The sequence below is a fragment of the Acinonyx jubatus genome, chromosome A1, assembly GCF_027475565.1.
Source record: "Acinonyx jubatus isolate Ajub_Pintada_27869175 chromosome A1, VMU_Ajub_asm_v1.0, whole genome shotgun sequence".
NCBI classification, from domain to species: domain Eukaryota; kingdom Metazoa; phylum Chordata; class Mammalia; order Carnivora; family Felidae; genus Acinonyx; species Acinonyx jubatus.
Window position 1 is genome coordinate 74,967,390 of NC_069380.1, and position 144,179 is coordinate 75,111,568.

Below are 144,179 nucleotides of genomic sequence, written 5' to 3' on the forward strand. Positions count from 1 at the left end.
TGGGGGGTTTAAATGAATTTCCCCCCCCACCCCCCGCAGCTAGTAACCAACAGAAGTGGGTGAGCAGAGATGTCCCCACTGTACCTTGTTCTATCGTGATGTCAATCCATTGTTAACTGGGCCAGGTCTCACTTGATCAACACGTGACACCGGGGAAGCAGAGAACAGGTTTTTACTTCGAATATGGGTGCTAAGTGATATCCAGAGGGATAGAACATCTCGCCTTAGATCATTGTGCACGTCTTGGGCAAATGGGTTGTAAGCTGATTTTAGCGATGTGGTTGAGGGATGGCAGAAAAATTTTGTTCCGGCTCCAGGATTTCCATGATCTTAGTGATGAGCCTAACCCAGTGGACACCTCTGGGCATGTCAGGCGCAAGAGAAGTGACATGCTATATCCCCAGACTTCATTATGGCTGTCATTTGGCCTCTTAGCTTCTGACACAGTGACCCATGCTATAAAGAGGTCTTTATCCCCCGCCACTGCCTACAACCGTGAATATTCTATTTTGCACTTTGAAAAGTACATCATTGTGTATTTAAATACAGCTTCTTTCCTTTTATTTCTTTTCTACGTTCCACCAGAATGAGATGTGACAAGCATTACTAATGTTGCCCTCCCATTGAAAACCTTTCTCACAATGACTCTGCTGCAAGAGAATATGATTCTTCAAAACACGTTATGATTGCCAACTGCGAGAGGGAAGCGAGAGGCTGTGCTGTCTACCCAGTCACAGATCGCTCTTTATTAGAGTACGTTTGGTGACCTAGAATATCTCTGCTTCTGAAAAGACATATCGATAATAATACTAATATATAAATATAACAATGACTAAGCCGTCTTGGTGCACTTAATATGCATGAGACATGCTCTGAGCAAGTTAGCCCTCACACGGGCTCGTTAGTACCTTGGCCCTGGTCACACAGCTACACAGGAGCAGAGCTGGGGCTCAACGCAGGTGTCTCATTCAAAGACTGTGCCCCTCGGTGGTTACAACTTAGAAGCTACGCTTTAAGATGCTTGAGGATGCCAATCGCTCTTTTTGGTGCTGACAGTTTGGCAGATAAAGTATCTTCATGCCTTTGTGAAGCGAAATAATGTCTCCTAGAGGCTTTTATAAAAGATGGTTAGAACATATAGGCACACGTAGAACATCACTGCATTTTTCAAACTGCTTTGGAAGAGCCTTTACCATGACGTTCAATATTCCATATGAAAGACATGTGGGAAAACTCAGATTAGACAAAAAGTTGCCTCTCCTGACTAATTGATGTACCTCCCTTTATTAGAAGGGGGGAGCCAGAAAGCCTCCGATTTCCTATTTCCTCTGGCTACCTGGAAACTCCGGGAAAGATTTATATTAATCTTAGTAGTGTTACAAAGCCAAAGTTTTCTTTTTTTTCTGTTTATTTCCTTCTCTGATTCTCTATTAGTTGACGCTGTATTATTATCATTTTAACGTAATGCAAGTTAATGAAATGGGCTTGCTTTAATGTAATCATTCTTAGTTTTATTATTTAAGCATTTTTGTTTTCCCATCTTGAAACAGATCCAGTCTTTCAGAAAAGCAACTTAGCTGGACTTTTGTTGGTGATTTTTGCATATGACTTTGGTTGAAGGGATGCTAGAATTTTAACATTCACATTATTCACTGTCCTGGAGAGACTCGCTGTTTTTCAGAAACCCACTAGGTATAGATGTGGTTGAGAAAAGAATTTAATTTTATCTGACATCTTTCAACAGACTCCTCTCATAGTTCAAAATTATACCGAACATGTTACATGAAATCCAAAGGGATAATAAGACTACTATAAATTATGAAAAGTCATACACATAAATCAATCACATTAGATTATAATTATAACCCTCATTCACATCAGACTAATAAAAGGGTTGATCTTTGACATATAGCTCTGGGCAAAATCGATCCAACATCCTAACTGCAATATAAAGGCTTTTTGAATAAAAACACAATATGTGAATTTGTCCTTAAGGAAGTATGGAGAATTCTTTGGCAGACTTAATCAAGATACAAAGATACTTGATGACATTTATAAAAAACAGAACCTCTTGACTCATTTAAATATTAACATGACACACGGAACATTTAACATCACATTTATAAATATTAATATAAAAAGATCAACACAAATGATTATCACGTGCTTTAGGAACTTATAGATTCTTTAGGTATTCTTCCTAAATTGGGTAGGCCCTCAAATATTAAAAATATAGGAAGCTAAAGTACTCCATTATATATTTTATTGTTATGCAATCTGAAACACATTTTTTTTATTTTTTATTTTTTAAAGTTTATTTATTTTTGACAGAGAGAGAGAGAGAGAGACAGAGACAGAGCATGAGTGGGGAAGGGGCAGAGAGAGGGAGACACAGAATCTGAAGCAGGCTCCGGTCTCTGAGCTGTCAGCACAGAGCCTAAAGTGGGGCTCGAACTCACAGACCACGAGATCATGACCTGAGCCAAAGTCGGACACTCAACCGACTGAGCCACCCAGGCGCCCATGAAACACATTTTTAAAAGGGAAAAGGAAATAAATGATATCTCAGGGGGCATCTATTACTTTATTTTCTTCTTACTCTTTATTGCATCATTATATTCCTATTATTCTTTTGTTTTATTCTCATATTTTCTCATTATTATGTGTTCTTATTTTTGTTTCCTGCTGATAAAAGCAAGATCTCTGATTCACTCAGTTCAGATGAAGACAACTTGATTTATCCTCCATTAATACTCACAGCTAAAAAGTTAGAAATTTTCAAATTCTAATATGCAAGCCTCTTTATTATGATAAAGCAGAAAAAGAGTTAGAGTCCCAGAGAGAGAGAAGACCGACCATGTGAGTTGGCAGATGATGTCTCTTGAGGATTCTATTGTTATTCAGCACATTTTCATACTTAATCACAAGTAGCAATAATAGGAGGACGTAAACTTTTTTCTTATTAAAAAAAAAAGTTAAAGTAACTAGGACACAATGGAGAAAATGAGGTGCTTCCCAGTATAAGAAAGTCTTATTGTCACTTTTCTGGAGGACGGGGGTGATTTGGGTAGGTAATGGAAACAGGAGAAGGACGGGAGGAAGGAACTTTGTTGCATCCAGTCACAGCAAATAGCTTCCATCTGAACTTATTTAACTGCAATTTTTCTTCAGAGGAGTTACTGCACTCTAAGTTTCATGAATTCCACCAAGAAATGATGTTGAGGTCCCCCTAAGTATAGCACCGTTCAAACGTTATCAATTGTACGAGAAATTAACCAGATGCTGGTTTGGGGGCCCAAACTCTTGGAATTCAGCCAATGAACCCCCATAGGAAGAAAAATGCCGATTAGTATTAGCGCATACGGTTCTTGTATAGGTGTGAATAGGCGTAACTTTGCTAAAGGTAAATAAGGGGAAAATACATAAAAGTCATAAAAAGTCTCAAGCGGTGGGTCCAACAATTCCAAACCTAAGAACGTTTCCTACAGAAATGACCCGAGATGTGTACAAATAGATTTCGACAAATAGGCACATTAAGTGAAAAGCTGAAAAATAAAGCAGGAATTTAGCTGAATATGGAGCATCCAAGGTTATGCAAACACAGAACACTTGCAACAACTGAGAAATAAGTAGCAACTTGGAAGAACATGCAGGACACATTCTTATGTGAAAGAAGCCAGAGAGAATTCTAGTCACAATGACAAATTATGACCAAGCGTAAAGTTACATTGGTTGCTATCAGGAGTAACTCTTGATGTTGTCGGGCTTCCAAAAATAGAAAATTGTTTCTTAACATGTTAAGTCATATCGTTAGGAAGCTTTGCCTTATAGAGTCATTCAGGGACCCGTTTTGATAGAAACTCTGTCATCTTCAACAGGCTATTTTTCTACGTCACTCTGGACCACAATTCTGAGCCAGCCACACAGAAAAAAGAGTAGAGGGTCACACAGGATTATATAATGGCCAGTCTTGGAAGTGGCTTATATTTTTTCCAGCCTCATTTTGTTGGCCGGAACTGGGTCCCTGGGCCACACTTGGATATGCAGTCTAGATGTATCCAAAAATCAAATAGAAGATTCAAACAGTTTCACTCTCCTTGTTCACCAGGGTCTGCCGAGGACTGCAACTTTACTTCTGTGTGTGTGTGTGTGTGTGTGTGTGTGTACACATTCATGTATGTACCTATGTTTTCCCTTAGGTAGTAGGATAATGCACTTTTATTTTCCCACATCTTTCCACACTTAAAATTTTTCCAGAATTTTTATATTACTTTGATAATAAAAAAAGTTTTAAAAATATATCAACGCTGAGATTCCATTATGTAATTCCTTTATATTTTTCTTTTTTCCCTCCAAATTCACCTAATATGAATATAAAGTTAAAAGTAGAAATACCTAATTATGGACAAGACATATTTTCTATAATGAACCCATATCTGAACTGAGGTTGAGTTTGAAAGAAAGAGATTATTCATGAGATACAAGTAAATTCTGGTATGCTTTATATATAACACATTAATTATTAATTAGCAAATGTATATTTTTGTTTTCTAGAGAGCAAAATGTATATATCACATATATAGCAAAAGCGTACATATATTTTATATATTTGTATATATTATACAGTTATATATTTATTTATTTATATATAAAATATATGTACGCTTTTGCTATATATGTGACATATACAATATATGTACATAATTCTAGGAACATTCCTTTGAACCACCAATGGAATGTTCACCAACAAGGTTTGTCTCTGTCTCAAAGCCCTCTTCACTGTATGGTAGTTAAAAAGAGTATAAAGGGACAGAAAGAAAAAACACTGCATGGAAGAAAGGGTACATTCTAAGAGATCAAAGTCTTCCCCAGCATTCCCTGAGTCAAAAGTACCAAATATCAACAAGGAAGTTCTCTGAAGCAAGAGAGAACATGGCTCAAGAACATCCCGAATCAGGCATTCGGCAGAAGTGACCACATGTCAGCAGCCCTCTCAGCACCCAGGGGACAAATCCAGTCTCCATAGATGGGGAAAATGAGGTGAAAGTCTCAGACATCTTTTTCCACCTGACTCTTAAAGTGCCCGCAGGTGCCTAAATCACCTGCTTTCCTGTGAGGTCTTAAAGAAAAGCATTAACATGCGAGCACCGACGGGCATAGAAATGTTCCTGAGGACCCAGATGGCTTGTGTGTATGGCACTGACCAGCCCACCCTGATGTACCTGTGAATACAGGACACAAAGTACAGAGAAGACCCATTTCCCTTTACCATTACTTTCCCTTGTACTACCTGGAGGCAGAAGTTACTGCTTCCAGACACGGCCAGTTTCACCTTGACTGATGGTTTTGCTTGTACCATCACCCTCCTGCTTGTGGGGACCACGTCTACACCAGGCTGGAGTCTCAACCTGATGAACTCCAGGATGGGGAAGAGAATTACGGAATCTGGCCGGCTCGGAGGATGTAAGGTCATGTCTGTGGGCAAGATCTCTGTTCCCTGCTGTCACTGGGAATCTTCGAGAAGCATTTGACCCACCAGGCTTTCATCTGTGTGGGCATTGCTTCAGCTCTGTTCAACGTATTTCACAAACGTCATTTCATACTTTGGCAGCAACCATTATGTATATTCTTTTCCTTTTTGACGTTAAATATTTTATACATTTTTTTTTCATGGAGTATTAGAAAAACCAATAAATGCAGAAAAAAAAATCTATGTAACATTTGGGAAAGGGATATACTGTAGTGTTTTTTCCTCCCCTCCCCTCCTCCTCCTCCCCCCCTCCTCCTCCCCCTCCTCCCCTCCCCTCCTCCTCCTCCCCCTCCTCCCCTCCCCTCCTCCTCCTCCCCCTCTTCCTCCCCCTCCTCCTCCTCCTCCCCCTCCTCCTCCTTCTTGTAGTTAACACCAGCACCTGCCTGTCCCTTTCATGGCTAGCCCCACCTCAGATCAATTGGTACAAAGTTATTGTGTGTGATCTCAGGAGACAAAGCCAGAGGGAGGCTTTTAAAACACTGGTTAGTTTGTTTCCTCAACATGAATGATCCCACATAGGAGAAAAAATAGATAAGTGATCCATCCCCATGGCCTGGAATAGATTCTTTTTGGAAAGTATGAAAGAGACAAGTATATTTGAGAACAGTGGTAACCTTTTAACCACAGGAGGAAAAAAAAGACTAACAAATTATACACTGGAGGTAGCTGTGTAGAATAAAATGCCAGAAATTGTTTTTCTAAAATTATTTAAAAGTAACTGTTGGCAGCATTGTGTAATTCATTTCCTGGGGGGAAAAAGGAGGGGCACACACGTTTAAAAGACAGGTATCCTCTGGGCACCTGGGTGGCGCAGTTAAGCGTTCGACACTTGATCTCGACTCAGGTCATGATCTCACAGTTTGTGAGTTCGAGCCCCATGTGGGGCTCTGCACTGATGGTGGGATTCTCTCTCTCCCTCTCTCTGTGCCCCTCCCCGACTTGTGCCTACACATGCTCGCTCTCTCTCTCTCTCTCTCTCTCTCTCTCTCAAAATAAATAAATAAACTTTAAAAAATAATAAATAAATAAACTTTAAAAAATAAAAGAGAGGTACCCTGATCGGTGCTCACTTAGTACTGTCACATGTATGACCCACTCAAGCCCTGGGGTAAAGAAGAAGTGATGCTGAAACCTTCAGTTGTCAGTTACATGCGCTCTAAAGGGGGGGGGGGGGGGTGAAGCCACACGGCAGGGCCCCAGGAGCCAGGCCCGGGTGGAAAGCCCAAAACTGTGAGTTCTGTGCTTTGCTCAGACACAGACTTCAGGTGTGATCTCAGACAAGTCACTTAACCATTATTAACTACTTAATTATTCCACCTATAAAAGAAGGCTTAGTGAAACCGGCAATATAAAACTTCAGAGAGAAAATAATGAAAGAGGGTCCATTCAATGAAGCATTCGGGCGATTTTCTCAAAAAGGAGTAAGAAATTGTGTCTCCAACTGCTATTTAGTTTCACTGGTTCAGTCTCTGGGCCGGAAAAAGATTTGGAATTCCTCGGTTGTAACTGTCTCCGATGCTTCATTTAAGTGATGATATTCAGTAATATCTTGGTAAATCAAATCTTCTGCTTTCCGCTGAGTTAAAGTTTTAAGATCTTTTTTTTTTTAGATTGGTTTGAGGTTTTTATGTATTTTTGAGACAGAGAGAAAGCATGAGCCCGGGAGGGGCAGAGAGAGAAGGAGACAGGGTCTGAAGTGGGCTCCACGCTCACAGCAGAGAACCCGATGCCGGGCTCGAACTCGTGAACTGTGAGATCATGACCTGAGCCAAAGTCAGATGCTTAGCTGACTGAGCCACCCAGGGGCCCCTAAAATTTTTAAATTTTATATGTATATTTTATATTTTATATTTTTATTTATATCTTTATTTATTTATTTATTTATTTATTTATTTATTTATATTTATTATTTTTTTAAACTAGTATATGTGTTATAGCAAGTGTCTGATATAAGGGTATAGAAACATGGAGACAGGCCTGTAAATTCTCAATTGAGAAGTCTTACTTAGACATTTAAAGTAATCCTAAACAGGGTGGGTAAGCTTCCGACTTCAGCTCAGGTCATGATCTCACAGTTTGTGAGTTCAAGCCCCGCGTCAGGCTCTGTGCTGACAGCTCAGAGCCTGGAGCCTGTTTCAGATTCTGTGTCTCCCTCTCTCTCTGACCCTCCCCCGTTCATGCTCTGTCTCTCTCTGTCTCAAAAATAAATAAACGTTAAAAAAAAATTTTAATTAAATTTAAAAATTTTAAAAATATAAAAAAATAAAAATATATAAATAAAAAATATAAATAAATAAATAATATAATATAATATAATCTAGTATAAACTAGATATGGAAATCACTATCCTTTGAGTCAGTTTAACTTTCAGTTTACCCATAAGTAGGGCTGATACATACAACACAGGATGCCAGTTAATTCTATGTTTCAGATAAATGATGGATTTTTTTTGAGGTTAAGTATATCTCGTGCAATGTTTGGGATATGCTTATATCAAAAAACAGGTCTTTGTTTTGTAACATTCAAATTTTACTCCGCACCTGGTAATTTTTCTTTTCTTTTTTGCTAAAAAAACTTCCAGGAAACATACCAAACTCTTTTGCCAAACCTCACTGGTCCATCCCTGAAACTTTTTGCGCTGAGCTGCTACCCAGCCCCTCAGTCTCCCTTCTCTTGATGAGTGATCATTACCAATCAATCAACGTTCCAAAGAGGTAAAGCCTCTTTCCATCTCACTTCTAAACACCCTGTTGCCTTATTGATTTGTTAGTTTTCCAAACTGCTTCTAGGTCACCTTCCATTTTATTTTTTGCTTGCCTTTGTCCTCGGGCTGACCTCAACTGTTGGTGCATTATATAAATGTTCATATCAACCCAGTAGTTTTTAATCATTCTGATCTCTCAAAGGTTGTGCCCATGTCACATAAATGCTTTAGGGAATTTGTAAGATGTTTTGTTTTTGCCACACACAAGGACTCAGATGTTGATAGCATACCTAAAAGGGTCACAGAGAGAAAGAGAGAGAGAGGGAGAGGAGGGGAAAGAGAGGGAGGGTCACATAAAATGCAAACATGCTTTAAAAAGAAACAGATTTGAAAGAAAAACAGAGAAGGGATTTTCTTCTACTTCATCTTTAATCTTTTGTATGGAGCACTGGTCATTCTTCCATGAATATCTTTCTGTTGGCATATTTTAAGATTTAGGATATGTGTTCTTAACTATTTATAAAAATGTTGCCCTTGTTAAGAGAACTTCTTAAGGCAACTTCCTTACACTTGAAATAGCAAAACCAAGATATTAAAGCCTTTTGAACGGCTAGGAACAGGTTCCAATTACTGCTTCTTCTGACCAATAATGGCTAATTTGTTCCTATATTCTGAGCATGAAATGTCCTTCTAACTTCTTATTTTTTTTTAATAACACACCTTTCATGCAGGAAAAGCCTCCAATAAAGAGTTAGCAATAAAATAAATAAATCTTTTTATTGAGAAGACAATAATAGAATATCATCGTTTTGTATTGTCCATGTCTCCTCATTTCTTTTATATAATAAGCATAGGCTTTCTCTTTGCTGTAACTCATGCAAATGAGAAATTTGGGAATGCTTCTAAGTCTATCCAAACTTGTTGACACAATTCTCTGCTACTTTTTATTATGCAAACATGTTCAAACTTTCTGTGAAGAATTAAGAAAGTACCCTTCATCAAGTTTTTTTTTTTTAACCAATAGACCAAAATTTGGTCAATAATACTAATCCTCAGTATTCAGTAAATGCTGTGGCAACTGTAGGAATTAGGGAAGGAAGAAAGGGAAGAGGAAGGAAGGAAGGAAGGAAGGAAGGAAGGAAGGAAGGAAGGGGAAAGAAAGAAAAAGAGAGAAAGAAAAAGAGAGAAAGAGAGGAAAAGGGAAGGGAAGGGAAGGGAAGGGAAGGGAAGGGAAGGGAAGGGAAGGGAAGGGAACGGGAGGTAAGGAAAGGAAGAGAAGGGAAGGGACGAAGGAAAGGAAAGAGGAAGGAAGGAAGGGTAAGGACTCTTGTCAAGGAGCTGTCGGCCACTGCCACAGGACAAAGGTCACTAGGAGGTAGTTTATTCCGGTGGTGAGATGGGGCTGTAGCTAACAGTTCAGCAATACAGAAACATGGCCAATGACATAAGCTATTGGATGGTTTTCTTTAAGAATAATATTAACTTATTTTGGAAAAAGTAATTTTGCTTTCCATGTTCTTATTGTTTTATCTAAATGATATTGTTCAAAGTGTCTCATTGAGACAATGAGCAGAAGACCAGTGAATATTTTGGTTCCTTTTTTGCATGCACGTACAGAAGCAATGATATAACCTTACTTCTTATCTGTGACCCATAACATCCTAAAGCCTCCACACTCTTCACGGTTTGCATGGATAAGTCAATGATTATTGTTCAACTTCCCATGCACTAACCACTCAAAACTGGCATTTTCTGGATCTCTTAGAAAATTAACATTTAAGATTATGCTTTTGGGAATAGAAAGGTCAAGGACTTTCATAATTTACTTCCCATATTTTTTTATAAAACAGTCACAAAGACTTCTTATAGTTTATATGTGTATTAGTTTGATAAGGCTGCCATTGAAAGTGCCATAAATTGGGTGTCTTGACAGACATACATTTTCTCATAGATCTAAAGGCCAGAAGTCTGAAATCAAGGTGTTGGCAGACCTGTGTCCTTTTGGAAGGCTTTAGGGGAGAATCTGTTCCATGTCTTTCTCTTAGCTTCCTGTGGTTGTCAGTGACCTTTGGGGTTCCTTGGCTGCAATATACCACTCTACTCTCTCTGCAATTATCTACAGAGGAGACAACTCTCCTGTAAGCCGGACATGACTGTGTTTTAATACTTAAAATGCTGAATAGAGACAGATGACCCCCTTTAGGAGTGAGAAGGTGAAGTGTAGGGAAGTGTAGAAATTTCAAATCAGAAACTTTGAAGCTTTAAAGCTTCAAAAATTAAAATTAACCTGGAGGCTATAGATGGAGGAATGAGTGAATAATTTCAAGAAAGAGCAATTTTATTTATTATTTTTAAATGTTTTTATTTACGTATTTTAGAGAGAGAGAGGACATGCATATGGGATGGAGGGGCAGAGAGAGAGAGGGAGAGAGAGAATCCTGAGCAGGCTCCACACTCAGAGTGAAGTCCTACAGGGGGCTTGATCCCACAATGGTGAGATCATGACCTGAGCCGAAATCAAGAGTCAGATGCCTGACCGAGTGAGTCACCCTGGCACCATGAGTGTAACATTTTAAATAATTGATTATAGTATTAAGAATTCTACTGAGGGGCGCCTGGGTGGCTTAGTCGGTTAAGCGTCGTACTTTGACTCAGGTCATGATCTCATGGTTCGTGGGTTTATGCCCCACTTCGGTCTCTGTGGTTACAGTTCAGAGCCTGGAGTCTGCTTCGGATTCTGCCTCTCTTTCTCTCTCTCTCTCTCTGCCCCTCCCCCACTCGTACTCTGTCTCTCGCTCTCTCTCTCAAAAATGAATAAACACTAAAAAAATTTAAAAAAAAAGCATTCTACTGAGATACAAGAGCTTCAAATAGATTTACAATTCTGTTGCTACTGTTGTAAGTTTATGTAATTTTTTTCCTGTGCATTCCAAGATGGCTACCATATTTTGTACATAAAAACCATGAATCATAATCTGTATTAGTTTCCTAGGGTTTTTGTAACAAACTACACAAACAGGGTGGATTATAGCAATGGAAATGTACTCTCTCACAACTCTGGAGGATAGTTCAAAATCAAGTGTCAGCAGAGCCATTGGTCCTCTGAGACTCTCAGTAGAATCCTTATTTCGTCTCTTTCCTACTTCTGGAGGTGGCCGTGAAGCCCAGACTGCTTGACGGTCTCTGCCTCTGTCATGACCCGACTGTCCCCTGTACACCTGTGTCTCTTCACCTCTTCTCTTAAGGACACCCACGGTATTAGGTTAGCACCCACCTTAATCTTAACTTGACTGTATTCGCAGAAACCCTACTTCCGAATAAGGTCGTTTTCACAGGTATTGGGGGTCAGGAGTTCTACAGAGCGTTTTGGGGGGGCACAGTTCAACCCCTCACAGTCTGTTCTGTGAGTTGCAACTTTTGCATGCGGTCCCCTTTAACGTGTCATATGAAGCTGATGTGGCTTGCCTGAAAGTGGGTTGCTTGACAGTCTGAGTTATGTTTTCGGGCACCGATGAAGTACTTTCAAAAGGTATTTTAAAAACAATTTTTTTTTTAATAAGAATGAACTCCCAGCCTATTTGGCGCTGAGAATCCCTCCAGGATGTGCTAATTTGGCGGAAGCGGCCAAAGTGAGCCATTCCCCATCATTTCACAGGGTCTATGTGGTATTTGCTACCCATTTTGTAGGTAAAATAGAATTAAGCAGAGTTTCATTTAATACATTATTTTCACGATGCCTTTTCGTGCAGATAATCGGAAACACCATAAGGTACCCAAACTGCCATGCAGACTCATCGATGCCAAAAATAGCTTTCCATAGGAATAAATATCTCACTATATATTAGAAATTAAATGATCCAAGTCTTTGGTATTTTTTTCTGAAAAATTCTATATTCGGTTCTGCTTTTTGCTTCAGTTGTCTATCCTAAAAAATGCATTTAGTAATGTACATAAAGCAGAAAAATTACCAGCTCTGAAAATGGCTTAATGATCAATTATTTTCATGTTAGAAGTGGCATCGAGATAGCTCTGAATAGTTTTATTAACTTAAAAACTTTTCTCTTTCAAATTTATTTATTTTGAGAGAGAGAGAGAGCTAGTGGGTCAGGGGCAGAGAGAGAGGGAGAGAGAAAATCACAGGCAGGAGCCACACAGTGTGGAGACAGACATGGGGCTGAAACTCACGAAACTGTGAGATTATGACCTGAGCCGAAGCTGGAAACGTAGCCAGCTGAGCCACCCAGATGCCCCTGAATAATTTTAATATACTAATTATTTGTAAAGATAAATTGGAGGTATTTCTGAGTGAATTCTAAAATTTTGAGATAAATTTCTCAATCATTTTGGACATGAATTTAAATCATTTTTGGACATGAATTTAAATATTTAAAGATTTCCATTTGCATACATGTTCACTATTCAACACATATCCCACAAATTACTCAAGAATTGGAACTTTTATTACAAATTTGGGCTTATAGTCTGTAGAGAAGAGGCACCAATCTGTCTTTTTCTTCTGGCCCACAGGGCTCCTGCTTTCTTCGTAAGGGGCAATCTCATGAATTGTCACAGACTCTGGCCTTAGGTGACTTCCTCAGCCTCTCGCTTGCTCCCCTTCCGTGTCGGTGAGACAGAGGGAATCCGATTAGGTTCTTTTCGAGCTATGAAATGCAGAGACGCTAACCAAATCAGTTTTGAAATGCTTGTGGATGATCTTGCTTTATAAAAACACACTTGGACAGTTAAGTGTTTAGACAGAGCTTAATGAAGAGGGTGTGTGAAACAGCAGAAACCACCCAGACCAATTCAGGCATGAAAAATTAGACAGTGGACCAGAGTGGCGCACACCTGCCTTCATTCTGGGAACAAAAAACTGTGTGTGACTAACCAATAATCCACCCCACCATTTACAAGGGCGATTAATTAACTGGGAATGCATGATTCTCGAATACAAACTTGTTCTTATTCAATGTGAGTCACGCAATACAAATTAACGTCGTCTCGTAGACTTACAATTCTTATGAGTCAACGTCAAAAGACCCGCCGTCTCCCGTTGCTGTATCTTTTCTAAAAGGAACAGAGCTCACGTGAAGAAATCTCATCAGGTGTTGTCAAACTTAACTCAAGCCACAGCTCATCTAGCCCGTGCCACATTTTATCATCATCATGCACCCTAGTTCGGTCATTATGCCCTTAGGTGCCCGAAGGTATTTAGAAAACAACAAGACAACTCCATTAAGACTGGCACATTCCCAGAAATCCAGATGCTGAAGGCAGTGTGCACGAAAGGGTTGGCAGAACCAGCATCCGGTTCATTAGACGTCCGAGGTGATCGGTGGAGAGTCAAGAGCGTCCATTGGGGATGTGTCACCCAGCGGCCGTGATTTAGGAGGGCCCAGTAGAATGGCACATAAAAGAGAACTGTTCGGGAAAGTGGGTGATGGGGACTGATATTTAAAAGGTGCTGGGCAATCCTCAAGCTTTTTCTTCTTTATTATCTTCTCTGCCCTCCATAGAAATTCTCAAGGTAAGCCTCACATGTGCTTCCATCAGAACTAGCAATGTGGCCGTGGTGACCCCAGTCAGTCAGGGCCCGAGCTGAGACTAGCACCTGATCCCTTGACTCAGGTGCCTGAAACTTTCCAGACTGTTTGAGGAAACAGTGCCCAGATAACACTCCATTAGTAAAGTATGATACAGACACCATAGTCCCATACAGAAATGTGTGGTCTTAATTATCTAGGTATTTTCAGTTAACAGTTATATTGTCCAGATATTTTCATAGCATTGAAATTATCTAAAGATTTGAATAACATTCAGACTATCTACATACTTATCTACCGGCTTTATTTGGCCTGTACCGTTACCGGAAAAATTATGATTCCCAAAATTCTGTATTAAACAAAATGGAAAACCAGCAAAGAAAACCAGCCAAATGCATGTGCTTACTAGACATCCGGATGACCTGGACTGACCCAGACAAATAGGGTGGGGTTGCTAGAGCAAATCATCAAGGCTGAATGTATCTTTGGGTAAGTTGTTTGGAGCAACTAGATACCGTCCAAAAAAAATGTAATCAGCTTAAAAATATAAGGAAAACCGGAGGATAAATATGTAACTTCTTAAGTGCTTCCTGCTTGTCACAAAGCCACCTCTACAGGTATCAGGGGAGAGGAGGAGACAGACATTGCCCAGGGCAGACCAGATGGGAGGCATGAATCTATCAGCTATCTACTGGCCAGCTTCAAAAAAGTCACAAAAACCTCTCCGGGCCTCAGTTTTCTCATCTGTAAAATGAGGATAGAAATGGAACAAACTGCATAGAGCTGCAAATGAAATAATGCTCCATGAAGAGCCTGGCCCATGGTAAGTGTTCAATAAACATTAGCTACGTGATGTCAAGTCAATGTGTGCAAATCAGTGGGACACAAAGATGTTTCCTCCTCTGAATTTGAAGCCTGTCTGTGGCACAAAATAATGCTGTGCTTCGATTTCTAGTTAACTCCTTCCTCACTACGTTCTCCTAATGAGCTCATGGACTAATGTTTAGATCACCTCTCTAGTGTCTTCCTATCCCTGCAGAATCGGCTGGTGCGATCAGTGACTTATTGTAGCACGTGCTAAATAAACTTCTGTTGTAGGGACTCAGGCACAAGATTTTAGCAATAGAATCATGCGAAATGATTCAACTGGATCGAATTTAAACTTCGATTTCTCCACACCACTCAGAATGTTTTTCATCGGGGCAAAAATGGAGACCCTTTGAGAATATAATAAAAACTATGGAGAGTTGCATCATATAGATCTATAGAATCTAACCCTGGGGTTTGAAAATGTAATGCCTAAAACCTGCGGTGGATTTCGCAAAAATAGAGCTAAAAATCTGTTCATTTCACTTTGGGCATTTCGGTAAGTTGCCAGTGTTATCGGTATATAACATGGCGAAAGACAGAAAGAGAAGGTCAATGGATGTGCTGTTTTTTATTTACTGTTTAGAGGAAATTAACTTACTTTTCTTCATTTTGTATTGACACGCAATATTGCTTTTTTGAATAATTAGTTACAAAATTCGCTACTCTACATCAATGGCATATGTTAAGTCCTAAGGATTTTTGAGTCGCTGGCAGAGAATATCCTTTTCTGATTCCTGAACTTAAGGCAGTTAGGCATTGATTTGGGGATTAGAGGAAGACAAACCAGTGAAAGCATGAGCCTGTCACTTGACATTCAGTGTTTGTACTGGAGGACACGAAGCTCCATGGAGACGGTGACTTTGACTTCGCCAGAGTCAGATGGCTCCCAAGTTTGTATATATCAGGTTTTTTCACCTTTTTGTGTCTTTCTTTTCGTGGTGCTCCATTGTCCCTCTTTCTCTTCCTGAAAAAGCGACCTAGTACCTCAGTCCTTCTAGAATCTCTATGGCCTTCCTGTTTCCGTAAGAGCTAAAACCCTTCCCTCAGGGCTTATGATGATTGAGCTCCTGGTGTTGACCCAAACTGGAATTAACAGGGTGTCACCAAGCAAGCCAGCCGCCCAGGATAGAAAAGGTTGCTTAGACCTCATTTGGAACCTGGCTAAGCACAGTGGGTTGGCTCAGCTTTAAGTCGTGCAAATAAAATAACAAGAGCCTCAGGGCTGATTTTCTTTGAACTTTCTTTCCCCACCTGAAAACAGCAGCTAGTTCCCATAGTCACAGGCGGGTCAGGAATTTGATTGTCTAACATTCCTCAGCATTTTATAGCCTTCATCATTATGAGAATGAGATCATTCAAAGAGCACTCCGCAAGCAATAGTTTCAAGAATTACGATCACAGCATCTGTTAACACTAACGACTGGAGAATGGCTGTCCCAGCTCCAGATGATCCTGGGTGCACGGGCGTGGAAAAAGCACGTGCAAGATCTTTCTTCAACGCTGACTCGATCCAGACATATCCATTGATAAACAGGGCCAATAATTGGAGCAAGAAAAAAGAGAAGGCATCGGAAACAACGAGCATTTGGTCACTGTGTCATACGGAGGTCTGAGCAGCAACTGAAGAGGGAAGGCTGGTAGGGGTCCCGGTCGGGGACTGTTTGAGGGGCAAAGAGCATCAGGCTGGGCCCTGCCTTCCTCAGCCTGGCACACAGTCAGTGGTGGTCACTTTCTTCCTGCGGGCTCAGCCTTGCCCAGGCCCCGAGGCAATCCGGGCGCAGCCTGGCTCATGAGAGCCACCCCCCAAGTCCAGGGCGGAAGGCCATCGGGTGTCTATGTGCCACAGAGAGCAGGTATAAGATGGGAAGCTCGGGGAACCCAATATTTACTTGGACGTGCAGGAGGCCAACGGAGGGCACTGTCCAGTTCACAGGAAAGCTTATCTACAGAGTCTGTCCATGTGTGGCGTTCACAATCTTGTCTCTTACACACAGGTACACACACACATTCACACCCACACAGTTCTTAGTAGAATATCATCTCTTCACAAAGTACGTCGTCTAAGCCTTCACGTGGCTGCTTGGATACAGCATCCCAAATTCAAGCAAGGCCAGGGGGTAAGTGGGCGGGCACCCCAGGATGGGGGAGGGGTGGATCAAGCCCAGGAAGGTGGGCCAGGACAGAGGTCAGGAACACAGGGTCAGACAGTGGGGAGCACAAGTTTCTGGAGCTTCCTTTCTTTTTTTTTTTTTTAACGTTTATTTTTCAGAGAAAGAGAGAGAGAAAGGGTGCGTGCTTGCGCTCTGGGGAGGAGGGGCAGAGAGAGAGGGAGACACAGAATCCGAAGCAGGCTCCAGGCTCCGAGCTGGCAGCACAGAGCCCGATGCGGGGCGCAAACTGGTGAACCGCGAGATCATGACCTGAGCCGAAGTCAGAGGCTTAATCGACCGAGCCGCCCAGGCGCCCCGAGTTCTGGAGTTGCTTAAGCAGCATCTAAACAGCTCAGAGATGCAGCATTGGGTACTAGCCATGCCAGCAGTAAGAGTGAAGGTGAAGAAGCAGGAGGCAGGAGATGGAACCTGGCTCCTCAGCTTTGCTCCTTTTTAATCAAAGTTTCCCTAGCTAAATGATGCCCTTTCTCCCAAGCTTTTTCCTCTTTACTATAGCAGACTGGGTCTAACTGGAGCCAATCTAGTGTGTCACAAGCATCACGCCTGCTGTCTATTAGGCCCTTCATGAGCACCTGCTTACTTGGACGGAGGCAACCTCCTTGTGGTCCTGCTGCTTTCTCTGCTTAGAGGTCGGACTGATTTGTGGGTGCGAAGCTGCCCAAGGTGCCCGACGGCTCAGCAGAGGGGATGGAACCAGGCTTGGGAATCTCACGGTCACTTGGGTAACTCGGGAAGAGCACTAATGAACATAAGGGAACCCCCCCCCCCACCGCCTCAAACCAAGTCTAGTAATTTCTGGCTGAAGACTAAAATGCGAATTTACGTGAAATGTCATTCTCATCGGAGACCTGTTAGGATGCAAAAATTAGGTTGGTGTCATTGTAGATACCAAGATACCACGACCGCTGGGGTGTGAGGCAGCTTGGAAGTTTTGGTGGAAGAGACGTGGAAATGGCGGCCATGGGTCACCGTCCTTCCCCCGCCCCACCCCCCAGCAATAGGTACCATTTTCAGGTCTGTGTCAGCCACTTTCAGCAACGCCCAGTCCTCCACCACATGCACAGGGACGAGGACACCCTCCCAGGATCTCTTTCACCCCGGAGACTTCCTCAAGGGCTGATTTTTGTTCGGTTGAGATTTAAGAGACTATGTAGACCTTGTGTGCTGGCACAACGACTGTTGATCCTGAGATATAATCTGAGATATACTTCTTTGTAAAAAGTGTGTATGTGGAGGCAGTGAGTTTGCTTTCTTACCAGGGTAGGAAATGGCAGGGCTTTTAGCTTCAGAGAAGAATGTCCCTGATGGTTTGTAGCTAACAATGGATTTACAAGGAATTTTAAGCCTAGAAGACACAGAAGCCTAGATGAATTTGCCCAGAGATAATCTCCTTCTGATGCAGGGCCTTCATTGTATCTCTAGACACTGGTCCAAAAATCTTAGCTGCTTAGCTTTGAACGAGTCAAAAGCCTCTTGTAAAAAAGGTTTTGTTAAACGCTTTATTATTTTGTAACTTTTAAACAGGCTGTATGGGATGGATGTTTAAAACATGAAGAAATTGTTACATTATAATTAAATATCAAAAAGTATAAATTTCCATATAAAATATGATATCATCTGTCAAAACTGCTCTAAAAGGGTAGTCACTGGATCGTATCCCAGAAGACTTCTGATACAAAGACCACGGTTGTCCAGGGAACAGACTATTAATTGCATTTAATCTGTTCAAAAGCGGAGTTGATAGCACCACACTAATCGAATCTAGATTTCTGTCTACTGCTACATTTCTTCCTTGCTCGGAGTGATATGCTTCGGATATATTTCCACTCCAGGACAATTACCTGTCTCAGAGCTCTCAGCCTGTCAGGAGCTATTAGTGAGTCCTGCTGACCACCCACTTATGCCTCCAATGAAACAGGACGGCGTCATGGATGCCCGCTCACAAGGAGAACTGAAGAGAAATTTTCGGGCCGGAGAACAAATGCGTCTATGGGCGAATCTGAAAAACCAATCACCGTAGAGTAAAACTAGACATCGAAAATATCACCTTGCGAAATGTGATCCTGAATATCTGATTTGCAAAGTTTTGTTTCTGATTTTGAAGGGAAGCAAACCACCTACCAAACAAGGCATAGAGCAAATAGATGGACAGAGCCTACAATCGCATCCTGAGTTAGACCTACAGGATTCAAATCCAGACAACGGTACCAAATTTCTTAAGTATTCAGAGCTGTTTCCCTATCCGTAAGATTGAGACTTTTTTTACACTACCAGCCTCATGGGCTTATTTGCGAAGTAACCCAAAAGTAAGATTTCATATTACTATGAAATAATCCACGTAACGTTCGGAGCCTCCTACAGCATATGCTGTTAGCACTCAACAAGCTAGCTAACCATCGTTGTTACTATCTTCTTGATTTACTTTGGGTAACATGAAAATTGCTGACATATGACAGGCTCTCGGCAATCACAACCACATTACTTTTTTCATTATGGGATGTTTTACAATTGAAAGGACACCTGACCCGTATAAGTTCATTTAAGCTTCACATGAAGTCTGCAGAATATATAGGTATCAAATCTAATTTGAGAGACTCTATGAGTCCTTTTCCCAACGACTGTCAGCTAGAGAGGATAGGAAACACAGCATCCTGGGGAAAATTAGGAGCTCTCTCAAAACAGCAACTCAAGGGCAGCAGCTTAGAAATGAAAAGTCACGGTAACTTGTAGGCATGGCCCTCGGCCACATAATAGAAGGATCGTGTCCACCCATGAATGAGGCCACTGGAACTAAATTATGGAAATGCACGGGGGATCAAATTTCAGCTATTCAGTTTCTCAGAACCCTTTGTGCACCGAAGAGATATCTCCTGAATCTTGCATGAGGACAAGCAGGCAGGGAGGTATAAGAGCGCCAGTCTGAGAGCAGACAGGCCTGGCCCTTCCTTCCTGCCTCAGGCTCTTTGTAGCTGAGTGACTATGAAACAGTTACTTTACGCCGTCTCAAAATTCATATTTTCCTCTCTGTAAATGTATATGGCGGGCGTCATCACTCTTCTCTTGAGTTTGTCACAAGGACTAGAGAGTCACTTGTGCAAAGAGCTTAGTGTAATTTGTAGAACATATTAAATATTCAGTTAATCATAGTCCTCACAGTACTGTTAATAGTTTATAACTCAAATATAAGACTAAGGAAATTTAAATAGTCTAAGAACCCCCCAGCCAATAAACAATTATACTAAACATATGTTACATAACACCAGGGAACTCTGGTCTTAGGGATACCAAGGTCCTCAGGAGACCAAAACCAGCCATGATCTCTCGTCCTAGAGGTGATCTTGCAAACAGTCACTACCATGGCTCTTACAGCACGTTCAGGTCAAGCGATGCGACGGGTGAAGACTTTAGGGGCCATCGTATCTCAGAGGGAGTTGGAGGCCATGAGGAAAACATGGGAAGAAGGAAGGAAACACACATGTTGTGTGCTTCCTATGTTCCATGCTGTGTTAGTTTTCAAGGATAAGTCCGTTTAGTATCAACCCAGGGGGGGTCACTCTTGCTGCTCCCATCTCGCTCACGAGAAAACCCAAGCCCTGCTATTGACTGATGGGATAGTCTTCTATTGGAAGGATCACTTGGGATTGGATTCCTGGAGTCTGAAGCTTCCAAGTAGTGGTGAAGAGACACAAAAGTTGTAGCTTCAAGTGAGGTCTTCGAGCAGCGAGATGAATGACATTTACTCAAACAGTGAAGCTCTACGTGGCCTACCTTCATTGTGGCAGAACCTCACCCCTGCCTGCTCCCTCACACCTCCAGCTCCGCTTTGAGGCTAGTTTGCTTCCTTGGCCTTTTCCACTTCCTAGCCCAAGGTCGGATCCCGTGGGCCAAGCTGGACCAGATCGTCCGGTTGCCCCCCGGTGACTGACAGCAGCATTATCTACATGTAACTACACTGTGACCAGGAAAGCTAAGAGGCAGAGTAGCCCATCCGAGGGCACAGTTGGGAGAAAGCTACGAGGTTAGAAAGCACAAACATTAAGACAAGGTCAAAATGTTGGACAGGAGAAGGGAGAGTGCTGCTGGGCGTCAAAGTCCAGATATGCGCAGAGGGCACACCCTGGTATTCTTCAAGGGCATCACGCCATGTTGACGGCCTCAGAGACCTCATTCACCCCCATACCCATCCCTCTGTGACATGATCCCTGTGGCAGTGTCCGGATCTCTGGTTCATAAGTCAGCTGTCCACTAGATAGGTCCATGGCAGGCGGCAGCATGAGCTTATTGACTCCCCTTGTCACCCCCCACCCCCCAAAGCAATGTCCTCTTCCTCCATTATCTTATCCTCCATATTCTATAATTTCTGTTAATGAACCCATCAGCTTCCCTCTCACACAGGCTAGAAACATCAGTCACCTTAACGTTTTCTTCATTTCACTCCACATTCAAATACCGCCTTCTTGTTTTTTGGTCAGGCATGCTTCTAGAAACTGGCTTCCCACGATCTAGCTCTAGACTGCGGCATGGTCTGGGTCTCGAGAGCTGTCCCACTGGGCAAAGGTTCTTCACTTGCCAGTTCCACCCTCCAGGGTGGCCTTGCTGACGGTCACATGCAATCACACCCCCTCTAGCTTCTCCTCAGTCATTGGTTCCCACTGCCCCCCAGCCTGAGGCTCTGAGCTACAGCCCCATCTCCATCTCTAGAAGCTGCTCCAAGCTCAGCCTCTGCTTCCTGCCTCACGCCCCACTGCAGCAAAGCCCTAGTGTCTCCCCAACACACCATGACCTGAGTGCCCTTGCCTTTGTGTGAGCCAAGTTCTGTGCCTAAGACTGCTTTCCAATGACACCAAGCTCAGTCCTTGACCTACTGTCTTTCTTACTTTAGACAAGAATCCTGTGGAGTACCCACTAGGATCTCCTTTTCTCACAAACAAAAGTACAGAGGTAGATGAAGCAGATTCCACAAGGTCATAGTACTAGTAAGAAGTGGAGACCAGATTACAACCTTGGCTCTCTGTTTGGATCACCAGCACTTTCTACAGCTGGAAACTCCTATGCACCCTTCCATGCCCATGTTCCATATCATCTCCGGAAAACCTTCATCTGGTCCATAGACAAAATGATCGATTCTGCCTTCTGCTCTCAAAACATTTTGTTCTTTTTCCTGTTATATTTATCATACTATATCATAATTATTTATTTTCATGTATTTACCCCCTACCAGATGTATTTATCCCCTCCAGGAGGATTTGAACCTTTTTAGTCTTACCAGAAATAGTGCAAATCTCCTGACACAGAATAATCAACAAATATTTATTAAGGTGAGTGAATGGATAACTGAATTCAGAGATAATTAAAGGAAAAAAAGAAAAACACCAAGGGTCATTCATTTGAATTCTTATTTCTCTAGATGTGGTGCTGCTGATTAGAAGTTGCATGTTTTTCCCTTTGTTTCCTATCCCCTGACTGTCCATACGATGTTTTAGCTTTGCTTGCCTTTCTTAGAGATGATGGCTTTTTCCCTATTCTCTGAAGTCAATAAAATATTGTACAATAAGAAAATATATATTTAATTATATATATATGTACATATCTATATTATTTTTTTAAATCAAGTTTAAGTGGTAATGCTGCTGTTGGAACGAGAAACCGTGAGCTGTTTGTATATATATGTACATATATATGTACATATCTATATTATTTTTTTAAATCAAGTTTAAGTGGTAATGCTGCTGTTGGAACGAGAAATGGTGAAACTGATGCTGTGACCCAGAAACACCACCAGACTGACAAAAATCATCATAAAACCCTGCCCCTCCCTCCTCATTCTCTAACTACTACCCTTAACACTCCCTTCTGTGCTTTTCCCCTGGCCCAGAACCACACCTTCGTCTCAGAATGTTCCTCCTTCCCATGGGTATAAAGCACACTCCCTTCTGCTTCAAAGAACTCAGGAAGGTCCACCTTCTCGGCCCCAGGAACACATTCCGTTCCCACCAAGAGCCTGTGGCAACTCCCTGGCCACTTCATGGAGAAAATGACTCATGCTTGAAATGGGAGAATTCCCTCATTACAAACCCCAGATGATAGCTATTCTCTCTGATATAAATAATAATTCGTTTGTTCATTCAATGGCCTCGACTACAGATTGTGCAGTCACCTTGGAGTTTGTACATTCCCCTATGCGTTAGTGCTGTTTTTAATTCGGGTTTGGATCGAAAGCTCCTAGTGGGCAAGGATTATGGTTGTTAAGTAACCACTCATCTTGGATGACTGATTAACTTCCAGCATGGCCTGGGCTCTACTGTACAAAAGGTATACTACCTTTCATGCCTTCTTGGGCTGTGGTAAGTTTATCTGCAAAATAGTAGTTGAATATCATGCAATATAACATACTAGGTGTTAGTTACCTAAAAACATTTGAGCCTTGGGTTCTGGAAAGAACTGTATACTGACCCACCTGATTTTCCTCTATAGTAATTGTTTACTGAGCGCCAAAATTGCTATTCTCGTGATTACGGTAACTGAGACAGGAACTGCTAAAGTCAGATTTTTTTAAAGAAGAGTAAGAGAACTGAAATCACAGAGCCATCTCTCATATAAACACAAAATAAATGTCTTCCTGCAATGGCAAGTAATGGAAAGAGGAGTACACAGTCTGCCAAGTTCATTTACTCGTGTCTTGCTTTTAAAGAGCAGGTGCAAGGCCAGCTGGCTGTTGCCAACACCTGTCTAGCACATGATCGTGGGGATGATTAAGTGCCTATCTTAATAACCCTCAGATAGTGGTGGTAAAGTAAAAATAATTGATGATAAACAGCTTAAGGGGTTGAATTCTTGCGTCTTTGTTCCTGAAACGTTGATGGCAGACGCAAGATTTGCTCGAGATGTCTGACTCTTGACATTCCCAACAGGGACAGGCAATTCTTGCAAAGGGGGTGCCCTATTGCTTCCAGAATGTTCTACTGCCAGGATTTCCAACTACCCCAGGATTCCACTGGCATGCAGGACGTTCATTTATCAAATCCCTCCTGTCCGGGACCAATGTTCACAACAGCATTATTAATATTACATATGAATATATTATTATATTATATCAATATAACCTGGGCTTTAAATTCACACTGTTCCGTGCAAAATATTGGAGAACATAATGTGGTTAAGAGAGCATCTGGCATCTCGTAAGCACTGGGCACATCTCGGTAGTTGTGGTTACATCATTATTTCTACTTATGCAGAGAAGGCAGTGTGGTGAGGCCATGTAGACCTTGATGGAGGGCTTCTGTGAACCAGTATCTACCCCCGTGACCTCTGAAATGCTCCAGGAGAGATGTCTGTGACAATTTTCCTTATTCTCATGGGAAATCATGAAGGATGACATTGACCTTCATAAAACAAAACATATCTAATAGATTGAAAGTACTCTGATTTTTCACCTGATTCAGAAACATACGCTTTACTTAACACCCACCCCTACTTAACCCAAGACCTGTGTTCACTCTCCCGGATTCTAATCCTGAGCGGAAATATTGGACACAATTCACGTAAGGTCAGTGAGACTACTCTTCTGCTCTGACTTTGAGATATGGGCTCCCTGTTTAATATGAATTTCTAGGCTTGCCTGGCAATCTGATTTCCTGTTTAAATGCCCCCTATCTGAAGCAGTGAACCAGAAGAAATTTGGGACATGAGGCATGCAAAGCGACTGCCCTACTTCTCATGGGGCAGAAGATGCTGAAAAACAAAATTGCGCACAGAAGACTTTATGTCAGCACAGAATTACACAGGGACCATATCCCCAATCTTCCTGGGTCAGAGACCATGTACCCCTGACTCCTGGCACAGTTCCAGAAAGCGTCCCTTTCACTCTCAAAAGTGTCCTGCTTTGGGTAATACGTTACGAGCTCACTAGAATTACGATAAATGCTGATAATGCTTCCTCTGAATTGTTAATTAAAGATTAAAATGTGGTCAGTCATCTCTTATAGGAAGGTAAGAGAGGTATACAAGGCATTCTTTGCCAGATTCAGCAAAAATCGCTGGGTTAAATAGTGATCTAGCGATTGTGTAAGCCTCAACGATCTGGAAATGCACTGCTGTGGAACATGTGTGTCCCAGAAGTTGTTCTATTAATGAAGTGTTATTGTAAGATGCTCCGATTTTGCTATAGTTTTTCTTAACAATTTATGACTGTAGTTTTAGATAAGTGTTATTGTTCACTCGGCTTTAACATGTAATTTTCTTTCTTCATGCGCTTCCTGTCCTAATTTCTGTCACTGACCTGTAAGATGGCCCAAGACTTCAACTTCTTCTGTGATCATCATTGTCTTACACCGAGTAAAACCATTTCATATGAGGCCACGCTTAACAGAAGGCCAGCATATTGTTGGTTTTCTGTGAATGTTACATTATAATGACAAAAACACAAGTTATTTTGGAGAGAAAATAGCTAATCTAACTTCCCATCTGGTTTCCAGGAAACATTATCCAGAAGCATTTCCCCAGAAAATGCTAAGTATCTTCCCTGGTTGACCAGGGTTCATTTCAGCTTGATCGTATTAGTTTTACTTCTTTTTCTGTCACTTTTCTCCTGCTTCCAGTACTTTAAGTTTCCAATTAAGATAAGATTTATGGTTTGTTGAAACAGTCTTGTTTAGCTGCCTTCTCCCCCCGTCTCATCTGAAAGGTTCTGTGTGGCTTCACGTAACGCAACTCGGTGAGGGGACTGCTCACGTGTGCCTCTATAAAAACAAATGGCGCGTTTCAGTCAATGTTATTTTTAGAAGCTGGGAATAGTTGCAGGTTCCACTGTCCACCATCCACGTGTACAGACCCATGCACTGTTGCCTGTTCCTCCCTTGGACAACAATAATACCAACAACAAAAATCAACATACGCTTTGAATGATTAGATTTTCTTTTCATGCAAGAAATGGGAAAATTATAACTAAGTCAAGCACTGTGGGGGGACCAAAAGTTGGATCAACATACAAGTGACGGGGCATTTTCTTTGAGCTAAGAGGAACCCAGACTCAGCATTATTTCATTTGTTTCTTTACACTATGTGATCAGTACAGTTGTCCTTGCTTTTTTAAAATCGATGTTGCATTTTTTAATTTTATTTATTCGGGTCTTTTCTCTTTTCTTTTTGATAAGTCTGGCTGGAGCCTTATCAATTTTATTAATTTTTTCAAAGAGCCAGCTCTGGGTTTCATTGATCTGCTCTACTGTTTTTTTAGTTTCTATATCATTTATTTCTGCTCTAATATTTATTATTTCCTTCCTTCTGATGGCTTTAGGCTTTGTTTGTTGTTCTTTTTATAGCTCCTTTAAGTGTAATGTCAGGTTGTTTATTTGAGACTTTTTTTCTTCTGGAGCTAGGCTTTTATTGCTATAAACTTCCTTCTTAGGACCACTTTAGTTGCATCCCAAAGGTTTTGGAGCATTTTGCTTTCATTTTCATTTGTTTCTGTCTATTTTTTTAGTTCTTCTTTGATATCCTGGTTGACCCACTTTATAGCAACTTTATCACCAATAGCCAACCTATGGAAACAGCCCAAGTGTCCACTGATAGATGAATGGATAAAGAAGCAGTGGTATACACAATGGAATATAACTCAGCCATAGAAAAGAATGAAATCTTGCCATTTGCAATGATGTGGTTGGAACTAAAGAGTATGACGCTAAGCGAAATAAGTCAGTCAGAGAAAGACAAATACTATATGATTTCATTCATATGTGGAATTTAAGAAACAAATCAGAAAACAGAAAAAAAAATAGTGAGAGGGAGGCAAGCCAAGAAAGAGACTCTTAACCATAGAGAATAAATTGATGGGTGCCAGAGGGGAGGTGGGTGGGACTAATGGGGGAAACAAGTGATGGGGATTAAGGTGATGAGCACTGGGTGTTGTATGGACGAGGTGAATCACTAAATTGTGCACCTGAAACTAATATAACACTGTATGTTATCTAATTGAAGTTGCAACAAAAGCTTTAAAAATATAAAATTTCTTAAAAAAAAGTGATGTACCATTTTTTATTTCAGGAGAGTAGGTAAAACACAATAACATTTCGATCCTAATCAGGAATTATCAAGTTTTGGGGTTTTTTTGTTTAACAGTATAGAATTTTATTTATTTTATTTATTTTTAAAAAAATTTTTTTAATGTTTTTATTTATTTTTGAGACAGAGAGAGACAGAGCATGAGCAGGAGAGGGGCAGAGAGAGAGGGAGACACAGAATCTGAAGCAGGCTCCAGGCTCTGAGCTGTCAGCACAGAGCCCGATGCGGGGCTCGAACTCACAGACTCTGAGATCGTGATCTGAGCTGAAGTCGGACGCTCAACTGATTGAGCCACCCAGGCACCCCAGTATAGACTTTTTAAATTGTGGTAAAATATACACCATCTTTACCATTTTCAAATGTTCAAAAGTTCATTATTGTTAAGCATATTGACATTTGCGTGTAACCAATCTCCAGAACTTTTTTTTCTTGCAAAACTGGCACTCTGTCCCCTTCAAACAACTCTTCATTTCTCCCTCACCCAGCACCTGGCAAGCATTTTACTTTCTGTGTCTATGAATTTGACTATTTTAGATACCTCGTATAAATGTAATCATACAGTATTTGTCATTTTGTGACTGGTTTATTTCACTTAAATGAAACCTTGAGTTTCATCTCTGTTGTGGCACGTGTCAGAATTCCCTTTAAGACTGATAATATCTCATTGTATACTGTTATTTGTTTATCCATCCATCCATTCATCCATCCAACCATCCATCCATCCATTGATGGACACTTGGTTTGCTTCCGTGAGTGATACTGCTAAGAACTTGGGTATTCAAATATCTCTTGAAAACCCTGCTTTCAATTCTTTTAGATGTTTACCCAGAAATAGAATTGCTGGCTCTTCTGGCAACTGTATTTTCAATGGTTTGTGCAACCGCCATACTGTTTTCTACAACAGCTGCACCATTTTATATTCCCAGTAACAGTGCACAAGGTTTCTGTTTCTCCACATCTCACCAATACTTGTTATTTTCTTTTTCTTTTTTTTTTATAGTAGCCATTCTAATGAGTGTGAAATGCTATCTCATTGTGATTTTGATTTGCGTTTCCCTAATGATTCCTGTTGTTGAGTGTCTACTCATATGCTTGTTGGTCATCTGCATGTCCTCTTTGCAGAAATGTCTATTCAAGTCCTTTGCCCATTTTTAAGTCGGGTTATTTGGTTTTTGTTGTGAAGTTGTAGGAATTCTTTATGTATTCTGGATATTAACCCCTCGTCACCTGTATGATCTGCCCATTTTTTCTCCCATCCTGTAGGCTGCCTTTTCACTCTGTTGATTGTGTCCTTTGCTGCTCAGCTGTTTTTAATTTTGATGTGGCTCAATCCATCTCTTGTTTATTTCTGCCACCTGTTGTCCACATCTTAAGGAGATTGAGTGATATTCACAGGAATTAAAAGACTTCCCTAAAGTCATACTAAGCTGCAGAGCTCAAATTTGAATCCAAGTCTACCTGCTGTGGAATCTCTTATGCCTTCTATCATACTTCCTGGCTTCATAAAGAAAAAAAAAATCATAGGAAGCTACCTAGCAGGTATTAAACAGAAGAAAATTTGAAGACAATATAAATGTAGTTGTAGGAGATGAGGACAGACTCATGAAAGAACAGAAAGGGAAGAAGAAAGATATGAGTAACATGGCTGAAAGCAGAAAGAGGTGTGTCCAAGAATGTTCACTGCAATGTTACTTAATATCCTAGAAAGCTTCTATGTGTTCCCCAATAGGACGGGTTAAGTATATTCATTGAATTGTATAGCATGCCACTGATAAAAATTATCATACAGAAAATCCAATAAAGGGCACTTTTGATGGATACTTTCATTGAACCCATTCAGCACACCCCCGTGTGTTACAGTCATTGCCAAGGGATTACCCATCAGCATCACTGCCACTGTTATCAACACACCTGCCCCACCTCCCACCCACCCAATCTGCATGCCCCCATCCCTCTTGCCACAGAGACGGACTCAGGAAGTATACTGTGGTAAGCCACCAAGACAAGGTGTTCACCCCAAGTCTATGGATACAAGGATCATCCACAGGTGGTAGTGAAGCCCGTGGTGGACCAATCCAGTGAAGGAATCACTCTTGCCTTCTCAGTCACATGAGCTAACCCCTCATGTGACTTCTCAGTCATGTGAGCTAATTACTTCTTACTGTCTAGGAGAGTTTGTGTCATTTTATGTTACTTGCAAGTGAACACACATAAAATAATACATAGTATATATATTATTTCTCAAATATAACATATAAATTAAGGTAGAAAATCAGACTAAAAATACATGCTCAAAGTGTTAGCACTCTTAGGGGAAGGGTAACAGGTAATATTTGGGTATCCCCCCTCCCTGTATTTAAAAAATACTCAATGTCGGGAATACATTTATTTTGTAATTAATGACAAAACCAGCTTTCTGCTAGAGTATATGTGCCTCTATATGCTTTACAAATGTTAGCTAATTTGATTATTACGACAACACTGTAAGATAATTTTAGAGTCTGGGAAACTGAGACAGAGATAAGTAAAATAACTAAGCTTGCTCAGTGGGCAAGGTGACCATGGTAATCTAGAACCCAGGTGGTCTAGCTCCATTTTAGCTCATCTCTTTTTGGTCCTTATCTCCCTGAGTTAGATGCCCACATTTGTCCCAAGAAGGTTCTATCAAAGTAGTTCCTCAAGGAAGGCAGAATAAACAAAAGTGTTCACAACCGTGCCTGCTAGAAATCAAATGTTACCTCTCTTGTAATTGTGAGAAAATGATTAACGTAAAAATTCTTAAAATCTATAAGATATTACTAGATCTACCAAGTCGTTTTGTCAAAGGCAGACTTGGGGGCTCTGTATATGGGTGTTGGGTCAAAGTCAGAGGGACTTCCAGAGAGAAACCTATCCTGTGATCTGGGAAGTGGCCAGCTAAGCATCCAGGTATGAAAGATCATCCCGGGAGGCGGTATGCAATTGGCAGGGATGATCGTGACAAAGACACTTACAGACAACCCATCTTCACAGGGGGATCTGCCATGGGTAAAGGGGTCTCATCCCCAGGAGGCAGTGTAAGGTTGACTTCTAGTTCCAAAGAGGACAAACACGAGGCTAACAAGAGGAAGTTAGCGCCCAAGTAATGACGGCCCAGGGTGGTTCTCAAGAATGATACTGTGGCATTAAGGAACAAGACAGTAATACTGTGCAGAGAGGGGCATAGAAAGGAAGTGAGGTTAGGAATGAAGTGAGTAAGAGGTTCCTGAGCTCTAAGTGGTACTGGTAACAAATGTGGTCAGTCCAAGGGACTGTTACTGGACAAACTTCACAAGGGCAAGACCAGAGGCCAAGCTGAGCCTCCCTCCCTCTACAAACAGGTGGGGATTGCAGCCAGTGCTTTTGGGATTCAGAGCCAGGGGACTTGAAAGTGTTGGCATTCCTTTTTTCCTATGTCTTATGGAATTCTCAAGGAGAGGGATGATCTCCCTCACCTCCGGCTTCCCTGGGCCCTGGTACAGTAAGTCTCCCATCTGTTGGGAGACAGGTCCCTCCCTTAAACAGAAGTCCCATTTATTGATTTTGTACACGATAAGCCAAAGACTGGATTAACCATTTTCCCTTTTCAGGAGGCCAAAAATAGGCTTTCTGAGACATTTGTTTATTCCGAGTATGTTACATTATCTTCCTTATTCCCCCCAGACTTGATATCCAAGTGTTTACTGGAAAAGAGACAAGATGGATGCACACTTTTATTCCCAGCGCACGCACAGCTTTCCCAGATAACTCATGCGGATAGTTAATATCGTGATTTTGAGGCTTTGCTGCGTTCTTACATTTCTCAAGGGATGTCACCACTAAAGAGCTCAGTTTCAAGCGGGCTAGTCAAATAACATCCTCTGTCCTCAAAAGCAAGAGGGACAGCTCTTTGATCACGGAGTTCACTAGACAAGGAAGAGCTGCCTTAGAATGTGCTTAGCATGCAAGGGTCGAAGGGAAGAAGAGTAATCAAAAACAGACCAAGTGTCCAAATGTGCGTCCGTGTCCATATGGGGTCTCCCGGAACACGGTAACAAGACTGTGACTAGCACTGTATGAACTTCCCGAAAGGACATTAGTACGTACATACTCTTCGCATTCATCTATAACCCGCACTATCTAACCTTGACTTTACAGATATTATTAGGCAGAAAAGGCTGTGTTTACTTTAGTTAAAAGCAGTGAACTGTTTTTTTCTTTTTCTTTCTTTTCTTTCTTTTTTTTTTTTTTTTTTTTGACAGCTTTTAGAGTAAAATCTTGAGGAATAAAACTTTAAGGGCTTTTTTAGAAATGGATTTCGGTGGTAATAATTTCCTGTCTTTGCTTTTGGACTCTGTGAAGTTTCCCCATGCTGTTCCCTTTAAACAGCTTTTTATTCCAATGTGGGCTGTAATGTGGGTACGAGAAAAATTCTGGGCAGGGCTTTAATATAGGCAGCTGGTGGTAAGGCCCCTTCCACCAGGCAGAGTAGAGGGAGGATCCAATATTTTCCACCTAAAGTGCTCTCTCCCAGACCCTTCCTTACAAATCACCCTCCCTTTCCACACTCCCTGCTGGTCTCCCAGCCAGCCGGCTCCCCAGGAATAAACCTTACTGGAAAGGAGGCTCTGCCCTGTGTTCTCCTGTTTATTGCTCTACTTTAAAATTTAATAACATCGCTTACATTGTTCTTACACTGAGGGTTTTTCTATAGTGATGAAGTACAATCTGGAGTTTTCATTTTTTAACAGTTTCTTAGCTAATGGGACACACTTTAAAGAGTAAATCAAGTCGAAGAGAAATATTAAGTGACCAAAATACAAGTTTAAAGAAGGTATGGGGAAATTTGTCACCATGATGTTCTCTGCCATTTGGGAAATGTGCACTAACAACTGAGCACTTACTGGATGGAGAGATGAACTGATTATAAGGAATGAAACGGACTTGGAAAGTCTGATAGTAACCCATGTGCCGGCCCACTTACCCCGCACTGTGGGTGAGTGACTCTCAAAATACAAGAAGACCTTGGATTGTGAGTAACTAATTCTGTGAGTTTTCTGCAAGACCAGCAAACATTTCTAATAAATTTTAACTTGATAAACGAGCGAAGTCTCGCGATACGGGTAGTACGGGACCCCCAACCTCACGCGACCGCAACTGGGCCAATGGTTCTTGAAATGCCCTTTGATATACGAGCGCTTTGATACACGGGCATGTTTCCAGAACGAATTACGTTCGCAAACCAAGGTTTTACTGTACACTCTCATGTTTGTGCTCCTCAAGCTTGTTGATGCCTGGGATACAACCTCCTTTACTGGTTTTCCTGAATAGGAATTAGTCATTTCCTTACGGCGTGTGATCAAATAAGATACACCCTTATTAGTTTCTCATTAGAACTAGTGTCTCCTTTCTGGTCTGTTCTGATGGTTTTCCTGTTTGGCCGAGCAGGGGGATGTCCCTCCTAAAGTCATTCTGGAGGAAGCAGGTGACCTGCCTGCAGCAGCGGTGGGTGGGACAGTCACAAAAACGTAGAAACGCACAGAGTCTCCTCAGGAAACGTCGCCATGAATAAAGGAAAACAGAGAGCCTTCCACTTTTTCTTAAATTGAGAATTTAAACCTCCTCTCACCACACTGAGAAGAGAGAGCCCTCAAAGAATTGACCAGAAATGTTACCTCAGAGCTTGACTACAGTTTCTTTTTTCTCCTTCCTTAATCACCTTTCCATTCTCCTTGTTTGCCTGTTTTTCTTTTCTTCCATCAATATCTTTTCTATGCAACAATTTATCATCTATTTGCATATTTATTCATGCCACTTAATCACTTTATGTTAATTCTCCTCTAATACCAAAAACATACTTGGGTTTCCAGGCATCCAAAGCCGCAATACATGTAATTGCCCACAAAATTGCTACCAAATACTATGAATTAGAAAGCTACTGAGTATTCACCAGATTCTATTAAATCTAATTATCTGAGATCCTTTGAATTACAATGAGATTGTTCATAGTTAAAGACACGGGGTAGTGCATAGTTAATTTCTTAATTTCTAAAATGCTACTAATTTTACATGGTCCCATTACTGGCTTAACTAGTTGTAGGGTATATTTACATCCTGCTACGAGTAAGGCAAGCTTTCCAGAGAAGGCAGCGACCCCTACTTCCTTTCCTCAATGTATTTATACCGTAGGAAAAAAATGTTAACATTTAAGGAAATTCACAGGCCCCTGAGCAGGGCACCAATTAGCCTCTGAGGACAGTGAAATGCACCTAATAATAATTTTCAAGATGTTTTTGTGAATCATCCCTTCCTTCCCATGAACAGTCACCTTTAACACGTGACTGCTCCATTGCGGATATTTGTTGGGGCAAATTCCCGCTTCGAGGTTAGCCTCTCACTCACATGTGCTAGAATTAGGGAAAAAAAAAAAAAGAAAGAAAGAAAGGGCAGAAAGAAAAAGGACAGTATTGGATTATACTTAAGATTGAATGAATTTGTGCTGTTGGTGTGCAGGAAGATTCAACCAAGAAGACTCAGATTATTTCAAATAAAACTCCAGCCCCTCCCTGGGATGCTTCTTTTCTGGAGTATTTTGGTGCGGCTGCTGCTCCAAGAGACACAATCGAGGTCATTCTGGAGGAAGCTGGACCCTGCAATGAAAGACTTGTTTTCATACCACCGCAGCGGCTTCCTCTTTCAAGGCATGCAGCAAAGCACACTCTCAAATGATCAAACAACTCGCTCTGCACAAATGGAAAACAACTCGACCCCTCAGGGAGCCAAAAGGAAGAATCAGGAAGCCAGAGAATCTCCTTGCCCAGATCAAAATTTCACAGCCACTAAGCCTCCTGGGGCGGCTGCCTTGGTACCTCCAAATCTTTTCCACCTTGCTTGGTTAAAACAATCGCTTTCAGCTGGGTGTACACGGAAATAAGATTCAGGCAATCAGGCTGGCTGGCAGTGTGGCCCTGGATGTGCAGGGAGAATCAGGCTCTTACACGCACTGGCTATACCAGCTCCGTGATGTGCGGGCAGGGTAGAAACTTACTTGGACCTCACTTTGCTTGTCTGGAAAAATCCGGATGAGAACGTTAGCTCTCAGAATTGTCCTAAGGGTCTAGCGAGCCAGGATCAGACCTTTGTTCAGGGTCCGGTAGCTGCGATCTCACTACCTTTCTTTCTCCACACTGAATTTGCTAGAATGCTGTTAGTACAGAGGCCACGTCATAATCACCACATGCACGGATCAGAAACGGCCGATGCCTTCCAAAGCAACCAAAAGGGCTGAGCTCATTCTCTCGAAGAATATCTTACAAGTCTCCTGCGTCACTTTGCAGATGCATTAAAATGCATGTTACTAATGCTGACACGTAAAACTCTAGACTCTGGAGAGGATGCCCCTGAGGCCTGGAGAAGTTCGGGGACTTGCCAAATATGACAGTGACAAGAAACAGCAGAACCGGGGCTCAACCTGGGGTCTCTTGCCCCCCCCCAAAGAACATCTGCGAAGCGAACCATGCCTCTTCCTCAATTAAGGTGTGTTTTTCTAGCCGAAAGGGGGCAAATCAGGAGGGGAAAAATAATTGCATGTAAGCTAATCCCCACCTTTGCCTGCACCCTTTCTACCCACACATGTGGGCTCCCGGGGTTTGGTCAGGCTGTGAGCTCTTGCACAGCTGTCAGACAAATCAAAGACCCACATGCAAAACGCAGCCCTCGCAAACGCTATGTGATGTGGTTTCCTAACACTTACTAGGGGCCTTGGGGTCTAGAAAATAGACCCAGAATTAGGCAGCCAAGGGCACTAAGAATAGAATTTTCATGTGTGACAAATGCAATCCTGCAGGAAGAAAAGGATAGTTTTCATGTCATTTAAAAGAGAATGGGGCTCACAGCAGCCCTCGATTTCTAGCACGTGAGAACTTGCTACCGTCTCTTAAGACCTCGTATTGCTGCGATGGGCGTAGCGGGTCCTGTTTCGGTGCTCTGTTTGACCAAAAGACCAGAGCATGTGTGGAAACCACTCCAGAAGGGAGACAGACGCCTGGGTGTGGCACTGGACGTGTCTGAGGCCACAGCGTGAGGTTGGAAAAGGCTCTGGTTACCAAGCGGTTCCTTTTTGAAGGTGCCGCCACGGAGAAGCCGGGTCCCCTGGTAACCTAGCAGCCGCAGAGCACACACAGGGTGACTTTCTGAAGCAGCAAGCCCAGCGCAAACCCAGCTGCTGATTCCGCTCACCTCAGCTCCCCCCCCGGCAAGACTGGAGTTGAACTGCGTTCAAAAGAGGGCTAACGACCCAGGTTTTCAAAACCGTTATGACAGGGGCGTGGGGTTCTATAAGGATGCAGCCAGCTCTCGGTGTCCCTTCCCACAGCTGCATGAATGCCACAGGGGAGCAGGACCAGAGAGTGGTAATCCATCCAGGTGCTAGGTTACACGTTCTCCGGCCAGCTCAGCCGCTGAAAATGATATCTCAAAGTAAGTGCGCGACGTGCCCCCGATTCCTTGAAACGGACCTTGAAAAGGACCTGTTATCATTACCTTCAGGAGAGATGTTCCCGACAACGTACTGGAGGCCAGAGTGCCGGGGCCAAGTCTACACCAAGACTCGGATCCAGGGACTTTCTTAGGGAAACTCTGCCTGGGAATCTATTGGCTCCAGTCTTGTCCAAATCACTTCTATCTTTGAGTGGTAAAATTACCATGAATCTGGTTTGGAGCTATTTGAACGGGAAGATCAATCAACTCTCATTCAGTTACTTTCAGCAACTGCAGAAAAAAATAGTAGCATTAAATATGTCTGAAAAATCTCATCCCCCTGAACAAGCGCACTCAGCCTCCCAGGTTATAGGTTATCGATTTTCCTGGGAAGACAGAGCCGGGAAGGCAGCATCCAAACCTGGGCTGATAACTTCAAAAGAAAAAAAAAAAAAGGTGGAAAAAGAGTAGGCGTCAGGATGACAGATCAGGCTAGGAGCCACGTCCCTCATGCTTTCTCTTCCCGGTCTTTTTGTTTTTTCTAGTTCCAATTCCGCAAGAGGAAAAATAGAGTGTGTGCGTGGGGGGGAGGGGGGCACATAGGAACAGGTGGTGGATGCCTGGATCCTATTAGGCCCTAAGGCACCCGGTAATGAAGCACGTGTGTCCCACCTGGGTTTTTACTCACAGGTGTACGGAGCTCTGCCTTGCTTTTGAAGTTCCACGTCAGGTCCCGGTAGTCGGGGCACACGCAGGAAGCGACGGAAGAAAGCTGACTCCTCAATGGTGTCCTCCGGACGGTCACAGCCACAGAGCTCTGTGCTTGGGCTGCGGTTCCCAGTCCTCCGAAGAAAGCGCAACCTCTCTCCGGACGTAGCCGAGTCCCAAGAAACAAACAGCCCTATTAAAGTGCAGGGATTCATTTCGGTGAATGCCGTCACCCTTGAACTCGGCCAGTCTGTAAAAGCTGCCTATCGGAGGGCTCCTGCCTCCCGGCGCACCTGGCCGGGCGGATGTCACCGGTGACCTGCACGCACAGAGATGCAACGTGTGTGCTAGACGATCAGCGTTAACGCCTCTCCGAGGGGTGTTCCCACTGACAACAAAACGCTGCATATTAAGGACTCTGCGTTCTATCAAACACGTTGTGGTGTGTATGTGCTAAACCCACAGTCGGCGTGGCCAGACCAGCCTTCTCTGAGCTGTATCCGCACAGCCCGTTTGAGATCCACGCAAAACTGCAGGGGAGGCAGGCCACCAAGCACTGGGCCACAGTGGCCAGGTGTCAGCTTCCTAAAGACGCTAAGGGGAAAGCTTAAGTTGAGCTACATGGAAATTTGCCTTTTGACCAGGTCCTGTGAATCTGTATCTATCTAGCTATCTATCGATCGATCTATCTATATCTCTCTCTATAAGCAGATAGATATAATCTTCATCATAGCGATTCTGAATATTTATGAAATTTTAGCGTTTTTCTCCCAATATTTGCTAATACGCTGCTAAACTTCCCATAACACGTTTAAGCACCAAAGAAACCCCTATGTATCACATGCTCATCAACATTAATTGCAAAATTAGTGTCAAAATATTGCACGCGATCTGTTTCCCTTCGTATATCAGTTTTCATTCTTTCAGTGCTAGCGTGTTAATACACAAAGATTCACAAAAATCCCAGTATTACTGTATTAGAGGCATGTTTTATGCCTGTGACAATTTAGCTAAGGCGATCCATGACCTCATATTTTTCCTATTATTTGAGCTGAACTGAACTCTTTGAAACTTGGAAACGTTCAGGAATCCCACTTGTAAAAATATCCAGGGATTTTAAGTTTGTACTAAAATGAGCAAGATCCATAATGAGCAGGAGGCCGCCTTTTCTTACCGCTATGTTTCTGGCAAAAACAAAACCAGGAAGCACCTAGACAAGCAAACCCAGGCAGGCCCTGGAGGTAATTATTCGATTCATTCCAGACACTTCTCATTCATCAGAGATGTGAGCCATCTTGATTGACAAAACAAGATGCTTCCCTTGCTAAAGTGGAACGTCAGAATGCAAATTTCTCGATTTATCGTTTGCTGCTGGGTGTGAGGTGACAGCAACTCATGGTGGAAGGCACTGGTGTTTTAGATGGCTTTTTCATTTTCAAACTTACTTTAAGGTAAGGACAATACTTTGATCACTTATTTTCAGTGATTAAAAGAAAACACTGGCCATTGTTTTTGTTTTTGTTTTGTTTTTAATTTTTTAATGTTTACTTTTGAGAGAGAGAGACAGAGACAGAGCGTGAGCAGAGGAGGGGAAGAGAGAGAGGGAGACCCAGAATTTGAAGCAGCTCAAGGCTCTGAGCCATCAGCACAGAGCCTGATGCAGGACTCAAACCCACAGACCGTGAGTTTGATCGGAGCCAAAGTTGGATGCTCAACCAAGTTATTTTCAATGATTTATGTAATGAAGTCTCGTGTGTGTGTGTGTGTGTGTGTGTGTGTGTGTGTGTGTGGAGGAGGAGGTGACTGTGTAACCAAATAAACATAGGTCAGAGGCTATTTAGGAAAAATAAAAGAAGCGATGTGATGGAGTCTGGAAGTGCATGGGCTGTGGCACTTACGAAAAGTCTCTAGAATAAGGCAGTGCTGATGTTTGGGCTCAATGGTAAGCAGGAGGAAACCATACAGTCAGTAAAAAGACCAGGTGTATTTGATGGAAATGTGGCCTCAGGGTCTGGCCAGAGGCTGAGTAAGGCAGGAGGCCAGCTTCTGAAAGTCCCCATCAACCGATCAGTCTTTGCTGAGTGAATGGAGAGAGCCATGATGAAATAAACAGGGGCCATCATCTCACGTGGAGCAGCTAGAGAGGGCATCTTTTAGGAAGTAACATGTAAGCCAAGACCAGGAAGACTGGGTTCGAGTTTGGAACATGAGAGCTGAAAAGAATATTCTCAATGGTGGGAACCAGATGTGTGGAAGCTCTGGGATGGAAAAGGATCTCGTGTGTTTGGAAAACAGAGAGTGGGTGGATTCGTTCCTCAGGGCTGATGGAAGAAGGTGTTACTTACTAACGTGGCTTAAATAACAGAAATGTATTCCCTCACTCCTCCGGACACTAGAAGTCTGAAACTAAGATCTCAGCAGGGTCACAGCCCCTGAGATTCTCGCATCCTTGTCAGGCAGCTGCGTCTCATTTCCTCACCCCATGATGCTCTCCCTGGGTCTGTGTGTTCCCATGGCCGTCTTCCCCTCTGATAAGGACACCAGTTATACGGGTTTAGGGCCCATCTTAATGACCTCATCTTCACTTGATTGCATCCACAACATCACTGTTTTTAAACGAGGCCACATTCACAGGTTCCAGAAGTTAGGACAGATTTCGGGGGGTGGAGGGGAGTGGCACAAGAGCACAATTCAACCCACAACATGGGGCCACCATGGCAGAAGTTGGTGAGCAAGTTGGAGAACGAATGGCAGGAGTTCACTCGGGGGATATAGACGTTGGCTCCAGCCATTCAGCCTGTGGTAAGCAGCCGGGACCCCATTCTACGTGAATAAGGAATCCTCATATAATGGCGACACAGGGCACAGCTTCCATTCTTAATGTTCTCTGGACATGGTGAAGGACTAATTTGGTGGGCTGCAAGAGTGATGGTGGAGAAAGACTACCACCGGGGTTTAGAGGAAGGAGCTACAGAGTGGTGGCCGAGGGGAAGCAGGAGGACCTGACCTATGTCGTAGAGAAAGAAACAGGATTTGGCAATGGCTTAGGTCTTTGATGTGCAGAGGAGGGACAGAGGGCTGGAGAAGCTGCCTCCTCAGTTCCTGGCTTGAGCAACGGGGTGGCTGGTGATGCCATATATTCAAAAAAGGAAGACAGACGGGGTGGGAGCCTGTCCGGTAGACTGTCAGGAGTTAGTCTGGACATGATAAATCGGAGATGCTTGTGAGACATTCGAGAATACGTTTCAAGAAAGCAGTGAGGGGCGCCTGGGTGGCTCTGTCAGCTGAGCATCTGACTGCGGCTCAGGTCATGATCTCACGGTTCATGGATTCTAGCAGCCCGTCCCCCATCAGACTTGCTGCTGTCAGCACGGAGCCTGCTTCAGATCCCATGTCCCCCTCTCTTTCTCTTCCCCTCTCCCACGTTCTCTCTGTCCTGTCTCTGTCTCTCTCTCAGAAATCAATGAACCTTTAAAAAAAAAGAAAAGAAAAGAAAAGAAAAGAAAGCAGCTAGCCAGGTGAGTCTGGAATCAGAAGACAGATTTGAAGGGAAGATAAGAATCTGAAAGATCGTGGAATCTATAGACGCTGTTTTTATTGTTCATACTTTAATGCACTAGCATTTCTAGACCAGATTATAGTTGTGTGCACCTACATTAGCTAAATCTAACATAATGAAAAAAGCTGAAGTTCAATTCACCAATTATGGCTTTGGAAGACAACCCAGTGACACAAAAAAAGCGATAGGGTAATGTTTCTGGTACTTGCAAAAAAAATTAAATGGCACATGGTCTACAGCACTGCTCAATCTTTGATTCTGCTATTATTGGGCAGTGTTTATATGTGTGTGTTAATTGGGATGCATTTCAAATTGCATAGGAAGCAAAGAGGGTGTTACAGTAATAAATATCCCTGGGCACGTGAACATATGATGCCCCGATCCTATCAGACCTGGTTTTTGTGAATTTTTTCAACTCTTTGCAAAATCACTTCATTATAAAGGCAGGACTCAAAGCCAAAGCTTCTCGATGGTTCAGGTTAAGACTTGTACCAACTTGTAAAATGCTTTTGCTTTGCACATAAATCCTCCAGAGGCCAGACTAAAGAGACCTGATCGCCGAAAGTCATCTATGGAGGGAAGAGGCTATACCTGTTAAGCATATGACTTTCCAATGCCGTCAATGTGAGCTTGAAGTTGTTCACCTCCCTCTGTTCCCCACCATCCCCCGCCATCCATGGGAAGGACAGTTAGGCCTGAAGTCTTGATTCAGGCAAATTGTGTTTTAATTTATATTTCGAAACATAGCTATCCTAACCTAACAGCATGACAAGACAGGCAAAATAGCTTGTGCCAGCAACATCCTTGAACAGAATAGTATAAATTTATATTCACTTATTTGGTGGTGTCGTGACAATTAATGGTCGGCAAACCTTTCAGGGAAAAATATATCTTGTATATGTATGTATATAATATACCTCTATAACATAGTATAGGCATATATATATTATATGGATGTGTATTTTTAAATTTAAGCAATGGTAAGTTTCTTTTTGCAGTAAAATGATTACCTCGGCCTAAAGTTGATCCCTAGCCTACATCATATGTTTTCAGAATGGAAAAAGTTTTCCATTTTTGTTAATCTAGAGAGACGGCAAAATGCTTTCAAATGTTACGTATTTAAAAAATAGAGAATCATCTCGGAGACTTTTGAGGGAGAGGGGATAGTGATGAATTGCTTTGTAAAATATGGGGGTTAAGAGCCAGGCTAATGTGGTTCCTGTGGTCACAGACTTTTGCCTGGATCAAAACCACACGTGTCAAGAACAAGTACAGTTCCAAGCATCACATCATTACAATAAATATAATTAACTACTGTAAAGAGGCCAAGCTCAGGAATCTGGGAGAGTCTAAAGATATTGAAGTATATTTTAAATTATTTTCAAGAACAGAAATTATATGGTCCTTGAAAGTAGTGCTCACACTCAATCTGATTTCATCCATTAGAAAATTCATCCTGAATACCCAGTGTCTCAAGTGAGCCCATGTGGCGTCCAATCTGGAGGCATTTGTTTGTTTGTTTTGGGCCTGACTTTAGCACCGGGTTCTATTTCATCATTAGAATCGGCTATTGTAACCGTTTGGCATGCGACTGGCCCTGATTGGCTTTGCCTGGTCTAGTTTAATAAAGGCGCTTGATTCCAGTGTTGGCAATGCTGACGGAATTGGAGAGAAGAGGGAGGGGAAAAAGCCTGATAAAATCAAACTGTGCCCAAAAGGTGAAGGACAACCGTTAATTTAAACCATCCTTGGCGATCTTCTCATCGCTTCGCATCGTATGTTATTGTAACCAAAGACCGAACAGACACAACACCAAGAAACTGACAGGCAGAAAATGTGCCTGCAGCGGTTTTGACTCCAAATACAACAGTCTCGATTCTAAATGATGCTTTGGAAATGCAGCTTCTTCAGACCCAGATCCTAGCTCCGAAATCAAGTGCTCTCAACCCAATACTATAAAACTAAAGCTTCTAAAAATACTGCAAAGACTTATCACCTTCTAATTACTCCTCAGGCGCCTAAAATCTACTTGAATGAGAAGGCCAAGCATCCCATGTTGGCTGATGAATTCAGGCATCTCCTTTTTTTTTTCTTTGTTTAATGTTCATTTATTTATTTTTGAGACAGAGAGAGAGAGAAAGAGAGAGAGAGGCAGGCAGGCAGAGAGGAAGGGGAGACAGAGAATCCCACGCAGGCTTCACGCTGTCAGCACAGAGCCACGCACCGGGCTCGAACCGTGAGATCGTGACCTGAGCCGAAATCAAGAGTTGGGACGCGTAATGGACTGAGCCCCCCAGGCGCCCCCAGGCATCTCCTTTTAAAACAAAGTGTATCAATTCATTATCACCCAGAACTTCTCTCCCCAGGATCCCATTTTGCCTGAATGTTACAGACCATTTCATTTAAAAATAACATTTGGATGTCTTTAATTCCTAACAACCACCTACAGGCCTCAGGTTCCTTTGCTGATAAGAAGCTGATTTTGTGGCTGTTCTCCTACGACACACAGACCTCCCAAACTCAGCCCATCCTGTAGGGCGTGAGCTTTGACCACACTTCACCGTGCGTGGGATTCCTGTGGGGATCCTATCAGATGCTGGTTGCAACTCAGGAGGTCTGCTCGGGGCAGAGAGCCCGCATGCCTAGCAAGCTCTGTGAAGCCAATGCCAGCTGGTTCCAGGATCAGTCTTTGAGCAGCAAGATCCTGGAAAACCCACGGTCTCTTCCCCCGGACTGGCTTCTGCACCCCGCACTCCATGGTTCAGACAGCAGCACCGTTACCTGCCCGACAGCACCATTCCACATTTGTCACACTCGGCTACCGCGCGCGTCGCCCTTCCCTACCTGCGCATGCAGACGGATCCTATTGGTTGCTCATTCCTGTGAATTCAACCTCAGAAACATCTGGATTTGTGCCCTCCACTCATGAACGTTGCCACTCTCTTATGTATGACATCCCAGTACCCAGACTTTCCTAATTATCTCCTACTCGACCCGTCATTTTTCTCACCGCTTTCTTCCCCTTCCATGTTCTTGTTGCGGATTCGGCCCCCAGTTGGTTACCTCTCAGTCAATGAGAGCAAGAAGAGGGCGTATGATGAGGCCTTACATGGCAACGTTTTACACAAGTCAGGGACAGGGGGAAGCCAGTGGTGTAGGATTAGGGACATGGGCCAAGGCGGAAACGCAAAAATTGTCAACATCGTCAGTAAGTGGCATTAATGATGCATGCCCTGGGTTGTCATTTGTCCCGAACAAGCAAACAAATGAACAGGCCCAGCCGTCTTGTTTAGACAGCTCCTGACGCTCGCCTTGATGCCACAGATCTCCGAAATCACGCAGTTAATAAAACACAGACCAAACCCGTGTCGGGCACCTTCTCAAAAACCTATCGTAGTGACAGGCACAGTTTCTGCAGGTGGCAATGCAGAATTGAGAACTGACGGCTTACAAGCTTGAAGGACATTTGGAATCTGAGCTACCCATTTCTTTCCCCAAATCATTGCTCACCCGTGTTTGGGTTTGTTTTCAAGTCCCTGCCTCAGACCTCCTCTCCGGAAGCCCAGGAAAACGCTAACGTCTGCACCTATTATCCTGGCCTGTTTAATCGCTTGACCAGCTAACTACTATATTTTGATTGTAAGAGTGGTCTCAAGAGATTTGTCAGATTGAAAGCAGGTAATTTTCTTTAAAGGAAGCAAGTGGCATAAACAGAACACTGACAGGGCAGAAACCCATGCTGTCAGAGTCCACATGCTCATATTTTTAGAACAGGATGCAGCGAAACAGAAGGAAAGGGATCTAGATAAATAAATGAGACACGGTTTGTGACAAGCAGAAGCTTTTTTTACCTATTGAACAAACACGGAGACTCCAACCGTCTCTGGCAGGAACTTCACAGGACAAAGCCAAGACGCAGATCATGCTATTTACGGAGCGATCCAGTCCCTTTCCTGAACGTCTTCCTTTATCAAAGGCAGACCATGAACAATAGAATATTAACCAATTTACACGCAATGGCCTGCCCGTGTGGAGAACCTGGTGCTGACATGGATGGCAACCATTATTTACGGGTCTCTACGGATCCCTCTCTGAGAGAGGGAAGCAGGAGTTGAGGCCACAAAGACTTTCCCCACCCCCCTAATCTCCACTGATCAGTGATGGAAATAAACAAGATGATGATGCTCCGATCCTATTTAATTGACCTGACTGTAATAAATTGCAGCGGGATATTTTCCCTTTATGGTGTCCCCAAGCCACTCACGCTTCAGACATTAGGAAGTTGTCGTATTGAAAAAGCCTTATCTCCGAGTCACAACGGCAGACAGCTGGAGCTGCGTGAGGCCTCTCTCGTTCTTCCCGTCCTTTCCCAAAGAGCCAGGTTTGGGCTTGGCTGTCGGCCCATAAAAACCTTCCAAGCAGCTATCCAAGAACAAAATGGGATTTCAAAGTCTACATGATAGAATAGATAAAAGCTGCCATTATTTATGCTTTAAATGTGTAAGTAACAACTGCATACGTTTTGCGATACGGTTTTAAACGAACAATAAAACGACCCCCCCCCCAAAATCCCACTGTTGGCAACGAAGAAGGTGTTTGCGAATAAACAGGTAAACTAGATCATTGATACCCGTTTTTTTTTCCTAGCACAAATCACGACCCACATCTCGTTAGTGCTTTTAACTTTGCCTTGCCTTTAAAAGTATGAACATAAATACATCTACATAGAAAAGCATGTCCTAGGGTTGTGTCTACCCGAGGCGATGACACTGAGCGGGGACCACGCGATTCGGTTCAGTTTAGCCAGAAGCTCAGTGCCTGTTTGCACAGATGCCAAACAGCACGAATTGGGACTTGCACGGAGACATTCATCACCAACAGGAACATGCCTGAGCACAGCTTTATCTAATCCGGCACAGTCAGCAGCTCCCAGGAAACAGCAGTAACACAGGCGCGCTGTCCCCCATGCGATTGTACCAGCGAGGGGTCCCCTCTGAGCAAGTGCTTCAGTTGTTCCCCCGGCAGGAGGGCACGGGGCTGGACCAGTCTCCAAACCATGCCGACAGTGGCTGGTTACGGGACGCAATAGTATCAACATCCACGAGGCCGTGGTTCAGGCACATTCCAACACAGCGTTACCTGGTTAGCAGAATTATCTCCAAATAATGATGGACTGTGGTGTCATTTTTGCTGCTAAATTCCGGCTGTTGAGTGAAGCGTTTTGATTAATTTATAGGCGTGTTCTCTCGGGGGATCACAAAAACTGTAGAATTACGGGGCCCCACGTCGTAGCCACTGGCCACGAGTAGCTATCGGCATTACAAACGGGACCAGTCCGAATTGAGATGTGCCACGCATGTAAAATATGTGTGGGATTTTGAGGAGCTAGTATGAGAAATGAACTTAGAATATATAATTAATAGTTTTATATTAATTGTGTATTAAAATGCTATTTTGGACGTATTAGGTTATGCAAAATATACTATTGACATTAACTTCACCATGTTATACATTTTAAATGTGCTGCTAGAAAAAAATTAAATTACATGTGCAGCTTGTATTTGTGGCTCATATTATGAGTCTATTGCACAGTTCTACTACAGAATGACCAATTTTCATGTCTAAAAATGTCAGTTTTATTCATTTTCACGGCCACGTTGGATACGATTTAACTTTTCAGCTGCATCATAAATTATGTCAGCATTTCGCCCAATCTCAAGATAAATTTTTAGGCTGCTGAATTATGGATTAATCAGTTTCATTGTAGATCAGATAGGCTATATAACTTTTGCATGTAATTAACTTTCTTAGAGGAAAATGTATGACACTCCACAGACATATACCAATTAAACAAATCCGTGCGTTCACTAACATGAAAAAAAAGAAACATGCACGTTGTACTCATTTTTGCAGGAGGCGGTGTGCTGTGTTCTGGAGGGGGTTAAAAGGCATAAGATAAATATCCTGCCTTCAAAGAATGCTCCGTGCAGGGCAAGGGCTGACCTTGCACACAGGTAAAATGACAACGACTGAAATGAAAGCAGAGAGACGAGAACACAGTGTGTGTGCGAACGCAGTGGACGGAGCATCTCGCTGCTCTGTGGATGCCCCCCGGGTGCCTGGGGTTTGCCCATATGTCCCCTCAGCCTTCCCATTGTACAGAGGAGAAGGTGGGGGATGGAGGGGTGAAATTATTTATGTACAGACGCCGGGGAGCCACGACACAAACCCCACTGAGCTGACCCTGAATCACATCACGGGGCCTCTCCACCACGGAAAGGCCGACGACAGGAGACACGCAGAGAGGGACCCTTTCCACAGAGGAAATACCATTTCCAAGAAACTCAGCTGAAAAGCTTCCGGGTGTCCAGGGGAGGGGACTAATTCTGTCTGCTAATCATCAAGTCTCCTGAAATAAAGCGGAGGTCCAAAAATCTGTTCCATTCTTCGCAATGCCACAATTTTCAAATTTTTAAGAGTCTCGGTCGTGCTGAGGGTCTACGTGCCCTCACATTTAGGTCCACCAGCACCCCCAAGAATCAGCTTTGCTACCCCAGCACTCATGCTTATGAGCGGGGCCACCTGCCGGGGGTGAAGTCCTGGAGGCCAAAATATTCTCTCAAGTGCTGACGCATCAAAGGGCCTCAACCTGGACCCCCCCCAAAACAAGATCGACAAAGTTTTGCCGCAAAGGGTCAGAAAGTAAATATTCTCAGCCTTGGGAATACTGTCTGTGTCACATGGACCCAGCTCCCCTGTTGTAGCATGAAAGCAGGCATAGAGATACAGAAATGAAGGGGCATGGATGTGTGTTTCAACACATTTTATAAATGAACGTTGAAATCCCAGTTTTGTATAATTTGCATGTGTTGTAAAATATTATTCTTCTTTTGAGTTGTTTCCATGGAGTTTTATGTGTTTGCTTTGGGGGTTTGTTTGTTTGTTTGTGTTTGTGTGTGTGAGCTGGGGAGAGGGAGAGAGAATCTCAAGCAGGCTCCACACTCAGTGCAGAGCCCGAAGTGGGGCTTGATCCCACAACCCTGGGGTCACAACCTGAGCCAAGAGCAAGAGCCGGATGTTCGGGGCGCCTGGGTGGCTCAGTCGGCTGAGCAACCGACTTCGGCTCAGGTCACGATCTCGCGGTTTGTGAGTTCGAGCCCCGCATCGGGCTCTGTGCTGACAGGTCGGAGCCTGGAACCTGCTTCAGATTCTGTGTCTCCCTCTCTCTCTGCCCCTCCCCTGCTCATGCTGTCTCTCAAAAATAAATAAACATAATTAAAAAAAAAAGAGTCGGATGTTCAACCGACACCCCCTTTCCAATGATTTAAAGAACCCTTTTCATCATGCCATCCCTGAACGTGCCTCCTCCTTGACAGTTATCTTCTGCAGGGAAACCTCACACCCTTCTCCTTGTGTCTTGGGTGAGGTCACTTTTGAGAATCTCCATCCTCCTGTCCCCTGAAATGTGGAAGCATTCAAGGATAATCTACGAACACATACGAACGCACATTTAAGATGGTTCATACCATCTTAAATGTGGCAGCAAGAATTGATGCAAATCCTCCCGCTGTGGTCTTCCAGGGCTGGCCACGGTGGAATACGATGTCTCGTTCACAGTCCAAAACAACTCTTTGCTGAACCATGTGTAGAAATGCTCAGCGTTGGGGCACCTGGGTGGCTCAGTCGGTTGAGCGTCCGACTTCGGCTCAGGTCCTGATCTCGCGGTTTGTGAGTTCGAGCCCCGTGTCCGGCTCTGTGCCGACAGCTCGGAGCCCGGAGCCTGCTTCAGATTCTGTGTCTCCCTCTCTCTCTGCCCCTTCCTGCTCCCATTTTGCCCGCCTGTCTCTCTCTCAAAAAAAAAAAAAAAATAAACAAAAAATAAGAAAGGCTCAACGAAAAGCATTCTAAACTTACAAAAATTGTTACGCTCCTTCTTATTTTCATGCCCGTTAGTATTCCTTGGCTCCCCAGAGGGGGGGAAAGCAAGCCCGCATATCACATTTCCATATGTGCACTGCCTGCCAGGCTCCCAGAGTGTTTTCTGGCTCCTCGGTAGGTACAAGTGACAAAGCTCCTGTAAAAGCCAGTTATTTAATGCTTGCAACCAAGCCGGGAGGTAGGACCTACTACCTCCTGTTTAGAAATGAAGATTCTGAGGCTGGTACCGTGCTTGGCACCCTTCTCCCCCTGTGCTTTCCCTGTGTTCCTTTCTCTGCCTCTGTCAGCCAGTGAATTCAGCACCAGGCTCCAAATGTGCCCAGCAGGCTGCTCCAGCACCCCCCCCCCCCCGCCTCTGTGGCTTTCACTTACAAGCCAGGAAGATGCAGGAAACAGCCAGCTGCCTTGTGAAGCAGAAAGTGCCTTCAGAGAGAGGGAAGAGGGCCCACAGGGAGGGCAGTGAGGGCCAGATACAGTGAGAAGTAAAAGAGAAAGAACATAATGGAGGCAGGAGAATGAGAACTTAGTTTGTGCTCTTGTCTTTTCATGCTTAGTACTCCTTCATGCCCTAATCTAATGTTTTGATATTTTTGTGGGAAGGAGGTTCAAATAGAGAAGCCTCTAAAAGCAGGATGGCCAATGGGTCTGTTTTAGGGTTGCTAAACCCTGAGGGTTTAAACCAAAAGAGAATGTACTTAAGAGCATGTCAACGTAATTTCAGGACAAAAGTGTTGCCTCTGCTGAACTGAGTCCACAATGTCAAATTTTCATGGCTCTGGACATTGGTGTTTTAAAATATCTACCTTAATTTCACTAAATAATATTTTATTCACATGGAGAAATATTTCCAATACAGACAAGGGAGTTTACATTGTAAAGCCAGGAAGCTTTGATGGTTAATACCAGCTGATTGCTCTGGTATATTATCATTTGTGAAAAAGTTAACAGTGATAATGTTACCATGTCTTGCCAACCTGTCATTAGTAAGGGGGTTAGGAGAAATACTTTTAGCCCAATTATCATTCCAGCTGCATGTCAATGTCAGTTGTATTAGCACAGCTGAGACTTAGCATTAAACCTGAGCTACAATCAAATGATTATTTTGTCTTTTATTTTTTTTTTAAATCAGACAATTGGTCTCCCCGCATTGAATGATATGTGAATTCTGTTCATTGATTGGAAAAAAATAAAGCCCTAATTAAAGTTAATATATGTAAAGAGAGCATTGTTTCTCACATTGAAATTAATCAGATGCATCCACGTTTATATGAGTTGTTTGTATTAACAGAAAATGCAGAAGCATCTGAGGATAATCCAAAATGAATTCTCCAATTGAACAATCTAAAAAGGAAGTTATATTTTGTTTTTTGGTTTCACTGAAAAATTGCAAAAGCTCAAAACTGGCATTCCTATGCACTGAAGGAAATTTGCAAAGAGTTTAAAAATTACCAAGCCCACTTGGTTTCAAGTCTAGCAGGGCAATTTCAATTTCTAACAGCCACGGTGATATGTGACACACCATCTTCTTTCTTACATTTGACGTGAATATTTACAAATAAGAGAATCCGTTTCAAAAAGGCTGCAGCCATACTGTGAAGTTCTGACTCAAGTTTCTAGTACCAACAGACTTGCCAACCCATGGCTGAAAGGTTCAAATCTCTGAAAGAACCTGGGGCCGCAGTGTATGTGGATTGAAGCAAATTTCCAAGGACTGAATGTGAGCCCTGGAGACCCTCATTCCCACTATGCCTCCTGCCAAACTGTAGCCTCCTAGATCCCCGGTGTAAGGTGTATATATCCCAGAGTGCAGGCATGGGAAGGAGGGAACAAAATACCAAAACAGCAACTCATGCTTTTAATCTATAAAAGGAAAAAAAAAAAAAAAAGCTTTTATGTACAGTGTGGATTGACTCATTGGCCCTGCTCTATCCACTTTTGCTAGTCGTTGTTTCGGTGATCCTAAGAACTAGCATTAATAAATCAACCCTTACAAATTAGACAGTGCCTTAATAACTCCCTCCCTGCAAATTCCAAAAAAACCCCACAGCCTCCAGATCAAAAGTAATACTAGAAACGCAAACACATGTGAACAGTAAGAACACAGCAAAGCAGAGAGCAAAGCTGACGCCTCTCCTACTTTAGAGGGAAGCCACGTACTTCATCTATTAAAATAAATCTTCCGAACGCTGAGTTTCAGTGGGATCTGAGTTTGTCGAAAGTAGAAAGGTGCAAACCGCAGTATCTTCTGGTGACTTTGATGACTAACTGATTGGCATCAGGGAAGATTGCAACTGACCATCCTTGGGTCAGCGAAACCTTGATGTTAGAGGAAGCGAGTTCCCAGTAGTTCCTTGTTGCGCTGCTTCTCTGTGGGATGGCTGCCCACATGACCTCTGGCGCCAGATGGGGGGAAGTATCTGGTGAGTGGGGATTTACATACTGATCTGCCCAACTCATTCTGGAGCAAATCACTCCTGCATTTTCAAAAATCCCCGGACAGTGAGGCGGCTGACCCGATGTTTAAATCTGAAAGGCATGTTTAATTTTAAGGTAAATTAAATTTAAGCTAAATAAGTTCACACAATGGTTATTTACAAGGCAAATGAGTACATTTACTGTATTATCAAGGTTAAGAGTGAGATGACCATTTACTTGCAATACTGAACGTGAAAGGTGTGCCTACAGGGACATTTCCCCAAGGATGTCACTTCCAAGAGACCAAACAGCAAGTGTGGTTGGGACTGGTCCCAACACCACATCCTGGGCAAGGTGGTAGATCTTTGACTTGTAGATCACCCGAGGATCTGATCTAGCACACATCTAAAGTGCTAAGGACACTTGATCTTCATATACACCCTAGAGTAATGAGTGTTGGAAAATAAGTTTAAGGCAAAGGAACTGAAGAAAAAATACAACTTAAATTCAAGACTGCCGTCGTAAGGAAATATGCCAAACTCGTAAGCTCACTGTTCGCCGTCCACCGCGCTTTTAGCATTGACTCGTAACAAGTCAATAAGTACAATCCTGCGTGCCACTGTCAGAAATGTATTGCTTGTATTAATATTCATCCATTAATTTCAATACATTGGCAAAGTGAATTTTAATTATTTTGCAATCCAAAGTGCTTTGCCATAACGTGAATGCTGATAATATATAGCAAACACGGAGTGCTCTGTACGTCCTTGCAAAGCTCTAACTGATTAAAATACACAACACATTCCCATTTTGAAGACAGTCACATTATCTACCCTCATAAATGAAGACTAAAGCCATATACGTTTGTTAGTTTACACAGATCATCGTTCCATCCTAGAATACAAAACATCTTTCATGCAATTTCTCTTTCAAATGCAATTGTTATTAAAAAATAAATAAATAAATAAAACAGCCTGGTCCTCGTTTTCAAAGGATGTATGGTTTGGGGTGTTTCTAAAATGTAAGCTAATGGATAATTGTGCTTTAAGTGAGTGCTTGCGGCTTTAAATCAAAGGCCTTTGATGACACAATCTTCATGTGAGACGTGGAACTCTCTGCTTTGCCTGAGAACAGGAAGAAGGAAGAATCTGATGTACACATTTTTCCCAAAGCTATGCTCCTCCAGTTGCCTTTGCCACTGTGTGCGCAGCAAATGATCTTCAGTGGAAGGAACTGTGTGCCTCAGGGCACCAGCACCTTCTTCCCAGCCTCATCTGCTGAGGTGTTCCTCATCTGCTTTCACACCTCTTACCCCGGCAAGTGCCCGCCATCTTGGAGATGTCGCAAAATCAATGTTTGTGAAATGAACGTCTGAGTGAAAAAGTGTGAAAAGCCTAACTTGTTCTAGGCAAGTCCTTCAGTATCAGAGACTCCAAAGCATATGCTTTCTCGAGAATGGGGAGGGCATGAAGGCTTTTTGTTTTGTTTTGGTTTTGGTTTTGTTTTCTTTCCTAACGGGGCTGTGACTACGAGCGGAGCAGTAGGGCTGCAGGAACATAACTGCAAACACATGGTCAGCCTGCAAGACACTTTTTTCTCATCAGCAGCAGAAAGACAAAAAAGATGAATCTGTCCTTCCTTCAGACACCTCATGTACACACGTGTATATACATGTACATATTCAGGTATGTATCACCATCGTGGGTATGAGCGTGCATTTATGTGAACACACAGGGGTATGCCACTTCCAAGAATGCCTCGATGTTGGGGTGCCTGGGTGTCTCAGTCAGTTAAGCATCTGACTCTTGATTTCAGCTCAGGTCACGATCTCATCGTTCGTGAGTTCGAGCCCCGCGTTGGGCTCTGCACTGACAGCACAGAGCCTGCTTGGGATTCTCTCTCCCTCCCTCTCTCTCTACCTCTTCCCATGTTGGTGCTCTCTCTCTCTCTCTCTCTCTCTCTCTCTCAAAATAAAAAAATAAAAAAATAAATAAAGAATGCCTTGATGTCAATTTGTACTCGTAAAATTATTAAGGAATTAAAAATTTTTAAATATGTGTAACAGTGGCACTGGTGGCTCGAAACAGGAGAGAAAGAGCAGGACGTAATGAAACCATAAGCCCCAGTTCCTAAGGACTCCCAAGGAAATCTTTAAGACAAGAATTTTAACATTTGGGATTGTCAATAAACAACGTTAGTCTCTCAACCTCATAATAATATTGCTCGGTTCTCCAGCTATTTGGTGGAACTTGTAAAAGTCTATCCTTATTTCCCAGGTTCCTTTGAAAAAACAAGATACATTTCAATATATGTAAATCCCAAAGTATTATTTTTCTTCCCTTATTTTATTCCCCCCTTGGGCTTTCTTATCTCAAGTTATAAAGAAACTGGCAGAGGCATAGAGGGGAGGGAATAAAGTTTAGAAAATCTAGTTATACAGGATGTTTTTCTCCACAGTAGAAAGGGGGAGGGAGGGGATTTTCTAACTTCCAACTTCTATATTTAACATTGCTATCTGAGAGCCAGCTCTGGTCACAGCCAGAAAGAAGAAAAGAAAAGAAAAGAAAAGAAAAGAAAAGAAAAGAAAAGAAAAGAAAAGAAAAGAAAAGAAAAGAAAAGAAAAGAAAAGAAAAGACACATGAGAAAATCTTCTCCTTCATACCTGCGTTAGTGCATGAGAAGAGGGTATGAAGGCGTCAGCAATGGTGAGTTACGGCTGACAGAAAGGAACCTTGAACCTGATAATACACAAAACGTCTCTTTTAGGAATGAGTTGTAAGATCTCTGGTTGCAATGAGGAAGAAAAATGAGGCATGGAAAATAGGGGAAACAGGTTTTCAGTACAGACGGGGAAGCTTTAAATGACGGGGGTAAAGCAAAACTACCCTTTCATCCGGAAGTTATAGACCAATGTTGTTAGCTGCAGACGATGGAATATCTAGTTTCTCACTAGTTGATGCATAATGGGATTTATTAAAGAATGTTAGATGCCTCGGAACATCTCTGGGGGGGGCCAGGAAATTGCACTTGGATGTAGTCACAGAAATTGAGCCTGGACTGATCCTCAGATCAGCTGCTGCCCAGCCCGTGCTGTTGGGGACAGTGCTACAGAGAAAGCAGACACTCCAGCACGGGCTTGGAAACACACCCCCACCCCCATGCATGTCCGCTGCTTCATCATCCTCATGTCTGTACTCAGAACTCATTAGATGCATCCATGTGTAGAAATGTAGCCAGACACGGGTCTTTAACTCACTCTCACCGATAGGCATGAAGGTGTGGAGTGTATGTTGGGTGAGCCAACCGCAGAGTGTTTGTCTCTGGTCTAGGATCTCGAGATACCCCAGTGAACAAGACGGAACAATGCTACTACCCATTTGCCTGAGATCATCTGTAGGCATGACAAAGAGTGCAGGGAGCATGACCTACCCACAAGGAGACTTGGCTTCTAGCCCTCTTGGACCCCACATGTGACTTAAGATAAGTCGCTGACGTCGCTGTCCTTTAATTTCCTCATCAACAAAATTAACAGCGAATAAAATACGCCCAGTTTTGTCGGTCAAGGTATAAGCAGGAAACAGAAGCCACTCGAGATGGATCCAATGAAGATGTTGATGAGGGAACTCCTAACAAAAGTGTGGGCAGATTTAAAGATGGCGGGACACGTAAGACTTTTCGCAGAGGGAAGCTGCTGTCCACCCCGGAGCTGAAAGAATGAACAAGGGAAAAATGCGGGGAGCCCACTGAATCCTGGGACTGTGAAGACAGGGTGGCAAGTGGAACCCAGGTTGGGGGAAGCAGCCACTCCCAGCGGGTGATCTCTCCATCTCCATCTTGAACTTCTTCCTAGTGCTTCCTGACGACCACGCTGGAAAGCCAGAGACAAGACAGCCTGGTGAAGAGAGAGCAGGCGGGCAGGAAACTATAGAGGAAAGACTGGGGAGAACACACGTGAACAAGAACCAACGCACCTAAATATTCCCCAGAATTATTGCTGGGACTCCAGAAGATCACATATACACGCGTACTTTAGAAAGCATTCGAAGTGTTGTTTTTAAAGTAGGGCAATATTTGTATTATGGAGAACTTCTCTCTTGGACGTGTTATTCTTTATTCTGCTCTTACCAAGGAACTTTCGATTTTTCTAATTAGTTCATGAGACATGAGGAGCAGCTGGAATGAGTTCAAAGAAAGTAAATGAAGGAATAAGTTCGAGGCGTGGAAGTAGAGGCCAGGGACAGGGTCTTGGGGGAAAAGTTGTGAAACAAAGATTGTTGCGGCCAAATGGATAGGAGATGAAGGGAGGTGGAATTTAAGCCCTGTGTGAGAAAAGATCATCGCAATAAATCCTCTTGCTTCTTGCTGTAAAGTAAATATTATTCTCTGGCTTTGATATAAATAATAGAGCGGTAATGGGATAGTAATGACAAGCAATACAATCAGTTCATCAACTGACACTTTTCCTCTGTTTAGAAATTGCGCCCCATCGGAATTCTGGCTTTGAGAAGGCACGGGCTTTCCTGACTCATTACACTGTTTTCCATACTTATGTTCTTCTGCCGAAGGTGAGTTAAAGACAAAAATGAAAGGCTCACCACGATACGAAAAGAAAAACCTGAAATCCAGGCGTGTTTGTTCATACTTCGGTCAGATGTCACCTCGACATCCACCGTTGGAAACGTTAGACTAGGAGTCGCACAGGAATGAGACACTCCATCATGTTTCAGTAGATTTCATTGGCAGCGGGGTCTGAAACTTAAATAGAATCCTTTGTTATGGTGGTGCTTCCATGAGAAATGAAAGCGTGAAACTAAGCTTTCAAAATCCTCTCTAAATCTGCCTTTTTAAGACTGTTACTTTGGGAGGTGAGATAACTCAGGGCATTGTCACAGTTGGCCCTTTGGCAGTGCACAAGGAACACATAAATCTCGGCGGATAATGACCAAAAACACTGAAAGTGATTTCACGATGTCAAGAAGGCACCAACTGGATATTAACTGCCTCGCTAAGCCTCAATACCGCCAGGTATATTTACTGAGCCAGAGTGAACAGGAGCCATGCACAGGAGATCCAGGCTAACAAAGATCGAACCTAAGGGTAAAAGCAAGACATCTACAAAAGTGATTCAGTTAAAGAGTGGGGTGCCGGTGTATGGAGGAATCATCGTTTATTTTATGAGGACTGTATTCACTTAAAAAAAAAATGAAAGTCTCCTGGCCACCAAGATATAGGTTTTCCAAAACCCGCTGACCACAAAAACATACGTTCACTCCCTGCCGACTTAAAACTCTGCGTCCAGCCTCACACTCTGTCCCATAGATTTGAAGTCAATTCCCCACCAAGCTACGGATCTGTTTCAGGTCAGCCTTATGAATGGACACCATTGATGCCATTCATCTAGCTTGTGGCCTTTCTTGAGCAGAATGAAATATGAAGACTCATTGTATTACACTCTGAAGGTATAAGCTGTGGTGAGATTGACGAAATAATTATGTAAATAATGGCAGACGTCTACGGAAGAATAATGGCTGAAAAAGCTGAATAACATTAAAAAGTTAATATATTTAATGTTAACCTTTGTAGCTTTCAGCAATAATTCAAATATAGCAAAATTGTTGTAGAAAGCATAGTAATATTAAAGCAAAGAGAAGAACGTCATGGTAATAAATGAATCCCCCGGTTTTCCGGGAAACTAGCAGGATATTATTTTACTTTAACACTAAAAGCTAAACACAAGATTTTATTAATATTGAGTGCCATTCTTCTTTGTAATGTGTTGGACTTACCCAGAAAATGGAGATTTTTAATTTCTAATTATTCAGTGTAATCAAACACCTAAAACATTTCAACAGAAAGGCTTGAAAATGTTACAATATAAAATAATCATAATTTAAAGGTCCGAATGCAAGAGACTTGGTTGGAGTTCTCGTGAACACACAATGAGCAACTCGTTAAAACTTTTCAGCAGTTAGGACGCCTGGATGGCTCAGTAGGTTGAGCATCCAACCTCGGCTCAGGTCGTGATCTCACAGTTCATGGGTTTGAACCCCGCATCTGACTCTCTGCTGTCAGTGCAGAGCCTGACTCGGATCCTCTGTTCCCCCCACCCCACCCTCTGACCCTCCCCAACTTGCTCTCTCTCTCTAAAATAAACAAACATTTAAAAAAATTTTTTAATGTTTATTTATTTCTGAGACAGAGAGAGACAGAGCATGAATAGGGGAGGGGCAGAGAGAGAGGGAGACACAGAATCTGAAACAGGCTCCAGGCTCTGAGCTGTCAACACAGAGCCTGACGCAGGGCTCAAACTCATGGACCATGAGATCATGACCTGAGCCGAAGTCGGACACTTAACCGACCAAGCCACCCAGGCGCCCCTCTCTCTCTAAAATAAACAAACATTTAAAAAAATCCAATAAACTTCTCAGCAATGAACATTCTATAATTACACATAAATTATATTTTCCCCCACCCCAAATATTAGAGACCAATAATAACACAAGGGCAGAATGAGATTAAAGGGGTGATCATCTTTGTTTCAATTTCACGGATGAAAGATAGCTTGGGACTTTGCCAAAGAAAATAATGATCTCCAGGAAAATTCTGGGTTCCTGGAACAACCAGGGCCATCTTGACATGGAGGAAGTGTTTGCTTTCTCATTAGGTTCCCTCAGGTCAGACTTGAGATCATCTCACAGAAGCCAAAAAAGTGTGTGTGGGGGGGTGGATTACGAGGAGTTTGTTTCATCTGGGAAGATCGAGAATACTGAAGATAAATACTGGAGAGTCTACGAATGTGCCCCTAACTCTTCTGTGGCTGCTTCCTCTCTCTGTGTCTACATTCTCTGCCAAGGAAAGCAGACGAGAAATCATTGCTCACATTCTGAAAAGGAAATGGGTAGAGCTGCATTTTTCTATCTCATCAATAAGATAATAAAGACAGTGGTCCCTGGACAAGCCTGCATACAGTTCTAGTTCTTTTAAGCCCCTTAATAAGATTTTTTTGGAATAATAAGATTTTTTTGGAATATCTGTAAATTGCCTCGCATTTGATTAAATCAACTTGTTGCCCATGACCCAAAGAGACTAAAAATTTATCTCTCACTTCCCACTTTAATTTTTTTTAATGTTTATTTATTTTTGAGAGAGACAGAGACAGAATGCAAGTGGATTAGGGGCAGAGAGAGAGGGAGACAGAGGCTCCAGGCTCAGTACAGTACAGAGGCTCTCAGTACAGAGCCCGACGTGGGGCTCGAACTCATGAGCTATGAGAGCATGACCTGAGCCGAAGTTGGACACTCAACCAACCGAGCCACCCAGGCGCCCCTCTCACTTCCCATTTTAAATAATATTTGTGGGCTTAGGGAAATAGATCTGTCTGAGGCTTTGTAGATTAGAGGTTACAGCCAAGGCAAATTCACTTTGATAACAACAAAATCTATGGATTGAGGGGATTCCATGAACTTTTGGATTTTGAGACACATGTTTTTTTCTCTTTGGGCTTTTAAGAAGAGCAGGAAATAAGCAAGTCATAGAAAAAGTAGACCTTTGAGAGCACACTTGACTTGCTTACCGCTGAGGATTCTGGACCAGGAAAATATGAATGCCACACCTTTGTAATGATGCTAGAAATCTAGAAACATATGACTTATGACACCCACCTCTCCAGCAAGGAGACATATCATAATGCAAGCTCTATGAGGAGCATATCCAGTTAATATTCCCCAAGCACGTTACATCGCTTGGTTCTAGTCTGCTGGCTTGAATGCATATTGCTCCCTGGAAAGAACTTACAATTCCCTTTACAATGCATTTACAGTTGATTAAAGAATGGATTTGCAATTCAGAGTCTATAATTAGAGCAAAGGGTCTCTATAATTTGAGTTACCCTCATCCACTAATGATGATGTTATGGAGATTAGCCACTATTATAAGGACCCTCGGCCACTAAAATGATTACTGGAAAACATGTATTGAGGTGCAGTGGCCCATTCTTTTACCACAGGAAGCCTATTATAAACAGTGTTATGCAAGGCTACTAGACAGGAAAAATGAGATTAACAATTAACACCTTGCTCAAAGGATTAGTATATCTCTTATGCTCTTATGACTTGGATTCTAATTAAAATCTTCAGAGGTGTGTGTGTGTGTGTGTGTGTGTGTGTGTGTGTGTGTGCACGTGTGCATACGCGCACGTACCCAGAAGTGTATGTGTTCCTTTCCAGGTGCCCGACACTTGCTTGGAGTTTTAGAAAAACACGGGTTGGTTCATGACATAAGCTGGAAGCAAACCCTTCTAGGAGGAGACATTTCTCATTGCTCTTTAACTGGAAACCGTGTACTGTCTTCCAAGGAAAATCTCAATATTAAAGTATTTAACTCTCCTGTAAGTCTATTCGGTTTTTCGTATACGATGCAATTTCGCCACTGATTTATGTAGTCATTTCTACAGGGTTCTGCAGCTAAGTACCTTCACCAGCATTTTATGTGGGCAGGAAACAGAGTGTGTAAAGGTGTTTACAAACCAGAGCCCCTCCATGCTGGAATTAGGGGCTGTGAAACTATTATAAAGGTGTGGGGGGGGAATGCAAAATTTCTATTTCTATTGTTAAAAATTCCTCCTTTTCTAATTTCTGTTTGTGCTTTTGAAAGTGCATGAATAATTGGTATAGTAACACATGTTATTATATAATTTATAAATAATTTGCATATATTAAATGCGTACAGGGTTTCTTTTCACTGAGAGGCGTTTGCAAACAAACAAAAAATATTTCTTGTTTTTTTTCAATCTTCGTCAGGCATGTGAACTTCAGGAAGCTAGTTCTAAGTATGTATGCGCTCACTCCGCTTCCCTTTTTGAATCCAAATGGGTAGAAAAATAGGGAAATTGAGATTCATTTTCTCCTCAGATCCCTAGTTATTCTTGGTTTCACTGACTTAGAATTATTCATGCTCTGGTGAAGCACTCTCATTGCTGGGGTGAAGACGGTAATGAGGAAAAAGTGTTATAAATAGTGTACATTAGTTGATAACTAAGTGCCATGTTTTAGGCTTCGTTAAAACTTCTAATAACTTCTATATAATCTCAGTAAATGAGAAAAGGGCGAGGTTACCAGACAGAAGAGGCAAGGAAAAAACCTTCCTCGAAACTGAGAAAACTTAGGGCACCTGGGTGGCTCAGTTGGTTGAGCATTGCACTTTTGAGTTCGGTTCCAGTCATGATACAAAGGTTATGAGATCAAGCCTCACGTCGGGCTCTGTGCTGAGCATGGAACCTACTTTGAGATTCTATCTCTCCCTCTACTCCTTCGCCCTTCTCTCCCACTCGCGAGTGAACACGCTCATCAATCAATCAATCAATCAATCATGAGAAAAATCAAACAGATTCAAATCTGAGACCCCAGTTTAGCCAGCATGGTACCTCTTAACTTAGTACAGTGCCTGGGACATAGTCTGTGCTCAGTAAATGTCATTAAAATTTTTTTTAATGTTTATTTATTTTTGAGACAGAGAGAGACAGAGCATGAGCAGGGAAGGGGCAGAGAGCGAGGGAGACACAGAATGTGAAGCAGGCTCCAGGCTCTGAGCTGTCAGCACAGAGCCCGATGCGGGGCTCGAACTCACAAACTGTGAGATCATGACCTGAGCAGAAGTTAGACGCTTAACTGACTGAGCCACCCAGGTGCCCCAGTAAATGTCATTTAAATAAATAAATGAACACATCTATGACATCACGGCAAACAATTTGAATATTTAAATATTTATCAGAAATAGTAATAAAATTCTTGACAAGTTTAAAAAAATTTAACGTTTGTTTCTGAGAGAGAGAGAGCGAGCAAGCGAGCATGAGTGGAGGGGGGCGGAGCAAAAGGGAGACACAGAATCCGAAGCAGGCTCCAGGCTCTGAGCTGTCAACATAGAGTTAGACATGGGGGGGGGGGTGCTTGAACTCACGAACTGTGAGATCATGACCTGAGTCAAAGTTGGATGCTTAACCAACTGAGCCACCCAGGCGCCCCTTGACAATTTTTTTTAAATTTGAAGATACATAGGATGCTGAAGAATAAAATGAGAACTCACAAATACAGCAGGGAGAAGACACAGACGATGAATTGCATATAGGTAAAAGTCACTTCACAATTGAGGCAATCCTGAACAACGTTTAAGATCTAATATAACTGCATACTACCTACTCTAAAACACATACACACTTGAAATAGCCATATTTTCTCTCCAATTTTGAGGGCAAATTTTCTATATATTAAATATAATTCTTTGGAAAAGGACAAAGGCATAACAAAACAGAAATCTGGTAATTTTTCATTTCTGTGAATTGTCATAGCCATTCTGCATGACGTTTTGTTTAGAAATTTTAGGAAATATGTGTGTCAATGACATTTGACGGAGGAAACACAAACAAGTTCAATTAAAATGGTCTATTAATGATAAAGCAGACTGCATATTCAACAAACATGGAATTATAGTAATATTCGTGATGATAGTAAAGTGGGAAAGATCATTTTAAACCAGATTTATGATTGATGGAAAGAGAATTCCAAAGTGATTGTAAAAAAACAAAAAGCAAGCTGTAGTATGATCTCTAGGGGATTAAAAAAAAAGGAAGAAATGAAGATTATAGGCAGAAGAAGAGTATAATTGTTTCTACAGAAATGATACGATTTTTAATTATAAGTGAAAGAACGATAATAAAAATAATAAGTAAATAGGATAAGAACTGCTTATATAAAAAAGCATGTTCACTTTAAAACAACACTAGTTAATAGAATATTAGCTCTAGCAAAGATGAGACTATTCCCTTCTTTATTATACATTAACATTTTCCCTCTCACATAATGCGTAATGAAGACATGAATGAGTGCAACAGAGCTCATAGCAAAATCTCAACTGATAAAAGTGTAGAATGAGGAGGTTGTTGGTTTGTTTGTTTGTTTCAAGTTAGGTACCTGACAAGCCCTGTCTAGATAACATAAGCAAAGAGATGTAGTAAGTATCTGGAAAAGATTTTTTTTTTTTTTGAGAGAGAGAAAGAGGGAGCGAGTGTGAGCAGGGAAGGGGCAGAAAGAGAGGGAGAGAGAGAATCCCAAGCAGGCTCCATGCGGCCAGCACAGAGCCCACCTAAGGGCTCAGTGGCACAAACCGTGAGATCATGACCTGAGTCGAAATCAAGAGTTGGACACTTAACTGACTGAAACACCCAGGTGCCCCTGGAAAAGCTTTGCCACACATGATGGAGTAAATAAACCCAAGCAATTATTCCTGGCCCTCTCACAGGACAAAACTAGTCACAGGACTGAAAGGACCTGAGAATATTGTCATGTAAATGCACTGTCATGTTCCTCCGATATGACACACGAATAAGAATTGATCTCTGGATTGCTTTAAAATGATATTGCCATTCTGAAAATTAAAAAAAAAAAAAAAAGGTAGGGGCACCTGGATGGCTCAGTTGCTTATGTGTCTAACTCTTGATTTCAGCTCAGGTCATGATCTCAGTGTTTACAACATTGAGCCCCATGTAGGGCTCAGTGCGGACAGCACAGAGCCTGCTTGGGAATCTCTCTCTCTCTCTCTCGCTCTCGCTCTCACTCTCTCTCAGTCTGTGTGTGTGTGTGTGCGTGTGTGTGTCTGCCTCTATTCCATTCTGTCTCTCTTTCTCTCTCAAAATAAATAGATAAACATTAAAAAATGAGGAATAATTTTTTTAGATGTGCCTGATTATTCCAGGCTTCTACACTATTTTAGGGTATGCTGCACAAAACAAAAGTGATTGGTCAATTTCATAAGAGAAAAAAAATAAGCTTCCACTTTAAAATGATCTTTACAAGTTGTGTTAAATTTGGGGAGCCTGGGTGGCTCAGTCAGTTAAGCATCTGGCTTTGGCCCAGGTCACAATCTCACAGATCAGTTTGTGAGCTTGAACCCCCGCGTCAAGCCCTGTGCTAACAGCATAGAGCCTGCTTCAGATTCTCTGTCTTGCTCTCTCTCTGCTCCTCCCTGCTCACTCTCTGTCTCTCTCTCTCAAAATGGATAAATAAATATTAAAAACAAAACCAAATTGTGTTAAATTTGCAAAGCATGTTTGCCTTTTAAGATAACTTTATCATAAAATTAATTAATAATCAAGATAGAAAATGTAAGGGGCACCTGGGTGGCTCAGTCAGTTGGGCGTCTGACTTTGGCTCCCGTCATGACCTCATGATGACTGATGAGTTCGAGCCCAGCATGGGGTTCTGTGCTGACAGCTGGGAGCCTGGAGCCAGGAGTCTAAACATCCTACACGACACAGGAGAACCCCACAAAAGGAAATTATCTGCCCCTAATGTCAATAGTGGGAACTATTTCAAGTAATGACAAACATTTTCTTATGGCTTAAATTATTTTAAAATATTTCAATAATTGCCTAACATCACATGATTTATCATAAGATATTTAACCCTTTCACATTTGGGAAACAAATGGTATTTTAAAATTTTAGTTTGGGGGCTCCTGGGTGGTTCAGTTGGTTAAGCATCCGATTTTGGCTAAGGTCATGATCTCATGGTTCATGGGTTCAAGCCCTGCATCGGGCTCTGTGCTGACAGCTTGGAGCCTGGAGCCCGCTTCGGATTCTGTGTCTCCCTCCCTCTCTGCCCCTCCCTTGCTCATGTTCTGTCTCTCTCTCAAAAATAAACATTTAAAACTTGTTTTAAAAATAAAAATAAAAATAAATAAATAAAATTTTAGTTAGTCCCAATACAGGTCAAATATCAAATTTGATTTTTTGATTTGTTTAGAGAAACTCCATGACATTTCTTTCACCTTCCCTTAAGTCTAAAGGCCCTGCTGAGTTCATATTGTAATTTTTATTAGATAATGTGAAGTTTGCTTCCCAAATGCTTGAAGAGGGTTTCAGAATATTGTGATCTTCTCTGCTCTTTTTTAACTTCTAAAAATACCCATTTACATTAAGGGCCTGATACTCATCATACCCTCTGTTGACTAATAATAATAATAATAATAATAATAATAGAATCTAATGTTGATTTGCTTGATAAATGAAAAAAATTACTCTTCATACTATACTCTCAAATTCAGCCACATTACAGCCATTTTAACAAGCCTGAGGGGGTTGCTACTTGATTCCTTGCTTTTTGAAGCAATGTAACATTATGCACAAACAGCTCACAGTCGGGTCTCCCGAAAACCCAAAACAAAAAAGCCAACCCCCCCCAAACAAAAACCAGATTGAAGACACGAAGACTTATTTGAGACATTTTCACAAATACACAAAACCACCCATTTTCTCTCCCATCAATTTTCCTAAATGTACAACTTATCAGTAGGTTTATACCACCGTTTCTATGCGTCACGAATTGTTAGAACATAAGTCAGTTAGGAAAAACAGTTTTTCTTCTGTGTCATTGTGTAAATGCCAGTGTGAAGGGTGCTTCCGTAAGAAACGCAACATAGGTTTCTTTGTGACGTTTCGGTAGCTTGGTGGGCATTTTCTGATGATGGCATGGACATCCATCATATGTATCATGCCCTACCCCATGAACCTCACATTATCATCTCCCCCAGTAGCTAAATCAAACACTTTGATGAGGAAATGGAAAGGAGAAATAGGGCCACTCCCCCTTCCCCAAGTAAATACCGTCAGACTAGAGCCCCAGTTGAAATTACCTGCGACCTGCTGAGAGCTCTCTGTCAGGTGGTCCCAACAACGGTCTGGAGCCTGTAAGGACAGACCATCATTGATGTGAGGGGGCTCTACATGAGGTTCAGGAAGTGGGGGAGAAGAGGCAAAGGGCACGTATACGAAAGATGTCACCTCTGGTGAAGTGTTTCTGTCACCTTCCCTGAGTTCAGACAATGATTGCAGTGAATGAGTCCATGGCCAGCTTTCTCATTTCTACCCATCTGAAGAGAAGAGCTCTGGGCAGCCTCCCTCATATCCATGAGAAGCTAACATGTACTAAGAAGCACCCGTGTACAATATTCTACACCGTAATAATTTTATGTTGCTCGTGTGTGTGTGTCCGTGTGTGAAACATCACTCTACGTCCAACCATATTAGAGATTTCCTTTTGTTAGTGTTTGCGGGTTCTATTCGATGCCTCCTGACCTCACAGTCTAATTGATATCTTTGGAAACAGTCAGCCTGTCACCTAGCATACGATGCCAGCTAAAGTCTTAGTGTCTTCCTTTCTCTCTGTGTCCAGTTTGGTTGTGAAGGCATCGTTCTCATCAGGGTAGAGGCTCTCCTGTAGGCGGAAGTGATTCAACCAGGGTAAGTCATCTGAGGTATGCACCCCCACGCTCCATCATCACAGAGGTGACGAGGAGCGGTCCCCTCCCATGGACCTTCATTTTGCTCTGAGGCCTGATGCCACAGAGCTGTCATCTCACTAACAGTGGGTTGTTCTTTGCAATTGGACTTTTCTCCCCTTATCAAGCGGCCTGTATCTTTCTGCCCTAAACTGTATCTTCCATTTGAAGGCAATTTTCAAATTAAGCGTAAGTCCATGTGACCGAGATTGACCTCAAACCTTGATCACGCGATCTCTTACATTTAAGACATTTAATTTCCGTTATTAATATTTTTCATTGTAAAGGGGAGATCAACATACGTATAGGTCTTTGAATTAAAGGCATTTGGAAACGTTAAATAAATAATATTAAGACCTATCTTGTTTAGTAAGTTGCTGGAGACATTTGCAGCAGTGAGGTCTAATATATTACATATCCATTGTTTTTTTACAGAAAACGGATCAATAATCCCCCTCCGTGTTAAGTAGGAACACTCCCTAAGGAGGGAGAGGGGAGGAGCTCTCACTTGTATACCACTTCTGGTTTCCCTCTCTGCCTCCTCCCTTCTGCCATATCTGAGGGCTGGTGTATTTTATCAGACCGGAAGTTTGGGTGAACGATGGGTATCCTCACTCTGCCCCCTCCTCCTGACGAGGCCAGCTGCCTCTGTCGAACTAACTGGAATTGTGTTGGTCAAGTCTGTGTGATCCTAGAACTCAGGGTGAGAAACTCGTTGTTACCACAGAGCCGACGCAGTCCTCTGACCCTGAGGGAAGCAGCCATCTGCATCTCCGTCTACATGCCCTTCATCTGTCACTCAGTCACTGAGCCTCTTCCAACACCCGAGTGTAAGGCCACCGTAGCTTCCCTGCGGATCACGTGGCACCATTGATTCGGAGCAAGTGCACGGTTCCCACTGACATTCCTAAGGACTGTTGTGAACACCTGTCCTCGCGAAATAGCACTTCGGCAGCCCTCAGGTCTGCAACCTTTAAGCAAATTTCTTCCGGCAGCATTCCATTCATTCCTGCCAAATCTGTTGGGATCTGGAGTTACTAACATGCCTGCCATTTTTCTCGACTTAATTTCATCTTGAAATTTGATTGAAACGAGCTTTATGTCTGTCAGAGTTATCCATGTCTGCGTGACTAGGATGAGCCTGGTGAGGCTACCAGCACTCACTGAAAATGTCCTCCGCTTTCCAACTCAATCTATTTATCAGTCTTCTCTCTTACGGTCCTCCAAACTGTCAAATTTGTTTTATAACGGAAGCATAAGTGCTATGTCGTGAAATGCACAGGTCTTAAATGAGCACTTTAATTAAGTATAACAAATGCATACATCCTTGTAACACACCCCCTTTCGAGATACAGAACAATTCCTTGCCTCCAAAAATGTCTCTCAGGCCCTTTTATCAATTGGTTCCCTCCCATGGGGGCAACTGCTGTTTGATTTTTGTCACCACAGACTAGCGTTTCCTATCACTTCTGACTGAGTTCTGTAGGTTCTGCGAATCCTTGTCTTTGGTCTTTGCCTTACATAAGGATGGCGCTGAATGGTTACTACTTTATGTCTTATTAACCAGTGGCAGAGATCCGTAATCGGCTTAAGAACTTACTCAAAAATCATTCTAATACTGAAGTGTGGTGTTGACAGTGTTTTGAGCTTAGATTTATCTAACACGATCTACAAGGTATCTACTGCCTGTTAGTTATTATCCCAGAAATGGGGTTTCATTTTCTATGAATGTGTATCCCTCTCTGTTTTATCTCTGAACACTGCTCACTCAGCTCGCCGTGGATTCTTCCCACATTCAGGTGCCAAGCTTAGAAAAACAAAAATGATACACACAGAACTGGGTGCTCACTTAAATTTGAAGTTTTGACAAATAATAATATTTTACTCTATGTCTCCAATGTTACAAAAGACATACTTCTCTTTTTCAAGAGCTATTCAGCATTCATCAGAATTTCAAGTTCAAGTGGGCATCCGCTATAGTATCTGAAAACCCTATCCCACATGAATTGTATTCCACTAATCCTACAATAATGAGGCAAATATGATAATCCTTTTGGCATGAAGATCAACTTCTCTTAGGAGTACCAAACTGAAAATAGATTTTCCCAACAGGATGAATCACAAGGCATGATACTTCCCAGGTAACACCATTTAACACGGCACCTGCTGTCGCACTTCATCGGTAAAACCTTTGATTTTTTTCATGAGGCTCTTTATGGTGTGTTTGGTTATGAGGGAGTTACGCAGAAAGTGAACGGAAGTCTCCACCACAGGCCCTCGGCTCTGTTTGTGGCTCTAGGAAGGCTTCTTGGAGGAAGTCATGCTGAAATATTGATCTCCATTTCCTTCCGTGTCCCCTGTTACTACCACTCATGCTGTTGCCATGGCTTATCTTCAACCCTATATGCAAGGTTGCAGTTCTCAACACTGTGATTTGGAATCACCTGGGGAAATTTCACAAATCCCATTATTCAGGTTCTCTCCCCAATAAATTAGGTCAGAATCTCTGAGAGTGGGTCTAAGGCATTTGTAAGCTCCCCAGGTCACTGCAGGATGCAAGCAAGGTTGAAAAATAGTGCTCTCTACCAACCTGATGGGCTGCATTCCATACATTTACAACAAATGTGGGCTAGCTTTTGCCTCCCACAGTCCCCTCCCCAGTCAGCAATTCACAGCCATCTCTCAAACTCTTGTTTTGTTCTCTGCTGATTCTTGAGTCTATCCTTTATTTTTAAATTTGGTTTTGGAATGTCACCTCCCTAGGTTCTGATTCCCAATGATCTCTTAAGGACTTGGCTCAGGGTCACCTCCATGGCTTTCCCTTTCCAAACACCTCGCTATCCTCTGCTAGCCCGCCCATCAAGACCCCACTGCTAGGTCTGCTGGTAGCTAGGATCACGCCACAGCATGGCAGGCCTACCTAGGGCCTGTGCACAGAGGAATTTTAACCGTTCCGTTCCACAGGTTGCCAATCCATCCCGTGATGGCTTCCTGAGCACTCATAAATCTTCTCTCTCTCACTAATCCTAGGGATGATTTAAGCCCTCTGCCTCCCTCTAAGGACTCCAGATAATAGAATTCCCGGTTCATGGGTGCTCGTATTGAGCACCACAATTACAAATTAAGTCACGACTTATGGAGTGGAAGACCAGACCACAAGTAAACAAAGAGCGAAATATCACTTGGGAAGCACTCAACTCTTCCAAGTTGTTGTAGCTGCCCCATGTGCGTGGCTGGGGTAGAGCTCCACTTCTTAAATAAATAATGCGATATCTAGGCAGAATTTGGGGGAAAAACATTGCCACTCCTACCACCTTCTCTCTCCGTCTTGGTAAATGGACAGCCTTTATTAATTAGCACTTGTTCTTTGGGCTTTACATCCAACAGAGAAACCTACCTAAATAAAAACAAACCTCGTAAACGGCCTTAGAAAACTAGCCAATCGAAACAGAACAGATGGTCAAGTAGCAGTATTTCTATCAGGGAAAATTATGTTGAAAGAGGTAAGTTATTGCTTTACACATCCTTCAGGTGGCTGACAAAAAGAAAAGAAAGAAAAAGAGAACAAGAGGAAAATTTCAGCCAAGTTGTTTTTTTTAAACACTTGATTTGGATAATGTAAAAAACACGTGTGTCTCTTAAATGAATTTTACCACATATGGGTTTTTAAATGCAGTGACTAATGCTCACATTTCTAAGAATTATTCTTGGCACCGAATCTATTTAGATACCGTGTTTAAGCCAAGAGAAGCACCATCATATGCCTTTCTAGATATTGTACACAAAAACACTAAAAGGTACACCATGGCTTTTCGTATAAATGCTATCTTACCTTAAAAATCTGAAAGGTTGCTTTTGAATTACATTGAAATTTATTTCTCCATCATTGTACATAAAAAAGTGCTTCCCTATAGTAAAGAGATAATAATCCTTTACCTCTGTATGTCACTTTTTTCTCCAAAGAAAGTAACACAAATAATAATAATAAAAAAAACTTCCACTGCCGGTTACTTTACACACATGTATGAAAAGAAAACAGAATGAATAAAAGCTAAAAGCATGTCCATATCCTGAAGTGCCATTAGCCAAAGAATGAGTGATTTTTGACTATTTATTTTCCCCTGTATGGCTAAGAAAACATAATATTACATGTACATTTAAACAAAACTTTCTCTATGGTGGAACATACACATATATATTCAAGGTTTAATTCAAGGTGTTGACATCATCCTTCACACCACTCGATACAGTCTGGATCCTGGTTTCCGCAGGGATTACTTCAGCAATAACTAGTAAGATAACTTGGCTCAGGGCACTGCCTCGAGTTGAAATATCTACCCTGAGAATCAAGGCATAAGTGCTTTAAACTGGGCTCCACCAGAGACGCTCACACTTAAGACAAATTATCAGTTTCCTGTTTTTCTTGGTTTCTCAAAGGGATGTCCTGCCCCAAATAAAACATAGTTTTAACCTAGGGAAGCAGTTTTTTTTCTTTACCCTTAACTGAAGATCCATTCCTTCCTACTTACTGGGCTGGCGAACCTTCCTAATGGAAGGACTATAGCAAAGGCACACATGGAACAGGGATGAGGAACAGGGATGAATCTATCCATCCAGCCAAGTGAACAAAATCAACTTTGGCTATAAAGAGATGTTGGACTTGTAGGCTTATGTCTCTCACTTTTATTCTTCTATCCCACAGCAAACGCAGAACAGCAGTATGTTCGTCCTTGCACGATGGGTTGGGACCCACCTCTGCCATTTTGAGGCTTACAGTTCGTGTCATCCTATGTCAAGGTTCACTAAATAATGAGTCAAGAGTTCATTTTAACATCTCAAATATTCACATACTTTGTTTAAAAGAATAAGTGTGATGTCAGTTACCAAGAAGCTATCTAATACCTTAACGTATATACTTTTAAAACTTTTAGAAGCATATGAGCTTACAGAATACAGGTAGTGAAAAGGTCCCTGATGACTGTCGCTTTTATAAGAAAAATGAGCGTGTATTAAAGCTGTAAAATCAACTATACGTTCTGCATTTGCCCATCAAAGCGGGAAAAAATGAACTAATCGGCCTTCTCAAACAAATATGGCTGAGCTGATATTAAATGGTTGTATTCTCAGACCCTAGTCACCGCTTAGCTTATAGCAGATGATATAAACCAATATCATATAGCAGATGATATAGACCTTATATGGCTACAAGGGTCTTCAGTTGAACTTGGGGAATTCATACATGGAGCACTCCAGATTGTTAGAGTAGTGATTATTTGTGGAGGGTGAGACCTTGATCCATAATCTGAAGGAGAACTTTGGTTTAAGGGGATTTCACCCAATTCCTCTTAAAAGATAAGCCTGAACATGGATAATTAGAACACATAAAGATTTCAAAATGTTTTGAAACGAAAAGAAACAATTCTGTATAATGCTTGACTTCTGAGAGGCCTCATATCAGCCAAAACTTAGTAGATAATCAGGAAAATGACAACCAGTGTTGGCTCTTCACTGGCTCACTCTTGCTCAGACCAAGAAAATTTTCCATATTGCCTCCGCCATATTGTCCAGTCTAGGTGAACGCATAAAGTTCCTCTCTTAAAATTCAAAACTTATTAGGATGAAGTAACAGTCACTCAGAAGAAAGGCAATGGCAAAAAAGACTAGCACACTTTTCCAGAACTAAGAGAAGTAGGTGAACCCAAACAGGGAGGACTGACGAGAATGGGAGATTCAAAAGAAACCGGCACAGCAAGAACACCCTGAGAAGGCAGAAGACAACACAAGGCAAACACAGGGTCCCAAAGACAAGGCATGAAAATCGCCAATTTTGTTCAAGGCTGGGGAATACATTCACTTCGCATATTTCTTGGGAACTTAAAAACATCTCAGTACTGCTCAAGGTTATACCCTCAGGTGAATCTGGTTTTTCTTTTCTTGAAAATTGAAGTCAGTAAATACCATACTGTCTTCTTTAGTTATTTGCTCCATGGCTTGAGCTAAATAGATCCCACATAACTATTTTCCATAACTTAGGAAAGAATAACACATTTAAGAATTATTTTTAAGTTTATTTATTTATTTTGAGAGAGAGAGACAGAGAGTTTGGGCAGGGGAGGGGCAGAGAGAAAGGGAGAGAAAGAATCCCAAGCAGGCTCCTGCACTGTCAGCATGGAGCCTGATGTGGAGCTCAAACCCAAGAAATGTGAGATCATGATCTGAGCTGAAATCAACAGTTAAATGCTCAACCAACTGAGTCACCCAGACGCCCCATTCATTTTTATTTTATTTTATTTTTCCTTTCCAAGTTTTTATTTAAATTCCAGTTAGTTAACACACAGTGTAGTATTAGTTTCAGGCATAGAATTTGGTGATTCACCACTTACATACAATACTCGGTGCTCATCACAAGTGCCCTCTTTCATCCCCGTCACCCATCTAGCCCACCCACCTCCCTCCAGTAACCATCAGTTTGCTCTCTATAGTTAAGACTCTGTCTCACCAAAACCATAACATACCTAGGAATAAAGCTAACTAAAAAGATCTGTACTCTGAAAACTATAAAACACTGATGAAAGAAATTGAAGAAGACACAAAGAAATGGAAAAACATTCCATGCTCATGGACTATAAGAATAAATATTGTTAAAATGTCAATACTGTTCAAAGCAATCTATATATTTAGTGCAGTCTCTATCGGTATGTCACCAGCATTTTTCACAATACTAGGACAAACAATCCTAAAATTTGTATGGAACCACAAAAGACCCCAAATAGCCAAAGCAATCTTGAAAAAGAAAAGCAAAGCCAGAGACATCAAAATTCTGGACTTCAAGTTATATTACAAAACAGTAGTGATCAAGACAGTATGGTACTGGCACAAAAACAGACACGTAGATCAATAGAACACAATAGAAAACCATAAAACAGAAATGAACCCACAACTATATGGTCAATTAATCTTCGACAATGCAGGAAAGAATATCCAATGGAAAAAAGACAGCCTCTTCAACAAATGGTATTGGAAAAACTGGACAGCTACATGCAAAAGAATGAAACTGGACCACTTTCTTACACCACACACACAAATAAATTCAAAGTGGATGAAAGACCTAAATGTGAGACAGGAAACCATTAAAATCCTAGAGGAGAACACAGGTAAATATTACCCTCTTCGACATTGGCCATAGCAACCTTTTACCAGATATGTCTCTTGAGGCAAAGGAAACAAAAGCAAAAAATACATTCTTGGGGCTTCATCAAAATAAAAAGCTGGTCCACAGTGAAGAAAGCAGTCAAAAAAACCTAAAAGGCAACCTTGGCAAAGATATTTACAAATGACCTATCTGATAAAGGGTTAGTGTCCAGAACTTCTAAATCTCAACGTCCAAAAAACAAATAATCCAGTTTAAAACATGGGCAGAAGACACGAATACACATTTTTCCACAGAAGAGATACAAACATACACATGAAAAGAGGTTCAACATCATTCATCATCAGGGAAATACAAATCAAAACCCCAATGAGCTATCACCTCACACCCGTTAGAATGGCTAAAATTAACGTATCAGGAAACAATAGATGTCGGCAAGGAGCAGAGAAAGGGGAACCCTCTCGCACTGTTGGTGGCAACGCCAACTGGTGTGGCCACTGTGGAAAAGAGTGTGGAGGTTCCTCAAAAAGTTAAAAATAGATCTACCCTATGACCAAGCAATTGTACTACCAGGTATCTACCTAAAGGATACAAAAATACTAACGGAATGGGACACGAGCACCCCAATGTTAACAGCAGTACCATCAACAATCGCCAACTTATGGAAAGCGCCCAAATGTCCATGGTCTGATGAGTGGATAAAGAAGATGTGGTATATATCTATAATGGAATACTACTCAGCCATAAAAAAGAATGAACTCTTGCTATTTATGACGCGGATAGATCTAGAGTGTATTATGCTAAGCAAAATAAGTCCATCAGACAAAGACAAATACCGTATGATTTCATTCATATGTAGAATTTAAGAGAATTTGTTTTTAGAACAAAAAAGATCAACTCTCTCAGGAGAGAGTTCTGGGATGATCCTCTAAAGCTGGCAAGAGGTATCTCAGCCAACCCGAGTCTGTTTCTGTGGGTTCATTCTTTGTCTTGAGTTGTCACATTGAGATGACCTCTGCAACCACCAGGCATCTTGTTCTTATTGTGAATGCCTTTGGCCCTTTAAATATTTTATCTAAAATTGGACAAAGAGGGGCGCCTGGGTGGCTCAGTCGGTTGAGCGTCCGACTTCGCTCAGGTCACGATCTCACGGTCCGTGAGTTCAAGCCCCGCATCAGGCTCTGTGCTGACAGCTCAGAGCCTGGAGCCTGCTTCAGATTCTGTGTCTCCCTCTCTCTCTGGCCCTCCCCCCGTTCATGCTCTGTCTCTCTCTGTCTCAAAAATAAATAAACGTTAAAAAAAATTTTTTTAAATAAAATAAAATAAAATTGGACAAAGAAAAAAATTAAAAATAAATAAATAAAATAGGACCAAGAAATCCCTCAGGACTGCAAATAAGCTGGCATTTTCAAAACCATCTTTAGTAAATAGCAAAAGCATAGAGAAAGGAAAGGAAAGTTGTGGAAGATTTCTTGAGTATCAGCTCTGAATCATCATGGGAATCATCCTTCCTTTCCAAAAGGTTCCCTAAATACAAGTTCTAGAAGCTTCTGGCCCTTGCACTGCCTGCTGTCTCCACTAGACAAGACCCATCTTTTCTCCTTCCTCAAGTCAACTGCTCTAGCCTCAAGAAATCCCTGAATTAACTTTTGACCATAAGATATGAGCATGATCATGTGAAGAATATTAAAGGCCGTGCCAATGCCCTGTGCATCTCTGAAATCGATCTGCATGCATTTTCTAAAAGCCGTATTTAAGGAAGCCAAACATCTGGGGTCCACTGGGGTGTTGTATTCTTTAGAATCCTTACATATGAAAACATGTATCTACATGATGCCCTTGCTTTGCTACTGAGGAGATCATGCAGCCCAAGCAATTTGACATCTTTTCTGTTTTCCTGCTGTAGAATAGGCAATTAGCACCAACTGATTGGATCCATTATGATAATCCGAATCAGTAAAAATAAGCAGGTTGGCTATGTTTAGGCTTTGTATTTAAATGAGAATTAAGTCCTTTATTGCTTTATAATAATACTGGTAATTGCTCAATTACTTTTGTCCAGAAAGGTGTGGGGGCAGATTTAGACTCTGACACGGCACCTGGAGTATCTCACACCAATGTCACTGATTTAACAATAGAAGAAAGAATGTATTTTCATCTACTGCAAAGGCAATTTACTTTAAAGAATACTCTGCAGAAATAGTTTTTTTTTTTTTTAAGGAAACTCAAAATGGCTAAAAACAGATTTACAGTCATTAACAAAGGGAATCTCTGTTGGCAAATGATGTCACATTTCAACACACAATAGTATATATAGTCAGGTAATCATATGCCATCATGTTTCCTGTTTCATTCACTAGCATTACAGTGAGGATCTGGGAACACTGCATTTCCTTTCATTATTTGCTTTATGTTCTGTGAATTTTCCCTCTTATTGTAGTGTTTGCAGGGAAACAATGGTGTCATGAAAGCACAGCGTATTCTTTCCTTTTCTCTTGTTCATAACCTTTACACAAAACAATCCCCTTTCAGATTAAATTTCAAGAGTTGGTCTTATTCCAGAGGTAAATTATCCTGGAGAAGTCGAAGGAAATATAACCAGATGTATTTGATTTTACATGATTTTTTAAACACACCTTGTTGATTTAAAAACAATCTGAAGCAGACAATATTCTGGGACATTGATAACTTAGAAACGAGTCCATGTATTTTCATCAAATTTTGAGGATTATAATTTAAGTAGTGTCCAGATGAAAAAAAGTGCTACCAAACCTTGTGATTTTTAAACTATAAAACACAAGGAGTCACATTGCCCCTATGTAACCTCTGTTCTTTCAGATTCTATGAAGGAAACTAAAGAGTAAAGTTAGCATTAAGAAGATACAATCGAATTTTCTTTTGTAAACAGTAAATATGTTCATATTTATCATATATTTTAATGGTAATAGTTTTTATGAATCATTAGCTAATTTTAGAAGATAAAAGAAATGTTAGAAAAACTATGGTAAAATAATACTATAATAAAACTATGATACTACTAAGAATACTAGGATAAAATAAAAGTCTGATAAATGTAAAAAAAATCTAAATAGTCATGGCAGTAAGCAGTAACATTATTCAAAGGAATATGTTTTTCTATAGTGAATTTAGAAAAGCAAAAATTGAAACTTTTTTCCCATAAACGCTGTTTTCCTGCATACTCCTCTATATTAAAAAAAAAACTTGCTTAAAACGAAATGTGAGTGGGAAATCCATATTCTGAATTCCTATTTTTATATAGTATATGTCTGAGACTAGTTGGTTCATTGACGAGACAGTGGATAGCCTGTTCTTAGAATAAAGATATGTTCTACCTTTTGTAAATGAAGCTGCTTATCTGGAAAAATTGCTGATTTTTTTAAATTGCTAATTTTATATTTCTCCTCCTATTATGGTGTTTTCAGGAAAATACAAAGGTATCCTCAAAGCGCATCATGCCACACTGCTGTTTTCATTTATTCCTAACTCTTCCACAAAAAGATCTCCTTCAGATTGACTTTCTAGGCTTGGTTTCAATCCAAAACTGAATTATTCCAGAGAAGCAACATTCTTTCCAAACCCAATTGCTCACTATAGCAGGTGGATAAGGATGAAAAAGTCTCAGTGCCTGATATAAATCCTCCAACGAGCCTCTTGGATTGGACATAAGCCTCAGTGAGTTAAGGGCTGAGAGCCAACAACTCCAGGGACCATTTTCAGGAGAGAGTGGGGTCTCAGAGACCAAACAGTTCCTTTGCAAAAAAATGAAGTACGCAAGGAATTGATGAGAAGACCCATCACCTCATTTCTCTGTAAAACCCAGAGCTTGCATTAATGGACTCTGACCAGTTGGAACAGGTTACATTATGCTGTGGTAACAACTGCAAACAACTCCCAGCCCCCAATAACCCCAAAAGGTTTTTGTTGTTGTTACTTGTTTGTTTGATTGATTGTTGGTCTGCCTTTTCTCTCCTCACCTCTCTATTGTGGTTCACCTGGGGCCCTGGCTTCCCTTCATCTTCCTTTCGGGACCAAGGTTGGCAGAGTGGCTTCTATCAACACTACTGTCTCTCTTGAGAAGAAGACAGAGAAAGTAATTCATGACAATTAAAGCTTCTGCCATATTTGTGCGTGTATTCCATTCACCAAAGCAAGTGAACAGGGCCAAGCTTTATGTCAATGGAGCAAAGAAGTATATCCCTCATGTCCCTGATGAATGTTGTTGTTTTTTTTTTTCCTTAAGCAACAAAGTCTGCTACATGGATATCACTGAGATAGACAATGATGAGAATTTTTCCAGTGGTACCAAAGAGAACAGAGTACCGCTCTTTGACCTGGAGTCCCTACCCTGAAGTTTCGAGACACCCCAATCTGGCCTCCCTTCTGATGAGGCAAAGAGCCAAGTGAAAACAAAAGGGAAAATTAACAAATCTGAATATTGGTTTAATAAAAATGTTTTGAAAACTAAGACACTATTAGCAAGATTGATGAAGAACAAAGAGAGAAACTTTAACAACAATATCAGGAACGGAAAATTATGCCAGATCCTGCTTATGTTGCAAGGATAATATGGGAATATTATGACTCACTTTACTCCATCAAATGTGACAATTTAGGCAGAAATGACAGATTTTTTGAAGGACAAAAGCGGTCACAATTAACAAATAAGAAAAAAAAATAGAAAATCTAAATAAATGGAGAAATATACTATTGTCATGGGTCGAACACTCAGTATTAATAAATGTTGATTCTCCGCAAATAGATCCATAAAGTCAATACAATTTCAATCAAAATGCCAATGGCTTTTTTTTAAAGAAAAGAGCAAGTTTATTATAATATAAAGGAAAAGAAAGAGATCTATATCAGCCCAGACCTTGACAAAGGAGAACAAAGTTGGAAGACTCACAGGAAAGTTAATTTAAGACTGAACCATAAGGCTACAGTCATCAAAAGAGTCCTTTTGCATAGATGGAGAGATGGGTCAATGGAACAGAAGAGACACAGAGCAGAACATCTATGAAAATAGCTTCGATTCATTTTCAACAAAGGCACCAAGGATATTCAACAGGGAAAAAGTATTTCCCTAGAACTGGATAAATGTGTACTAATAAATAGACCTCAGCCCCTACCTAACATCTATGCAAAAATAACCTGAACTAGATCACTGAATTAAGTGTAAAAACTAAGTGTATGAAGCTTCAAGAAGAAAATAGTAAAATATGTTTATCTTTTGGGGGGTAGGCAATATTTTCTTAAAGAAGAGATACAAAACATATTTTAAATGTTTTTATGCCTAATGTTTATGTTGTTATGCTTATGTAATGTTTTATGTTTAACTGTTATGTTTTTAAACACAACAGAAAAACTGTAATACATTAGACCTCGTCAAAGTAAAGGAAACATCTGTTTATCAACAGAAGACTTTAGGAAAGTGGAAAAGCAAGCCATAGAGAAACAGAACATAATGTTAAGGTATCTGTATAGATACCTGACATAGAATTGGCATCCAAAATATAAAAAAGAACTACAAGTCAATAGCAAAAAGACAGATAACAATTAAAAAAAGAAAAGGGCAAAAGACTTGAATAGTTACTTTGAGAAAGAAGATATATGTCCAAACAGCACATAAAGTGCTCGACATCATTAGTCATCAGGAAATTCACATTAAATCCACAATGAGATACCATTTCTCACTTACTAGAATGGCTAAAATTAAATAGGAAAACACATAAACACATTAAAGTTGTGAGGTTATGGAGCAAGGGGGACTCTGACACATTTCCACATGGGAGTGTAAAATACGACAACAACTTCAGAAGATCTTGGCTGCTCCTTATAAAACTAAAGCTGCACCTACACTCTGCCTCAGCAAGTCCTCTTTTTACACTTATCCAAGAGAAATAAAACTATGTGACCTAAAAGATATGTACAAGTATGTCTATGTCCTCTCCATTCATAATGGCAGGCACTAAAACTAAAGCCAATCAGCATGAGATGAGTAAGCAAAATGTGGTATGTTCATGCAATGGAAAACTTGTCAACAATAAAAAGACATTGAGTGGTGATTTATATACCACATGGATGAAGCTCAAAAACATTAGGTTGAACAACAAAAAGGCCAGACACATAAAATTTCATACATTGTGAATCCATGTATTTAATGGATATAAAAGTAAGCAAAACTAAAATACAGTGGTAGAAATCAGAATAGTTCTTGCCTATCAGTGGTACGTTTGTTCCAGAAGAAAACACTAGGGAACTTTGGAAGGTGATGATACATCTTGACTGAGATGGTGGTTGACTCAAGTGTGCACATTTATCAAAGTTCACTGAACTGTATCTCAAAGAATACACACATATCTTCTCAAGTGCACATGGAACGTTCCGTGTGAGGAGAGACCACATGCTAGGCCATATAAAAACCTCAAAACATTTCAAAGGATTGAAATCATACCAAGTGCATTCTCCGGCTGCAACAGAATGAAATTAGCAATCAGTAATGAAAGAATTTTGGAAAATTCTCAAAATGTAGACATCAAACAATACACTCCTACATAATCAATCGGTCAAAGTGGAAATCACAAGCACAATTAGAAGATACTTTGAGATAAATGAACAGGAAGACCCAACCTATCACAATTTTTAGGATACACTGAAGCAATATTTAGATAAAATCAGATAGTTGTAACATCTATATTAAACATAAACGAGATCTCAAAACAATGACATAAACTTGACCCTGAAAAAAGGAAGAGTGCAAATAAATCTAAACTGATCAGAAGGAAGGAAATAATAGGGGAGTCTGGGTGGCTCAGTCAGTTAAATGTCCAAGTCTTGATCTTGGCTCAGGTCATGAGCTCATGGTTTATGGGATTGAGTCTCGCACTGGGGCTCTGCGCTGAGTGTGGAACCTGCGTGAGATTCTCTCTCTCCCTCTGTCTCTGCCCCTGCCCGCCTCAAAAAATAAATAAATAAACAAACATTAAAAAAGAAGGAAGGAAATAAAAAAGGTAGAGTAGAAATTAACGAACAAGAGAATAGAAAATGATAAGTAAAAGAAAACAAAGTTGCTTTTTAAGAAAATCAACATATTTGACAAACCTTTAACTAGAATGAGGAAGAGAAAGAAAGAGAAGGACAAAACTCAAAGTACTAAAATCAGGAATGAAAGAGAATCATGGCCACGTGGAATTTATCTCAGGAATATAAGGTTGTTCTAACATGTGAAAATCAATTAACCCCGCACTCCTTATCCATAGAATAATGAACAAAAACCACAGGATCATCTCACTAGAGGCAGAAAAAGCAGTTGACAAAATCCAATGCCCATTAATAATAAAAACACACAACAATCTAGGAACAGAATGCAACTTTCTCCACCAGGTAGAGTGTCTATGAACAACTTGCAGTTAACATTGTACTTAATGGTGAAAGACGAGATGCTTTCTTTTTTTAATTTTTTTTAATTAAAAAAATTATTTTTTTGCATTTATTTATTTTTGAGAGAGACAGACCATGAGCAGGGGAGGGGCAGAAAGAGAGGGAGACACAGAATCCGAAACAGGCTCCAGGCTCCGACCTGTCAGCACAGAGCCCGATGGGGGGCTCGAACCCAGGAACCCTGAGATCATAACCTGAGCCGAAGTCAGACACGTAACCAACGGAGCCACCCAGGCGCCCCAAGATGAGATACTTTCTACCTGCAATCAGAAACAAGGCAAGATGTCTGCCTTCATGACTACTATTCAGCACCATGCTAAAAATTCTAGCCTGGGAAATTAGGCAAGAAAATCAAACAAAGCATCCAGCTTGGTAAGGAAGAAGCAAAACCATCTCTATTTGCAGATGACATGATCTTGAATACAGGAAATCTTAAGGAATTAAAAAAAACTATTAGAACTAATAAGAAAAACTTCAGCAAGGCTGCAGGGTATGTGATCCATATACAACAATCAATTGTATTCTTGTGCACTGGCAATAAGCAACTTGAATATGAAATTAAGAAAACAATTCCATTTGTAATAGCATCCAGAAGAACACAATCTGTAAAAAAAAAAAGTTGATAAAAGAAGTGTCAAGTTTATACTCTGAAAATTACAAAACATTGTTGAAAGACATGAAAGACTTAAATAAGCAGAAAGAAATCTGTGTTCACTGATCAGAAGTCTTACTATTCTTGAGAGTTCAATAGTTCCCAAATTGACCTACAAATTTAGCACAGTCATTATCAAAATCCTAGCTCTCTCTTTTTTTTTTACAGAAATTGATAAGCTGCTCCTACAGTTAATATGAAAATACAGGAACCCCGGAAGAGTCACAACAATCTTGAAAAAGAACAAGGTTGGAAGAGTCACAACATCCCAATTTTAAAACTTATTACAAACCTACTGTTCATCAAGACAGTGTGGTACAGGCATAAGGATAGACTCACATATTTCAATGGAATGAAATTAAAAAATCCAGAAGTGAAACATTACATCGACAGTCAACTGATTTTTGACAAGGGTGCCAAGAAAATTCAATGGAAAAGAACAGTCTTTTCCACAAATAACCCAGGGACAACTGGCTAGTTTCATGCAAAAGAATGATTTCATACCCCTTTCTCACAGAATACACAAAAAGTGAACTCAAAATAGATCATGGACAGAGATGTAAGAACTATAAAGTAGAAGAAAATACACGAGTAAATCCTAGGTAAATCTTAAAGAGGACACCAAAAGCACAAGTAACAAAAGAAAACAGAGATAAATTAAGTTCATCAAAATTAAAACCTTTTTGGTTCAAAGAACACCATCCAGAAAGTGAAAAGACAACCTACAGATTGAGAGACGTTATTTGCAAATTGTGTCTCCGATAAGGAACTTGTATCTTGAATATATAACTTTCAACTAATAACAGACAAGTAACCCATTTTAAAAAGTGGGCCACAAACCCTGAATAGGCATGTCTCCAGAGAAGATATACAAATGACTGGTAAATACGTGAAAATATGCTCAATATTAGTAATTTGGGAAATGCAAATCAAAACTACTCTAAGATACCACTTCCTGTCTACTACTGTTGGTTAACAAATTGGTCCCCTTAAAGGACCACAGAACAAGGAGAGACCAAAGAAAAAGTCAGGCCACTCTAGATTAGCAGGTGACAGGTTTGACAAGTGGGCTTATCTTGGGTACCAGCAAAGTAAGTAGATGTCTGCACCCACCTGCCAGAATCTTCCAAGTTTATATAGACACCTTAATGGGTTTCAATCATGTATTCAGTAGAGACAGTCTCAACACCACTTTATTCTCTCAAAGCTGCATCTCTGAAACAGCTCCTACCGTAGGGAGGAGGGAAATGGAGAAGAGGTGCTTATGTGAATAGGAATAAAAATGTCTGAAATTGATTGTGGTCCTGGTGGCATACTCTTAGTAAATGTAAAGACATTGAATTGTACCCTTAAAATGGATAGATTGTATGGACTGTGGATTATAGCTCAATAAGGATATTTTTTTTCAGTTTATTTATTTATTTAGAGAGGGAAAGCACATGCACAAGGAGGGAAGGGGCAGAGAGAGAGGTAGAGAGAGAATCCCAAGCAGGCTCCACACTCTCCGTGCAGAGCCCAATGTGGGGCTCAAACTCACAAACTGTGAGACCACAACCTGAGCTGAAATCAATAGTTGGAAACTTAACTGACTTAGCCACCTAGGGGCTATTTAGTTTCACACACACACACACACACACACACACACACACACACACACACACCACTCATCCAAACTCTATTAAGGAGACGTTTCTCAAATGATAATCAACATTTTCTCAGAGTGGAGCCTTCTCTAGATGTGAGTTCCTCCTGGTGTCACCATCGAGCGTAGAACAATGGCGGAGTAATGAGCACCAGTGTCCGGAGCTTGGTTGGCAGTTGTGCTGGGCTATCTAGACATCTGTCTACTTTGGCAAGTCCTTTAACATCTCTGGCGTTCGAGGATCTCACCTGTAATGTAGGGTGTCTGGACCTGAACGCCTCCATGGTTCCCTCTAGCCCCCAAATTCTATGCATTTTCCAGTGAACAATTGGACGTGTACTTTCATCAACAGAATGCTACCTTCCTATTCAGCATGTCTCTTAGAGTTTTCCCCATTTACTACTAAACTATTTGAAGCCTTTTTCCTAAACAGATATAGGTGTAATCTTGCTTCTAAATCAGGGCAAACTCGTCGACTACTGGCATGCTCGTTGCAATTGTGTACTACCCGCCATTTTTCTTGGAATGGAAAGTCTAGTTAGAAGAAAAACACCGAGGAGATGAATAGTCTGGAGGGCTTCATTTTACAGCCACAGAGGTGTTAATTTTGGATTTAGCTATATGTTTGAGAAATCAGTCCCCATGCTCACGATATTTGCTCAGATTTTAGAGCATCTGAATACCAGTTGGCCGGTAACGCAGATATTTGTTATTCACACTCTTCTTGACACGTAATACATTTCCAAACATAAAATAGCAACTTCCAACCATGCAGAATAAAGTGGTTTCTGTGCATTAGTAAGAAATTGAATACTGTGTTGGCAGAGTAGAGAATGGACTTCAGATAGAGGATATGTTAAATTGTGCGTAGTTGTCCATAATCTTGAGTCTGAGGCAGGGAAGGGGGCAAACTGTTTAAAGTCTTCGCAGTCTGGCAAAGGTCAGTGGCTCCATAAAGTGGGAGAAGATGTACTTCAAACAGTTTATTACTAATAGTTGAGTCTATTATTATGTAAGTTATTGATGCTTGTGGTGGAAAGCCTGGAAATTGAATTCCTGAATTGAGTTTCACATACAACCACAAAAACTCACATCAGACATTCTTGCATATTAGTTTAAAGTTTCTTTTAGAATTATGTCTATCCTCCTTTCATTTCTTTTATTTTGCAATTACTGCATAACAACGAGAATAGCTCGTGTTTTGCTTAAGCATCTCTCTTTGCCCGGATACAAGTTCCACAGTGACTATGTTTGCTTTATCTGCAAAGCACGTATCACTTCTGAAACTCAGTTCCTTTCTCCAACGTCTGATTCTGTGACCTGCAAGGGAGAGGTCAGGCTGCTATAAACCCTTAGAGGAAGAAATACTCTGAAGTTCTAGCAGAGGTGACAATAATGAAGTCCTTAGTTGGGAATGGGGTCTCCTTAGGGAGCGTGGGGCACTTGAAGACATAACTCTATAGGTTCTTTCTCCCTCATTCCCTACTCTGAATAATTATACACAAATAAAGCCAAGTTACAACATACGCTCACCGAGGGCTTGAGTGAGGGAAATATTATAAAATGAAGTCTATCAAGGTAAGAAAAAGAGAGGGTTGGGCCCACAATTTTCTTTAGATGATGTGTATGAGCTGATTGTCTGTATAAGAACTAGAGGTTAATTTATTCTCATTAAATGACTACCCAGGACCATTTCATTAGGGAGAAGAAGGAAGTTGCGGAATGCACGGCTCCCAACAATCATTTCAGCTTTCCATGACTGATAGGAAACTTTGCTTACATTCATTAATTTCACTTCTAAAAAACAGAGAAATGGATGATTGCCACTTATTATCCCATGGGTCACATTCCTATAAATTACTTGAAAATCTGCCCCAAGCTAGTAATTGTTCAAAAGAAGTACTAGGTTGGGGTGCCTGGATGGCTCAGTCAGTTAAGCCAACTTTGGCTCAGGTCATGATCTTGTGGTTCTTGAGTTCAAGACCCCTGTTCAAGACCCAGCACAGAACCTGGAGCCTGCTTTAGATTCCGTGTCTCCCTCTCTCTCTGCCCCTCCCCCACTCATTCTCTCTCCTGCTCTCTCTCTCAAAAATAAACATTAAAAAATTTTAAAAAACAGATACTGGGTTGATCATATCACCCTTTCTTAGGTATACATAGACTTTTTCATAAAAAAAAAATAAAAGAATCTATCAATATGGCTACAATTCATTTCTTCATTCTTTCAAGGCTTTTTAAAAAAAAAGTGTTTATTTATTTTGAGAGAGAGAGAGAATGAGTGGGGTGGGGGGAGAGGGAGAGAGAGAATCTCAAGCAGTCTCAATCTCAGGGCAGAGCCCAATGAGGAGCTGGATCCCACCAATCGTGAGATCATGACCCGAGCCCAAATCAAATCAGATTCTTAACCAACCCAACCACCCAGGTGCCCCTAGAGACTTTTTTAAAAACACAAACCTGTGAGTTGAAAAAGGCTTAGAGGACTGCCTGCTAAAGGTGTCCAAGCCTGCATCACAGAATCTGTCCCAGTGTAGTTAGCATAAATCAGTAATGAAGCAAGAGATACAGAATCTCCACTGTGGACCAGAAACATTTTCTCCCTAAAACTCAGAAGGAACTCTGTAACCTAAAACTAATTTAAGAACATTTTGAAATGCACAAGAGGAGACATTATTAAGACCTCTCCAGAATCTTCACAGTATCTATGGAGGCTGTCTCTGATGTGTTACGTGACCATTTTGGAAGCAGGGTAGTTGCAGATGCAACCAGTTAAAATGAGGTTCCACTGATGTAGGACAGACCCCTAATCCAGCATGACTGGTGTCCTTACCAAAAGAGCCCTACATACTGAAGGAAGATGATGTGAAAACATGGGAAGCACACCGTCCCTAAGGCACCCCAATGACTGCCAACAAACCAGCAGAAGTCAACAACCTCCTCTCACAGCTCTCGGGAGGACCCAACCCTTCTCACACCTTAATCTTGGCTTTCTGGTCTCTGGACTGTGAGACAATGAAGGTCTGCTGTGTGAGCCACCTTGTCCGCAGAAATTAATATAACACCCCTCGTAAAACTCGCTCCTAAGAGTGGAGATTAGTGGGAATACACCTGATATTTGACTGCCTCTTGATCTTGGCAGTATTTCAAAATCACTGTTAAGTCAGTTGAATTTGAACTCACAAAGGTCACCAATGATAACTAATGTCCAAATAGAGGCCCTTTCTTCATCCTGCATTCTTTTACAGCACTGCTGCCTTTCCCTTGGCTCTTGAAACTTCAGTGAAGATCCGGTTCTCTTTTCCACTCGGTGCTTCCTTGTCTTATTCAACCAAATGATTTTACACTTATTTTTCAAGAATCATTATTTTGATGTTACGAATCTAACATCTCAGTGTGATGCAATGACCCAAAATGCTTCACTCTCAGACTCTGAATCCATCATCAGATGTTTCGGGACCTTTTGTCTCACAGCAGCCATAATCGTGATCGTCAAGTACACATCCTTACTGGGCATTTTCTAGATGCAGCACTCTGTGTGGGCAACACAGCGAGCTGAACCTGTTACTTGGCCTCTGTGATTAATTACTCTGTGTGTAGTTTTGTGGTCAACTTGACTGTTCTATGGGGTGCCCAGATGTGTTTCTAAAACTATTCTAGGTATGTCTGTGTGGATGTTTCTAGATGAGGGTAACATTTAAAGCACTAGACTGAGGAAACAGATTGCCCTCCCCGGCCAGTGTGAGTGGGTCTCATCCAATCAGTTGAAGACTGAATTAAACAAAAAGGTGGAGCTTCCCCAGGTAAAAAGGAATTTCCTCCTGTCTGACTGCTTCATGCTGGAACGTTGTTTTTTGTTTCTTTGTTTCTTTGTTTTTTGTTTTGTTTTGTTTTGTTTCTTTCCCACCTTCAGATCTGAGCTGAAAAGTTGGCTCTTGGGTTTTCGCTTGATGATTTTTGGATCAGAACTTACATCATCTGCCCCCTGGGTTCTTGGGATTTTGGACTCAGACATAACTACATATCGGCTCTCCTGGGTCTCCAGCTTAATACTGCAGATCTTGGAACTTCCGAGTGTCAATAATCACGTGAACAAAACATTATAATAAATCTCTCTCTCATTTTCTATACCATAGTGTTATGTGATAGATTGATAGACAGACAGACAGACAGATAGGAACACATATGCACACACACCCTATTGGTTTTGTCTTTCTGGAGGACTCTAACACAACCCCATGGCTCTACAGGAGATATCCTGTTCTACTTCAGTTCTACAGATGAAAAAAAAAAAAAGATTAGTCCAGTAATATGTCCAAGGATGACTGTTGAAACAAGGCTGAACCAAGATTCAGATCTGGTTCTGACACTACACCTTAACCCTACCACAACTCTTCTTTCCTTTTATTTCTGTTGGGAAACATCACGGGTTTTCTGTGTAAGTCAACTCCAATCCTCAGAAATAACTTTGTCTCCTTATCTAACACTAATGCATCTTCCAAATCTATTCACGTGTCTCCCTCCATTTATATTCCAGCTGCTCCAACTCTGAGTCTTGGAATACATCACAGGTGCAAAAATCAAGCAAACTGGGGTGCATGCCTTTTCCCTTTTCATACTTTCACCGTAGTTTATCAGCTTTTTCTAAAAAGCATATTGATTGCCTCATTCTTGGGTTCAAAAGTCCTAAGTGCACCCCCACTGCCTTACCAAGGGCCATGGCAGGACTTCTGATTTGCCCCCACTCTGAATGGGTCAGGGCCCATGCTGTACCAATGGTTAAATATTTTCAGCGTCCCTAGAGCGCATTAACATCCATCCTGGGGAGCTTTCTCAATCTCCACGTCTCAATACACCTTCCACCCAAAATTCTTAGGTGGTAATGAACATCTATCTTCTGATATATTTTCTCTCTTGTAATTTCCTGTCGGAGGAATCGATTTCAAGCTGGCTCTGCGGTCACCATCTCAGCTCTGATCTCCCCTTCCAAGATTTCAACCCATTATTTTGTTGCATCCACTCTCTACTCCAGCCTCTGAGCACAGCCTTGGATTTGCCCTCTCTACGCATCTCTATATGCCAAATGAGTCACTGCAGGGGCCTCTGACTCCTTACCGAAATCCAACCCATTCCCAGTGTCCACCTCACAGCCTCCTTCCTCAGTGAATCTCTCTAGTCCATCGACACTGAAAGCTATCTCTTCCACTACTTGACTCTAATTGCCCCTCGGCTCACAGGGTGGTCCCACTGTGCCATGGGAGACAGCGTAACATGATGCTGCCGAGGTGAGAAGGCAGGTAAAAGCCACACAAGTAAGAGACCGGGATGTGAGGTCACTGAGAACAGATATCTGCACCCGGTTCAGGCGGTCCAGGATTTACTTAAAGCACAAGAGGCAGAGGACACAGACCCAGCCCCTTGCACTATGTTACTCCCCCTACCCCCCACCCCCCGCCCCGTCCCAGAGCCAGTGAATCCACTCCATAGCTGACCGCACCTCCCAGAGCCTGCTGTGGTAGAAAGACCCCTTCCTCTCCCTGTGAGGTCTGAGACACAGCAAGCTGGGGACATGCCTGGGGGCCACTGACGCATGGGTTTAAGCAAAACAAAGAAGTACAGAACAGAGAAAGGTATTCCCTTACAAGGCCATCAGCCCAGCCCAGACTGTGAGGGCTCTTTATCTCATCGGAAAGTATTCCAGACCCATTCTCAGGTGGCTAAGTGGGAGTGTCTTTCCCAGCTCTAATGGCCTTGCTGTTCGTACAGTCTGAACTGCACAAGTGCATGCTTATCGTTTTAGAGCTATAATTCACATACCTATGTCTTTGACCCTCAACTGGACTGCATACTACCTAAGTAACATAACAAGGCCTAGTTTGCTCTATGTTTCTCAAAGGACCTTGTATGTGGAGATAGTCAATACTTCTTTACCCATAAACATGCTGAGGATGGTCGTCCGAGTTAAGGAAGTTAGCACTGGTCATGAGGATTCTCCCAGGCCTCAAGACCAGGGGGAGACGGGCCCTTACATCGTGTAACTTGTGCAACTTCAGTATTTTCACACCCGTGAGCCTCCCTCTCCGGTCACGCATGTCTGATGCCTCCTCCTCTGCCAGCTGCAGACGTTCTGGAATCCTTTCTGCATCTAGAAACTACAGGAACTTTCACTTTCGTCCCCAATTCAAAAAATTAGTGACACAACTGCTCAAGGTGCATAACGTACTTACCAAAAACCATACAGACCACCTCATGGCTTTAGATCTTCTTGGTTTTCATGAGACACATCACCGGAAATAATTGGATGATTTACGACTGGGTAGTGAATGGCACTTTATGCCGGATTATTTATGCCATGCTGAGATTTCAAAGTTAGCACGAGATTTCAATCAGGATAAATTAGGGTTCACATAGTTTAAAGTGAGGGAGAAGATTTCACCAGCTAAATTCTTCTTGCTACTTCAGGTAGAAAATATTTCCCCCAAATTATTTTCTAATGCTGACATTTATGTTACTTGCCTTTATAAGATCTTTAAAGATTGGTTTTCCATAGTCCGGTGTCCTAGTTACAAATCACCATTATCAATGGTTTGAAAGGAGATCAGGGTGTAGACGTGGGGCAGTGCTACACTAAGGCACTGTTTTCTCTTGGAGTCTCAGCCTTATAGAGGTTAAGGTGACATTTACCTGTTTGGACTCATTTCCACTCATGCCTCACTGAATGCCTCTTACCAACCCCCAAACTGTCAAACCTTAGTGAGCCTTGGACTCAAGAGTAAACTTGGTTCTTTTGTATATTGAAACTACCTCCCTTCCCATGCATTAACTACATGGATTGAAATAATTTGGGTTTACCTTTCAAACCCCAATTTGAGGTTCCAATGACCTGTGATCAGAAGTTACAAGATGATTATACCCAGTACCCCTTTGAAAAGCCCCACCGAGGAGAGAACGGCTGAGAATTTCCCCATTGTGTTCATGCCAAAAAAAACCCATTTAATGGAACACCATGTGGCTAGAATCACTGCTGAAGCTAGCAGTTGATGAAACAAACAAACTACGAACTTAAGCTTGGATTTCCAAAGCTATTTCTAAAAAAAGAAATTTCTGGGAGGCCAATAGCCTTTTCATTTCATCATGGTGCTCAACTCCAACAGAAAAAGCTAGATTTTCTTCTTAATCTCCTCCTCACTCTCGGTTGCCCTTCAGGGGGTCCTAGTCCACCTACTTGTGATTTATTGCTACAGAGTTTTGGGTCTTTTTCCCCCCCATTTAACTGTTCCACTGTGCTGCCGAAAGCTTAACACTCAGGAAATTTTGGCAGAACCTTCAGCAATGTCTTTATAAAATAAAAAAGCATTCATTGGAACAGACTACCCGTGGCAAGCATAATGCTCCTGGTGCAAAAAAGACAATACCAGTTTCCAATTTTTTGATGATCATGTATTTTGTGAACGGTTCTTATTTTTCACTTGCATTAAAAAAAAAAAAAAAAAAAAGACGAAGACCTCCAGAAGCTCTTTCCTCTGCATGTCTAGCAATAAGGGTATTCACAAACGTCTCCCATCCAACACAGAGCCATGAACTCCTAACTCCTCATAAAAGAACTGGGAAGTGGCAACCGGTAGAAATAACAGTCATTGGACCCTCTTCAAAGTGGAGATATGGAGTCACCTTCACGGCCTCAGGAAGGAGGTGTTGACTTGGAATTGTGGATAAAAGGAATGCTACTTATTTTAATTGTTTTTAATGATTACTTATATTTTTTTTTGAGAGAGAGAGAGAGAGAGAGAGAGAGAGAGAGAGAGAGCATGAGTGGGGGAGGAACAGGGAGAGGGAGACACAGAATCTGAAATAGGCTCCAGGCTCTGAGCTGTCAGCACAGAGCCCGATGGGGGGCTTGAGCTCACGAACCACGAGATGGTGACCTGAGCCACGAGATCATGACCTGAGCCAAAGTCGGACACTCAACCAACTGAGCCACCCAGGTGCCCCAGAACACTACTTATTTTATACCGTAACCAGGTAGTGCCTTGTGAAAGCCTCTTCGATTCTCTAGTAGGTACTGGGGAGAAAGTCTGTGCGTACAAAGCTAATCTGAAAAGAAAAAAATGGAGGGAGAGAAGGAAGTGGAGGAGAAGGAGGAAAAAGAAAAAGAAAGGGAGCAGGGGGGCAGGGAGGAGGAGGAAATGGTAATTCTAAAATCATGGCATCGTTGGCCATTTTGTGTCGGAGTAAAGAACGTTCCCAAGTCATTCAAGTATTGGAATATTGGAATAAAATACTTGATGTCTATGAAATAACCTTTGTCAATCAAAACATGTATCACAATATTAATTCAGTGAAATAAATCATACATTTAGGAAGATTACCATCACTTTCCTTACATAGGTTTTGACATTTCAAGAGTGATCACTTAGCCATAACATCTTCAAATTCAGAAAACTAAATTCTTGATGACATCTTCATTGAATATCCTATTTTGTCAGTAAAATTCTATTATTTTCTCACAGTCCAGATCACTCTTTAGCACGAGTATCCATGCTGCTTTAGTGGAGACAGTGGTTACAGGGAACATTTGAGAGCTCCATATTTGAACAAATATTAATATTGATAATAGAAACATGTACACAATGCTTGGAATTTGCCACTGTTCAAAGAACTTCACATACATTAACTCATTTAATTCTTAACTAAAACCTTACGTGTTATGTCCTCTCCAATGCTCCATTTTAAGATGAGGAAATAACCCACAGAGAGATTAAGTAATTTGCCCAAAGTCTCACAGTGGACCATCTAATACAGGGTTTCCAAGTATCTAAAAGTTCTCTAGGCTTCAAAAATAAATTTAGTACCAGCTTCTTTGCCTTAAACCCGAAAGTGAATTCAAATCTAAATGTTTTCAACATATGGTTTCGTGGGCTATTGCCTATTGAACTGTTTTAATTAAGTGTTTCTGTTTCTTCTGAGGACAGAAAATATTCTACTCATGTATTTATGTTTGCTGTATCTTTCAAAGGAGAGTGGTAAAAAATAAGACCTATCAGAAAAGAACAGTAAATTAGGACATATTAAACAATTTGGGCCATTAATTGAGCACCTACTGTGTCTTGCCCCCAAACTACCATATCCCCACCTGGTGGTCACCCGGGTGCTGCAACCTTACATTGCATCTACAACCCAATAAAATGCCCGTATCTATTTTACTCTCTAGAAGACACCTAATATACCCAAGCTACAAATGCACATGGCTCTTACTTGACAGATATTGGTCCTACAGGTTTAAAAGAAGAGGTGCCAATACTCATTTCCGAGATCCACAGACCCACCATGCTTAGAAATGATCAACAGCATCTTGTTAAATGTCCCTTCATGAGCATGTCAGCCACGTCCCGTAAGTTTACTTGTCATTGCACAAACAAAAAATTATTTCAGGAGGAAGCACATTTATGACTTTTCCAAAGCCTGTACCCAAAGTTGTTATTCCAGCAAATGGAGAGATGAGTCTTCATTCATAAGCAAGAATGACAGATTTCAGGGCTCAGTTTCATAAGTGAAATATCTAAATGTCCTCTTGTCAAATGAATGGATATTCTCTGGCAGAACTGTACAGAAAGCAGCCTGCATTATCTAATAATAATAGTACGCATACATTTACCAGAGTTGCAAAGTTTGAAGTATTTGAAATTGTTTTTAAAATGTGTGGCTTTTAAAACAGGGTTGTCTTAGAGGTGCCTGACTGGCTCAGTGGTAGAGCAGGTGACTTTTGATCTTAGGGTGGTGAGTAGAGCTCACTTAGATTGATCAATCGATCAATCAATCGATCCTCTACATGGTAATGAAATTGTATCATTTCTTCAAAACAATGTCTACCTAAAAAATCTAAGAGTAAAAAAAAAAAAACAACCCTGTTTGCATTAAATAATGGAAATCTTCGGCACAACAGGCAGAAGTAATTGAGTAAATAGTTTATATAGGGGCTATTCAGTCAGTTAAGCCTACAAATTCGGCTCAGGTCATGATCTCAGAGTTTGTGGGTTTGAGCCCCACGTCAGGCTCTGTGCTGACAGCTCAGAGCCTAGAGCCCACTTCGGATTCTGTGTCTCCCTTTTTCTCTGCCCCTCTCTTGCTCGCATTCTATCTCTCTCAAAAGTAAATAAATGTTAAAAAAATTTAAACTATACAAATTATTTCATTGAAAATATTTGAGTTCTATCTCTAGAAAGAGAAAATTTAATTTATAGATTAAATGATTTATAGATTATAAGAATCTATCATTTATAACTTATAGATTAAATAAATCTTCAGTTTTTAACAGATGTATACCTAAGTTTTAAACCACTTGGATAAATACGCTCAGAGGCTCTATCGTTAAATAACCACAAGAAAGAGAAGACTGTGGCTTTTCAGCCAGGTCTAGCTGGGCACGGTGTGAAACGCAATGACCGACCCATAATTATCCTGTGGATTTAGGCAGAGGAACTGGGCAGTCAGGGTAATTCAAACCCTAGTCATCTGCATTTTCCTCACCCAACTGGCTAATTGCAAGAGGATTGAAAAGAGGCAAGAAGAGATAAAACAGTGACTCTTGAGTTCACGAGGGGATGGAACAGGCAAGAAGGCAAAGCAGACATTGCTTCCTGTGGCTGTGTGGAAACACTCCACAAACACGCAGCTTGTGTCTGCCAGCCACACTCTGCCTTCAGGAAAACAGGAGTAAATGTGGGTGTGGAAAACAAGATAGCTCAGGAAAACCTTGTTCAAACGAGTCTGTTCGCTAGCCGAGAGGGGAGCTTGCTGATTATCTTCTAGAGGTGCTGAATGGCTCTTCTGTAAATAATGCTTTGACGCCGAAAGGAAAAAAAATAATAATTGACTACTGATTTACAAGAACTGCCATCACAAAATTATTAGGCCTCCTTGGTTCCAGAGGCTAATATTCAATCCTCTAAGGCAATGATAAAGGAAGGCTGGGAGAACATACCACGCCAAGGGGGAGACTGACGATCAAACATCTCAGGGGGATGATCGCGGGCGAAATGTGATGCAGTCGTTTGACTCCCTCATTGAAGTTCTCATCATTCATAATGCACCTTTTGACTCATTCAACAAATATGTTTTAGGTGCCTTCTATAGCCAGGGGACAGAGATGAATGAGATACAGGCTCTGCCTCACACTTCCAGAAAGTACATTTCTGCCCAATTATCCAGCCGAGGCACCAATCCCTTCCACAAAGTCTCTGCCAAAGCTTTATACTACCACAGTAGAGTTAGCATTAAATTGCTAAGATGTATTCGCATTTTGACAATTACGGCTACCAGGCCACACTTCCTCCCTGTCATATTTATGTAGATTTTGTTTGTTTAAACTTAAGTGCACTATCTTATGGCTACCCCTGTAATGTACCCTCTTTCAAAAAGCGTCCCACTGGGGCGCCTGGGCGGCTCAGCCCGTTAAGCATCTGACTTCGGCCCAGACTTCACGGTCTGTGGGTTCGAGCCCCACATCAGGCTCTGTGCTGATAGCTTGGAGCGTGGAGCCTGCTTTGGAATCTGTCTCCCTCTCTCTCTGCCCTGTGCCCCCCCCCACTCATGCTCTGTTTCCTTCCCTCTCAAAAATGAATAAACGTAAACAAACAAACAAACAAATAAATACAAGCATCCCATTGTTCTAGCTTGTTAAAAACTTCTTGGAGCCAGAGTATTCATTAACCCTCCCAACACTGGGTAATTGCACGTGTCACACACAGGCCTGCCATGACTTCATCTAAGTCTTTATAAAGATACGGACCAGAGGATTCACAGTTGGGAAACACGGCTGGCCTGCCAGGCTGAGCCTCAGTGATCAGCATCGATAGATGGGTCAGTGGGTTTTGCCACCAGGCTCTTAACTGAATGCTATTCTAGTAACTTATTCAGGGCCCAATTGTAAAAGAAAGGCCTTTAAGAATCCCCACCAATGTAATGATAATAAATTATACAGAAGAGAGACGGTTTAGTTAGGCCCCAAAATACACATCAGGTATGTGTAGAGATTAATTACATGTACTGATCTACCAAGAAACCCCAGTTCACACCTGGGACCCTGATTCATTTGCAAAATATCCAAACGCAGATAATAAGTTATTATTTATGGCCCCCTGAGTTGCCGAGCAGATGAACTAAGTTTTTACAACCGTCTTCCCCTGTAAATCCCTTGGTCACCCCTCAAGCAAGTTTAGGGAAGCGATTTTCTCTCTTTCTTGTCATAATATCTTGAGTTCTCAGGCACTTCTGCCCCCGCAGAACAATAAACACTGGAGGGTTGCGATCAGTCACCACTTTATTCTTTGCAGCTAACATGGTTCCTGGCACATAGAGGCAGGCGATACGTATGTATTGGGTGAAAACTAAATTAATGAATACTGCTGCTACCCAATGGCCTAATCTGTCCAGTGTGATTCTGTGACTTTATGAATATGTTCTTAGGCTGGTGAGGACATGTGGATGCAAACGTGAATGCTGCCTGTGTGGACTTTCTTTGCCTTTTGGCACATCCGGTTTTGAGCGTTTTATTTGTTCTGCTCCTTCACGCGTTTAGCCTGTCAGGGGGCCCCTTGCCTCCTTCCACGAAGCCTCTCTAGACTTTAATGAAGTGTTAGATCCCCTTGCAAAGGTCCTGGGAAACTGAGTTAGTGGGATGTCGGTTTACCCCTCTGCTCCCTGTCTCCCCACATATATGACTGAAACATTCGGATTCAACGACAGGACCTACCACATGGGACTTCTGGTCAGAGACGATGATCCTTTGTCTCTATTCGCTTCTATTTGTCGTCCAAGATTTGTATAATCATTTATCATTCTATTTCACTTGTTTGCCATGATATACATACTCTGTACAAAGAAAAAAAGGATAGTTGAAATATGACCCATTCTAACTCAGAAGAAAAAAAAATCCTATATTTGGTGTTTATAATTATGCTCTGTGTTCAGGGGCCGTACTCAAATTATGTGATGCCTTTCAAAAGACATTTAGTTTAATTAAAACCTCATTATTGAGTCCCTACTGTGTGTCACACATATATTTCCCTCTACCTTCGGAACAATAGGAAAAATGACATATTCAAATGCCAGCGCATTTTTCTCTGAAGGGAAAAACCTTCTGAGATGAGATCTTTGTGCATTGGCTAGCAGATGCCAGGAATCCAACTTATTTTTAGAATAATTTTAGGCTCAGTACAGAAAACAGTTGAGTGCATTTTCATAAAGTCCTCTGGTTTCCATGGCAAATGGGGCCATTATTTCTTGTGAAATGGAAGGCTTTTACTTACACTTTCCAAATGCTTTTCATATTGTGCCAAAAACTCAAGTCAGTCCAGAAACAAGTACACCAGTGGCTTATTGTTAAAAGCAGTTCTTAAGTAAAAATGTGGAGCAGGTCAAAATGACTTTCCATTCAGGCCTGTGGAGAACACCAAATAATACACTCTAGTCAAATGGCATGCATTCATCTTGGGTGTAGACAGTGGGGCACATGAAGAGATTCACGACCCCAAGTACTTCATCACGATGAGACACGACTACAATAGGTTTAGATGTCCTCCACGAAAACTACCATGTTTGTTTCTTAAGTTACAAGATGTGGGCTCTAAAAGCCACTTACATGCAAATCTGTCTAATACCTAATACTCATTATGCATATTAAAACATAAAATACAAAAACTATATAATTTTGTAAGCTCTGCTTAATTTCACGGTAGGTGATGGTAATTCTTTCTTTGGGGATCACGGATTTTTTTTAATATTGAATATTAAATGGATTTTGGAAAGGCAACTAATTAGACTAATAAATATCAACATGATATTTATATTGTTCACCGGCTCTTTGCTTGTAAGAAAAAAAAATTATACTATTACTATGGGAAATCAGTTACAAATTAAAACCTTTAGGCACAAAATGGAGTTGAATCACCTTTTCCTTTCAGCACAGAATTTAGTGTTTAGTGTCAATTTTTTAAATTAATGGAGTTAAATCTAAATAAGTTTTGTACTAGAGCGCACCCTTTCCCTTCATATCAGTGTTTATTAGCCACTCTGTAAACTGTTTATATTGACTGCAGTATCTCTCTATAGGAGATCTCTACCCATTAAGATAGGACTGATATTTACATATAACAAATATATAACTACCCAAGGAGGGGCTATTCAATTATTAAATCCTTCTTCGATATGGAACCTGGATGAGCCACCTGGGTCAAGAAAGGTTGGTGAGCTCTTCTGTCTACTGGCCACTGCCCAAGAAAGCAGACTTCAATACAGGTGGCAAGCCCAGCTCAACCAGTCTTTGGTCCTTATTCTATGTGCTAAGCTTGCAAGCCACTGGTGCCTCTCCTCTCTGGCCCCCACCTCTGTACCAGCATAAGCAGCTCCACTTTGCATTCTCTCAAGATCTCAGATCACACTGGATGATAACCCAGCCCGATGCTAGCCTCTGTCATTGTCATCTCCGTAGGAATGAAATCATTTTGGATGGGTTTTAAAACCACGGCCAATTCAATATGGATGTGCGAGGCTCGCTAGCACTCTCTGTTACAGAATAAACATGAATGATGACGAGTTGACGGTTCATTTCAAAAGTGTGATTCACAGCCATGCTTTGTCTGCCACAGCCTTCCAGATGAGCCAGGTCAGCGCTCAGCGACACCATCGGTAACGCGATTGCAGTACACAAGAGGTCTACGTTTGACACGATGGAAGTGATTTCACTTTTCTAATGAACGTCCCCTTCTGTGCTACATTTAGCATCTCCTTCCCAGAGCAGGTGTCTCCCTTATTGCTACTGGGCCAAAATACACCCTTTTAGCCACTTTGAGTTATTGGAATAGTACTGAGTATTTAACACTTTGGTCTTTTTAATTTTATTGTCTTGTCTTGCGTTTGATTCAAAGTACCTTCCTTTCCTTTCCCCAAACTAGTAAGAATAAAATCTATGGGACCTACAGGGTTGGAGGACAGGAGTTGGGCCTTCTCTGCTACCTCTGACATTTTTGGCTTATCCAGAACAGAGTGGGGAGGAGGAAGAGAGAAACAGACAAAGTTCTTCATTTCCCGGGCAAAGGTGGGAATCTCTCTGTCTCTGCTCTTCTAACATCCATTGCTGCCAATAATGCCTGCCTGCCATGTGTAAAAATGCTGACTCTCTCCTCTTGGAGTCCAGATGTGTTTTCTGCAGGGAGTCCTGTGGGAGCCTCAAAATACACCTTTTCTTAAAATGAAAGCTCAGTCTCTTGTTACTGCTTTCCGCTCTTCCTCCGTTCCCACCACAGGAGAATCAAACAGAAATCTTTTGCCACCTTTTTAAAGTATCTACAATGTAGATCAATCCCACTTTTCTCCTACAACGTCCAGTGACAATGAGAAATGCACGTATCCTTGGGGTGCTGGCTTCTCTTAGGATATCCACACAAAGAGGTATGTGACTAACTATATCTTAAGAACGTTTTTTTTTTTTTTTTTTTTACCTGTATTGGACATCGTAGGCAAAAGGAAGACATTTTTGAGGGTGTGGGGGGGAGAGAGAGAGAGAGAGAATCCCAAGCAGGCTCTGCATTGTCCGTGTGGAGCCTGATGTGGGGCTTGGTCTTGTGAACTGTGAGACCATGGCGTGAGCCAAAAATAAGAGTCAGATGCTTAACCAACTGAGCCACCCAGGCACCCCAGGAAGACATCTTGTAAAATGACACTTCACTGGGCCACCTGGGTGGCTTACTTCAGTTAAGTGTCCAGCTCTGGATTTCGGCTCAGGTCATGATTTCCCAGTTCATGAGTTTGAGCCCCACATCAGGCTCTGCACCAGTAGTGTGGAGCCTGCTTGGGATTCTCTGTCTCCCTCTCTCTGCCTCTTCCCCACTCACGTTCTGTCTCTCGCAAAATAAAAATAAACAAACATTTGTTTAATGACGCTTCAGATAGTTAGCCAGAAAAGCTTTAGGAGACAGGGAACAGGCTTCCTGGTATCTGTAACACCACTTTCAGCCTTACATGAGGCTAGCCTCCCCCACCACTATAGATTGGTGTCTCTACGAAAGCTTCATCAAGATCTTTCCAAAGAACAAGGCAAAACAATAATAGTGTGATCTGATTTATTCTACACCTTTCCCCCAGATAAAATGCTAATGGTTTCTTTTCACCACCTTCTCATGTCTGAGTGAGCAAAACAAAACCAAAAAACAATTCAGAACAGCCAGCCAAGGCAGTGCTCGGTTTAGGATGCTGATTGGATGTGTCTTGTTCGAGGCACAAAACCACCGGGGCAAGAGTCTGGCTGGAGCAAATAGATGGGAAAGATTATAATTAATGAAGTACTTTGATGGTAAAGATCCAGGACTGGCAAGCATGGTGACATGTTACAATGTGCAGTAGGGCAGAGATGGTCCAACTGAATGTTGTCTGCCAAACTTCTATCTACAGGGAACTTAGGGACAAAGTACACTTGGGCTGGGAAGACTAGACAGGCAGCTAAGTGGCTTCCCTTGAAATGCGTGACGTTAGTAAACTCAGTGTTTTTCACGAGATCACATGTCGATTTGGGTTGCTTGCGTCACCCACTGAAAATTCCAACAGGGCCAGAACTTCTAACCAAGCACTCCTTAAAACACAGCAAGACAAAACAGAATAACTCTATTGATCCATTACGCTATGTAGAGAGGTGGGGATAGCAGAAGGGCCGGACGTCCCTTCAACAGAAAGCCTTAGAGAGATACCTGGGTGGCTCAGTCGGTTAAGCGTCTGACTTTGGCCCAGATCATGATCTCACAGTTAGTGAGTTCAAGCCCTACACTGGGCTCTCTGCTGTCAGCACTGAACCTGCTTCGGATCCTCTGTCCCTCTCTCTCTCTGCCCCTTCCCTGCTCATGCTCTCTCCTTCTCACTCTCTCTCTCAAAAATTATAAATAAACATTAAAAAAAGGAAAGCCTTAGAATAGCTGAAACAGGCAACTGCATACAGCAAGCATTATGCCCTAGACATTGAAGATGAAATCAGGTACATCGACATACACAAGGTTTGTAAACGATACTATGCATCTCTTGGAAGGTTAACTAATGGAAGAAGAGGCAGCAGATCAAAGATTGCCTGGAATTTTGATACTAGAAAAGAAGAAAATACTGGGTCATATGTTTAAACTCCCTTTTAATTTAATAAGTACCTGCTAGAATGGCTATTTTCCCAATTTGAGAAATAATGCTGATTTCTACGATGCCGCTGGCTTAAACCAATAGAATATATAGGTTTACAAAGACAATAGAAGATACAGATTCACTCATCTTACAAATGAAATATTAAGTACATAGAGTTTATACTACATCTTAAGAATTAAATGGAGGGCACCTGGGTGGCTCAGTCAGTTAAGCATTCGACTTCAGTTCAGGTCATGATCTCATGGTTCATGAATTCAAGCCCCGTATCAGGCTCTCTGCTTTCAGGGGAGAGCCTGCTTTGGATCCTGTGTCTCCCTCTCTCTCTGCCCCTCCCCTACTCGTACACATGCTCTCTCTCAAAAATAAATCTGCATTAAAAAAAAAAAGAATTAAGTGGTTAGATGGAGATGTTCAAATTTCATCAGTGATATTTCGTATTCGGATAGAGGAAAATGTGTAGCATGTGTTTGAAAGCCAACTTTTCGTGAATCCTTGTTAATGTTTATTGCTTGAGGTCCTCATTCACTGCTTGCAGGGTATCTCCTTGCACAGGTTACCAACCTTGACAAGCTCTCTACATGGAGGGCCTGAGGGTCTGGCCGACAATACAAGGTGCGTTCAGCAGGTCAGAGAGAAGGTATCGTTAGATACACACACCATCTTGGCAAAGTGATGGACTATTTCCTAGTACACGGCCCAAGTACCATCGCGTCCATCAGACTGGGGAAAAAAATAAAAATAAAAGCCTACACTATTTTATTTAAGGGTTCTATTTCAATTGAGGGAAAGCATTAAAATCAGCAAAGCGGAGCACCTGGGTGGCTCAGTCGGCTGAGCGGCTGATTTTGGCTCAGGTCATGATCTCATGATCCATGGGTTCAAGCCCCGCATCGGGCTCTGTGCTGACAGCTCAGAGCCTGGAGCCTGCTCCAGATTCTGTGTGTGTGTGTGTGTGTGTGTGTGTCTCTCTGTCCCTCCCCCACTTGCGCTTTGCCTGTTTCTCTCTCTCTCCCTCTTTCTCTCTCTCTCTCCCCACCTTCTAATTTCGTCTCAGAGAGAGTATTACTTCCTAATCAAAGAAGGCAATTAATACAGTTCCCATTGAAAAATAGAAGTGTGTTCACAGCTTGTGTAGTAATAACGTGCCAATAAATGATAACAGGTCAGTATTTGACTTCAACATTTTTAGGAAAAGCTTTACCTTAAGATCTTTTGGTTTCATTGGGGGCAATCCAAGAAGCCATACCCTAGGTTCCTGCTCCCCACTTTTCCTGACAGAAGGGAACTTCCTTTAGAGTTATACCTGCTTGAACAACCGTCACATAGATCTCTGATTCATTAACAAATTACGTTCCTTTAGTTCTTATCCAGAGAAGATATAATAAACGCATCTGTTTTCCTTACACTCAAGTCTTTGAAAAATGATACTGCGCATGTGACTTTTTCCATGTCCAAAATATAAGGACACTTTGTTTTCAGTCCAAGAGGAAATCTTGACTCATTTTCAAGGGCCATTTGAATCCATGCACCCCAATGGACAGAATAGGCATCCTAACCAGACTGTCATCACATTAGTGTTCGCTCTTCCCAAAGAGGGGAAAAAAAAAAAAATTCTCAAGTCCTTTTTTTTTTTTTTTAATTTTTTTAATGTTTATTTATTTTTGAAAGAGAGAGAGAGAGAGAGGGAGGGAGGCGAAGAAAGAGAGGGAGATACAGAACCCAAAGCAGGCTCCAGGCTCTGAGCTGTCAGCACAGAGCCCAAAGTGGGGCTCAAACTCACGAACTGTGAGATCATGACCTGAGCTCAAGTCGGACGCTTAACTGACTGAGCCACCCAGGTGCCCCTAAGCCTTTTTTTTTTTGAGATTTTTGTGTTTATTTGTTTTTGAGAGAGAGAGAAATAGAGTGTGAGCAAGGGAGGGGCAGAGAAAGAGAGGGAGACACAGAATCTGAAGCAGGCTCCAGGCTCTGAGCTGTCAGCACAGAGCTCCACGTGGGGCTCGAACTCTCCTACCCTGAGATTATGACCTGAGCCGAAGTCAGACGCTTAACCGACTGAGCCACCCAGGCTCCCATCTCAAGTTTTAAAAGAACTGAAATAACGGTAAGCGTGGTGTGTGTTGACTTTAAAATTAAGAATAACAATTTTACAAAAAGAAGCAATTTCCAAATTGATTCTATGGTATGTTACAATATATACTTATTAACAATTATATATTAAAGGCAATCGACACAAAAGGAGCCCACACACTTTTGTTAGCTATCCTTGATATTTATACCATCCCTCTCCTAAATACTAGCTTAAGCAAAAAAAATGTGTATTTCCAAAAGAGACAATATAAGATAGTATTTTAGAACTTACTGCCTTTGCCTTCTGCAAATTACTCAACATATTCCCTATGCTTCAGTTAGTTATCAATAAAAGTAAAGACATTAATGTCCTATTATACAAGGATTTTGTAAAGTTTAATAAAAAAAGATGTTTGAAACATGCTTAGAAGAGTTCTTGGTGCTTGGTCAATAATGGCTATTATTTTTAATAAAGTGAAAATTGGATTTTTAAATGTATATATACATAGTGCTGATTTGGGCTTTGTTCAGTCCCTTATAGGGCTCCAGTGATAAAATTGTATTTGGAATGCTCTAGAAGCTTCTATTCTAGAAGAATGGTTTGCTCATTGAGAGAAAAGTAAATTAAAAAGTTAGGACAGAGCCCGAATAAAGAGATCTACGAATAGTAAAAAAAAGCATCGGGGCTATTTTTCAGCGCTTTGGATAAATGATGCACATAAACTAGGATTGCTAGCTGTAAGTGTACTCTAAATAGATTCATTAAGAAAATTGAAGAACATGTTTTTAGGAAGTATTGGAACAAAACGATTAAGTGTATAGGCTCTTAATATTTTTTTGTTTGTTTATTTATTTTGAGAGAGACAGAGACAGGACGGGTGGTGGAAGGGCAGACAGAGGGGGAGAGAGAGGATTCCAAGCAGAATCCGCGTTAACAGCGTGGAGCCAGATGCCGGACTTGAACTCATAAACTGTGAGATCATGACCATAGCCAAAAGCAAGAGTCGGATGCTCAACCGACCGAGCCATCCAGGCACCCCTAGGCTCTTACTATTTCCATATGTGTACACACACACACACGCACACACACACATGCGCACACACACACAGATAATTTGATGATTCAAATATATACATGACAGTAGAACACACTTTGAGAGGAATTCTACTTTGTTCAGTGTCATAAATAAAAACAAGATCATCTTATCTCATTATTCCCACCATGAGATTCGTTCCAATTTATGGTGCCAGACCCAAGATTTATCACTGCTTTTGAAAGTCATCAAAGATCTGAAAACTAGATTGATCATTAATTCTAAATTGCACAGAATTTCTTGGAGATAAAAGTTTTCCACCATGTTTTCATTATTTTATTAATAGGTTATAATTTGTTGAATATTTCCAGTGACGTTGAATTTCATAGAGGAAAAAAAATTCTGCAGGTCTGCATACAGTGGTTTACATGAATGCTTAGTTTCTTTTCATTTTTTACTGAAAATTTCACTGTTAACTTTATTAAAAAGCCCTGGAGTTGTTTTGGCTTCTATAAGCAATCGAACTGGCAGATAATGATTCCACTGCTTTCTCTCTGTTCCTTTCCCTCTCCTCTCTCCTGTTCTTTCACGTGTGTGTGCGCACACACGCGCGCACACACACACACACACACAGACACACACAAACACGCTTGGACGTATAAACACATACACACAGCTGTGTGACACTCACAGGCCAAAAAAACCAAAGGATGTTGTAACCCATTACAAATCCCTTCCTGGGGCTCTTTAATGCAACTAAAATTAGAGAAATCCAAACTAAATTCAGAGCAGGCTTCTCACAACTGCACTCAATGACCACAGCTGGCGACTTAAAGGAGAAAAAACTCCTGCAGCATGCTTGCATTGACCATAGAAGCCAGTCTGAATGGAGACAGTCCATGGCCACCCAGGGTGGGCTGGGGAGGGTCATCTGTATGCCAGTCGGAGTACTGATACGGGTCAATCTCTTTGAGCTTTGCCCTAAGAGCGACAGAAAACACCTGATTACACTCACTTATCTTTGTTTTATTTGGTATCTTCTCTGAGGCACAAAGACCGCAAACTCATTCTCTAGGAACAGTTTCATCATTAATTTAGTGGGGATTTTTTCATGAACAACTATTGGCTAGCTCACTTGCCTCCCGGAGTGCTGATGGCCCATTTACATCCTGTATGCATGAATTCCCTTGGGGGTTACCCAAAGTGAATCTGGCTCTGAGACCAGCCAAGTGCTTCTATTATCCAAAATATCTAAGCAGTGGAGGATTCTGGAAGGCTTAAATATGGCCGGCACCCATTTGGCAATATCGTTCTAAGTCTCAGATTTCTGCAGAACCTTCCAAATAACAAGTTGAAGAAAGTGGAACTGTGTTTCCAGATGCCTTCCAGTTGATAAACTTATTTTTCAAAGCTTTATGAATATAAACATAGACCATTCTTAAGAGATAAACTTCAGTATTGCACATACTCCAGCAAATATTTATCGACCGGTGGTAATGGATATAACAGGTAGATGTACTTTGAAATTAGTCAAATAATCATGTAATCCAAGGAGCAGGCTGTTTATGTTTATCAGAATCCCATAACGGTGCTAAACTTTCACAGCTATTTGGTCATTGTTTAAACACTGAAAGTTGTGAGATATTACTGGTCCAGTTGAGGATGACACAGCTCCTGCTATGTAGCTGGGATTGTACAGAGAAAGAGAAGGAGGACCGTGACCCAAAGAAATCAGGAATTTTTGAGGCATCAGAAAATCTTTGGTCTAGAATCTATTCCATCTGAGATCGGCTGTGTATAACTTTAAGCCAGTTACATTTCAAGACTTGAGTTCCCCATCTGTTAAGCAGACATTGTAAATCCTGTTCTACCTGCCTCCCAGCATTGTTGTGAAAACTAAAGGGACATCTCATGTGAAGCCACACTGCAAATTACAAATTGCCATAGAAACACCATTTAGGATAATTCACTCATGCTTGCAAAGTTAACACATGCGTTAATTTGGCAAACTTCCCTAGCAAGCCTGTCACATGCTGGGCTGCATGCAGACTGTTGGACGGGTCCCTGTTTAGACAACTACGACTCCAGGACCTCTTTGAGTGATCCCCAAGTCTGCTCAGAGGACATTTGTCAAGGCCAAAAACCATGCATTAAAATATTTCCTCAAGCCTGCCACCCAATAGGAAAGCTCCACATATATACTGTTCATATTGTTTGATAGCTTTCCTCTTGCTACAGGAACAGGAAAACAAATAGGACAGGTGATCCCCATAAGCTTGCCAGGCAGCGAGTGAACAGACTAATGGCATTAAACCTAGAGATAAAGCAAATGGAGGAAGGAGATCCTCAGGTGCTTGAGGCACTAAAAAACCAGAAGCCATCAGAGCGCTAAATAGTCAAGACATCCTATGGATGAGACACAATACACCAAACATACAAGAAACTTATGTAATACACATGAGCTCTCAGGCGAGGTCTTCACTCAGCCACTTTTTAGTGACTACCCATGCTGTCCCCAGAGCTTTCTATCCCAGAAATACTGATCAATCCCATGGCTGTTCAGCAGGCTGCCAATCACTGTCCAGGCTAACTTGTCCCTGTGTCTCTCCAAGAGAACAAGTGTATGTCGCTGACCCCGGACACCTTGCTCCAACCTCAATCACCCCATCTGCAGCAAAGACAGAGGAGGCAGACAGACAAAATGGGTGAACATTACCTGCCCTGAATTCTAGGTGGAACACTTTGGTTATACTGTCAGCTTACCCCAACTTCTTCCCCTCACATCAGCCTGTAGGTTTTAAACTGATTAATAAACCATGGTCTGTGAGCATTTTAAGTTGGTTTATGAGGGGTTTGTTTTTTGTGGGTTTTTTTCCCTGCTCTCTGAACCCTAGGATCGATATTCTAGGGCTACCAACACATGGAGGTCATTGCCCACGTGACACGGCTCTTGGAGCAGGCGCAGCCTGCGGTTCGACTCTTTAAGTCAATCCTAATGATCAGATACCCTTTCACATACCCGCTGTCTGGCTACTGCTACAATAGCGACTGGTCCTGTTTCTTAGTTGACAAGAACTCTTAAACCATACTAATGTCACTGCTGATGCTAACGGCTCCCATGAATTGAGCTCTGCTGATCTCTATGCTTCTATCTATGCTCATATCTATTGGGCCCCTTATATCCACGATTCCACTGAATTCTTGTGAAAAACGTATGAGGTCGATGGCATAATTGTGCCCTCAGTTTTCAGATGAAGAAGATAAAGCTGCTTGCAAAGGTGTTTTCCCAAGATCATGCAGCCAGCAGGCAGGAGAGCTGAAATCCAACCGGAGTAGCTTTGCCCAAGAAGCCTTGCCTTAACCATCAGATTGAGAGCCGTCTGTAACCTGCACGCATGGCCTCTGATGTCACGGTCTTTTAGTGTACTCTGTCCCCTTGAGCTGTCAACAGAGCCAATGCCTTCACATTCCCTACTTCCCAGCGCACACTGGGTAATGGTGCAAAAAACATGGAGGCTATTTCAAAGGAGAAGACTGAGGAAAGACGAGAGCCCACATTGAGGACTGCAGCGTGGTTTTACACTAAGAGTGCACATACAGATACGAGTGATTTTAGAGCAGCTAAGCCCCTGGGGAGGGTGAGAGGGACGCTGTGTTTCCCTGGCAGACCATTCTTTCCTCTGCAGCCTTCACCGCCCAGGGAGGCCTATGCGTGGTTCAAATGAAAGGAAACTTCACTGTGACATGCAAATGACTCAAGAAGCTTCAGAAGAAATTGCAACCCCTTTCTGCTCTAATCCAGCTCCATAAGGCTCTTCCTGGCACTTGGGTACTCGTGATCACATTCAACCCACACCCGAGCCTATAAGAGGCAATGGCTCTATTTTAGAGATGAGGAAATGGAGATTCAGAAACACTCTGTAATAGCCCCAGAAGGCAAAGCTAATAAATCATAACAGTTGATTATGAACTCAGGTCTCGATGACAGCAGAACACATGTTCTTTCCATCATATTTCATCACTGGTGGGCCCCAACCGATAAGAAATGCCAAGACCCACAGTGTCACGCTACCCTTTCACCCCTATTCACTGAGACACTCCCTGACGATGATTCATTTCTGCTGCGGCCCCGTTTCTGGAGGGTTGGGTCTGATTGGGCTGAGCGTCCCACTGTCCTCCTGGGAGACTAGAGAATACAGAGACGAGCAGAAGACACGGAGCCATAGGCACGGTTAAGGCTCGGCTGTAACTGTTCTCTGAGAGTGGTTGATTTCTGCAAGCTGTAAAATGCTTCTCTGCCCACCTCCACCCCTACCCACAGCCCTTGAGTTCTTTCGGCCGGATCAGCTCATACGGCAGTCAGCTTTCAAAAATATCTCATTGGCCACCTGTGGCCCACATGTTCAGACATTCCGGAAATGTACTGTTTGATCTGTACATCCCCACAACTAACAGAGCCCTCAGGCGGTGCTGACCTGCAGAGAAATGGCCCCCCACATGTCCTCTACCATCTGTACTTACCTTGTTGCAAGAAACAAGAAAATTCAGAAGATGGTAGGGATTTGTTCCCGATTTATGGAACCGTAACCGTTAGGGGACAAACAGCACTGATGCGCTCTTACGACAGGGGCCAATTTTGCCTGTAATTCTAATTTATCACACTGGTTATTATTATAATTCTAGTTATCAACTCGTTGGTCACAGTTGCTTCTGTGGATTGGAAAACACATAACCTGTCTATGAAATTAGTAAACACTTCATAAGACTAAAATCATACTATTCTCATACACTGTAACCTTCCTTAATAAATCCCCCGATGGACTCTTTCTAATTAAAATCTGGATCGGTGGACCCTGAAGTGTAGAAAAGGGAACCCCGGGGGACTTTGAAGTTATTGCAAGATTTCCAAGAACCCACATAAATTGGGGAAAAAAAATAGGCTTTGCACATGTATGTATTACTACTTTTCAAAAGTATGCTTATTAACATGCAAATTTTCACCGACAAAAATGCAAATTCTCACATAATTGATACTGAAATCATGGCAATTCTTGTCCTTAGCCATTTATTTAATTGACTGATTCTAAAAAAATGGATTTCCTGTTATATGGAAAATTCTAGGAGACAAGCATTAAAAACGCATCCTTATATTCTAAGAGCCTGGGAACCACGGATCTAGATGGATTATATTTTTTTGGTATCACATCCATTTGAGTCATCAACAGTGAACCTTTGACCCAAGCTGTCAAGATTTCTTCATAGGCACAAGTAATCTACATCTGACCTGAATCAGATGACTCAGGCTGACTGGGAGCTCTCTGCTTTTTCCTTTTCCTTTAATTTTATCAACACGAATCAGCACTGTAAACCCTTTTCCAGTACGTTCTAATGGAGGCCCCGGGGCAGAGGTCACTTCCTCTTTGGAGTCACCCTGACCCTGCATGCAAAGCGTCTGTCTGTCCTCTGCCCCAATGCCAGGCCTTATAATCCCTCTATTATACCACCGACCACATCTGTCCCCATACCTCCAGTTGAGGGAAGGAGCAGAGACCCTCCGCCTTGGGAAAGGAGGCTATTGATCCAGAAGTCTCCCTATAAAAGTACTACAGTGACTGTCACAGAAGTTTCATCTAGTAACTACTGGATGAGTTACAGGTAATAATAATAATTAATTCTCTTCACAGCATGTCTTAATTATGGCTCCCCCCCCCTCCCAATGTGATTTAGAGAAATCAATAAACCAGTAAATTGAGAGAGCAGTGACAATAAACACAGATAACAGAGACCCAGAAGAAGGCCATGGGGTAGGTCTGACACCATTAGGAGAAGAAAGGGGACATATAATTTTTTAAAAAAATTATTAAAATAATAGTAAAAATGGTGAGGCAAGTCAGGTGAGAAGGCTGGACGCAGTTAGTAGATGGGTAGTAATCATAACTCATATCAAGAGATTTTATAGTGCCCCATTCTGTTGTTCATGTTCATGCCAGCACCAACGCACTTCCCTGAAAAACTCCAAGGGATGTATACTATTATTGCCCCCATGTTGAAGAAAAGCGAACCTGAACACAGAGAGGTTAAGTCACTTGTCCCAAATCCCATTCACAGTCAGTGAGTAGCAGAGGGGGACTCATATACAGATGAGCTCGGCTTCTGCAAAGTACACTGAGCCAGTCCAAGGGAGGACACGGATCCCTTTAACCCCCTACGCCATCCCTAATTCCTGAGCATATCCTCAAAGTCTAGAATGAAAGGCCAATACAGAGAGGAAAAGGCAGCCATCAGGAGGACACTTGTTCTGAGACACGACCATAAGCGGTTTTACTTTTGTCCATCAGACAACCCTATTGGGAAGGTATTATGATCTCCTATTTAGAAATAAGGGAACTGAGACAGGAATTTATTAATCCACCCAAGATCACACTGGAAGGAGGTGACAGAACCACTTCTGAGCAGAGACCATCTTATTTACCCTTATCACATGATAAAGCAAGATGCCTGGCTTAAGATAAAACATTTTGTAAGTTCATTAGGTAATCAGTTTCAAGGGCAGACATGCCCTCCGGCTATAGGCAAACCAGTGGGACTAGGAAAGAAGAGAGGGAAAAGACCAAGATTTCTTCCTTCCTCCCTCTCTCCATCCTCCCCTCCTTTTCTTTCTTCTTCCTTTGAAAAATATACATTGAGCATCTACCATTTCAAAAACTCTAACAGAAAGTCTAACAAAATGTGGCTCCCTAAGCCCCTCTATGCTTACAGTAAATGGGGGCAGAAACCCGCCATCAAATAATAAAAATGCAGAAATGCCGTGGTAAATAATACCACAGAGGTCCTCATGAGTAGCGACACTTCAGATAAGGTTGAACACCGCGAAGAAATGAGAAAGACAGAAAGTGGGGGCGGGGGGGGATTCCATGTGGAGAGAACACAGGCGTGAGGGATGAATTCACACCATAGAGACACAGGGAAGTTCTTCCCGTGGTCAGAATGAATGGGGGGGTGGGGGTGGAAGATTGGAAACCCTCGGCTAGAAGACCCCCACGCGCTGAGCTGAGGAGTCAGAGCAAGTCTTGAGAAGCTGCAAGAGTCCCCAGTGCTGGTGATGAGGACAATGCCAAAAAGACCGGATCTGCAGTTTAAAAAATCTCCCTAGTGGGGCGCCTGGGTGGCTCAGTCGGTTAAGCGTCCGACTTTGTCTCAGGTCATGATCTCGCGGTCCGTGGGTTCGAGCCCCGCGTTGGGCTCTGTGCTGACAGCTCAGAGCCTGGAGCCTGTTTCAGATTCTGTGTCTCCCTCTTTCTCTGACCCTCCCCTGTTCATGCTCTCTTTCTGTCTCAAAAATAAATAAATGTTAAAAAAAAAAAATTTTTTTTTAATAATAAAAAAATAATCTCCCTAGTGGGAGCATGAAGACTGCGTTGGAGCAGAAAGTGGGGACAAGAAGAGCAGTTGGAGTTTCCGATAAAGGCTGGGGGGTCGTGGCGGGGGGGGGGGTCATAAAACCACCGATCACACAAAGCACCTTCACAGAGTATTCAGGCATTCTCGGCGGCGTGGAGTTGAACCACTGTCCCCAACAGGTCTAGAATGTAAGGCACAGGGAAGAATGCGTAATTTGAAGAAACTTAAGATTGAATATCAAGGTTACGTGTTTTGACTTTTACTAGAGATCACTTCAGATTGTGTCTCTGGTTATATCTTAAGTTATCTCTCTGGAACTTCTTTTTAAGTAGGGAATCACAGGAAGAAAAATCCTACAAGGCTTTCTTTACTTCTTTTTTTTTTTTATATGAAATTTGTTGTCGAGTCGGTTTCCATATGACACCCAGTACTCGTCCTCCCAATAGATGCCCTCCTCAAGGCCCATCGCCCACTTTCCCCTCCCTCCCACTCCCCTAAAAATCGTAGAAGTCTTAAGAAGGATGTATTGCAGTCATCAAGGCAAGAGGTAGGAATAAAAAGGAATGGGCGAGCCCCAATGACACTAGAAGTCAGGCCCACAGGACATGGAGAGAGAGTGGTGACAGAGATGGAGAGATAGGAGACAGAGACCAGCATGGCTGAGGTTCCTGCAGGGCATACGAGAGTTAGACAAGCAGTGGACGCAGAAACACAGAGCACTAGCGAGCGCAGTGTGGACAGGCCACACCAGAGGTGCCCACGGGACCTTGAAACGGAGAGAGGTGGAGATACAGATCAGAGTCAACGGCGCACAGCGGCAGTTGAAGCCATCAGCGTCAATGAGCTTCATCCTGGAACATGTGTAAAGTAATGAGAGAAGAAAGCCAAAGACGGGTTCTCAGGCAACATGGAAATTTAAGGTCTGCACAGGAAGGGCACCTGTGCAGCTCAGTCGTTAAGCATCCAACTTGGACTCAGGTCATGATCTCACAGTTGGTGAGTTGAGCCCCACATGGGGGCTCGCTGCTGTCAGCACAGAGTTGGCTTAGGATCCTCTGTCCCCGTCTCTCTGCCCCTCCCTGCTCACTCTCTCTCTCTCTCTCAATAAAAAAACTAAACTAAACTAAACTAAAATAAAATAAAATAAAATAAAACATTTAAAATAAATAAGGCAAGAGGTCAAGAGTGGCCTCTCACTTTGGCCCCTGGAGAGTAACGATGACCCTATGTAGACAGTACAGTGAGGGTGCACCTGCAGAAATGTGCCACCAGGTGCCCTGAATGCTGGGGGCCGGGGGGGTTCCTGTCCTCAGCACCCGGGAAGAGGGCCAGACGACTGGGCATTCATAGGTATCGACTCCAATTTCTTCCACAGATCATGTTAAAGTAGTCACGCAAAATGCGTGAAGGCGTGCCTTGGTATTGTTTTCCCAATTTACATACATTTCCTTTTTTTTTCTTTCTTTCTTTTTAATTTCCTTTTAAAGCGCATTTATTTTTTGAGAGAGAGACTGAGCACACGAGCAGAGAAGGGACAGGGAGAGAGAATCCAAAGCAGGCTCCATGCCACCAGTGCAGAGCCCAACACGGGGCTCGAACCCACGAACCGGGAGCTCGTGACCTGAGCTGAAGTCAAGAGCCAAACACTTAACTGACTGAGCCACCCAGGCACCCACTTCCTTTTTTTTGTTTGTTTTAAAGCAAAGGAGAAATCCTCTAACCACTGCCCTTTTTCAGTGTTCCTTGGGCAACGCCAGTCCAGTCCTGTAACTTGTATTGAGCGTTGGAGAAATCGACAGACGACTTGTTCAACTCTCCAGACACGAATTTTTAAAAGAAACCGTAATAATCCATCTCTAGAACAAGAAAGCAGAAGAAAATCGTGTCCCTGGATTTGACCTTATTACCTAATGTTGAATAAGGTTGTGGTCACTTTCCCTGAGTTTTCCTTTGTTGCCACCAGACTCAGCCCCATTCAGAAGGTGTCAGAAGGATGACTCTTGATGAGGGGTGTCCTCTATTTTCCACACACCAATGGTTTGAGCCCATCAGTCACTGGCAGGGGTTGGATGGAGAATTTGCGTACACCTGGAAGCCCTGTGTTTGGCCCCTGAGTTCAGTTGCCCTAAAAACAGCCAGGTTCATATTCAAAAGCCAAGGAATATCGACCAGGCAATCCAAAGTGATATTGACTCATCCCCAGCAGAAATCCGCCAACGCTTGGTGGGCATTTATTGCCGTGATATGGGAGTAGCACAGGAAGCCACCGAGGCCACGTTCTGTCTGCACTTAAAAGAGCTGGCGGGGCTCACCACCCTCCGTGGTCATGGGGACCACCGCTCCCACAGCATTGACATCGTGTCACGGTATCGTCTGTGACACCGTCTCCTGATACGGTTTTGCAGAACAGCACTAACATTGCTTGGAAGTTGATGATTATTTCTCCTAGTTCATACCAGCTCTCTTCTTTTTCTTTCTTTCTCATTTAGAAGGAAAAGTGCAAAGTGCTACTGTTGACAGAAATGATGCGTTCTGTGCATCAGTAGGACTCTTTCGTGTTTTCGTAGCAACTTGCTGGAAGCCTTCTGTCCAATCTGGGCTTGTGACTCCATCCAAACTTGTACAAGTTTGCTTCACCACTGCCATCCCTCGGCGCCCAGACAGGCACTCACACCCGCGTGCACGGAGGCATGGCTGCAAGGTCCTCGTGCATCAGACAGAAGGAACAAATGTTGTTTGTACAACCACTAAAGCATGACTCACGAGCCATTACTGGGGATCATTTTGTCTTTACTGGGCTGTAGAGGTTGTACGGGTACTTGTGCAATTTGGCTCTATTCTTGGCGCTGGAAAATAGGCATAATCTCATTTTCTACATCTGGAGGCTTTTGCTTTGCAGTGACTCTGACATAGTTAAGAGGATTGACAACGTACAGCAGTTGAGTGATTAGGTCTCGGAAGGGGATTGTGTGTGTGTGTGTCTCGTGTCCCTGTTCTATCCCACACTGCAGACTTCTGTGATACCTTTTTAAGTAACTCTGACACATCTTTGGGGATCTTCTGAAGCTTTTCTCCATGCTCTTTGAGACCCTCTATTAATCTCCTTAACATAGACAGCCTTGTTCTTTGCAGATCATTTTTCATTGGGGAAATGTGCTTTATTTCCTATTTGCCACGGTCTTCTTATATAGCAAACACTCAGGTGCCTACACTTTTCCTTTTAATTTACAAGGGCACTTGAATTTCTTTTTTGGGCGCAATGTCAAATTCTTAAAAAAATAAAATTTGTCAGGCACTCTTCTCAAATTCCTCCGTGGAGTGAGGGATAACTCACTTTCTTGTATTTTGTTCACCTGAACTGGTAAAGCGAATTGCATTTTCTCATAACAGATGTTCGTATTATTTCAGTGCTTTGAACGAGATATCCCTGGACTGATACTGTCTTTCTTGCTTGACCTGTTTATTTTTCCTCTCTTCCCTAAACACACCCTCTTCCCGAACTATTTTTGAATAACTCAGCGCACTGTTTTCTCATCAGCATGTAAAGCTACCTAGGCTACGTGTGTGTAAGACTGAAAAATCTACCTTCCTACTCACAGCTTGGCGTGAAATCCTCATGTGCCAGCATCCTTTGTGGGGGTACCAACTGCTAATGCATTTCTCAACTCTACTTCATGCTAGTTTCACTCAAAAAAAAAAAAACAAAAACCTAACAACAACAAAGGTTTAACACAAAGACCCTTGAGGCCTTGAAGATGCCAACTCTCAAAGTATGATACGTTTTGATACTGGTTTGCTAGAAAAATCCCTTTGGGGTGAAGCTTTGGGCAGAACGACGACACCGTAATTTGTAGCAAACAACATCCCGGGTGAGAGGGGACGTGCCTGTTAAACCAATAACGAGGTTAAGAACGAACTTGGGAGTTCCTCACAGCTGAGTATCTACATGTCACCCTGAAGGGTCAGAAAATTCAGGGAGCACAGCCTTACAGACGATTTTGATGTCAGAAAGCAGCTTTTAAATGTACACAGTTCGGGGTTTAATAAGATCCAGAACAAGTTGTGACTCTATCCCTACAGTTTTGCCCTGACCTTTCTCTCAGGCAGGCAGAGAACGTTCTGGGCTTGAAAAAAGGACCCATCTCAATCTTCAGGCAAATCTTAAGTCTATACGTTACTGTACTCTTGGCCAATTCAGATGAGATTTTTGTTTACGCTGGGACTTTGAGTTTTTAATGCTTAGGAAGAATGGTGGGAGGTCGCTAATTATTTAAATGTAATGTTTTCCCCATTCAGAGCAGTGGTTCTCACACCAGGGTGATTTTGCATCCACTCCCAAGGGGACATTGGCGGACATCTACAGATGTCACAACTGGGAAGAGGTACCACTGGTATCCGGTGCGTAGAGACCAGAGATGTTGCTTAATATTCGACGGTGCACAGCGTGCCTCCCCCCGCCCCCCGACAACAAAGAATTTATCCAGGTCAAAATATCAGTAGCACCAAGGATCAGAAACTCATGTTTATACCAGCAGTGATGGTATTTTTTAACTGACGATAGGCAAAGATAAAAATCTTTACTGATTTTTAAACAAGTTCTGTGTTCTTTCCAGTTACGACTTAGTGCACATAACTGGGGTTTTCCCCTAAAACATAATTACACATCAATTGTTCATTCTCACCGCCGAATGACAGAAACAGTGAAAATAGGTGTTCATTTTTCTCAACCTGTAGCTCAGTAATTTTTAGACACTACACAAGGAACAGGTATATGTTCCTAATGGGAACCTGGGAAATAAGGCCTGAGGCATTGAAAAGAATGAATTCCAAATTACTCAGTTCTCATCTTTGAGAGCACTTTCTTATCTCAGTAGTCAGTAATGACTATAAATCTTCGCATGGTGATGAAAGTGTCCATTCTTTCTGTAGTTGTTAAAATCTCTAAATTGGTAACTTGCTCACTATGGTTTTCATGTCTTTAGCTTTTAGATGGACGAGACAATATGGGTATTGAAATTTCTAAATTATACTGGGTCCGGTTTCAGAAAGGCTAGTATTACACGTTAGAAAAGCATGCTGTGTCCTGTGCAAATCAGTCATAATCTGATGCCTGATATCGCAACGCTTCTCAGAAGGCTTGGGGCCATATAGACTTCGCCCTGGCCTACGTCCTTCCACAGTGGGGTGTCGCTTGCTCAGGAGGTCCCTGTTGGGGACAAGGCAGATACCACAGGAATAGTCGGTACGTATCGGTGCACGTGTGCAAGATGCACGCGGGCCTCTGGTTTAGTTTTGAATATCATTGTTTCCCAAGGCAGCTTCTCGAGATTTCTCTGGGGGGATTATGCCCGGAGACATCTCAAAGGTCTTCTTTCATACCATTTCCCATCTCAAATACTCACCCACAGACATCTGCTGAATCCAAGTTTCCACAGAAAGCCACGTCAGTGTTCTCTAGAGTGCATCCTGAGCGCGACATAGTGGGACAATAGTAGCAGGTGTTTCTTACTTTGGTTTCCCTCCGGAAAGGCAACTGCACTTTTGGTGACTGCGGTCAAATGACGTCAGATCTCTCAGACTTGCAGCCTCCAGAGTTGTGAGACAATAAATTCCTGCTGTGTGAGCCCTGTCTGTGGTCTCCTCTTACGGCAGCCCTAGCGGACGGACGCAAGTGAGCTCCTACCAAGTGCCGAACGTGGCGCTGGGCTCCGAATTATCCCACCTCATTTCAATATTCAGTGTGTCCAGGTGATGCTACCAAAATAAATCACTGAAACAATTGCATCTGAAATCTATTATCAGATGCATTGTTTCTCACGAGGTCTTCACAGGCTTCTCATCAACACCCTCGAGTAATGCTCACATTTCGTTGGGCAACACTTTTTCACTGAACTAGAACATAAATCCCTTCCCAGGTGATACAGTGAAGTCCCTAGAATTGATCATGAAAAACAGATTTCTAGTCTTTTGATGTGCCCCCAACAGGTGTTTAAGGTATAAGTAAACTAATAACTTAGTTACTTAAGTTATCCTGGTTTGGCAGACTTACGGTGATGTGACAGATTCTTCCCATGGACCGTATGAGATGCTCCTGAGATAGCGCACATCATATGCTATGCTTTATACCATTTAATAATAATTCATTTTCTGGCTTGTCCACTAGACTATATTTGATGGAAGTGGGGGCTGTTTGGGTGTCCTCGTCTCTACAGAAGGTATGCTACAAACACTTGTCTTGTAGGATTAAATGAAATGACGGACGTAGTTATGGCACTCAGCGCCACCACGCTGGCATGCCGGGAAGACTAGACAAGCATTAGGTACCCTTGCAGTTCTGTTATTTTCTTCATTACATTACCCCCCACTTTGCAAACTGTGCCGAGCACCGTGCCTGAGCCATTAGAGTCCCCTGGTGTGATGAATGAATGAAAATCATTCTGTTTCCAAATACGGATAAGGGACATCCATTTATACTAGAAGATAGGCTGAGGACAGGGACTGTTTTCATTTGGTTTTGATCGTGTTATTGTCTGCTGCACTATCCCAGTGTTTGGCGTTCGGTGAAACTCAATCGGCATGGGATGGAATGCATTGAAAGCCAAGTATGTAGGCGCACGGAGGAAAGACTTCTGCAGATGACTCAGTGGTAGGGAAATTTTCCTGACTGATCTGGTTCCCTCCCAAATTAAGAAGGGCAAAACATGCAGAATTATTCTTCCAGGCGGCATTATAAGTAAGTTACTTCTCCCTTCCCGAGAGGGGTCCGTAGTAGCAATCTCAGTTCTGTTTGTCTAGCTTTTTTACTTCATTAACCAAAGACTAGGTACATAACAAACACTATTATCAATTAGACTCTATCTCCTTATATTTATTTTAGTATGTTTCAAGAGTTCTATTGATCTGAATTCAACAGATTTATGTTGATCTGTTACAGGTATGCTTTTGAACCTTTTCCAGAGTGATCTTTGTTATAGTAGCATTAACTTAAAAAATAGGTCTTTAAATTATTTAATATTATGTTATAACATCTATTTAAGTGCCACGCCATAATATCCATAACATTTAAAGACAAATTTCAGGGGCACCCGGGTGGCTCAGTCGGTTAAGCGTCCAAATTTGGCTCAGGGCATGATCTCACGGTTCATGAGTTCAAGCCCCGTGTCGGGCTCTGTGCTGACAGCTCAGAGCCTGGAGCCTGCTTTGGGTTCTGTGTCTCCCTCTCTCTGCCCCTCCCCTACTTACACTCTGTCTCTGTCTCTCAAAAATAAACATAAGAAAATAAAAATAAATTAAAAATAAATAAAGACAAATAAAGACAAAAACGATAAAGACAAATTTCCAACCATGGTGCATGCTTCCATTTACTGTTAAATAATTATATAAAAATAATGTGTTTTTTTTTTTCACCATGTAAATACAAAATTGCATATTGTATCATTTTGGGTTGGGTACTGAATGCATGCACATGCATGTATTTCAAATAGCAGACTGAAACTTAACTATAATTATAACATCAAATATGTTTTCTTAAACTGATGCTTGTAATCCTTTTTCTGAAAAAAAAAAAGAAAGCGGTATATTTTCATAGTTGTTGTGTGTTGTTTCTAAATTAGGGGACGGGAGTTTTCGGGATGCTCTTTGTAAGCTCTTTTTCTAAAAATAATACATTGAGGACATGGAAAGTCTTTATTCTCAACAAATGAAAAGACAATTTGGGTATAATCATCACTACATTCTCCCCTTTCAACATTTGTTCTTTTGAAGAACTGGAGCCATCCTGAGAAGCCACATAAGAATTTGGATTAGATGAATGCAAATGATTGACCTGCTCATCAATTCGTCTTGAGGCAAATTTGCAGAATTAGTACCATTTTGTACCCTTCCATACTTATTGTGTTTGACCATCAATGTGTTAAAACAGTAACACATGCAGAGTGAAGATGATCACCCAGTCGATCTTAGCACCATTCAGCTCTGAGCTTGATTCATTTCGATACCCATCCAGTGGCCACCGCGCACTACGAGCTATGGAGGTTCTCAAATCGCCCACTTTAAAGGAAAAAAACAATAATAAAACTCCAAATTGTTATTGTATTTACTTCTTTACAAAGCAGACACCGAGGCTGACTGTACTGCTGTCTTTGGTAAGGGGAGCCCCGGGGAGTTTGTGATATGACCGGCCAGTTGGGGAGAGCTTCTAGAAATTCTTCCTCTCTCTCTGGATCGGCACTACATTTCAAGGACTCACGGAAGTTGGCCGCCACCCTGTAAGGTGAATAGGAGAAAGACAATGAGCAGTCCCAATTCTCTTTCCAAAAGGAAGAGGAGAGACCTATGAGGTGGGGGGCTATCGTGAATAAATACAGTAACGATGCTATCCTTAGAAGTTGCTTTCTTGTTGGAGCCATTTCATTTCCCAGATGCTATAACCTCCTCACACCCAGGATGAAGACGCAATTACTAATGAGATTTGGAAATCCTCCTCCCGTTCTCTGCGTGGACGTGGTGGGGAGAGGGCGTCAGCATGACAACATCACTATACTTCGTGCTTAGAGCTGCCTGTTCGTAGGACTCCATGCTGGGCTGATCTGTAGCATCCAATGGGGTAAGTTCTCTGAAGTCTAATTCAACTCCATCTTCCCTGGGCCTGTGGTTGCCCTCTGCCTTGAAACCCACATTCTCTATGATATCCTTGGCCAGGGGCACCTGGGTGGCTCAGTCAGTTGAGTGCCCGACTCTTGGATTCAGCTCAGGTCATGATCTAATGGTTCATGGGATCAAGCCCCACATCCTGCTCTACACCGACAGTGCAGAGCCTGCTTGGAATTCTTCCTTTCCCTCTCTCTCTACTTTTCTCTCTCTTTCTCTCAAAATAAACTTAAAAAAAATGATATCCTTGGCCATCTCCTCTGAATGCCCTACACCTCCAAAACTATTCACATAATTTTCCTCTTTTCTTAACCCGGCTCTTTAAGATCACTCAGGGGCTCTTTCCACTGCTCTAAACTTCTGACTTCTTCCTTTAACACCATTTCCATATTTCTCACCTCTCACCCCTTGCTGTAGTTCAGGATGATAGGTCCTAGAATTTTCCTTGGGGTTAATCTCACCAATCCAAATCTGGGCTTCTGTAGAAGCAGAAACGCACAGAAACTTCTGAAGTGCCATGTTTCCAATCCTTATAACTGACTTTAAAGTTCACCTCCTAAAATAGCTCTTGCTTTCTGCAATATGTGATGATTCATATGTAGCCACTTATCAGAGTCTATTCTTACCGGATTAATCTTCTAGTGAAACTGCTCTTATTTCGTGATTACTCCGTCCGCAACACCAGTCTGTCTGGGTTTCAAAGCCTACCATCAGTTTAACAAATTCAGTTCAATGCGTTCCCCAATAATAAGGTAGGAAAGGGGTCCGAAAGATTACAGAAATTTAGGAATTATGTAAGTTAGCAGAAAGGGACACAGATGTAGTATAACTGCATTTATTTATTTAATTATAAATTAAGCCCTGAGAATTTGCATCACTCATCTGAAGTTGACCTGAAAAGTTAATGAAGAGTTTGAACAGGATCTCAGAACCCAACAAACATGTCCTATTTATTCCTGCTCTTCTGGACCTCATTTTTTATGCTAAAAAAAAAAAAAAATTTGAGTCAAGTTGAGCACCCGACTCTTGATTGCAGCTTGGGTTATGATCTCAGTGTGTGGGACTGAGTCCCGCATCAGGCTCTGAAATGAGCATAAAGCCCGCTTGAGATTCTCTCTCTTCTCTCACTCTCTGCCCCTCCCCCACTGTCTCTCTCTCTCTCTCTCTCTCTCTCTCTCTCAAAATAAATAAACATTAAAAATATTTTTAAAGTAGATTTTCTTTTATTTAAAAATTTTTTTAACACTTGTTTATTTTTGAGAGACAGAGGCAGATCGTGAGTAGGGGAGGGGCAGAGAGAGAGGGAGGCACAGAATCTAAAGCAGGCTCCAGGCTCTGAGCTATTAGCACAGAGCCTGATGCAGGGCTCAAACTCATGAACCATGAGATCATGACCTGAGCTGAAGTCAGATGCTTAACCGACTGAACTACCCAGGAACCCCTGAAAAGTTTTTCTGATTGAAATTCTTTTATACATGGGGATGCCTGGGTGGCTCAGAAGCATCCCACTTTGGCTCATGATCTCAGAGTTCATGAGTTCGAGCCCTGCATCGGGCTCTGTGCTGACAGCTCAAAGCCTGGAGCCTGCTTTGGATTCTGTCTCTCTCTCTTTCTCTCTCTCTCTCTCTGCCCCTCCCAGCTCACTCTCTCTCTCTCTCTTTCTCTAAGGTAAATAAAAATTAAAAAAAAAATTTAAACAAATTCTTTTATATATGTGTGCACACAGAAAATACACATACACTCATACCTATTCAAAGGCCTTATATCCTGATAGATGAGGTCAGTGTCTGGAACACCTCAATGAAAAGTGGAAATGCCTAGGGGCCCCTGGGTGGTGGAGTCGGTTGAGCGTCTGACTCTTGATTTCAGCTCCGGTCATGATCCCAGGGTTGTGGTGTCTATTAAGAATCTCCCATGCTCACTGGCTCGCTCGCTCTCCCTGTCTGTCTCAAAAAAGTGCCTAGGATCAGGAATCAAAGAAGGAATTCTGATTCTGCTCTCAGCCTTTGCTCAAATGCCTTCTGATCTTATGAAACTAAGTGAATGACGTAACCGGTTTTGAACTCCAGCCTCCGCACCAATTGTCAAAAATTGCATCATTTGGCTCGGGTCGCACCATCGTACGTAGCAGGCATGACCCTCTTCAGGAGCTTCATGAACGCATACAGCTACAGCTCTCTTTTTTCCTCGCAGTTAATTACTTACCATCTCAAAGCCTTTATTAACAAGAAGTCCTTAGCCCCTCATGATCAACCCCTTCAAACCCAAGTGCTCTAGAGACACAGTCAGCTCAAGAAAGGTCAGTGCTACTTCCAAACACTAGACAAAAAGAACAAGAAAGTCCGATCAGTCCACGGAACTGCTATTTTGATTGCTTCCGCTGGACATTGTGTTGAACTGACACTTCAGAGACTCCTATGGCTCTCCGTGTCTTGATTCGAGCTGCCTCGGCTAGTCCAGAACTCACCAGCAGCCAGAAGGGAGCTTCGCACTTGAGGTGTGGAGACAACACGGAAAGCAAGTGTTATGTGGAATTAAAAACGCGAAGAAGGCTTAAGACGTCCAGATATTAATAACCTTGGAGCTCTGGGCACCCCAAATTGTGCTAAAAGCCAGGCAGTGTGCTCTGTGGTCACGATAGGAACCGTGGAATTCCAGTTCCTCTGTGACAGATCTTTGCGAAAACTCTAGAGTATGTGGCGAAGGGTATTTTTGGAAAGCTGGTGTTTATTGGAATTGGGGCTCAGGCTATTGGAGATGCAGTGTGCAGACCGACGTGTATAGACATGCCTTAATTCTTCAGAGGGCTATTCTGAGGGTAAATGAATAACAAAGGTAAAGGAACATTAACCAATACTCCTCAGGGAACCACACTAGCCACTGAAAATGCAGATAAGGCGTTTTTTTACCACCCTTGACAAGCCTTCAACAGAGGACAGTAAACATGACTTTCAAGCTCATTGTTCTCTTGTCCACACTGAACACACGCAGATGCTGTTCCCCAAAGCACAGTGCAGCAAGAATAACTGGGTCCTCTAATGGTCTCCAGCCTCAGTATCATGCTCTGCCAAAGCTAGTTCTTCCCCTGAATACTTCGGTCCAAGGTCATGCGAAAAGCAGGTCATTATCTCAATCAGAGTTGGACTTTCCTCCTGGGGAGTTCCTTTTTGGAAACTGCATCCTGTCAGAGTCTGGTTATGGACACCTAGCTCAACACTAGAAAGTGTCCCTCACCTAAGGGCTCCTTGTCACCTGCCTCTACCCTGACAGCCCCTGAACTCGGCATAAATCGGAGGAGGATTCGGCCAGGCCAAACTGAGACCTGGTTACTCTTCTTCCCCAAAGCAAGGACGCTACCTAATTAAAGAAAACCCAGGGAAGCTTTCCAAAGGAGAGATGTCTTACCTTGAGAAAACAGAGAAATAGCTGACATATTTTAGGACGTACTTTACGTCTTCTCCCCTGGCTTGATGACAGGTGGTTGATACAAAATATAGGGAAATGAAGGTGCTTTGCAATAATTAAATACATGACTCACCTGCCCTCCTTTTCTTTTGAAACACTAGAACATTTATTAAGTGAACCAGAGACTTTGGCAGGTGATGTGCCATTTGCCTAGCTGTACAGGTGTCATTCCAAACTTGATTGCACATTCCCTGGGGACAGAGGCGATGTCTGTACGCCGTGTGACAGTTCTCAAGGATCATAACGGGAAGGGCATGTAAAGGGTTCTAGAAACATTTGTCAACTTACTGGTTTACAGACACAACTAATCATTGCTATTTTCAAATCGTATCTCCTCCGCTGAACTTTTCGCATCCAAGGCATCACCGCTGGTTATTAGGTCCTTCAATATGTACTCTTCTCTGCTGACAGCTTTGCAAGGTCGATTAAAAAAAGATGAAGAAAAGAAAAACACCGTATCTGTATCTCAGTAACATGGATGATTCTTCGATGGCTGTGTCGTAAATCTCATTGGCCTCACTATTCACGGTCCCGGCCGCAGCTGAGCGAAGAGGCAGGGCTTTACCCACATCTTGGTGATGAGCCATTTGCCTAGCTGTACAGGTGTCATTCCAAACTTGATTGCACATTCCCTGGGGGGACATTTCAAATGTCCAGCAGGTGGACATTTCAAATGACAGGAGCTCTGACTGCAATCAACTCCCAGGGTGGAAAAGCACACTTCACAGCCTCCACCACGGCCCTCCTTCAATTACACGCCCGAACGGAAGAAACTGAGTGCCACGTGGCCATGGTTAAGACGGGCCCTGCTGCCCATGTGCAGAACAGGATGCAAATCCAGAGCCCAGGCCGGAAGAACCGGAGTCTTTTAAGCTCCAGCTGGCGTTTTGATTCCTTGTAATCCTTACATTTTGTGTCATCCCCACGTCCAACAGTATTTCTTTCTGTGCCGCTGCGAATGAGAAAATAAACTTACAGCTGCAAAAAGACCATATCAGAAGCACGTTTCAAGCTTTCCTCGCATACAGTAGCTTATTGTTGCATGAGGTTTTTTTTCCCAGGTAAGAGTTTCGTTTTCCACCCGGCCTTCTGGTTGACTCAGCACGAAAGCGTCCACAGATGCCGCCTCTGCCTTGAAAGGGAGCTGCTCACGCGCGCCTGAGTCATGTTTATGGGGAATTACGTTAAAGTGAAGTTGAGATGGTGGCATGTTACCCCGGTTCTCATTTCAATTCCAAAGCCACGTTTTCTCTCACTTACCAGGAAGCATAGCTAGTGAACGTGAAGTTCACCCCTGGCAGGGAACCAACTCCCGCAGCCCCAAACCTCATGGGATCCCCGCAGATAACATCAAACAGGACAAGTAGAGCAAAACACTGGGGTGAAATTGAAGGTATCTTGAGGAGGAAAACCCTAACCAAGATCAGAGGTTCTATGAACATGTTAAAGAATGTAAATGTTGCTGGTTTCAGAGAGTTTAACAAAATGCACACGGACTTAAGATAGAGTAAAAAAAAAAAAAATCAAGTTCAGCATTGCTTGGCTCAGTTTTGATCTCCCAAACAGGCAGCTATTGGGTTTTTCTTTTTTTCTTTTTCTTCTTCCTCCTCCTCCCCCTCCTCCCCCTCCTCCTCTTCTTCTTCTTCTTCTTTTTTTTTTTTTTTTAAGATCAAAGATGGGAGAGAATAAGAAGTGTTTGATAAAGGGAAAACAGGGTTGGTGGGAGACAACAGCACATAGAGAGAGGAGTCAGAATGTGTCTGTCAGAAGGGCCAGGGGGGAGCAAGCAGAGACCAGCCGGTGGTGGACCAGATTCCTGAGAACAGTAATCAGGGAATTACGGGAGTCACAGCTTGGACTCACAGCCGGCCACACCTGCTAGGGCACACGCCTGGCCTGCATAGCTCGTCCCTGAGCCCACACAATCCGCTGCAAGGAAACCGCTTCAAACCCCATCACCTTACACCTTCAAGTCCTATCCCCGGACGCTCAAAATTCGTCTAACAGAACTTAGTCTGGGATTACCCAGTGGTAATAAGATCCCTCAAGGGTAGCGTTGTGTAAAGCTCACATTCAAATAAAATTATCTGCATCAGATGAAGGGGGTGTTTTTGTACGTTGCAGAAAGGAACAGAAAGCAAAAGATGGGAAGATGGGGTACAAGGGGCTTGTAGGCAGGAAGTTGGAATTCGGGGGAGTTTGGCTGATTTGGGGAATTTACCTAGCATGGTCGGCCAAGAAATGGGAGCAAGGGTTTTGATTCCCCCCCCTCCCCCCGCCGGTGAGCGCCCAGTATGGGCCAGGTCTCCTGCTAGAGCCCAGAGCGTTCATGGAAAGGCAGAGAGTTCTCGTTTGCCCATCCGGTGAGACCCACATCAACCACAGCCCTCTGTTCAACACCGGGAGGCTGTGCTGAAGCAGCCTCAGTGCCCCCAAAAGAGTGTGACTGTTTCAGAGGCCAGAGTTCTGCCTTCATTCTCACTTTCTTCTCAAACTCCTCCCACTTGGTTCCCACCACGAGCAAAAGGGAATAAAGTCACCATATGATACACACATTGATCGAAAGATAGTTTTCAACACTCATCTTTCTCTAGTCCGTTCCTTGAGGTCCAGGTCAAATGCTATTTTCTGTGAGGAGCCTTCCTCAGTTTCCCTTGGGAGGCTAAGTATGGCACCCCTTGATTGAGTTTGAGGCTCCTCGGGTATTGGATTGTCTCCAGGGGAGGAGCTCGGCACTGAGCTGGCGCTCAGCTGGGCGCAGAAATCAAGTTAAGGAGAGTAGGAACAGCTGAGTTGACAATGAGCTTGGTCCCTATTTATTTCTACCATTTTTCCCCTCACATTTATCATAGTGTCATCACTCTTGTTGTTTACTTATTTTCTGAGACCATGGGTGGGAGGAGACACCCAGTGGCATTTTCCCCTCTCTCTACAATGCTATCAATAATATATTTGCCGATCATTCATCTAACCACCAATGGATGAACATTCATGCTGTATCAGCAGCAAAGGCATCCATCCTATCTCTCCTCAGAAAGTATTGCCAGGGACACCTGGGTGGCTCAGTCAGTTGAGCGTCTGACTTCGGCTCAGGTCATGATCTCTCGGTTCATGAGTTCAAGCCCCACATCAGGCTCTGTGCGGACAGCTCGGAGCCTGGAGCCTGCTTCGGATTCTGTGTCTCCCTCTCTCTCTGCCCCTACCCCACTCACATTCTGTCTCAGTCTCTCTCAAAAATAAATAAACATTAAAAAAAAAAAGGAAGTATTGCCACATATGACCCTCCATGAAGATCCCCAAAGTTCCTGCCGTTACTACCCCCTTTCTGCCATCAGTTTCTTCCCACTCACCTCTTATCTAGCTGTGAAGCAAGCAGACAGAGTTGAAAATAATGAGCATCTTAGGGAATCATTTTTACAGACACCAGACTGCTTAATTATTCCAAATTTCATCATTTCAGCCTACATTGATGCTTTCTGAACTAAGGTTTATAGGTCGTACTAGCTCATCAACTCAAGACTAGCAGCATCCAGACATGGTCCACCCAGCCTTAAACAGAGGAGTAGAAATGAATGCATGGGAAGAAGAGTGCTCTGGGCATCTTGATACTTGTTAACGGGGAAAGAGAAAATCCAGGGCCCTATCTCCACCCTGGAGATGAACACTTCGTTTCATGCATCCTTGGGCTGAACATTCTTTAAAGAGTAAGAAGCATTAAATACACGGGGTGGAAAGGGGTTATCCCAGCATATCTTGAATGATTTTTTACTCCACATACATATGATTGCAAAAAAGCATGAAGTATGGTCAAGTATGACTCTTGTGCTTTTCAGGACCTGCCCAAATGCCCAGCACATGAAAAATGTTCACGCTATGGTTGCCGAATGGACCGATGCCAATAACACTATTGTTAGTCTCTTGGAGAAAGGGGCAAACACTGCTGGGTGTTTCTTCTTACCCACACTTTGAGAAAATAAATCAGTAAATAATAAAAGGGTGACAATGCTATGATGAATAGCAGACAATGTCCCAGAAATGACTGAGGAGCAAATGCTAGAATGAAGACTGAACTAGCTGTCAACTCAGCTGTTTGCACTCTTATCAACTCAGTCAACGTCAGCAGCCCATCTGGCCTCAGTTTCCCAATCTGTTTTAAGGGTGTTGCAATTATTGGATTTCTAGGGCCTCTAAATTCCTTTAAGCCCAGAAATACCGTGCTTTTTCTTTTAGCTCTCAGCATGTGAAGGCTTTTGAACCTTTTTTAAAAAGAACAATTTTTTCAAATGAACTTTCTTGGAAAACTATTTAAAAAATAAAAACAAGCCGATATTGCCACTATTGTTGGTGTTTCAGAGGAATTCCCCATTTAAGAAAAAAAAAAGGCTTCTCATTTATACCCTAAGAAGTTGGGGGATAAACTGAAAATAAAAATCAAATATCAGGTGAAAAATAGAGGACAGCAACTCCCTCCAGCTGTAAGAGCCAAATGGGGCTTGGTAATACTTAACCTCCAAATTAGGCAGCACTGAACTGAAACAAACCTCAAGTCATGGAGAGGTGGGCAAAAACAGGTGCTCTAGGTTCCCTTTGAAATTCTGATGTGATCTTTGATAAAAAAGAAAAAAAAAAGAAAGAAAAGAAAAAAGAAACATAGAATCTTGGCAAGGCTTAGATCCCAAATAGCCTTACGACAATCACCCAGCAAAGCAGGCGCCCCAAGGACAAAACATCACTTCTTTTCTCCAAAGAGAGCCCATTCTGTGTATCCAGTGGGAAAAATCGCTGTGATGTTTCATGATGTGTGGGAATGCTTCTTTATTATTCTTAGAAATATTCTACATTTTTGGACTGGAAATAAAGATTACATTTGGCCTTTAAAATGGCACAGTGATACCCACCGTGTCCAAAAATAAATTTCGGCATTAATTTCTTGTAAAATTGTTGCAAAATCAAATTGTGTATATTGTGATTTTTACGATACTGGAACATTTTCCCTGAAATATGTAGAGATTTATAATTTTAAAAAGTACATCAAGAAAAAAATGCTTTTGTAGGAATCAAACGGTTGTAATTTTCTACGAAACTTTAAACTAGCCTCTGATGGTTTCAATTTTACATCCAAGAAAACCAAGATAAATTTAACAGGTATATGAGAGCCTTCCTTGCGCATGTAAATGCTCAGGATCATCATGATATATTAAGAGTCGGACTCCATGGACCAACACAGATATATTCGTCTGAATGACATACCCTTAACATGCTGGATCAGAGTATCTCTAATTTCTTGCTTAACATACTTGAGGAAGAATAAAGAAATTTTTCATTTTAAATGGCTCATTGTGGCAAATCAGGAATCTTTTCAAAACTGGCTGTTCGATTGCAAATTTGAATAACATGGATGCGACGCTCAACCATATTGAGTTTTTGAATTCCTCCACCGAAAAAGAATTTATGGCAACAGGATATGATTAACCATCTACTAATTTTATAATCACAAAATGACTCATGTGAGGCTGAGAGTCAGAATTTTGATAAAAGAAAGCACAGTCTAGTGGATGGAAGTAATGGCAGGAAATTTACAGATAAAATTAATAAACGACTAGGCATATGCAGTCATGATGCTGAGTCATTGTTTATTTGATATCTAACTTGAAGGTTTTTTCAGGCGTCTAAGCTTATGATTTATATTATTTAAACAAACATAAAATAGGTGAATTCTTCCCTGTGATGGATATCAACACACAAGAATGTAAATTAAACATAATAACACGATCTGAGTATTCACGGCTACAAGTGATCAATTAATGCCATGCCACCTTCCAATCAATCATAGCCTTAAGATTGCAAGAGGTGTCCTGAGTAATACAGAGCGATATTTCTGTGGCAATAAGGGGAGAAATAGAGGTAGCTTAAAATAAAAGAAGGAGAGTTAATAGTAGGCACAGAAGGGAAATTCCTAACTTGACTTTTCTTATACGAATCTAATTGTTTCTTTCCAAGGATCTATCCTTCATTTCTGTAGCACCAGTGTCTATCCCAAGGCCTGACTCAGAGAAGGTTTTCAATAAGGCATCTGATAAATGAATATGTGAATGACTGACTCAGGATATTAATCATTCACCACACGAGGTATGAATGTGGCAGGCATGCGCACGGGCCATGGTGGGAGAGGGGGAGGAGTGGGGGGGGGGGGAGGCAGGGAGGATGTAGAACAGCAGAGATGGAGACAGAATCATGGAAAACAGCCCCATTTTGAGAAAGGGAAGGGGGAGAGGAAATAGTGAACCGGAAGGCCGAAGGTAAGGGAGGAGTACCAAGCATAAGAAGTTAAAACAGTGAGAACAAAGGGACGTGGACACTCAAGAGCAGTTGCGGGGGAGGACTGGAACAGACATTATGTTCTAGAGTTTAAACAGTGAGGATGGAGAGTTCTAGAAGCAGTGAGTGGAGACAAAGAACCCTGAAGAAGGCCTAGACAGTGCATCAGAAAGAAATCAAACGGGAGCACCCAGGAGGCTCAGTTGACCGACTTCAGCTCAGGTCATGATCTCACGGCTGGTGAGTTCGAGCCCCACATCGGGCTCTGTGCTGACAGTTTGGAGCCTGGAGCCTGTTTCCGATTCTGTGTCTCCCTCTCTCTCTCTGGCCCTCCCCATCCTGTGCTCTGTCTCTCTCTCTTCAGCACGAGCAAGGGAGGGGCGGAGAGAGAGAGAGAGGGAGACACAGAATCTCAAGCAGGCTCTCTCAGCACAGAGCCCGATGCGGGGCTGGAACCCATGAACCGCAAGACCATGACCTGAGCCAAAGTTGGACACATAACCAGTTGAGCCACCCAGGTGCCCCCCAAAAAATTGTTTTAGAGAAGGAAGTCCAACAGAAGCAGACATTCTCAGGAGGAACAGAGAGGTGCATTGATCCTGGGAGCAGGTGGGCTTCCAGTCTATGTTCACACCTGTGCCAGCGTGCTTTGTAAATCACGCTGAAGCATGATTTTTTCCTGAAGCATCTTGCATGCAAAGAGCTATCCTAAATGCCATCACATTACAGCAAAGTAAGTCCTGGCGTGTCCTCCAGCTGAGACAAAAAAAGTTGACGGAGAAATTCACAGATGAAAGAAGGAACGTCCTTCTTTTATAACTGGAGTAATAGATAGACGAAATGGCTACATTCCTAGAAACTGATAACCTACCCAAACTGAAACAAGAAGAAATGGAAAATCTGAACAGACTGACCAGCAAAGAAATTGAATCAGTAATCAAAAAACTCTCCCAAAAGTCCAGAACAAGATGGATTCACAGGGAAATTCTACCAAACATTTAAAGAGTTAATACCTATTCTTCTCAAACTCTTCCCAAAAACAGAATGTGAAGGAAAGCTTTCAAATTCATTCTATGAGGCCAGCATTATCCTGATACCAAAACCAAATAAATACACCACAAAAAAGAAAAGAGAGAGACTACAAGCCAATATCTCTGATAAACATAGATGCAAAAAATCTTCAACAAAATACTAGCAAACGGAATCCAACAATACATTTAAAAAATCATTTGGGGCTCCTGGGTCGCTTAGTCGGTTAAGCATCTGACTTCGGCTCAGGCCATGATCTCACGGTTCATGAGTTTGAGTCCCGCATCGGGCTCTGTGCTGACAGCTCAGAGCCTGGAGTCTGCTTCCGATCCTGTGTCTCCCTCTCTCTCTGCCCCTCTCCTGCTCGCATTCTGCCTCTCTCTCTCAAAAGTAAATAAACATTTTTAAAAATTTAAAAAAAGAATCATTTACCACTATCAGGTGGGATGTATTCGTGGGCTGCAAGGGTGGCTCAGTATTCATCAATCAATCAACATGATACATCACATCAATAAGAGAAAGAGTAAGAACCATACAATCATTTCATTAGATGCCGCAAAGGGTTTGACAAAGTACAACATCCATTCATGGTAGAAACCCCCAACAAGCTAGGTTTTGAGGTAATAAACTTCAACATAATAAAGGCATTTTTTTGGAAGACCCACAAGTGATATCATCCTCAATGCGAAAAACAAAAAAACAAAAAACAAAACAACAACAACAAAAACCCAAACCAAAACAAAACAAAACAAAAAACAACCTTACAGCCTTTCCCAAAGGTCAGAAATAAGACAAGCATGTCCACTGTCACCGCTTTTATTCAACATAGTACTGGAAGTCTTAGCCACAGCAGTCAGATAACAAACAGAAATAAAAGGCATCCAACTCAGTAAGGAAAAAGTAAAATCTTTCACTATTAGCCAGTGACATGGTATTATAAATAGGAAACTCCAAAGAGTCCACCAAAAACCGCTAGAACTAATAAATGAATTCAGTAAAAGTCACAGGATGCAAAAGCAATGTACAGAAATCTGTTGCATTTCTATACAGCAATAATGAAGCAGAAGGAGAAATTAAGAAAATCCCATTTACAAAGGCACCAAAAGTAATAAGATATCTAGGAATAAACCCAACCAAAGAGGTAAAATACCTGTCCTCTGAAAGCTATAAAATACTGATGAAAGAAATTGAAGACAGCACAGAGAAATGGAAAGACACTCCATGCTCATGGGTTGGAAGAACAAATATTGTGATAATGTCTATACTACCCACAGCAATCTACGCATTTAATGTAATCCCTATCAAAATACAACCAGCAATTTTCACAGAACTGGAATAAACAATCCTGAAATTTTTACGGAATCACAAAAGACCCTGAAGAGCCCAAGCGATCTTGGCAAAAAAAAAAAAAAAAAAAAAAAAAAAGGAAAAAGAAAAGAAAAGAAAAGAAAAGAAAAGAAAAGAAAAGAAAAGTAAGAAAAGCAAAGCAAAGCTGGAGGCATCACAATTCTGGACTTCAAGTTTTATTACGAAGCTGTAGTAATCAAAACAGTATGGCACTGGCACAAAAATAGACACCAAGATCAAAAAACAGAATAGAAAATCCAGAAATGACCCCACAGTTATATGGTCAATTAATCTTTGACAAAGCAGGAAAGAATATCCAATGAGAAAAAGACAAGTCTCTTCAACAAACGTTGTCGGGAAAACTGGACAGCAATATGCAAAAGAATGAAACTGGAACATTTAATTATACCATATACAAAAATAAATTCAAAATGGATTAAAGAGCTAAATGTGATATCTGAAAACACGAAAGTCCTAGGAAAGATTACAGGCAGTAATTTCTCTGACATTGGCCATAGCAGCTTTCTTCGAGACAGGTCCCCTGAGGCAACAGAAACAAAAGCAAACATAAACTATTGGGAATACATCAAAATAAAAAAGCTTCTGCACAGTGAAGGAAACAGTCAACAGAACTAAAAGGCAACCTTCTGAATGGAAGAAGATATTTGCAAATGACATATGCAATAAAGGCTTGACATGCAAAATATATAAGGAACGTACGCAACTCAACATTCCAAAAACAAATAATCCAATTAAAAAATGGGCAGAAGATATAAACAGACATTTCTCCAAAGAAGACATCCAGATGGCTAACAGACACATGAAAAGATGCTCATCATCACTCATCATCAGGGAAATACAAGTCAAAACTACAATGAGATACCACCTCGCACCTGTCATAATGGCTGAAACAACCCAAGAAACCACTGGTGTTGGCGAAGATGTGGAGAAAAAAGAACCCTTTTGCACTGCTGGTGGGCATGCCAATTGGTGCAGCCACTGTGGACATCAGTATGGAGCTTCCTCAAAAAGTTAAAAACAGAACTACCCTGTGATCTGATCATTTCACCACCTGGCGTTTACCAAAAAATACAAAACACTAATCCAAAGGGATACATGCACCCCCATGTTTATAGCAGTATTTACAATAGTGAACCTAGGGAAGCAGCCCAAGTGCCCAACAAGAGATGAATGGATAAAGAAGATGTGACACACACAATGGAATAATATTCAGCCATAAAAAGGAATGAAGTCTTCCCATTGGAAATGACATGGTTGGAGCTGGAGAGTATTATGCTGAGTGAAATCAGTCACAGAAAGACAAATACTATATGATTTCGCTCATACGTGGAATTTAAGGGGCAAACCAAGAAACAGACTCAACTACAAAGAACGAGCGGATGGTTCTCAGAGGGGCAGGGTGGGGAGATGGGGAAAACAGGTGATGGGGATTAAATAGTGCACTTGTGATGAGCGCTGGGTGATTATAATAAAAACTTAAAAAAAAACGGAGTAAGAGAAAAGGCAATGTAAATACATTCAATAAACCTTAAAGTATAATATTTTTAAACGCTGTAAAGTGATCTCCATTTGTTTTCCACCAGAATAAAGGATCAAAAATCACAAGAATACAACCAAAAATTACACACAAAAGTAAAATATCCAAATATAAGCCAGGGTCTTTTTTACACAGAGTTGATTTCAAAGAGAATCCATCAGCCAAAAGTAATGTTAAAAATAGAATCATCACTTAAGTGTTGTGAGGAACGCTGAGAGAACCAATCCACAGGCTGCTGCAGTGTTTCAAACTACTTTTCTCTTGTCTCCGATTTCCAGGCTTCCTGAAGCTGTGCCAGAAGCTTCTCTCACGGACCCCCGTCCCTCCAACCCATCCCCTCACCTGCCCCCAGGTTCTGGCCTGCCCTCAGAGCCCTCTCCTGGGGATACCCCCTTACTTCTTTCTCCTCTCCACTTGCTGCTTCGAGAAAGCCCAGGAGTATTCTGGAAAACACAAGCCAAAGTGCCTTTTTTTCTTTTGCAATATAGGAGAGAGTGAATCACATCATACTACTTAGAGTACTTCCACTCTAATAATAGCTACGTTTCCATCGGAAAACTTATGCCAAGTTAAGGAAGATTTTGAGCCATCCACAACCACTTCACCTGGCATAAATGGCCCCCAAAAACAGTATATCCACTTAATTTCTCCTGTTTGTTCACATTCCTTAGCTAATGTCCATTTTGACAACTATATATATATATATATATATATATATATATATATATATATATGGTTAAGGAGGGGGAAAGAGAAAATGTTCATTGCAAATGGAAAATGAACCCCTGTCTACTGAGAAAAAAAAGAATTTGAAGGGTTCCCAGGTGGCTCAGTGGGTGGGCGTCTGACTTTGACTCAGGTCATGATCTCTCAGTCCCTGAGCTCGAGCCTGTCGTTGGGCTCTGTGCTGACAGCTCAGAGCCGGGAGTTTGCTTCGGATCCTGTGTCTCCCTCTCTCTCTGCCCCTCCCCAACTTGTTAAGAGAGCGCGCGCTCTCTCTCAAAAATAAACATTAAAAAATTGAAAAAAAAAGAATTTGATAACTCCATTTTCCTGGCTAAGGTGCACAAGTGTATGCCTATGTGTGCATGTGTGTGTGCAAGTGTGGGCCTATGTGTGTGCACGTACAAGCATGTATGTGTATTCCAGGGAGGGTATTTGTGCATTTGTAGGGCGCATAAGTGAATGCCCTGTGTTTTCACTCGGATTAGGGAAATGTAAACCTCCTTCATTTCTCTAAATTTGTTCTAAATGACTATATGCCCTTTCTCTCTGCAAATTTGACCTCAATGAAAAATAGAAATTTCACATGGATAAATCCATCATGCAATTGTAATTAACCTCATTAAAGATATCAAAGGATCCAACCAAAAGACACATATTTAAGGACAGCCAAATTACTATTTCAAACTAAGTCGAAGAATTTAGCAAATTTCAAATCCTATCTGATGGCTATCTTGTAGGACCAAAACCAAGAAAGTAGCGAATTACGCGTACTAACAAAAGTGCATCTGCCTTCCTCGAACAGCCTCGATTTAAAACTTAGATGAAGCCATTTAGACTCACCACAGTACAACAGATAAAACCTATTTTGCACAATAAAGTTGAATTTTCCATCATAAAATACGGTGGGGTTTTTAAAACTTTACGTACATGAGCTCAAGCTTTCGAGACATTGCTTCCTTGTCTGTCTCTGCTCAGATCGAGTGAAATGAGACTCAGATAATAATAAAACAAATATAAAGATAGAAGGGGATCGACTTGCCTAAAATGGAAATGGCTTCTGGGGCAAATAAAGAAAGCAAAGTTCACCTTTGACCTTTATTTGCTGATCCCTTGTTTTTGGTGACTCCCCTCCTCCCTCAACAAGATTCTTCTACCCTGACAGGTGTCATTGTTTTTAATTCTGCACAAAGCATCTCTACGGGGGGCTCTCTGGGAAAAAAACGGTCTTAATACATGTTCTAAATCCTTCCCTACATCTTCTGTCCAGCCACGTTTGCTGTTCCCCCGGGGCTTTATTTTTGCCCATTCAAAATGCACTCCTGAGAATCACCAGGAGTGTGCTACCCTGAATGATGCTGGTCTAACAGGAAAACATACTCAACAGTCAGAGGAAAACCTATGGTTATGTGCACCATACAAGATGATGTAAGCAGGTGGAGGCATATTTGGTGAAAAGATGCTGACTTAGCCTGCGGCATGGACCATAAAAAGCCTTTGAAGCTTCGAGAAAGGCACTTAAGAAATCAGGTACTTTGGTATCTGCCTCAAATGCCATTGCCTTATCAGTTAGAATAATTTATCAGTTTGGACTCTTAGCTGCAAGGGAGTGGATGCAACATAGAAAACAAATGTGGCCAGGGGCCGCTCTATCCCAGAGGAGGAGGTGTCCCAGGCAGCCCCGGGCCCACGGACCCCCACAGCACCTCACTAACACAGTTGTGCCTCCAGCAAGGGTGTCCCCACTCTTGCAAGCTCATTGTCTCCCATTTTGCTCAGAGCAACCTCAGTGAGAGAATCTCATTAGCTAGTTTGGGTCCCATAATTCATTCTCAACTTAATAAGATAGAATGCAGCCCCATAAGTGGCCCAGGCAAAGCAGCATGACCCTTCCTGAAGTCAATGTTAATTATCAAGGAGACGCGAGAGGAGAAATCTGGTGCAACAGACAAGAAGCAAAAACACCAGCTAACACATTCCACTGCCCCAAGCACCGAACGGATGCGCTACTGGTTTGTGCTCAGTTTGGGGTATGATCTTGCCCTTGAGAATGAAAGCAAGGAAGGCAGGAGGAGAACAGTTTCCTCCAGTGGAGACAGTCAGACTGGGGTTCTCAAGATCATCAGATCATGCCCCCGCCCTGCCTCACCTACGTACATGGACCTTACATGGTCAGTGGGCGTAGGTGATCTCTGAACCACTCTGCTTTCTGTTCTTTTCCTTGCTGTCCATTCCTCTTTTTTCCTACATTGCAAAACAAAACAAAAGCAAGTGCTTTGACCATCTGGGGATTTCCATCTGCTGCCATGGCTGGTCCTCCCTGTCGTAACCATAATATTGGTGAGCATTCAGCTCCCTTTCCTTCTTGCATTTAATTTGCCCCTCCTGTTTTAAAAACAAGTAAATAGGAAGAGGTTGGGGCACACGAATTTGCTTCACATAAACACATGCATAGGGAAGAATTTCCCACTGCCATCAACATGGAGCACCGTGTTTCTGAGCCATTTCCAATTCCTGAGGGCGAGGGGGCACCAGAGAGCCCTGGGCCGGAGGCAGAAGCTCTGTGAATGTCCAGCTCTGTCACGTTCTAGAGGTTTCCAGGCCACTCTAAATCTCATGGTCCTCGTAAAAATCGAAAAACACTGCCTCTTCTGTCACAGGGGAAGGATGAAACAAGACAAAAATATGCAAACGTGTAATAAATGAAGAGCCAGACAACTGTAGGATATCCCATGAAAGTGGGTCAGTGGCAGTCATTCTAGGAAGTCAGGGTTGGCATCTGTCTCTGGGCAGCCTCAAATGTGACATACACCCTGGAACGCACCTGCCCATAAACCGCAATCCCAAACGCAGGTGTCTCTGGATGCAGGGCCTTCGTGGTACCGTTCTCAGGACTGCACATCATTTATTCCTGCCATCTTTCCTAATGACCCCGCCGGCCCTGCTTACGCCCTGTAGAGGAGGACCAAGACGGTCCCACGGCTAGACTCTGCTGGCCCCAGAATTATCTGGTTAGCAGATGCTGCCCAGTGCGACTCCTCTAGGAATGTCTCTACCCAGGCTCTGGTTGCTGTTTCCTGCCTCTCTGCGTTTTTGGACAAATGGATAAAAAAGTGGTCTCTACAGGAGTAAGAGGGAGACAGAAAAAGGAAGAAAAATTGTCTATTATTTAGGATTTCCCATAGGCTAAGCTGCCACATGCCTCACCCATATTTTTCCATGTTATCCTACCTACAAAATTTTTAGATAGATAATATTACATAAGAACAAACTAACATGGAGAAAATGTAAATAATCTCAACCCCCCTCCCCCCACCCCCGCCAAGGTCACCCGGCTGGCAAGTGGCAGAACCAGACTGGCCTGTGTCTATACACCGTGCACTTGGCACACAAACGTAGCCCAGCGTAGCCTGGAACTGGAGCACGGGCCTCTCCTGGGAGAGGGTTAAAAATGCAGATATTCAGCCCTCCCCCAGAGAATGACTAAATCGGAATCTGAATCCTGACATCATCCCAGAGGGAATCACACACAAGCTACGGTTGGAGAAGCCCTATATTAGGTTTCATGATAAGGGGCAAGTGGATAAAGGAAAGGTGTAAGGAAGCGAAATTCTAGCAGGACCCTTTGAGGACTTCGGGCAACAGAACAGGTAGGATTTGGCACAGCCAATTCTAGCCAAATACATTCTGCTCAGCTATTGGGCTGTCGCGTCGATAACGACGTGACTCCTTAATGTACCTCTCAGAAAGAGTCTACCTACTGCTCGTAGGAAGGTATTGATCTACACAGAGAAGGAAACATTTTGAAAGGTTTGATTAAAAATACAGGTTTTTAACGGACACCCACAGGCCTGGCACTAAAGGATTTCACTCACCCTGTCTTTTTTTAGAACCGTGTTGCTTCGAAAAACACGAAATGCAGAGACTCAGGACTCTTGCAAAAGGCTCTTTTTGTTAATTGATTGCCACCAGGACTGGGTTTTTGGACGTGTACCTGGTAGGCGTCCACGTTGCCAAGAAGGAAACTATGCAGAATACACCGGGCCAAAAAAAAAAAAAAATGCGATACAATTTAAAAGGCAATAAATTTAGAATCATCGAAACTTCTGTATATGGTTCACGCTGTGTATTACGCACAGAAAGGTAGTTCGATGATCCTTGAGGTAGGAATGAAAATGAAGAGTGCTTTCCCCCCCTAGTGATTCACAGCCTTATACAAGCAAACAAACAAACAAAAAAATGCCTGAAACAACACTATGAATGAAAGTTTGAATCCGCTCTGGGGGACAGGAAAACAAGTTGCCAAATTAGGTAAAATGTTTTCACAAATTTAATCCGCTCTACAACTGGAGGTTTTGGGTCCCGGCCAGAAGGAAACAAAGACACATTAACTGTGATCGAAATGGAGGGACGGCTACTCTGTCCACTGGCCCTAATCTTTTCTAAGCGAGGTGGGCTGTGAGGGAGGCAGGTGAGGGAGGCAGGACACGGGAACAGCTGGGGACCAGCTGAAATCAAAGGGTGGCCTGTGGCCAGTAGGGGGTAGACAGAGGACCTGGTCAATTTCGAGCAACGCTGTATATTTCTGATCTGGAAAAGGGAAGGACACAGCTGTGCTTTGAGCCGGGGTCCCTGTTTAAACCCCAGGACTGGCCATAGCTCATTTGTTCCCTAATGAAATCCAGAGTGGACACTTTTATATGGAGAGTCTCTCTAATCTGCAGTCCAGGAAACCCAAGTCCACATCAACATCTGGCCCCGCAGAGAGGCCCGATACATCATTTACAAAAAAGCGGGGAAACTGTGAAGATTGATTCAGCCAGTAAGAGGCTGCTTTCAAATATCTCCAGAGTTGAAGCCGCAGCTTTATTTAGAATAGTCCTAACACTCGACGAGGAGAACATTCATTCCTCTGTGATGATCCCACATTTTTTGCATTAGTCACATGGACTCTGCTCTACAGACGGAAGGATATTTCTCTAAAGGTTTTCGTTTTATTACATGCGTGCGCCACAAACGCTCCCTATTTAGGGGGTTTGCTTATGGTGTGATGCTTGTGGGTGGATCAGCTGGCTGTCTGGCCTTGGACAACTCCCTGCCCACACTGGGGCAGGAAGGGTCTTCTGGTTAATCCTGGGGCCATTCGGCTCTGCAATTTAGGGGCTTAAAGCAACAGACATTTGCTCTCCCACAGATCAGTAGGTTAGCTTTCCAGGTTGGCCAGTTGCTCTGCTCTGCTCTCGGTCCTCTAAAGTCCAAAGTCCAAGTGTCGGCCTCTTAGGCCCCCATGGGAAGCCTCTGGAGAAGAATCTCCTTCCGCATTCTGTCGGGATGTTGGCAGAGTCCCGGTCCCGTCCTCGGGGGATTGAGGTCCCTGCTTCCTTACTAGATGTCAGCTGGGCCAGAATTCAGCTCCTAGAGGCCTGTCCCTGGTCCTTACATTTGGCACCTAATCTCGGAGCCACAAAGGCAATTGGGAACCTCCTCCCGCTTGGAATCGCTATGATGTCTCCTTCAACTGCATTTTTCTGCTTCCAGCCGGAGAGAGTTCTCTTCCTTCCACAGCTCACATGATCGGATTGAACCCATCGGAGAAACCCGGGACGGCTTACCTATACTAACATCCATAATACTAATTTCATCTTAAAGCCTCTCCGTCACATAACGTAACATATTCACAGGTTCCAGGACGTATTCACAGGTCATGGACATTTGAGGGGAAGGTCTGAGCATCATTCTGCCTACCCACAGTCTCAGAGTAAGGACAGGTGAAAAATGGCTATGCACAGCTGGTAACCATGAAGAAGCGTCCCCTCTGGGGCTGTCTTGAAAGGGTGGATGATCTTCTAGCAAACATGCTTTTTTTTTTTTTTAATTTTTTTTTTCAACGTTTATTTATTTTTGGGACAGAGAGAGACAGAGCATGAACGGGGGAGGGGCAGAGAGAGAGGGAGACACAGAATCAGAAACAGGCTCCAGGCTCTGAGCCATCAGCCCAGAGCCTGACGCGGGGCTCGAACTCACGGACCGCGAGATCGTGACCTGGCTGAAGTCGGATGCTTAACCGACTGCGCCACCCAGGCGCCCCCAAACATGCTTTTTTTTATGGGGCCCCTGTATTTTTAGAACTATAAATATTTTGTCTTTAAATAGCATAACATCTTGCCTTGTGTTTAATACTATGCATCTATATACGATATACTCTAGGTATATATACTATATATTATACATATACTATATAGATGTAAATACATCGATATACTATAGGACTATGCATCTAATTCTGTGTCTCTGTGTGAGTGTGAATTCTTCTCTTAAATCCAGGAGTTATATTATACTAGCTTTTCGGATTAAAACCCTGAAATTTAGAAAGGATGAGTAAAGGTCTAAGTTTTCATTATAAATACATCTAGAGCTGGCCCCTGAACCCAGGCATTCTGAACACTGATCCAGGGTTGACCATGTCATATCAACTTGCACAAAATCGTTATTCATAGAAACCGTGATGTAGTAAACTCATAAAATGAGGGAAAATACATCATGATGTAACTCCCCATAGATTATCAACATACAAACATTACAAGCCCCCCCCCAGATATTTGGTAAAAATAGAAAACAATGAAATAAGAATGCCTGAAATCTTTTTGCAGATTGTATAGTTCAAACAATTAAAAAAGAGAGAGGGAAGGAATTATAGGCATTCTCTAACTTTTGTTTACAGAAACAACTCAAGTCCATCAGGTAAAAATTTAACACCAACTAAACTTTTTTCTCCCCCTAGATTTTTTCTTTTTTACTTTTCAATCTTGCTTAATTGACAGAGGAAGGACGTGAAATCTAGGTCATGGGTATTTCTCTGTGACTGTTCAACCTTCAAATGCCAGATTCAAGTATTGATAAGTGGGAAAAAAAACCCTCTTGGCTACCACAGAGACCTTGGGGAAAGAATACAGTCTCTTCTTACAGTCTGCCCAAATGTACCTAAGCATTTGCACACAGAATTTATTTTGAATAAGATTTCTTATTCTTTTTAATGCTTACTTATTTTAAGAGAGAGAGAGAGAGAGAGAAATACTCAAAGACAGACATGAGCAAGGGAGGGGAAGAGAGAGAGACAGGCTCCAGGCTCCAAGCTGTCAGCACAGATCCTGACGCAGGACTCGAACTCATGAACCGTGAGATCATGACCTGAGCTGAAGTCCGACTCTTACCTGACTGAACCACCCAGTCGCCCCCAAGATTTCTTATTTTAACATATCTTTGTGATCGTTCATTTTTGAATCTGTCCTAATGAGAAAAAGGTAGATTCAATGCATATATTTTTAGAAATTTATAGAACGTTTTGTTTAAAGGGTTGGTGAGCGGCTAATGCAAGATCAGAGATGTGTGGTTGACAGTGTAATCCGTTGCGTTTAAAACATTTCACAATAAAATGTGTCAAGAGTCAGAAATCATACTGGGGGCGGCGGGGAAAGGCACATAGCACAACACCAAGAGAATGTGAGTTTTGAACCATTTTCAGGTGAGATAAAACCCCTTTCTCAATGTATTAATTGCCCATAACCAGTATCACAATATGGTAAGAGCCAGACTGATATAAACCACAGTTAACTGGACAGCTAAAAATAATGTTGCAGTGACAGTGACAGGGTTTTGGAGTACGCAGAAAGAAAGAAGGCAAGATTTAAAAAGGAACAGGAAAGTAGCTGCCTCACTCGGCCCAAACCCTCAAAGTCAGTGTCCACACTTGGAAGGAAAGCAGATGGAAGACAAAAGGAAAAATTGCCCTTGACCGCAATTTTAAGCAAAATAAACACAGAAGAAAAAGAACTTTCCCTTCAAACAATCCAGACATGACTCAGGCGGAGAATAAAGGTTGATTTGAATTCAATTGTGTATTTTCTCACTAAAGGAGGTTGTCTGCATAATCCGGTTCAACTCTTTTCTGGGGAAAAATTGTAACACTTGGAGGTGAAAAACTGGCCTCTCCTCGTCTCCAGGTCTTCTGATTTCCACATTAGTGCTTACTCCACAGCACCAGGCATGCAGAAAGCAAATTTGATAAATGACGTGTCAGGCAGCAAAAAACAAACAACACTCTCATTAAAATTTTTTTAAAAATCTAGAAATCGCCCCCCAAACTCCTTTTCTTTTACTTTCTACTTAGTTGAAGTCTCTCCTTGTCCAGTCAATGATGCTAGCTTTTCAATAAAGAGCGACCGATACGCGTTCATTACATGTCTATGACTAAAAATCTGCTCTAATGCTTTCATTACATGTCTATGACTAAAATCTGCTCTAAGTCTTAGAAAGTAGCAAAAGAAACACTGTTTCAATCTTGAACAAGAAAGCTGCATTCTGATGAGGATTTGAGATTTCAGACACGGATAGTGCTATGCAATCAGATCCTGAATGGCATTTTCTAGGACTATTCTGTTGTTAAAAACCTTTACAAATTTGTTTTATTGTATAGAAGTAGTATTTGGGGATAAATTTTTCTACAAAGCAAAAGATACTTTTTATTTCCCCCTGATTCCCTAATGCCACTGTGAAAAATAACTATTAGATTAGACATTCTTTTTTTAATCTTCATTTCTCAGAGAGAGAGAGAGAGGGATAGACTGTGAGGGGCAGAGAGACAGGGAGACCCAGAAACCAAAGCAGGCTGTCCACACAGAGCCCAACATGAGGTTCAAAGCCACGAACCAAGAGATCATGACCCGAGCCAAAGTCAGAGGCTTAACCGACTGAGACACCCAGGTGCCTATGCATTTGTGTCTACATCTAAAAATACTTTCTGCTGCCTTTCTACCGAAAAGACAGTTTGGCTTAGTGGACAATCTTTGAGTCTCTATTTTCTTGAGTACGTTATAGATGAAGTTCTGGCAGTTTTCATTACTGAACATTGTAATGGAGAAATTGTGAGCCAGCCAGAGTTTTCTTCTTTGTAGAGGACTTAATTTTCGGTCTCTATGCCCTACGGATTTTTAATGCTCATAAATTTATGGGCACATATCTCATATTTAAGCATCATTTCTATTGTTATCTCATACATAGGAAATATTTTCAAGCTAGAGAGTCACTCTTTTATTTGGGGAAAGTTTTCTTGAACAATATCTATAAATGTTTTCTCTAGATTTTTTTCTGAAATGCCAATCATGCATGTGCTTTCTCTTGACTTCATACTTTATCTGCTTGTGTTTTATTCTTGTACAAGTGATTAATGATAGTAGCCACCTCCCTCACAGGGTTGCAGTAAACATTAAGCAAGACATAAAATATATAAAATGCTTACCATAGTTCCAGGCACATATAAGCATTACATGATTGCTCACAGTGCTATTTTTTTGATTCTGTCCATCTAGGTTTTATTTTTTTTTTAAACTGTGTTTTTAGTAATATCAATTCTCTAGTTTTCTGCTTCCAATGTGGTCTTCGTTCCGTTCATTTTACTATTCAACATATTTTGTGATCAGTGCCAGCTTATCTTTTATCTCCTTCCGTTGTCCAGCCATGACTTCTTTCAGCTCTGCTTTATAGACGTAGGGGGTTCATTTTCTTGTAGTAGCTTTGCATGCATTTTCTTTCTCCTTATCCTTTCTTTTTGAATGAAGGTGAGTCCTTCCAGAAGAACCTATCAGCAGGAGCTTTCTGTGATGGGAGGGCATGGCATCTCCAGCCCAGAGGGATGTGCTTGATTGTAGGCAGACTGTAGTGAGTGCCATGGGAGCTTGGTAGAATGACACCTCCGGTTGTAGTGACCATGCGATTTTTCACGGGATTGGAATTTCACGGTTTCCTGGGAGAACAGGGAGGTCATTGGAAGTAGACAGGATGGGCATGGAGACATGGCCAGTGGGGAGGGAATGAGAACAAGAGACCATGTCATCAGCAAAGGTAGAATAGGTAAGTATGTTGTGTGTTGAAGCAACGTGGAAAGACAGCCACGACTTACTGAAAAGCATCTGTATCTCACCGTGTCTCTCACATTTTTTCCCACAATATACTCAAGAAATAAGTCATAACATCCAGGAATTGTCTGCCTTATAAAATCACAGTAATCTTCTGACAGCTACGAGAGAAGGGGAACCCTTCAGGCATCTTCCCAGCTGTGTTGTTTTACTCTGGAGCAGATGTAAGTGCAGGTGATTCTTTTCTTAGCCAATGTTAGAGTTCTTCTGACAGGTGAGTTTTTAAAAAATCCTTTGATTCTCTATAAAACAGTGGCATGTTCTACTTAAGAGGCTCTATTTTTAGAATTATTTGGTGTGTTACATTCTAGACATTTTACAGTTTTGTATCTTGAGGGTAAATGTCTTCCACAGAATACATTATTTTTAAAAAGTTACAAAAGCTTTTGTGACGTGACCTCTCTCTATATTAGCGTTTAGTTCATTGTAACTGTATGCATATCAGACACGGTCTTTATGTGAAATAAAATTGGTGAAGGAATGGTGCCCGGGTGGCTCAGTGGGTTGAGCGTCCGACTCTTAGTTTCAGCTCCGGTCATGGTGGTAGGGTCATGGGATTGAGCTCCTCGTTGAGCATTGAGCCTGCTTAAGATTCTCTCTCCCTCTCCCTGCTCATACTCCTCCTCAAAAACAAAAACAAAAACAAAACCAGAACCTGGAGTGTGCCTGGCATATAGTGTTGACGATTTCCTCATTTGAAAACCAAACACGAAGAAAATGACAACATGTATAAAATTTATACATGTGAAATAAGTGGTTTCACAAACTTTAATGAAACCACGAGTGGAATTCAATAATTGTCACAGTAAATCATAAAACTGTATAATAAGGTCAAACCAGCAGTTGTGGCCTGAGACGTATTTACCGCTCTCCTAGATTACGTGTGGTCGTACTTTTCCAAATCAAATAGTTTGGCAGAACAATGCAAAAAAAAAAAAAAAAATTCACGTGTATTCACTATTCCTTTCTGTTTCATGCTACAAATATTTACTGGCCACTGTTTTCAAGTACTTACAGAAAAGAATCCGGTCCCTGATGATTATGTAGAAAAGGAAACAGAAAACGTACAGCCCCTACCGACAATTTCTGGAGGGCAAATGAGTACACACTTACTTGAGAATAGAAAGGCAGGAGGGTAAAAATCAACATATACATCAAGGGTTATGGAAATATGGAGAAAATCTGGGCAAACCCAGGGTAGAGGCTTCACAGAGAAAGCCCTTGGTTGAGAGTAAGTTCAAGGATGGGTTGGAGGCCGGATGGCAGGATGGGGCATCCAGGCTAAGAGACAAAAAGGTGAATCTGAAGCAAGAACTGAACAAAAACTTCAGTGAGAAGATCACGGCAAGCGAGGGAGGGAATCATAAGTGGACATCTCGGTGAAGACAGTGCGCCACCTGGGAAGGCATTTATCCGACTGACGGCCGTGTCCAGACCGGGCGGGGTGGGGGGTGGGGAGCCATTTCTCCCACATGTAAAGCTGTGTCAGAGTTGGCACAGTGCAGGTGTTAGTTAGACTCATCCCGGTTCTGAGTTGGCATCTCTGTTCCCTGGGCCTTTGCCTTTCCCTTGTGGTTGCAGTATGGTTGCAGGACCTTCAAACTTCATGAACTCAAGCCATGGCACACGAAAGCTAAAACAAAAGATGTGGTTCCGTTCAGAGAGGAAATCTCTGCCCCAAGCTCCCAGGAGGTTGTTTTCAAATGCATCACACAACAGAAGAGGCATACATGTTCAACCCCAAATGAGTGAGATAAGAGGGTCTTTCCCAGAGGCCTCATAAAATTGGGTTCTGTAGACAAGGAAAGGGGTAGGGACTGCTGTGGGCAATAAACAATGTGTGTCACATGGAATCTGGGGGATTATGGACTAATTATTTGACATGCTAAGTAAATGGGGTTCAGCAGGTAGTGAATGAATAACCATTGAAAAATATGGGCAGGAAATCATCACAAGATGATAATTTAGAAGATAACCATTGGTCATGTGAACACGAGCCTAGGCAGGAAAAGAGCAGAGAGAGTTAAGAAGTATGCACAGTAGCTTAGGGGAGGGAAGGCAAGGGCCTGAACTGGGCAGAATCAAAGATGGAGGACAGGGGCACTTGGGTGGCTCAGTCGGTTAAGTGTCCAACTTTGGCTCACGTCATGATCTCATGGCACATTGGGCTCCGTGCTCACAGCTCAAACCTGGAGCCTGCTTCGGGTTCTGTGCCTCCCTCTCTTTCTGTCCCTTCCCTGCTC

The 144,179-nt window shown here is 42.1% G+C and overlaps 1 long non-coding RNA gene across 1 annotated transcript; it reads right to left on the minus strand.

Annotated features, from left to right (window-relative positions):
* Positions 1–36,055: 36,055 nt before the first annotated feature.
* LOC128314626 (uncharacterized) lies at positions 36,056–95,355 on the minus strand. The gene is made up of 3 exons (XR_008296491.1): positions 94,504–95,355; positions 93,948–94,066; positions 36,056–36,253 (listed from the first exon to the last, which is right to left on the minus strand). It is a non-coding gene; the product is annotated as an uncharacterized LOC128314626 (long non-coding RNA).
* Positions 95,356–144,179: the final 48,824 nt, after the last annotated feature.